Source organism: Tauraco erythrolophus, chromosome 5, assembly GCF_009769465.1.
Source record: "Tauraco erythrolophus isolate bTauEry1 chromosome 5, bTauEry1.pri, whole genome shotgun sequence".
Lineage (NCBI taxonomy): Eukaryota > Metazoa > Chordata > Aves > Musophagiformes > Musophagidae > Tauraco > Tauraco erythrolophus.
In genome coordinates, this window is record NC_141469.1 from 26,659,164 (window position 1) to 26,802,374 (window position 143,211).

Genomic DNA, 143,211 nt, shown 5'->3' on the forward strand with positions numbered 1-143,211 from the left:
CTCCCAGCTTGTGCTAAATTCAGGCCAAAACCAGTTTTTGATAGGTGCCTGCTGTGACCGCCTGTTAAAAGCCACCGTGGGTGCTGCAATAGGTGGTCAGTAAAGGCGAGAAGAAGCGTTTCCAAACGAGATGGGGAGGCTTCGTGGCTATGGCTGTAGAGGCATGCAAATTCAAAAAAGTCCCATTTTTCAGGGAAAGGTGGTGTCTTCCGGTTGAGTAACGGATACGTAAATCCACGTACAAGTTAACTGGTCGATCAAATGGAATACGCAACCCCTCTCCACAAAGCTGACCTCGTTTGTTACTAATTTGCGTGAAGCACTGTAGAAAGAGAGCAAACCCCATCTTAACCATGTCAAGGGGCCACTGAGTAAATGCTGAGAGAAACAAGGAGGACACGGATGGTGGTCCTGGGAAGAGCAACTCGGCTGTAATGCTCAGGCAGATAAGCGGCAGTCCTGAGTGCCCACTGCGTTGTTAGAGCTAAATGGCTTGAGATTAAATAGTTTAAAAAAATACAGGAGAACCGACAGTCCTCTTTCTCGTTCACTGTGGACAGTTTACTTACCTGGCTCACTCTGGGCCAGGAAAAGGAGCTTATTTGGATAAATCAAACAACACATTTCTGAAACAATAGTTAGTGTTTTCTTTCCTCCTTACAGAGGTTCTTAACAGCAGCATTTTCTTTCTGTAAACTTCAGGGGGCATTTGTTCTGGAAGAGAAAATCATTAATGAGCCTCAAGAAAGCCTCATCTCCTGTTTTTTTTTGACGAGAGTTTAGACAAACATTGACAAGAAGAGCATGTGTCAGGCACAGCGATTATGGGACAGGCATCTCCAGAGCAAACAGAGATATGATTGTACCTGGGACTTGTAGGAAAGTTAGAAAAATCAGGCAAAGCTGTGAAGTCATCTCATTTATTAAAAAATGTGCAACGCTTGCAGCCACGAGTAAATTGACCTTAGCTCGCTGTCAGAAGAAACAACTGACTCTACCACGAGGCTTCCCAGAAGGGGTTTTAAGATGCTTAACTATACACATGAGCTTCAGACACAGGTCACCTCGTCACGTATGCCATCAGCTGCCTTCAGAAACAACGTGTGCTTGTCTCTGTGTATCTGTGCTCAGAGGCATGTGGGAGGGGGGTAAGAAGAGCCAAAGTATTCTTTTAGGATGAAAGTAAACATGCAAAGTCATACTCTGACTTCATCCTGATTATTTCATTCACTTCATGTCCATAAAACTGAGGCCAGAACGAGGATGTAATAAATAAATGAAGCATCCAAATGTTCAGCTTCTTATGAGGTAGATGTGATCCCCTTAGGAGGACATATACACTGATTTTATAAGGAACCCACTCACTACTACAGGATTTATACCTGGATCCATTTCCAAATCAATTTTTCTTTGACTTGAGACTTTCACTAAGGCTCTTGTGGGTTTATAAAATTTCAGTTAGAGGCTACTGTATTATCATTCTTTATGCAGGAAGATTTTGCTTTTAGCAGTTTCTCTGTAAAACTCTGTTTTCCAGAGGGGGAGAGAGAGAAGCTGATCTAGAAAAAACACACAAAATAAATTAGTGAAACTGGATAGCAGAAAAACCAAAGGGAACAGTAAGAATCCCAACTGTTCCTAAGTGATTCCCCTCACCTTGGTTCTCAGTGGCAGTGACAGGCAGGTCTGTCCCCCTGCCAAGGGTCAGAGAAAAGTCTCAGTCCTGACAACAGGGAGATCTGGAGCTTTTGACCCCAGTTAAATTATACAGTGCGTTGCTCTGACTCTCCTTTTTGTGGTGTTGAGCTACGTAGTGTCAGAAGACCATCTGTTGAGTACCAAATGCACTTAAAGTAACTCAGGCATGAAGTCAAACAGTATGACACAATAAGGACAACTGCAGTTTTTTAGTGTTTTTAGTATGATTGTGTAAGATGAGTGTTTGAGTTGTTGGTTGTTTTTTTTTTTTTAATCAAATCTCAGTAGCAGAGACATCTCTTTAATCATTTGCATTCAAAACCTGAATGTATGTAGAGCCTTTTGATTCTTAGTATTTAGTCTGGAGAAAAGGAGGCTCAGGGAAAACCTTATTGCTCTCTACAACTTCCTGAAAGGAGGTTGTGGAAAGCTGGGTGTCAGTCTCTTCTTCCAAGTAACAAGTGATAGGACAAGAGGAAGCAGCCTCCAGTTGTGCCAGGGGAGATTTAGACTGGATATTAGGAAAAAAAGTCTTCACTGAAAGGGTTGTCAAGCATTGGAACAGGTTGCCTAGGGAAATGATCTGCCCAGTCACCATCCCTGGAAGTATTTAAAGATGTGTAGATGTGGCGCTTAGGGACATGGTTTAGTGTTGGATTTGGCAGTGCAGGTTAACAGTTGGACTCATGATCTCAAGAGTCTTTTCCAACCTAAATAATTCTATGATTCCATGATGCAAGTCATTATCTCCCTAACAGTAAAAGTTTCAGGGTACGGAAACCAGCTGTACAATATGTCATTGGCCAGACATACATGGAACTGAGAAAAAATAAACCTATTTTCATTTGTTTTAATGCAGTGGTTTGGTTGCTGTCAGAGAATACTTTGTCCCACCAACTTTAATTTAGCTGATTTAATCAACTGCCTAGAAAGAAACCATTCAGCCTAGGGAGAAACAATACAGCAATCAGGTAGCAATGACAAGGGCTGCCTTACAAAGTTCAGGACAGAGCCCATTCTAGTGGGGCAATCAAAGGATTAAGAAAGGTGTTGGGATTTAATCTAAGAACAATATTTTTCCACCACTGCAGAAAGCTCAAAGGTCGTATAACTACACAGCATAACTTACACAGCATCCTCTTTTCCATAAGCACATTTCCATGTATGAATCCATGTATCTCCACTTTTGGGTTTCATACTGACCTTGGTCTCGCTGCAGATAACATAGGAGACAGCTCGATTTACTTGCTTACACACTGGCATCTAGTGCAGCTTTAGCCACCCCACAGCACCCTGTCCTGCTTCCTTCTGCCTCTCCAGGAAAGCTTGGGTTACCTGTAAGTCCTGTATCCCATTAGCCAGCCCTCCAGAGGTCTCAGACACCCTAGGGCACCCCACATGCACTAGACACCTGTATTTAAACACCTAATATGGGTCTTTGCTGTCTGAGCAGTATGCAGCTAAAGCTGAAATTCAGGTCCAGATTGAACCACCTGAAGGTGCCTGCATGGCAGGTGTGTACTGTGTGTCCTCCCAGCTCTCATTGCACTGGTGGAAACCTAGTCCATACAGTCAGCATAGACAAGAGAGCAGTTCCTGAGCTGTCTATAGGTGTCTGCTGCAAGGAGAGGGTTGAATTGCTCTCTTGGAGCCCTCGCAGTGCTGGACAATCTCCGCTGGTTGCAACAAGAGCTTAGACACCCACCCACCTGGAGGCAGCACGCAGCGGGTATGACTGCAGGAAGTGTTTGAAGCTGGACCTGACTCCTACCCAAAAGTATTCTGAACCCGGTGAAATGTGTTGCTCAGTAAGAGAGGCAGGGACAGGCAAGCTAATGCGGTGGCTGGGGAAAGGCTCAGTTCAAAGCTTCTGAAGTAACGGGACCTGCATATGGCATCCTATTATTATTACCCAGCTGGCCTGAATTGAATCTAATGAACTAATTAACTAAGGTTGAGACCCTGCCTACAAAAGGCAGGCCATTTCCTCCTGGCTGGGGAGGATGCAATGGCATCCTTGGAGCTGCAGCTCAGGCTGGTGAGTAACAACTGGTGACCCTGATGTGATACATCTGAGACCCAAGAGCCAGAGCCAAAAGAGCCGGAGCGAGAGTCCTTTGGTGGAGAAGGTAAAGCTGCAAGCTCTGATGTGATATTTGTGGGAGGGAAGTGTGCTGGAGTTGGAATGAATGGACTGGGTCTCTGCTCACTGTAAAGCCTTCTTGAAAACACCTTTGAAAACAAAAAACTATAAAACAAAAAGAGGGCATTATGGCATCTTATTATTATTACCTAGCTGGCTTGATTGAAACTGAATCCAATTAGCTAATTAACTAGGGTACAGACCCTGCCTACAAAAGGTGGGCCATTTCCTCCTGGCAGTGGAAAATGTCAATGGTATCCTTGGAGCTGCAGCCCAGGCTGGTGAGCAACACCTGCAGACTATGTGGAGTGGCCTGTTGCAGCATGAAACTGAAAGTATGGTTCCTTTGCTTGAAAAAAAGCCTTTAACACTTTTTTCTGCTCTGCAGTTGTAAGAAGTGACTTGGAGCCCTATTACTGCTTTGCCAGAGAATGACAATGTAAAATGATCACTGGGAGAACCCTGCTGCCAGCGTGTATCACAGGGTATTTGCTGTTCATGTTTATGTTTGCACAGCAGGAGGTTAAATGCTGCCACCAGTTTCTTAGGGATTTGAGCCTTGCATTTGACTGACAGCTGCAGTAGAGGTGGTTTCCATAGCTGGCCCATCAATACATTCCTGTCTCTGTTGAATGTTATCGTAAGAGAGAAGTAGAAAGCAGGATGCCGCCTTCTTTACTCTTTACCCATCTTTCTGTAACATTGATTTGGGTGGATGCCTGTAGGAGTCCATCAACCTCTTTTCACTTCCCAGAAAGGCAGCTGAAATCCTAAACAAGCTTCTCGCACCCCAGGTTCTTCAGCATTCACAGCAGCACAACTTCCCAGGAATATCAAGTACCTGGACTGTCAGCACTTATCTCTGAGTTGAATAAAATGCTGACTGGGAATATCATGCTCCTGCAGACCTCTCCGTAACAGGACATGCATGCTGATCATGGCATAAATACAGCAAACCTCAAATTTTGCCAAGTAGCAATTGCATATTAAGTGAGAAATAAGAAGTGACACTTCCCTTCTGTGTAGCCAGGAAGAAGGTCTGCTTGGGGCTCTTTCCAAGACTCTGCTGATGTTTTGGTGCCAGCAAGAGGCCTGCTCTGTCATTTCCCTCCTGGCTGCTCCCTGCCTGAGACTGCAGCCCTTATGCCACAAACTTTGTAGTGAACTTCATGCCAGGCAGAAATCCTCTAGGATGATGGCAGGAGTCACACGCTTGATCCATATGGTGAACTCAGGCATATTAAAAACATAGGGTTGTATTCAGCCTAGCAGCTGCACAAAGAGCGCAGTTGGTAAGCCACAAATGTACTTTGTGGGCAGATATTTGATGGCATAAAATATACCCCAGACTTTCTCCTCAGAATCAGAAACAGGTTTGTCTCCTGGTGCTGGCCAGAGCTAAAAGACATCTCTTTGACAAATGCAGGTTCCAGCGGGGAGTGTTTAGCAGGAAGGCCACTCTTTGAGGGAAAGCCTGTTTTCAGGGAATTACTAAACCAGGGACAAGCTCTTTGGCTGGTTTAGCCCTTACTCACACCAGTGATGACTTTGGACCTACGCTCCTTGTACCAGGTGATGTTTGGTCACTGTCTCCCATTCTTACCCTCAATGAAACAACTCCGCAGCTTGAAATCCTTATACGTCTCATTAACTTTAGCAGCAGCATCACCTCCTACCACCCGAGGTTAAGAATGTGTAAACAAATTGGTCTTCCCCCATCTCACTTGGATGGAGGCAGGGACCCAAGTGTGAAGCTGAACCCTGGCCTCACCTGTATCCAGCCTCCAGCAGCTAAGGGTGCTGACCCTTCTTAAAACAGACTCGGTTTGTGGTTTTCTGTGCTTTAATTTGCATGTTTCAAGGAAAAATAGTCCCAGCATCTCAGTCCCGCTCTCATTTTCTTTGTACAGTGCACAGAGAAAATCCGAGGTGAGGATTCCCCCTGGAGGGATTAGCCACACTTGTGCTTTAACGTGCTTTATTTTTTCCCTGCAGCCTGTGATTTTGCAGTAACAGAGCTATGGCTGAGAGCATCTGCTAAGGAATTAGTTAGAAATGGACTTACTGGGACTTCTGGTGTAACTCCAGATAGCAGAGATGAGGACCAGTAAACCTGAGAGTTTACAGCGGGGAGGGAAAGGTGGGTGTTGGCAGTGTCATCTTGCTTGCTCCTTTGTGCAATCTCTATATCGCTTTCAGCAAACAAATTTTATATTCTGTTCTCTGCTTCTGAAACATTGTCCAAACTTTTGTGGTATTATTACTACAGTTATTTTATTTTTTTTTTCAGAATTAGAGGTGCCAAATGAAAATAAATAAGCAGACAAACATTACCCCCTTCTTCCTGAAGCAGCGCTGTGGCTTGGTATTTCTAAAGAGCCTGATGTTTCGATGGTGCTTCACAAATAGGGGAAAAATTCAGCTTGGCACCAATCAGGGTCACAACATCGACATCAGAAGTACTTTAGAGGGTAGTCCCCAAGGATGGACGCCAACCCAGTACCCGCAGCCTGCCAACCCCAGACTGACCCTTTCAGGTCCATCACAGCTTGGATTTCTCCAGGAAGGAAGATGCTACTGAAGACCTGTGATCATCTTCATCCGAGTACGTTTTGTTCCCCGTTGCTGTGTGATCCGAAGCAAGTCTGGCTCTGTCACGTATCAGAGGCTTATCGGAGCTTACTCATTTTATTCAGTAAATTTTGCCATAAATGCTTCAGCAGCTCCAGGTCTTAAAGAAAAGCTTGACATTTGATGGGCTTTTGTAGCAGTTCACTGGGCTGCAGCTGGAGCAGCCATACACGTCCCGCTGCCTTTCTCCCTCCTGGAGACCAGGCAGCCGAGCACAACGATCCAGTTTATTAAAAACACAAGTGTCAGACCTGGGGCTGCCCCACGGTGCTGGAAAATGTTCATGTCTTGGAGACCTGCTCTTCCAGATGATCAGGTTGCCCTGCTGATCACAAGGAATGGAGCAGATCTGAAGATGGGAGGCATTCCCTAAAGAAAAACAGCAATTCAGGGTAAATTCTGCTCTCCACTACCCTGCATAGGGTTCTCCTGGTGTTGGAGGAGAATAACTCTCCTTCCCTGGAGGCCAAGCTGATTTTTAAGGTTTCAGGATCATGGGGTGCCGCTTGGCATGAGCTAAGCTGAAAGCTGATTCAACCCTGATGTCTAAGGGTCAGAGCTGCAGCAGTTGAAATCAGCACTTCCCCTTTGACCTCAGCAACCCTGAAACACTCTGGTTCCTCTGTCTCTCTGTAATTAGGCATAGAGCAATTTTATTTATTTTATCCCTGTGAGGTTTAAGAAAGCCATACTTCTGAAAATCAGCATCAGAAAACAAGAGAGTGGTAAGGAGGGGGAACAAACTCCCTCTGCACACCCAAAAGCCACATCAAAGAAGGTCTCTACATAGTTAAATCTAGCACAGCCTGAACAGATCAGATGTGGTCCTGTGTCCCCAGAGGTTGCAAGACACGTGGAACAACCTCCATCACTGTGCAAATCAGCAGACCCAGCTACTTCCATCTTTTCTTGTTTCCCCATCATTTTTGTCATCTGCTATTTCTTCAAGATATCACTAGTTCAGCTTCAGGATGACCAGTTGGCTGGGCTGGGCTGTGCAGTCCTGGAGCAGGAACTGGTGACTTTATTAGCCCAAGCTGAGAAACCTCTCCCTCTAGCAGTCTCATGGGGATATTCCTTTAGTTTCAGTGGTGTTCACCTACCTCCACTGGGGACAGACTTTCAGTATGAAAGCACAAAGCGAAGCTCAGTTGCAACTCTGATTTAATTCCGAATATATGTTGAAGCCTTAAGAAATGCTGAGCTGACAAATTACTCCTTTTTACTATCTTTTATTGGATGCCACCAGATCATTTGCAGTAGTCAGAGAGGTCACCTGCCCAGTCTGGAAATCCCAGTGTTGGCTATAGCAGCTTCACAAACGCATCCGTTGAACTTTTTTGTGCTAAAAACTGCTTTTGTTTTCAGGAATTGTGGAATTGATGAAGAGTAGAAGTTCTGTCCACCGTTTTTGTGGAGGCTTAACAACTCCAGAATAAAATAAAAGATTTATCCCATAGCATGATTTGTCTTGCACCTAAAGGAAGAAGTATTATGCTCAAATTGGAGGTTTTTTGTGCTAAAGTCGCCTTTGTCCCTGCAAAAGTAACTGCCAACATAAAAAGAAGTACCCAGCTACTTTGTAAAGTGAAGAGTTTTCTCTGAGGTTTTTCCTTTTGCTGAAATCTTGCTGAATCAGCAATTTCACTGTGCAGAGCTCTGCAGGACCAAGTTAATGTTCTACTGAAATTCTTGGCTTCGGGATTAGTTCTTAAAATTGAACATTTACAAAGTGTAGACAAATGTCTAAACTAAATACACAAGGGCTAATCCTTGTTTTACATCCTTGCAGTTAAATTTGGAGCACCAGCGATGAAGTCACTCCATTTGCAGCACATGAGACCTTGTGGTCTCTGGGAATTCCCTCTGGCTATATATCGTTGAAACCTTTAGACACCTCTTCATCTATTATATCACACAAAATGAAAGCAGCTTTCACTAAATAGACCTAACATTGTTTAATATATATTTTTCTATTCATCCTTCAAGTTGCCTTGGTGCTGGTGAAAACCTGCAGAATTAATGACATTCAAATCGCTCTTTTAAAGTAGTTTCTTCTATTCTTATATTCTGGGAAACCTTTCCAACTCAGTTGCAGTGGAGAAATGCGAGGGATGGCTGACCATCCCTGCTCCTCCATGGGATGTGCTTCTCCTCCACATGACTAAAATGATGACCGTTTTTTTTCCTGCAGCCCCATCGTAGAGGAAAAGTGCAGGTTGGTCATGAAGGCTTCTCCTTTTGGTCATAGGGTGGTCAATCATATATATGGTCGTATTTTAGTGTGTTTTAGTCTGTTCTGAAATAGCCACAATTACCACTAGGTGTCACAACTGCTTCACTGTTCGACTGTTCTCCCAGGGCTTTGTTAACTGAACAGCCTTGGCTGGAGAAGGACCTTCTCAGGTTTAGCTGAAGAGCAAAAGCAAGGACCACGCAACTAAGCAAAACCAGGGTTTTGCCCTCAGGAAGTGCAAGGTGCTTTAGGACAGACCTTTCTTGAGCAAAGAATTCATGTGCTTCTGAAATCCTCTGGTTTCAGGTACAAAAAGACTCTGCAGCTTGTTCCATCTGAAGGAAACTATCAAACCTGCGGGACTTCCCTGAGCGTTTCAAGCTGCAAAAGAAAATCAGGGAGGAGAAGAGGGTGGAAAAGGGACACAAAAAAATTTACTGAAAGCAGGAAATTAAAGTGAATACAAGGATATTATTTTCTCTTTGATAAATTTGGTGTTCGCAGTAACTTTCCTGTACTTTCTCTAGAGTTAACTCATGGCATTTGCATTGTTGCTGTGGTTATTGATGCTTGTTGGTCCTGGAACTCATGAAGACTGACTGAAATAGTTAAGAAATAACAATAACATCAACTGAACATAATTAGGCCAAACTTAGGGTGTTTTTTGTCAAAAGGAGCTAATTATGATGCCAAACTGCTACAGAGGTTGGCTGTATCTCTGCCCTGTTTTAGCAGCTTGTGGCAGAGGGGCAAGTGATTGCAACACAAAGGAGTGAACATGGTTGATTTAGCCCATGTGGAGGTCAGGGGAAGAATATTCTGCCCCCCCTTCCCAGGGTAGTCTGATTTCTGTCTCCTCTGGTGCCATCTGTAGGAATCTGTTCAGCCTCAGGACTTAGCACTGAGGTTACCACGAAAGACAAATACAACCTTTTTCACAGGGAAGTTCAAACTAATTATCTCCCACAGACCTTCAGAGAATTTTTCGTTCTCTTCTAAACACACTGTAGTCAGTGCATCAGCCTCCGTCATTATTATGCACAGGAAAATAATAACAGAGCTGAAGATAATTAATTCATTTATTCACTCTGTCATGACCAGCAATTGCTCCTGTGGATTCCTCTTTCACTTCGATGACAACATTTCTTACAAACAAAACCAAAACTGAATTCCTGTGAAATAGCTATTAAAGCATTCCCGGGGGGGGGGGGGGGAGTGGGGGGTGGGAAGACTGAAAACAATAAAAAGTAAAAAGAGAAAAAGAGATTGTCAGAACAACTGCATGTCACAAAAAGCGGTGGATGTGTTCAGTGGGGATGTTCTGAATCTGTACAGTATATACCAGCCTGGCACAGCTTCAACTTTCCATTGTTTCCACAGCATCACATCTGCTTTCTCAACAAACCTGATCCTCACATCCCTGCCCAGCACCGCTGCATATGTGGCTTCACAGCAGCGACTGGCTGCTTTTTATTGGGTTCAATTTAGAGAGACCGGGGCTGAGGAGTGTCAGTTCCCATTGCTGTTCCACATAGAGCAGGGAAAGTCCGATATATTCAGCAGGATTACTTGCAGGCATCTCTCTTCCAGCCTGGTGGTGATGAAGACAGGCTGAGAAAGTTGGGGTTGTTCAGCCTGGAGAAGAGAAGGCTCCAGGAAGACCTTATAGAAGCCTTCCAGTACCTAAAGAGGCTACAAGAAAGCTGGAGAAGGGCTTTTTACAAGGGTATGTAGTGATAGGATAAGGGGCAATGGCTTTAAACTGAAAGAGGTTAGGTTTTGATTAGATCTAAGGAAGAAATGCTTCACTCTGAGGGTGGTAAAACACTTGAACAGGTTGCCCAAAGAAGCTGTGGATGCCTCATCCCTGGAAGTGTTCAAGGCCGGGTTGGATGAGGGTTTGAGCAACCTGATCTAGTGGAACGTGTCCCTGCCCATGGCAGGGGGGGTTGGAACTAGATGATCTTTGAGGTCCCTTCCAATCCAAACCATTCTATGATTCTATGAATTTTTATGCATACCAGATGTGCACAGCTCGCACTTGCACAGTGCCACACTGCCACCCACATAGATCTGCTGTAAGCTTTCCGCGTCGCTTCTCACGCATCATCTATCAGCATCCAGCCTAGTGTGTACACCAGGATGGTCTTTCAGGCTTCACTTGTCTGACTGCTCCTACTCTGCATCTGAGGAAAGGATTAAACCAAGGAAAAACCTGCTTTGGTTTCATCCCTAAAATGGAGATGAAGTGGAAAATACCAGGAACTTTATGTCTCACCAATTAAATTCTTCAGCTAAATTCATCCATATCCTGAATGTCCTTTTCTGAAAGCTGAGTGCATTTCACAGGAAAAGGATTAAAAATCTCACAAAAATAAATGGCACTTTCATCTCAAATGAGCTTTGGATCAGATCTCCAGGGGGTAACAGAGGAACCTCCCTGCACCGCCTGCAACCATACTGAGATGCACACAGCACCGGGGAGAAAATATTTTTATATTCAACAGCCAGATAACATGAAGGAGTGGAGGCAGTGCATAAACTTGTATTTTATATTATACTTCTCCATTTAAGTAACAGCTGCTTCCCAAACAGGGATAAGCTGGAAGCAGGGTGAGCTTTCTTCAGAATGCTAGAGGGAATATCACGTTTTCTCCCTTCCCTGCGAGCATTTCTCTGCCTTGCAGGCTCTCCATTTGCCTGCTCACTTCTTCACTCATGTCCAACCCAGCACGACTCTTCTCCTTCTCTGGGAGATGTCCCACCACGCAGAATCAGAAGCACACAGGCGCCGAGTCCTTTTCCTGAGCAAGGGGCATTTTTTGGCTCAGTGGGATTTCCACTTGGTTACAGCACTTCAGTGGGTACCGCAGAGGATTACGAGCCGTCTGCTCTCACACTTCACTGAAACACCCAGAGACGTTCATCATCAAACAGGAATATTTGCAGTACTGAATTCCACTGAAAATCACTGGGATTGTTCATGGGTTTAGAATTACAAGAGCTCAAGTCCCAGAGAAGGCGGAGTGAAATGCTGCTCATCACACATCTTCAGATGATAAAATATGGGTTTGTCTGGATGTACTTTGTGCAGTAATAAGAAAATCACACCTTCTGCGGTGATGCACACAAAGACATTCAGAAGATAAATTTTTAAATGGCCAGCTTCTCAGTTATTTACATCATCCTTATGACCAAAAAAAATAAGGAAATACTGTGTAAAGGAGAGCTAAGGTTGTAATCAGATAGTCGTCATCTTAAAAATCGTAGCTAGTCAAAGCTGACAAGTAAATTATAATATGTGAAAAGTCACACATATAGCCACAGAGGAGACCTTGAATGTACCATCTGAGAGTGCAGGAGGGCAAAGTCACCAAGGGTCCTAGCTCCAGGGACCGAGTCATCTGCTCACTTGATATCCATGCATCACCTTTATCCCCACAAGTTGGAGCGATGCCCTTATATTCCCCTTGTCTCTAGTTCCCCATGTCCATCCCCTGTGCATTTGCCTGTTGACTTTGAGGTCAGCCCAGGTTCCCCTGCTCATCCATGCTGGCCTTTTGCCATGCAGGCTCTGCTTCCTCCATGTTGGGGTGGACTGCAGAGGAGGAGCTGGTCCACAGAGGAGGAGGTCGACACGGGATAGGAGATGGATGGTGCGGGAGGAGGTGGGCCATGGCTCTCCACTGATGGACTGTAACGTGAACCCAGAGTGGTACGAAGGTGTCTGAACTGCCTCACCCATCTCGAAGCTTCCTAGGTGGCTTCCACTCTGTTTGTCTACATTCACCTAGTTTGCACAACTTGCCTCTCACAAGGTTATTTATTACAGTGGCTTGAGTCAAATTCCTCTTCTGCATTTTAAAGCAATGCTTTTTTTGTCTGCCTGACTTCAGATGCAGATTAAAACCAACTGAGGCCAATAGGTCTACTCATGCTTACACACTCTGAGTGTAAGCACTTTTGTTAGGCTCAGTGACGCTTTCGAGATAATACTGAGTCGCAGCTTACCCAAAGCGGGTGCCAACTGCCCTTCATGTCTGGAGGGAAAAGAAACTCAGCCCATAATTACCCCAGGTAGGATATAAGAAAGGAATAGAAAATAATAGAAAAAAGAATAAAAAGGAATAGAAAAGAATAGAAAAGAATAGACAAGAATAGAGAAGAATAGAAAAGAATAAAAAAGAATAGAAAAGAATATAGAAGTGAACAGAAGGGGAGGGGAGGGGGAAGGGGAAGAGTGGAAAAGGGAAGGGAAGGGAAGGGAAGGGAAGAAAAAAGAAAAAAGAAAAGAAAAGAAAAAAGAAAAAAGAAAAAAGAAAAAAGAAAAGAAAAGAAAAGAAAAGAAAAGAAAAGAAAAGAAAAGAAAAGAAAAGAAAAGAAAAGAAAAGAAAAGAAAAGAAAAAGAAAAGAAAAGAAAAGAAAAGAAAAGAAAAGAAAAGAAAAGAAAAGAAAAAAAAGAAAAGAAAAGAGAAAAAAAGAAGAAAAGGAGAAAAGAAAAGAGAAAGAGAAAAAGGTTTTTCCCCTCAATATGTAGCCCATCTTTCCTAAGTCATCTAGCAACTCCTATATGAAAACATTAACAATCATAGCTATAGGTATAGCCCATCTCCTGGCCCATGCAGCCTGGAGAAGCACCGTGTGAGACCCAGGGAGGCCTCCTCCCTCTGTGCACTGCCCAAGCTGTGTCACTTGGACCAGCCCGTCTTCAGGCTGTGGAGGGATGGAGCTGTATCAGAGATGCCCTAGGTGATCATCTTCAAGTCACCAAAGGTTCATTGTGTATTTTGCCTTCCCAAGCACTGGAAGTGTTCAAGGCCAGGTTGGATGAGGCTTTGAGCAACCTGGTGTAGTGGAGGGTGTCCCTGCCCATGGCAGGGGAGTTGGAACTAGGTGATCTTTGAGGTCCTTTCCAACCCAAACCATTCTATGATTCTATATATTTGTCTGGAGAATCCTTGCCCCGTTTCAGAAAAACAGGATGGTTTCACACCATCTGTTTATCAACAGGGGTGACAACTAGTATTGCCAGGTGAAAACTGAGAGCCTTTTGTCTTCTTGGAACTGTATTGCAAAAAACACAACCTCATGGCTGGTCAGGCTTGGTCATGACCCAGCAATGCTCTTCAGCAACCTGGCGATGGCAGGACTGATATGGTGGCAAGTGCTGGATGTAGGGAGTGACCGGGTGCCTGGCAAGCAGCGCCGTCCCCAACGCAGCCACCTTCCACCGTCCATCTGATGGGGAGGTAAACAACGTAAATTTGAGTGTGTTGCTCTCCATCTTACTCCACAAAAATCAGCTGTCGTGCTTCTGCCGCACCCTGGCTGGTTCCCAGAAAGCATCTCCCACTGTCACCCAGGTTTCATGGGACCTTTCATCTCATGAATCTCCATATCCTCCCCTTAAGCACACTTCGATGTAGAACAAGCCCAGTAAATGTGTCACGTCGGGGTTTTTCCTATGAATCACATACATTTTTAAAATAACATCTCACTCAAATTTTCAAAACATCTTCCTTCTTCATCTTTGGATCCATCTGCAGTTAACAGTGATTTCTTGTTCATTAGCTTCACTCATCTCACAGGAGTTGTTCCTGCTTTGCGTGGAGGTGAGGAGCTGTGGGTCATTGCCCTCTGTTTGGTGTAAGCCTTTTACTAGATCGCACTTTCCTAGCAAGTAAGCAAAAGCAACAGCTTGGATTAACATGGAGTACTCTGTGTATTTTCTGGAGTAGACCTGAAAAAAATCTCTCTGCATCCTCCATTGAATGTTCTGAATTTGGGAAAATTTTGTGTCCATCCTCTTCACTTTGCCCCATCTCTACTAAAATTGCATTTTCTGCTTTAAGCAATGCCATATTTTACTAAAGTGTTATCATGGTTCTCTGATGTTGAGAGACTAGGAGGCAGGAGGGGACGTGGGTTGTGTTGATCTGACAGTGAAGGGACAGGGTTAGGTGCTGCCAGGTGATGGGTCCTGCCCAAAATAGATGGGGTGAATCCATTTGGCTCTTTCCATAGGGCTCCATGTCAGCTTGAGATAATTGCTCACGTAGCTTTTGAGTGGCAATTTATGTGAGATAAATCCTCTTACTGATGCCGTAAAACTAGGAATAAGTTGTTCCTGGTCCTGCTGTAGCTGTCTGTTTGATCAGCAAAACGGGTGCCGAGAGAGATCGATACATGGATAAAAGTATTATAGCAGACAATATTTGTCCGTGCTTGGCCAGCCGTCTGGCTAAATAGCAATATTGATCCTGTAAATAATGACATCCCTAAAACATCTAACTTACTTCTCAAGCAGTAAGTACAGGCCTTAAGGCATGAATTTCTCCACTAAACTTTTCTTGGGAAAGGCAGCCATCCACCGCAGAGTAACTGCATAACGTGGACTCTCTCACATTGGTTGTATCTTATATATTTCTCTTAAATTAGTCAAATGAAGACTAGAAAGGTATCAGGTTTCTCTTCCCTCTTATCTACTGAATATGCAGATTGGAACTTTGAGTATTAATCGATCCAGAAATGTTCAAGTTTTCTAAGTGGTCATTGACCAAACGAGGCTTATTTGTTCCTTTATAACCAAAATATTCCCCATCTGGATAATTGAAGTAAGCTACAAAAACTCACATTAAGCACTTAGTGAGTGCACCACTCCTATGAAGCCAAGTGTAAGAGCTTTATTAAAACACAAAACACCTATGGAAATGGCATATGATCCCTCATGTGAAATGCTGCCTGCCTGGGAGCTTAAAAACACATCCATCTGACTTCCAGAAAAGAAATATCTTATCTTTTCTATCTTTTTACAGAACCCAGCACTAATTTAATTAAATAACAGTAAAGGGAAGAAAATTTCCAGGCAGGATAGATAAAAAAATACCAAACCTGTGAATAGAGTTTTGATGTGATTTTGACTAACACGTGTGGCAAAACACTGCTGGCACCTCCAGCTGTACAGTCCTGCCGTCAGAGATGATTTTTCTAGTGATTTTTTGCTACAAATAATGGTGTTCAATCTGCTAAAAGTCTTGTGCTGACCTGCTTTAAAAGCTATAAAAAGCCCATAGTGCTGGGAAAGGACAGTCCTTGGCCAACCAAGCTGCTGCTAAGGCAACGGTGTCGGCTGGGCAGAGCATCCAAGGAATTGGAAATGAAGCCAGATGGGCACCTGCAGGCATCAAAGGTACCAACATGTCAACACAACTTGTCCCATGAGCTGGTGTCCCTGTGGAGAGGGTGAAGGATGGAGGCAGCAGCCGGGCAGGGGAGCATGGTGCTCCCAGCTCTCCTTGGGATAACCAGGATGGGGGTGATCTGGGCTGGAAAACGCACTCCCCGGTACAACAAACCTATGGATTAAAACTCATTTTTCAAATGGTTTTCAGCAATTTTTCCATCCTGGAGGAAAGAGGTGCTGCGAGGGGGTGGAGGAGTGAGGAGGCCCGTTGTGGGGTCCTGGTTCTGTAGTCACCAGGGATGCATGCAGAAAATATTGCTGCAAGGGCTTCATCGCGGGTAGAGCCTCGTGAGTATAAATTACAGCAACGGCTGTCACAGAGAGACACAAAAAAAAAAGGGGGCCCTAGTTCCTCTGAAACACTGATTTCTGTTCAAGTTGAAGAACAACCTTTGTTAGTCAAATCCCATCTCTCCAGCCCCACATAAAACTGTCTGGTACCCTTCCACTTCTGACACCCAAGAGATGTGGCACCTAAAGAAGGGATTAATCAGTTCTGTAACACAACATTCAAAACAAAAATAATTTGTGAAGCATCGTTTGCACTGACTGCACTGCTTTGCTTTCCCAGCTAATGCCCAAATGCCACCTTGAGTTTCAACATTCCAGTAACGTAGAACTCAAGTGGACTCTCTGCAGAGAGTGGACTCACTGACGTTACTCTTTCCTCATTAAAAGTATTTCCAGATCAGTTAAGTAATAACTACAGAGACAATTCTCTATATTCCCAATTACTATTCCCCAATTTGTTTTCCAGTATAAGCTTTTCTTTATTTAAAACTCAGATGGAAAGGTCACTGCTGATGAGATGTTAATAACTCTAAAGGATTTGTAGATGCTATTCATCACTTCCTTTAATCCACTTGTTGCCTTCCCATAGGAATGGGCTTCATCCCTGGCAGAATGACCGATGCCTTGTTCCAAACTCAGCACACAGAGCATCTCCTGCCCCACAGCAACCCCTTGACAAGCTTCCAAAGATCAGGTGAGGGCCATGGACTGCTGGGGAGCCTCCTGGCCAGGAGAGGCCAAGGAGAGGGCTTGAGCGATGACATACTTGAAAAGGCTGTAGATAGATAGCCAGGGCCAGGCACATCAGCGAATGGACAGGAAAAATGTAGACCCTCAGCAAAGACATGCAGTGAAGGACTCAAAAGCCTGGCCAGAGTCAACACATTATCACTTGAGTTCTCAAAGAAGGATGGAAGAAACTTCTTCATAAATGATAAAACATGACCACGGGAGCCTTCTGCACACACCTGACCTGCAGGGAAACCTGCAAGTAACCTGTCAAAAAAAGTAAGTGGCAGTCCACAGCAAGGCAGATGAGTTTTCCCAAGGCACAAATGGACATGCTCATATAGTGGATCATATCCTGAAGCCACTTGGCCATCTCAGAAGAGCAAAACGATAAACAGCTGTTTGCTCTTCAGTTCTACAACATGTTGGTACGTTAGTTACGAGCTGTTGGATTTGGGTTCCTCACTGATCTGGTCCAGCGTTCACTAAGCTGTATGTAAAAGTAAAGAAGAGAATGATAATCTCCCCCTTGAAAAACAACTCGAGTATGGATTAGAGGAAGGAAAAACTGCCTTTTTTTCAGCAAGGAATTAAGGTAGTAAGGAAAGCATCACAGTGTACCACCTAGATTTACAGCAGGGTTTTTCAATTTAATTTGTCAGTGCCAAATACATTACGCTGGGATTAAACTGTACAGGTTATTAAATACTGATTACAAGAAGACAGTGCACTGTGGCAGCAAATAATTTACAAGTTACTGAAATTAAGGCTTTGAAAATGTTTTAAGGGAATTAATGTTTAATTAATGATTTTGATCTTTAAGGCATTCTAGTAATAGCTTCAGTAAGAGGTTATACAAACCTGTCAGACATTCGTAAGTAGAAAGGATACTTGATGTTGGTATTTTTTTTTTTAATTAATGCTGCATTGGAAGACCACCACGAGGGAACTGGGAGTTTGGTGTACAATAAAAGGACCGTTCCAGTTAGCAGGCTCTTCACCTTCTGTGGTTTTTTTTTGCATCATCAAATTTATATGCACATATTTTTAACAATACAACATGAGATGAACTTTGAATTTAGCGTGATTAAGAATATTTCTGATTTAACACCCCAAGTTAACTTAGATATTAAACCACAGGGAGGTTTACAGATATGAGATGGTTGGGTTAATAGTCACTTTTTTTTCTTACATTGAATTTCATCTTTCTGCTGACTTTCAGAAACAACATAAACCAGCAGCAGCATTTTACTTTCTAATATATTTGATCATTTACTGTAGAAAACTTATCTTTCACTAAGACATTCTTGTACAAAGTCTTTTCGTTTTTCATTAAAAAATGTTTATATAATAATTTCTTATAGTCAAAGCCAAGTCACTGATCCTTCTCCATTTTCCTCACTACATTTACTTCGACGATCTGACATTATTTTCACAAGGCTATAAGTGTAATTAAGGGGGTTTAAAAGATGTGTGTGTCAGTAGCTGTAAAAATACAAACAGGAAAGTCTACTGAACTGAAAACAATAAATATCTGGTATCAATTTTGCTACAGAGATGATGCTATAAAGATTCTTCTACAGAAAAATTTTCCTTAGGGAATTTCACAGTAATTTGTAGTGCCCTGTCAGGAGATAAATCCCACATGAGATTCAAGACATCTGAACAGCTGATCTGTCAAGTTCTGTAATTATATAGGGGCTTTTTAACAGTTCAGATCCTGATGAGACATAGGGAGGACACAACTCTCATTAAGGTTGAAATGAATAAACTTTAGAAGTTCTAATACAAAAAACGGCAGTTTATAGGTCTAAGTTCATCTTCAAGCTGAAATGTAGAATCTTTTTGCTAACGGACTGAGCAAAATAAAACTGCAAAGAAGTTTTGGAGGATTCACAAGGCATGATAAATTTGAAAAATCACTTCAAAAATGAAGACTTCTTTCCTTTTCCTCCTCCTTTCTCAGTGCAGCGGGACCAAAGCTGATGTCACTGCAAGATTTTTGGTTAAAATTACCTGAATTAAAAGGTCCTCCAGACTTAACTAACTTTATCAGGGTAAGTGATGAGAAGGTTTTCCCTGGTTACAAGATTGATTTGGCTTTATATTTAAAATATATTAATACTTGTTACAGCTTGCTAATATTCATTACAGCTAATTTTTCTCACTGGCTATGTGCTCATTTTCTCCCTATCACTGGCTATAACCAATCTGGTTTAATACACAGAGCGTACACCCTCTGTGCTGCCTGCTTAATTATTTTCATCTCATCTTATGTCACATTTCTCAGAATAATAATTATGCCAGATCATAAATCCCATCCTACAGTAACAATAATAAAAACCTGACAGACAGTAATACTTGCTTTATAACAGGGAACAAGGTGATTCAGTTTAACTAAACAATTTTTTTCTACTTAGTTTAATTAATTCAGCTTAATTATTTAACCTGTTAACCAAAGGTTAATTAAATTGATTCTGAAGCACCCTCTTATCATATTTATATTGCTTATTTTTTCGGAATGGGACTAGTGTTTCATTACATCTCTTGCTCATTCACTGTAGTGCTGCTGTTGCTCTGTCTTGAAACGTTTGCTCTCTCCAGGGCCAAGTTAATCCATCATTCAGCACTGATGGTAAATCAGTCGTGCGTTGCCTGCCACGCACGGTCCAAAAGGCAATCCCAAGGTTTGTGCACAGGAGATGGACTGTATCGGCTCACTGCGCTTAGCATGGGGTAACAGGGAGCACACCCCGAACAGCCACAACCGTCCCGCCTTAGACTTTAAAATAACACCTCCTTCCACCTGCTCTTATTTTTTTTTTCCCAATTCCACCTTCCTTAAAGGAAATGTATTAATCTCTGCTCTTCTTCCCAAGCTGCTAGGGAGCAGGGTGGGACAGAGGTAGCAGCCCCATTTCTAAAGGCTTCTGAAGGTTTTTTTTGAAGAGCACCATGAAAAATGAAAGTCCAAAGCAAATGCTACAGAGCAAACCAGCCAAGGTGTTCAATTTAATTCAAACAATTCCAAGAAGCTCTTGGGAGCAGCCCACCAGTGTGGCCACAGCTGAAATGCCCCTACCTAGGGAAGTCATGGGTACCCACAGTGCCTGCCCTTATCTGAAGGTCTACCATGGCATGCTCACCTATAAACCATTATCTCTCCAAAAAACATACCTAATGATAATGGTGATAGTCTAGAAAAGCAAGGACCAGAGACTAGAAATACCTCTGCTGCCCATGCACTTCATTTTCTTCAAACACACTCATGGCTAGGCAGCTGAGCTAGCTGTGTCGGTGATGGGGCAGAGTCACAACACACCAAAACCACCCCAGGAGGGGATGGACTCCCTGTACCACATCTAAATGTGCCCCACACATGCTGGCAGATGAAGATGTGGATGGTCATGACAGGTTGGAGAGCCTGGCAGCCTCCGAAGGAAAGGACCAGATCTTTCTTAAGAGCCCCTTAACTCAAAAAATCCATCTGCTGACACTGCAAATCTGAGCTGAGGGAGTTTGCACGAGGGAGACCTGCACAAAACCTCTGGAACTGGTTCAGACACCAAATTTTCTCCAGCACTTCAGAGATTTTAATTCCACCTCTGGAGTACAGTGAACTCTGTCCCCACAACCCACAGCCCAAGACCCACTCAGAGTCCCACCCCAGCAGGTGCATCTGTGGCATCCCAAGCACCCAGAGAAGCTCAAGGATCAGACCTGCCACCTCCAGCCTTAGATATAACAAGCCCCTGCTAAGCACAAAGCTGAATGAGATCACATCTGGTCCAGGGCCAGAAAGTAATGGTGTGGTAATGGTTTTATTGGCTTTTTGAGAAGGAGCTGTTTGATTTCAGAGAAAGAGAGAGAGAGTCAACAGCAACATTTGCTCCTGCTAATCTCATTTCTGGAAGCACGCTGAGTGAGAAGGTGCTTGAGCACAAAGCTTTGCTCGATCGCTGTTTATCTAGGATTACATTAGGAACTCAAGACGCAGCTGAAAACAGCCCATGGCAAGAACTAGGGTTTTGCCAATGGCTTCTGCAGCACCAGGTTTGCGGGAAGAGATATTCCAGTGTTTCCAGCAAGTTGTTGGCTGGATGGCAGTACAAGTGCTTCAGAATTAACAGAGTAGACGTGCAGGAAGGGGAAGATTTAGAGATGTAAGAATAGCTCCTTATTGTAAAAAAAGATTTAGATGTGCAAGTTTTAGGCATGCAAATTTTAAGACAGTGACGAAGCAAGTGCTGCAGCTAACGAGTGTTGATTAGATAATCTGGTTAATTTAAAATGATGTGTTTACCTTAAGCAAAAAGAAATTAAATGCAGAAGGGTGAACCTGGCCTGGGTGAAGGGCTCTTGTAAGGGGAAACCTACTGCAGAAGTTAGTCTGACGACAATCTGCCCTGTTGTCCATGAAATAGTTACTTCAAGAACCAAATTACCACTGCATCTGGTGTAATAGCTCTTTATTTCAGTGTCTACAACACAAAGAGAGGGCTTGCATTTGACACCAGAACCATGCAAAGCACCTATACAGCGAGAACAAGGTCTTGAACGAGTGTCTCTCTCCTGCTACATGTGGAAAATTTAGGCAGGAAGACTCGGTTTTCCAGTGCATTCTGCTCTATCCTTCCACAAACCAACCAGCTGCGAGGGGTGATAACTAACCTTCATTCCAAATCAAGTAATTTGCCACTGAACAGTATTCCACGCTGCCCTAAGCTACTCAAACACAGTTCTGTAAACTTCATCAAGGACCCAGTTCTGCTCTCAGTTTACAAGGACGAAGTCCCAAACATCTCCAGCTACAGGAACAGACTTTAATTAGAGGTACTGAATTAATGGAGAGCAGAATTTGGCTCAAAGGATGAGCATCTCTTCCAGACAGAGGCCCAGAAAAGGCCCTTATTAATGTCCCAGACAGAGGGATGTAGAGACGACCCTAGGCTCAGAGAATTGTCATGTGCACAGAGGACAACGAGACATCCTGAACTATTAAAAAACAGTGGTATAGAAAAATAAAAGGCATAAAATACCGAACCAAAAAGGTTCCAAATAAGGCATCAGCAGGTCCCGACTGGATGCGTTCCCGTTACGTGCATCACCCTCCCAGCCAGGGCGGTTAGGAACGTTGCATTGGGATTGTGATTCTGACCTCAATCACTAAGCACTATAAGCAACCAGAAGGGTTCAAGTTCTGTTCGAAAAAAAAGAAAAAAAAAAAACAAACAAAACAACCCAAAACACAAAACAGGTATTCTTTTTTGGTAAGTATTTCTTAGAAAATAAAATAAAAACATTAAAGCAATTCGTTTAAATGATTCTTTAAAAAAAGACAACATTCCTGTAAAGTAAAAATATATATATATAGAAATAGAATATAATTTTTTGTTTTGTTTTTAAAAAAAGACATTCAGTATCACGTCAGCGGATTCCGATCAACTTCCCATCCGTCTCCTGCGATAACCGCTGCTTGTTAAGGCAAAACATCAGGTTGGCACCATTGCAACAGCTGAATCGAGCTGGCCGAAGGCGAAGCAGAGCAGACAGCGCGCCGGCGTCAGCGCGGCTGCTTCTCCCGCACGCTGACCGAGCCGTCCTCCATGCCGAAGTACACCACCTCTGCCATGTCGATGAAGAGTCCTGTCTCCACCACACCTGCCGAACAAGAGTTCACATGCCGGTTAGCGCCAGAGCCACCCCATTGCTCAAATCCTCTGCTCTGACCGTGGTTTTGGTCATTAAAAGGTGCTAATGCCTTCACCAGAGGTTTGGAGAGAGGTGTCCAACCTGGGTGACGTTGCATCACCCACACAGGGAGCCTCTGGGAAGTCTTCTCCATACAGCCACTCCCAGAGGAAACTCTCTCCAGAGAGTGAGGAACAACTCCCAAAGCTCCCCCCTGATGTTCACACCACCCCAGCCACCACTGTTACACTAATACAACCACGAGCGTGACATTTTCAGCCACCTGAAGACCACAGGAGCAAGAGGAAGCTACACGCAGCCGCAGGCTTACTCACTTTGCCTTCAAACACATCTGAAAAACGATCCTGTTAGAGAACACCTGGATAACACTCGTTCAAGTGTTAAGACTCAGCAGATCTGATGCTACCTCTGCAATTTGCAGCCTGTTTGCAAATGTACTTTTAGCTGTATTTAATTATGGGGTGCTCCTAGCTTCACAGTGACCACTAAGCCACAGTCAGAGAGGTGGAAAGAAGTGAAGAACAAGGGCTACCACAAGCGCAAAGTGGCCAGAGCCCTGCTGTCACCACTATATTTAGGCTTTAACAGTTCTGCTCATCCACTTCTGGGCAGAGAAGATGCTCTTCTACCCTTAGCAAATCCCTTTCTGAGCACCAAGTGGTGCTGAGACCATCTCCATACCAACATGATGGAATGGGTTCCATCATTTACCATTCATCTCTCAACCAAAAGAGATGCAAGGAAGAAGTCCTTGCAGAGAGGCTGCTTTGTTTGCAAACAGTGTGACTGGCCACTGTTTCTCTCTCGCACAGAACCAGCTCTGATGATACAGACATTTGTACAGCCATGAGCAGCAACCGCATTAGGATACAGAGCACTGCACCAGGGACAGCCCAGACCAGCAGCAGTCCCCAGTCCATTTAGGTCTATCACTCGTTCATTTAGCTCCTGCTGAAGATCTGAATCTGCCATCTGCTGGCTGCGAGCAAGTGCCAGGTAATTACTCTGACAGCAAAGACACCGGGGACAAGCCAAGGCAGAGCATCCTAGCAGTTTGCTTCTAGAGCAGGAAGGAATAAAATAGGTAAACCAGCCTTATAAGCAGCATTTAGGGAAGCAAAGCCACTGAACAGAAGCAACTAGAAGTTACTGGCGACTCTTCACCCAGCCTACATCCATGGCCTCTGTCTGCTCTTGTGTTTTAATCGTGGTGCCAGGACAATATATGGCTGCTTTGTGCAAACATTGAGGTTTATGCAACAGGATCCCAACCAGTTCCTACACATTTTGACAGCGCACAAACAGCCAGTGAAAGCAGTTCTGGTATGGACTTCAGGGGCAGGCAGGTATCCGGGATAAACTCAAAAGATACAACAATATGTATCCAAAGGTTCCAGAGCAGACTTGGCCAAGATAACCAGAGGAGATACCCAGATGTGGCTGAGCCAGTTTATCTGCTGCTTCACTGAAGTCCAGAGAGTTCCAGTGTCCCTGGGCAGACCTGGATCATCCAGAAGCAGCTCTGGTCTGGTCACCAGGGACTACATAATGGCACTGGGATGTAGAGCTGTAAGCAGCTTCTGGAAAATACTGTAACCCAGTGCAAACCCTCCCTCCAGAGTCCACCAGCGGTTCCATTAAAAGTCTCTCTCTAGGTGGGCATAAGAAGAGAAACAAAGAGCACACACAGGACTGGTGTGCCTCACGGGAAACAGCGTCACAAGTCACCCGGCATCGCCCCAGGTTTTCACCATCATATGGAAACGCCACGTGGGTACAGTTGTACTAATTCAGCTGACAGATCTCTCAAGTAGAAAAAAACATAGGGACCCATAAAGGGCAGAGAACACACACACACAGACATTCCCACCTATCCATGAGAGAGCTCCCACAGTCAGGGCTGTCTAGCACAGACCAAGCCTTAGCCAGCTTTTCCTTTTTTTAAAATCACAGACATTACCTGGTATCATTTTTATAGCGGTGTTCACTTCACTCCATTCATGAACCTTGTCAAACTTCCAGTCCAGGATGAAGTTCCCGTTGTCCGTCACCACTGGGCCCTGGGAATCAAACCACATTTGTCAGCACTGGAAGATCTGTGTCTACTGAGCCCAGCCAGGGACTGTCACAGCCTCTCACCGGGACCAGCTGTCCCCGCTGCAACGGCTCAGAGAGAGTCACCATTCAAGGTGAATCAGGGCAGCCCACAATAAGCCTCTAAGTAAAACCATCGCCCGAGGCAACTGCTTGGTCCTCACTCTCCTGCGTACAGATAACCATTCAGAAGCTGGAAACCACAACGTAATGTCATCACTGCAACAGGGGATCCTTTTCACAAGAGTAAAGCTACATTCGTGTCCTAAAAAGGCTATTACAAACTATTACGGGACACTGAAGGCAAAAGAAGACTCCTCCACCCCAGTGGTAAGAGCGTGCTGCTGGATGCCATGGGGAGGTTTTGGAACTGAAGAATTCTGGCCTTCAGCATCCCAGAGGCGCGCAGCACTCTCTCAAGTCCAACAGAAGGAGCAATTGGGTCCTTTCAACAGAGCGGAGACAGCTGGGGCCGAGGACAAAGTGCTTCAGCAGTGCTGAGCAGGGTGTGCAACCACGTGTGCCAGGAGGGACCCGCATCCTCTGAGGACACGGCGCATGTTGGAGCAGCACCGACGTGCATTCTCCAAGCGAGGCTGGTCTCCACATAGAATGACTGGTTTGCTCTTCTCAGGCAAAAGCCCCACTGCTCAGGTCAGGACAGGCCAGCAGCAGCAGAGACAAAGCAGTTTCAGTTTTAATTTAGCCTGGCTCTGCATGGTACGGAGGAGCCTGGGTCAGAGCGTGAGCTGCCCTCCCAGCTCGAGACCCTCTCTGGCAGCACAGACTGCCCTCCAGCCCCCCAACATCCCTGCGGAGCGGTGGGTCAGAGCCGGACTGGCAATTCCTCCTCTCCCTGCTCAGGGATGCTTGCTTTAGGAGACGTAAGCCAGAAAGGCTTTCCATGAGCGACCTGAACACCTAGACACACAGTTCATTACCCAAAGTATAATTAGGAGGAATTACACAAGATGCCACTCGCGGGAGTGAAAGCCCAGATTTAATCAGAAGTAAGGCCAGACCTCTGGTTCTCTGCCCACATTCAAGTGGCTCCTCTGGGGACACAGGGCTGAGCAGGGACACTTACCGCTTTGCTAACAGCCATCCGCAGCTCCACAGCACCTCCAAATTTTTTGGTCAGGGCTCTGGAGACAGGGACATAAGCCATGGGGATGACTTCAATAGGAATTCCCTTCTTCCATCGCTCCCCGAGGCTCTCTGATTTTTTCCTGTGGACCGGGTTTGAGGTGGGATTAGCATCAGAGGTTGCATTGCTAACACCGTTAACATAACACACTTATCAATTTACCTCTTGCAAACCCCTCAGGCATAAGGTCCCGGAGGGCACAGTGGTCAGTTCACATATGCACACGTATAGGAAGAACCCATTTAATGCACGATGCTCTATTCACTCCTGAGCCCTGTTTTGACACGTTTTGGACAGCAGGACACAAGTTGTTTTTTTCCATAGCCCTGCAGCTGTATGTACAGAAGGGGAAATTTATTCCATGCTGCCAATCGCTGAGCTCAAAGAGCAGGGAGGTCATTTCCCCACAAGCTCTGCTGATTCCTAAGCAGGTCTGCTGAGTTGAAAATTAAGAAAAAAGCTAAAGTGAATTTCTGAAGCACTGGGAGTCAGGCTCATTTCTACCTATTGCTGCTCCTCTGACCCACTGAAAGACAATAATAGCCTAAGACAGGACCACCCGAATCATCCCACAGGATGCAGAGGCATGACTAGTAATGTTTTTACCTGTAATCAGCAATAACGATGAAGCATTTTGCATATCCTGCAACTATCTTCTCCTGCGTCAAGCAACCACTGCAAGGGGGAAAAAAATTAATATAAAAAAAATTCCGAAAACAGGGTGCCTGAGGGTCCTAAAGTCCAGTCCCCTCCATCACGTTCTTGCTGGTTTTGGTGCTGCTGTTGTCTCACGTCAGGGCTCTTTCTCCTTACCCCATCAGTTTATCCTCCTTGCCCCTTGCACACACTCTCGCTCAGGAGGGATCTCCCACTGCAGGTGCATGCATCGCCCTTCACAGAATGCCATCAGCCTCTCCAGCCCATCCCAGAGCCACCCACCCTGCACAGGACCCCACCAGCCTCTTCAGCCCACCCCAGAGACACTCGCCCCACACAGGATCCCATCAGCCTCTCCAGCCCACCCCAGAGATCCCTGCAGCCAGAAAAGGATGCTCAGAGGCCCCCACCATCAGCGCCGCACACAGACAAATGGACAGCAAGGCTCACCCGCCACCTTTGATAAGGTTGAGGTCAGAGTCCACTTCATCTGCTCCGTCGATGGCGACATCGAGCTGTGGGAAGAGGAGAAACGTGTTGTGGGAACTTCTCCTATGCAGCATCCAGGCACTGCTCTCGGCGCAGCTCAGGGGGGTGCGAGGTCCCAGGAAGCAGCCAGAAATGGTATCAGAGCTGGGACCACCTTGATGCCAGCCTGACCAGAGATGAGCGTCTGATCAGCCACCCAAGGCTACCAGCCCCAGCTAGATCACAGGCATGTGAGAAAAAAAACAACAAAAACAACTGCTGGCCTGCAAGGCACGTTACTTCAGCCTCTAGCGTTGCCAGCTATGGGGCAATGGGCTCCTGGGGAAAATCCTGGTCATGACACTTCAGCAATGCCATATTCCCATCTCAGACCAGCGAGCCTCAGCCTGGAAGAGGTGTCAGACTCCTGGAGGAAACATAACTCGGCAGCCTACTTGCCATCTGAAGGGACAAGCACTAAGACAAAACTAAGGCTTGGGGAAAAAAATAAACTAAGCTAGTTCTCACTCACGTTCAGCAATGTGGCTGCCTAAACTCTTGTCCTCAGGGAAGGACAAAGGAGCCTGATGCTTTATGAAGGACCAGGTTAGAGGAAGGTCAGGTGAGGTCTCACCTCTGCTGTCCACTTACCTCTGGATGCCGGTCCAAGTCACTTAACGTTAAGCCGTTCTGCAGGATCAGCTGACGAGCCTGTGCAGCGAGAAGACAGCAAACACCAGTTACCGGCGGCAGGAAAGGAAAACAGAGCCGTGTGTCATTCCCTTGGCTGCGGCAAGGATGGAGCCTCCCTGGGAGTGCTCCGCCCTGAGCTGCTGGAGAGGCAACGGCCAGCAGCGGGAATGCATGGCAAGGAGAAAATGACGCTTCCAGACCAGATTATTTTTAATCAAATAAAACCCTGCTGCTGACTGGAACTAAAACGCTCAGATGGTGCAACAGGACTCCTGGGTTCAGGTATCTCTATATTAAAAGGGGGAGGCTCCATCAGCTTGGTGGGAATCACTTGTATCTAAGCATTAGAGCGGTTCTGGAATTTTTTTTTTTCTTTTTTGAGTCCTGTGTTATTTCAGTTTGGACATCACTCTCCCTCACACCCATTCAGCCTCTCTGATTTCATTCAGCTGAAAAATGAGAGAAAAAAAACCAAAATATTTACACAATAGCAATATGGGACTAACAATGAAACTATTTTTCGTATCGGAAAGAAACAAATTAAAAGCAAAAAAGAAAAGCACACCTCATGGAAAAAGTGTGGGAAGCCCCCTGAAACAGCTGTTTGGTGGCTCTGATCTACTTTTACTGAAGTAGCTGTGTATTTCCCTCTAGTGGCAACACAACACAGAGCACCCGGAGTTACCCTCCACCTGGTCCAGAGTTACCCTCCACTCGGTCAGTCAGTTGAAATGGAAGTTCAAGCTCAGAGAACCTTGAATTGGTTGAATTTTCTGTGTTACTAGTTCTCACCCGAGTGAGTCTCCCTCCTTGCACGGACTCTGCTTGAGTCTGCACTTCCTACCACGCTGCAGATAGTCCGAGAAACCCCAGTGCAATAGCCTGGATCAACCAATTCCCCTAAATTTTACCCACTAACACTAACAAAGTGCATCAGTCACACATATTGGCACCCCAGAAACATTAAGAAGAACTAGCACTCCTGGCAATGAGAGACGATTCAAATCGTTTATCGTGACATCTCATAGCATGCAGTTCTAACACCCATGGGCTGTGGGCTCTTGATCTGTGCACTGGGATTGCCCCAAGGACTCCCAGAATTAAAAGAATGAAAATCAGTGGGTTTACAATCATTACACGGTGTCCATGTAAGGAGGTATCAGGGATCTGGAAATTAAAAGCATCGAAAAACACCGTGCTGCACATGCAGGCCAGATCCTGAACAGGTTCAGAGTCAGCGGTGTGGAAAGTGGGTGGCTGTCTTCAGGCTCTCTCTGCTTGCAAGGCAATGGGAGCAGACCAGCAGAAATCAGAAGCGGAGCTCCCACAACCGGGGGAAAAGTGTTGGTAACTGCGCAGCACTTGCCAAGAAGGGTGTCGCCCTGTGCTCTCGGCGCACAGTCCGGTGACATGGAGAAACAACGCAAAAGCCAAGGGACGGATACTTACCCCGGCTCTAGCTTTACTGATGGTGATGGAACAACCCAACCTGACAACAGGGAAGGGAGGAGAATAAAAGCCCACTGAAACCAATTCTTCCTTGCCAGTGACCTCAGGCAGCCATTGACACCTGTACGTGGTGGAAACCAGATGCTGTTTTGCTGACCTGATCGGAATTGGTTGAGGTCTAAGGGACTGCAGAAGACACGAGGCAGCACCGTGTCTGGGGGATTTTGGCTCATGCAGGTGTTTGATCTCTCTCTTCCCTTTAACAGCAACCTTTTTGTTTTACTGGTAAGGAACTCTGTAGCATTATGCAAACTATCCCAACATTTTGAGGCAGGACAGGCTTCAGTCAACGTCCACCATGACAGCTTTATCACTATTTTCTGTAAGACTGAATGACTGAACTTTCCTAGGCTCAAATGGGACGTGGGATCTCAGGGTGGGGATCATTTTAGACAGATCAGAAACACACTCTCACCACAGTCTATATACACAACAGAAGTACTGATATAGGTTAAAAAAGAAAAAAAAAAATCTGATTTTTCCTTTTCGCCCTTTGCAGTAGTTTGTATTATACCCCAGTTGGCCACTGTTTTTTTGCGACAGCTGGAAAAACAGAGAGTCCCATCACTCCACACTGACATTTAAAGAACATCTGCAGGGTAAGAGGATGTTAAGTTCTTGTAAGATTTTAGGATAATTCAGGTTGGTCTTTGTCCAACCTCCAGCTCAAAGCAGGGTCAGCTACCAGGTTGCTCAGGGCCTTTCCCATTCAGGTCTGGAAAACCTTGGAGGACGGACTCTGCACAGCCTGCTTCATGGCTTGATGGTCCTCAGGGTGAAAAAGTTGTGACAAAAGTACAATCCCAAGGTCCATGCCAGGAAGTGAGAAGGACATGTCCAATTCCTAGACCGAGGCATTGCCACTCAGCCTCAAAACCCCTATGGGTGGTCCTTGTCATGTCACCTCTCCCTGCCTGAAGGGGACACGGTGACAGCTGCTCCTCTGCAGTACGTTCCCACCTTAGGAAACAGAGGCAGAGAGACCAAAGCCAGTTGCCTGAAGGCATGGAAGCTGCTCAGAAGCTTCCCCAGAAGCTCACCACGTTCTCCCTCTCCCTGCAAACCCCTCAACAGTTAGCTGGGTATGAACCAGTCCCTGCAAAAGCTGCGCAGCAAAGAAGGAGACAAAGTGAATACATACAGAATCAAAGGAGACAAAGCGTCTCCAGTGAGTTTTGCATTATAAGTCCAGTTCACTACTAAATGCTATACTTCTGCAAGCAGGATCCAGATCAAGGCACGCACCAACATTGACATAACCAGCATCACCGCACTGGTTTATAACATGCCTCCCAGCACTACAGCAGCTCAGGTCAGGGGAACACAGCACCATCTCCGCCGGCTTCACGAGGTCCAGCTGCAGGCTGCGTCACGCAGCTTTCACCCGTGCCTTCAGTTAACTCACACCGCAGTGGGCCAGTCTGGAGAGTGGCGTGGTTGCCCCCCGCAGCCAAAGGGAAGATCCCCTGCGTGAATGTTCAGACTAGCACAAATCGAAGGAGGAAAGTGCTTACCTGAAAAGACGTAGGGATGCAGACAATCGACAGGCTCTCCTGTTTAACCCGCTCGGCTGTAGGAAAAAAAGCAGAACCCTCGGTTTCTTCGTTGCAGGAGGAAAAAAAGAACCACACCAACGTCCACTTTAAGAAATCTCAGTTCAGAGCAGAGCAGCCCCTTTGAATCACGGCAATTACTTGCTCGGCTTGCAAATAACTCAGTCACGCTCAAAACGCAAACAGGTGCCACCCTGCATGGGCTAAGGCTCAGTTTCTACAGTCAGAAATGTCTGGACACCCACCCTGGCTCAGCCCAAGGCACCACGAGCCATTAACCTTTGTGTCTCCAGCAGCAGAGGAGCCTCGTCAGCAAATCGTCACCTGGGAAATTTGCCCCGCTTCCCTCTCTCACTCCATTAGACAGGTTTTGCTGCGCTTCTTGTAAACAGAAAGCTTCAGCAGCTGTCTGAAAGGTTTTCTGGCTTGTTGCCTTGGGGACATCACTTTCATTTATTATAGAACATTTAAATAAATGGCAGGGAAAGGACTAATAAAATACAGTATTCCATTAAATGGAAGGAAATATTTCCTCCCCCAGGTTAACCTCAAATGACTAAAACCTATTACTAAGATATCATTACAGACAAAATGTTGTTTTAGTAATTACAATACTTAGGCACAAGCCAACAGCCCAAGAGCCAGCAACAGCTCTCGCACCAGAACAAGCATGCGGGCTACATGCTTCAAGGTAACGCTGCTGCTGGGAGGACTGAAGATGCAATATGTGAGGCTGCAACTTGTTACAACCCACATCCCAGTGCTAATGCCTTCAGCAGACATGAAAAGTCAGACTTTGCAACCCAGAACAGGCACTCCATTTTAAATGCTATACCATGCACCCAAAGAAGCGCGGCCAGCAGATCAAGGGAGGTGATTCTGCCCCTCTACTCTGTTCTCGTGAGACCCCACCTGCAGTGCTGCATTCAGCTCATGTCCCCAACATTAAACGGACATGGAGCTGCTGGAGCAAGTCCAGAGGAGGGCCACAAAGATGATCCGAGGGCTGAAGCACCTCTGCTATGAAGACAGGCTGAGAGAGTTGGGGTTATTCAGCCTGGAGAAGAGAAGGCTCCAGGGAGACCTTCTAGTAGCCTTCCAGTACCTAAAGTGGCTACAAGAAAGCTGGAGAGGGAATTTTTACAAGGGTATGTAGTGATAGGACAAGGGGCAATGGCTTCAAACTGAAAAACGGGAGATTTCGATTAGGTCTAAAGAAGAAATTTTTTACAATGAGGGTGTTGAAACACTGGAGCAGGTTGCCTTGAGGATTTGTGGATGCCTCATCCCTGGAGGTGTTCAAGGCCAGGCTGGATGAGGCCTTGAGCAATCTGATCTAGTGGCAGGGGGTTTGGAACTACCCAGTCTTAAGGTCCCTTCCAACCCAAACCATTCTATGATTCAGTGATTCATGGGGGACTTGCTTGGACACAGAGGAGGACTCCTGTTCGAAAGCAGAGTTCAGTATGTCCTACCTGGATGGCTCTGCATGGCTGGGAAATCCCCTTGTGACCCCCAGCTCCCTTGGGCAGAGCCGTCCCCAGCCCACCATGGGTGAGCAGGGCTGAGGTCTGAGCGCAGCACTTCACAAAGAAACAGCAGAGATGGTGCTGTGCCTGCCCCTTGGCACCCACCTCACCCCACGCCGTGTGTGCAGTACATGTATTTGTCCAGGAGCTGTTTTGGGAACTGGGGTTCAGCTTTCTGGCTCAGTATTGCAGCCACTCCTGTCTCTGACACAGAATCAGTCTCTAAACAAATGGGCAGAATCATAGAATATTCTTATGTTGGGGACCCCAGAGCTGAAGGCAGTACTGCAGGTGGGGTCTCACGAGAGCAGAGTAGAGGGGCAGAATCACCTCCCTCGACCTGCTGGCCACGCTGCTTTGGATGCAGCCCAGGATACGGTTGGCTTTCTGGGCTACCAGTGCACATTGCTGGCTCATGTTGAGCTTCTCATCCACCAGCACTCCCAAGTCCTTTTCCTCAGGGCTGCTCTCAATCCATTCTCCGCCCAGCCTGTACTTGTGCTTGAGATTGCCCCGACCCATGTGCAGGACCTTGCACTTGGCCTTGTTGAACTTCATAAGGTTCGCACAGGCCCACCTCTCCAGCCTGTTCAGGTCCCTCTGGATGGCATCCCTTCCCTCCAGTGTGTCGACCACGCCACACAGCTTGGTGTCATCAGCAAACTCACTGAGGGTGCACTCAATCCCACTGTCCATGTCACTGACAAAGATGTTAAACAGCACTGGCTGAACAATACTGCTGATGCACCAGACCCGTCCCGCACCACTGCTCTGTTTTGCACCCCAGGACAGTGAAGCAGAGGAGGAGGTACAGCACCTCCCCACGAAGATCTGCCCTAAGGCTGAGAATGCCCTGCAAAGGAAACTTTAAACCTCTGCACCCTCTGTAATGAGGCGTGAGGATAATTACTCTCACGTTCAATTTGCAAAAATGCATTTGCCTCACTTGAATGTTTTGCTGACATTTTCTCAATCACACCTCGTGCAAACCTGCACCTGGGGCAAGCAGATAAACCTAGCTGTAGGGTGTGAAAATATCCAACCAATCACTCAGCAGGATTTCATTCCTCGTTTTCATTACACCTCAGCAGGATCCTCAATGTGAATAACGTGGATGTGGGAAAGCAACATCAGCCGTCAGCCGCGTACAAATGGGTTAACGGAAGCAGAGCAGCTGCATGGCCCAAAGCCACAAAGCAAGTTAGGACCAGGCAGAGCTGGAAGGAAACAAGGAAACGCAGGGATTGCAGGGATTTCGCTCCAGTTTGTGGTGGGTGCCAGTAAAGCGCTTTGCCTGGCTGTTGGGGGAGAACAAGTGGTAAATTATTACCTCCTCAGGACTCTCTATGCAATAAATTTGGAGCACGAGACCCAGTTTTAACCTTCAGCTTCAAGGAGGACACAGCAGTCGGTGAAGAGACCCAACGCATCGGCTCTAAGTCAGCTTCCAGACGATTGAGCCCGTTTTTCAAGCAGTTAGGACAGCTGGACAAGGGGACTCTCTGCAGAGGGAGGGACACGGAGGGGAGCACCCTACCTAATCGATGCACTGCGTGGACTATCGTAGAACCACTTCCGATCCCAAGAACTTGATTGTTCTGCAAACCAAAGAGAGAGAGAGAGAGAGGAGAGCTGTTACTGGGGGCTCAGCACAACGCTGCCTTTTTCCCAGTAGACTCGGTATTATAAACTCATGCAAGAGGAACCTCGCCCAGAGATGCACATGAACACACCACGTCTTAGCACGCTGCAGGCAATGGTGGGAACGCACTGCACCAGTGAGGGCACGACCACTGTCTGCGGCTTTGGGATTTTAAGCAACTCGCCCTCTCATTAAAGGACACGCGCTTGCTAAATGCTGTCACGGTCTGAATCTCAGTGCGTTCAACGCGCACTCGCTGCTGGCTGCTGGCACTCCATGCTCCTTCTCCCACCGGAAAGCTGGGAGTTTCAGACAATACCACAGAGGAAGAAGCTGAAACAACCTCAAGATAACATCTCCCAAGGAAGCCGCGCAGTAAAAGGAGGGGTTTGCTGCCAACGGCATTGTTAGTAAACAGTATGGATGCACCAGTGGCCAAAGCAAAGAGCACAGCAGCAGTTACTAGAGCCTAAAAACTGCTCTCCAAAATAGAATATGCAACTGCCCATATGACAGTCCAGCAACACACCGAAAGGTGGGTGAGCCTGGCAGTGTATGCTGAAGAGGAGGATCATGTTTTAACCACAGCTCAGCCTTGGACTTTCTCCACTTATGGTCTGGTTTAAGAAGGATGGCTATGGTCTCATGCGTAACACAGACAGGCTTCTAAAAGGTGCTGCAGGCTGAGGGTGGATGGGTGCTACTGTGTTACCTCCTCGAGAGGATGCTCTGCGATGATCTCTGTTTATTGTCAGCTCAGTCTCCCACCCACTGAGCTACCTGCAGCCTCCTGCACGCTTCCAATTTTCAGTGTACTTCCCCTTCTTTGGATGGGATTCAAAGCTTAAATTGACTTAAGGAGGCCCGATATCACTAAAGAGACTTCAGATGAGAAAGACCTCAAGCCAACCAGAGACACAGGCACAGAGCTGTTGCGTGTTATCTCTTGGACATTAGACAGGTCTGGAGCTCCTTCTCCACGTTCAGTAGCTGTGGAAAAAGCCACACCTGTAGCCTTTCAACCAGCTAAAATCTTACTGGCACGCAAGCTTGTCGGGAAAGGTGGAGCTCACAGCAGGTCACACTCCTCCAGGATTAATGATTTCCCTTGCTTCTGCAGGTTAAAAGCTTAAAAACCCAAAAGTTCTCCAAAACCCAACACACAACCAGAGACTCGGCTTATATCCCAGCCCTCACTAGTCACCGTGACTCTGCAAAAGACGGAAAAAGCAACAGATCGCAGCTGCACGCCTGTAATGTCACCAGCAGAAACCCAATATCTCCCAAGGTCTCTCGGTTCCACCTGCCTGGCAGGCAGAGCCAAGTGCCGCCAGCTGAGGAAGGGGCAAGCAAAGCTGTGTGGAGGCTGGCAGGACACGGGCAGTACTGGTGTTCCCAAGAGACTTGTTTTGATCTGGGGAGAGGCAGTTTCTTCTCTTTGCCTTCATTTCTATAGGGTGGGACAGCTTCTTGAGGCAGCTGGATGCCCTAAAGGGATGGGGAAAGCCTCAGCATCAGCCACTCCACTATAAAGAAGTCTGAAGAGCTCACAAAGGTTCCATCCAGACCATCGACAGCGATGGACCTGAAGGCATTTATCAGTGATGAGGGGTGAAGCACCCTCCCTTAGGCAGTGGCAAGACCTTGGGCTAAGTGGGTTTCCCAGAAAAATAAGCCAGTCTAAATGGGTGCTGTGTCAACCCCTGCCTTACCGTGGCCTCCAGCTCTCCCTCCTCATCTCCAACCCCAGCCAGACCAGGGGCAAAACCAGCCAAGAAACATCTACTTTTAAAAACAGAAGCAGGGCAAACATTGGTGAGAAGCAGAACACAAGGTCAGCGTGCAAAGGACAGGTCCAGCTCACAGCACCAAGGAGCAACATTCCATGCGGAAAAACAAAAAAGACATTTGAGGTTGTTTACTAAAAGCCCAGCAAACAAAAGCAAAGCGCTGAGCCACAGCACAGCTGAGGACACACATATGGGCTCCATGAGTGGAGTCGGCAGCAGCCACAGCGTTTCCTCAGCTAACTCAAGGCCCAAAGACACTGCCCAATGTTACGGATGCTGACACGGTGACGCACGTCAGTGCCTGTCAGAAGCACCGCAGGGGCTGGCCAGTCCAATGGAAGCTTCCAAGATTAGGATGCATGTGGGCAAAGAGCAGGAGATAAATACACTGCAAAGCCCAAAGTTTCCTCTTATTAATCCTCAGCCCTCTGGGGCAGCAGGACCTACGGCTCTCACCCATCTTTTCATTCCTAACGGAGACGCTAACAGGGCCTGCCTTCGGACGTGGTGCACAAACGCAAAGCCAGCTTTCCTCAAGCAGCTTATGGCTCTAAAGCCTCAAGACCCGTGCCAGCCCCACTCCTCCAAGACGTCACGGCACCAACAGCCCACAACTGCTGAGGTTGGTCATCTTGGTGTCAGCTCCAGTGCCAGGGGTCTCTGCTCCTACAGCTGCCTGGGGACAAGTGCTGTGGGCAAACACACCAATTTGGCTTTAATTAAAAATAATAGAAAAAAGTTATCCTTTCCTAATCCTCGCACTGTCCCCCCTGGGTTTATATCTGCTGCAGGCTGCACGAGGAGCTGCTGTGCTGGCACAGATAGGGATGGGTGAGAAGGAAGACACCAAGTGAGGAGCCTGATCCCGTACCAAGCCCTCGGTGCCACCGATTTACGGCACAGTTAAGCAAGAGAGATTTGTCCAGCACAACCGCACCCTGAAGTCAGCAGCGTCTCCCACACGTCCCTGCTGTGCAAGGAAGGGAGTTTGCAGCTTTGCTTTCGGAGATGACGCTGCTCCCTCTGTTAACAGCGACAGGTCCAACGGCCAAACACAAACCCATCCGTTACAAATGGCAGCTACGCCCTCCCACTGCAAAATGAAGGGGAGATGGGTTTTCTCTGACAGCTGAGACCATCTCACTCCTTGGTGGTGATTAACCTGCTTCTCCACTGTTGCTTCAAGCCAACTCCCAAACAAGCATCGCAGTATCACCCCAGACACTGTCTATTTTACTTAGCCAGGCCCTGAACTTTAATCAGCACGGACACGGCCCGAAACATCATCCTAAGCTTGCCTGACCATACACCAGCACAATGGCCAGCTATTTCACTAGGGAAAGTCCAAATTTAAGAGTGACGGTTTAGCCCAAACCAAAGGAGCACCCAGCTGGTGACAACCCGCAGCAGCGGTTGGTCATGCCTCCGCTCCACACCTCGCAACACAAAGTCCTTCCTCCTGCAACCCATCAATGCGCAACTTTAAGAAAGGAGGGTTTTATGCAACTGCCTGTCCACCCCCGCGTCATCCATCGTGTCCCCCCCCCCGGCTCCTCCACCCCCCAGACTACTTTTGAGCATGTTGGCACTGTGGCTGTGCTCTCTGCAGGCAGGTACAGACTGCTCAAAGGAAGGAGAGGCTGACAAAACAAGTGAAATGTTTATGGGACACCGGGGAAGCCATCAGCAACTTAAGACACCAACACAGCAGGAGGAACGGGAAGGAAAAGGGAGTCTTTTTCCCCCCTGACAGCTAACATCTGCCTCCCTGGCAGTGACTCTGGGCCCGTTTCATCAGTGCTGTTGCAAAAGAGCTTGCACAGCAAACACTGCAATAAACCACTGTGTGACTTTAACTGTTGATCTTCCAAGCGTTGACGATGAGGCTGTGCCAAACCTCAAGCAGCTCCAGCTCTATTTGACTTTCTAGGGGTTGACTAAAGCCCCTTGCTGCACCTCCCTCCCTGCAGAGGACAGGACATGACACCCCCCCCCCCCCCCCCAGTTAGGGGCTGTTTGTCCTTGCTTGGGTGGGCGCTCCGAAATAGGGTGCAGCAGTGGAGCACCTCAGACTTGGAGAAAGGTGCAGGACACAGCGTTAGCCTCAACTCCCACCACAGCCCAGCTCGCAGGAGGGTGCACAGCGAAAGTCTGGAGGTGCAAGATGTCACCCCACACTCGGTGTGCACCGAGCTGAGCCGGCCAAGGCACGGAGCTGCTGCCCAGGAGGCGTGCGCTGGGCAAGCACGGAGGTGGGAAGGAAAAGTACTTTTCTCCCTTCTCTCCAGGCTGAAGAAGCGCAGTGCAAAGCAAAGGAGAAAGAGGCTCGGGGTGGCCCGTCCGTGCACCCCAGGGTCCCTCCTTGCACCCCGGGACTGTCCCCTGCACGTCGGGGCCGCTCCGAGCACTGGCGGGGTCTGTGCAACCCGAAGCCCGTCCGTGCATCCCGTGTCCACTCCGTGCACTGAGGGGGGTGGGGGGTGTCCCTGCACCCCAAAGCCTGTTCCTGCACCCCTGTACACCCTGCGTACTGGGGGAGCCGTGCAGCCCGCAGCCTGTCCGTGCACCCGGAGGCTCCGTACACCTCACGGCCGCTCCATGCACTGGGGGGTGCCGACACCCCAGTGCATGGACAGACACCCCAGATCCTGTCCCCGCACCCCGGGGTCCGTCAGCGCACTGGGAGGCTCCGCGCACGCCGTGGCCACTCCGTGTGTCAAGGGGCTCCGCGCACGCCGTGGCCACCTCATGCACCGGCCGTTCCCGGCCCCCTGCGGCCGCTGCGCGCTCCAGGGCGGGGGTCCGTGCCCCGAGCAGGGCGGGGGTCCGGGCCGCCTCACCTGGACGTGCTTGTCCACCGCCGCGCAGGCGGCCCGCCTCTTGGCCTCCTCTGCCATGGTGCCGCCGTGCCGCCCGCGGCTGTGGGCGCGTCTCCTGGCCGCCGGCCCCGCTCTGAGCCTCCCCGGCGGCCGGGCGGCCAGGGGCGTGCTGCGGAGCGGGCCGAGCCGGCCGAGGAGCCGCATGCCGCCGCGGCCCGCCCCCGGGGGGCTCTCCCGCACGGGCTGGAGGCCTGGGCCGAGCCGGCTCTCTTCCTCCTCCTCCTTCTCCTTCTCCTCCGGGAGGCTGGGACTTGTAGTGCTGCGAGCGGCGAACTACAGCTCCCACAATGCACGACCGGGCACGGCGCGGCGCGGCGCGGTGCGGTGCCCGCTCCGCCCGCCTTGCCCAGTCAGCCCGCAACCCCGAAGCAACTTGTTTTGTCGATGTATATAGATGTGTATATATACCGATGTATGGGGTTTGCCAGGGACAGAAAGGTTGACGCTTTCCCGTAAATTGCAGAGGAATAGGAGTTGCTCCACGTGGAAGTGCTGGGGGAGGACAGGGGGTGGCAGAGGGAGCCCCGGCACGGCGCCGGGAATGCCATGAGCCCGGGGGGTTACTTGAACTCTGACTGAGCTTCCAGAGGTGTTGAGGAAGAGCCTTTTCTTGGACTTCTACTCAAACTTCGTAGCATGTTTTTGCTTACTCAAACTTTGTAGCATGGTTTTGCTCAAAAGTTCGCTATGGTGGGCCGTTAAGGACTGGCGAGCCAGGGCCTGTGCCAGCCAGGAGCAATGCGCGCGCGTTGCAGGACTCCCAAGTAGGAACAAGGACATGACAAGACGCCGGTTCTCTGAACACGCTGTTATCAACCAGCACTCACGAGTCTTATCCCACCCTGCAGGAGGGACTGGATAAAACCCAATGGAGGTTTTCAGTTAGGAAGCACAGAGTCTTCTCTTTTTTTGCCATTTTTTTCCCCCTTTATCCTGGGTTCGCATCTGCTGAAACCGCTCCTGAGAACTATTAGAGAAGCAGATCAACCTTCAAGTACCTCCACACCAGCATTTTCAGTGCTGAGAGCCGTGTTAAGACCACGCACAGGCATCTCAGCTTCTCTCCAGGCTGCAATCCCACCGAGATGGACGAGAATTGCAGGTTTTCACCCCTTACTCCTCACTCCAAAGTCAGACCACAACGCATAGAGAATATTTTTTTTTATTTGCACAACAGAAAAGCTGCTGTTGGCTTTTTTTTTTTTTTTTTTGAATTCTGTGCATGACTGACTTGTTTTGTTGCCAACCTCTGTGATTCTGCTGTGATTTTTAAGGGCTGGAAACATTTCCTTTTGTTTTCCCTGGGTCGGCACACCAGTCTTTGAACAATGGGGTGGTATTTTAACAAAGACTCTATTGTCGTCACCCAGGCTTATCTCGGCGTGGTAAGGCCTTACCTTTCTGTACAGAGCAGGTGATTTGCTCTGAAGAGCTGCACGTGATTGCTATACAGTCGTTCGGGATTTTCTGCTAGCTGGCAACGATCTTTCCTGCCAGTTAGACGTTTTAAAGTGTAACTATGCACATCTAGCGGGATATGTATTTTGGAAAGAATCAGACCTAAATACTGTGTTCTTCCATGATGCATTAATGGTAAAAATGAAGGAGCAGCTGTCTGGATTGGGAGTTATTCCGTTCAGAATCCTAAATGTTGGACTGTTTGAATGAAAAACAGTCATGGGGGCTTTACACTGATTCAAGAAGTCCGTCCGTACATGTGGGCATCTCTCAAGTCCCACCAGAGCAGGGAGTGTTAGCCCAGGAGTTAAGTACGGGTGATAAACCTGTTTGTATCCTCACAGCAACGGCTGATGGCTTTGGCTTGAAACACATCTTGGCAGTGCATCTGCCTGGAAGAATGCAGACGTTTCCACTTACAGATAATGGGGCTTTCTGTTAGCAAGTTATCTGAATAGTAATGGCTTTAAACTGAAAAAGGGTAGATTTAGATTAGATCTAAGAAAGAAATTCTTCACTCTGAGGGTGGTGAGGCACTGGAACAGGTTGCCCAGAGAAGTTATGGATGCCCCATCCCTGGAAGTGTTCAAGGCCAGGCTGGATGAGGCTTTGAGCAACCTGGTGTAGTGGAGGGTGTCCCTGCCCATGGTAGGGAGGCTGGAACTAGATGATCTTTGAGGTCCCTTCCAACCCAAACCATTCTATGATTCTATGAATCTGCTGGTTAGTTACAGTTTCAATGAACACAGGAAGTTTCATTTATGGCATGCTGAGCCTTGCCTATGCACAAAAAGAAGGCGCTGGACATTTTAGACATGGATTTTCTCTAAGTTTCATTGACAACCAGCTCTGCAAACAGCTCAAAGTCCTTTTGTACAATCTGTGTTTGCCTCATGTCAAAGCCTCTCCTGAATCTCTGCTCCTCTCTGCTTCAGTACAGAGGGAAGTGTCTGAACCTGCTTTGTCTGAACAGGCATTTTGCTTGTCAAAGAGGGTGGTAACAGTGAGGTGTTAATCCCAGCAGAACGCCACACTGATGAACGGAGTAGCTTGGACCATCAGGTTGCTAAGGATGGCTGTGTGATTCTGGGTGCGAAATCCTGCATCTGAGGCTGAAATTATATGTTAGGAAATTACACGGTAGCTGAGATAACAGCTTGCTGTTGACAAAAAGGGAAGATCCTGCTCTTTACTCCCTTCACCCACCATCCATTCTCAAGCTGAGTTACAGAGTTTACGCTGGCTCTGGCATTCCTCTGACCTTGTGCAGATTCACCTTGCCACGGCATAGGCAAAAAAAAGCACTTTCTTTTTGCCCAGTGAGTGAGGTTGACCTGGCTCAGCCAAACTTAACATGTAACGGGAGTTTTGTGACTGGCTTAAGCTGCTCTGGTCTAAGACAGCTCTGTCCCCAAAAAGGAGCATTCCCACTCTACAGTCCATCACTTACCAAGTTTTCCTGCTACTTCCGTGTGTTGGTAGAGAGCTGTTTTTTTCTGAAAGGTAAAGCAACCAACACAATCAAGGTCAGTTTTCCGTGACCTTTCCTGAGGAAGGCAGCAATATCCATCAGTGGGGAGCAGGAAGGCTATAGGACCGTCTTCTGTGGGAGACTCAGCCCAGTTTAAATCTGTTGCAAAAATGCATGCTAACCTGAGTTAAATTCTAGTGAAGGCACAGTGGACTCCGGGTTTCAGATGCGTTTATCCAATTAACCGTGTGTCTCTCTCATTTGGAAAGGCATGAAACAGCTAAAAAACACAACCTATGAAGGTAAAACTTCACCCCTGGAGAAAACAAGTGGAAGACTGAGCATTTCTAACTCATCTTTCCAGATAAACTCTCTTCCTGGTTGGCAATGGCTCTCCAGGCCTGTCATGTCCCAACAATTGCATTCTTGCTACCTAATTTTTTAACCTGTAAACTCCAGTTCGGTGACATTTCTTCTGGATAACACCTACTTCACTGCTCATCTCTGGTTTGACCTGTTGGATGAAGAATTGCTTGGGTTTATTCTGCTTGTGAAACTAGGTGCTGGTATACTAATTACAATATATGCAGCTTTTTGATAGTCTGAATTCTCCTGGGAGAAAAAGCAGGTTATGAATGATCATTTTGTAGGGGACTACGACTGGCCCTTGGCACAGGGCAGCCACGAGGTGGCATGCCGGGCTTTCCCTGCTTATGCCTTGCTGCTCTGAGAGCAAGTTATTCAAGAAAAGCAGGCAGATCTTTCTTTACTGGAGTTATGTAAAACACCATTCCTGTCGACATCCATCCATCCTGCAAGAACAGGCTTTGATTTCCACATAAATGGCTGGTCAGATTGAAAGTTATTGTCATATGATTGAAATAGATCTCTTATGTCAGTCAGTCAAAACAGAAAGGAGAATGTGAGTCATGCTTTGCAAAAAGCAGGAAGTTTGGTTTTGTTGGCACAAATTTTTAATACAAAGAGAAAATTATACGGCTGTAACGCTGTGTTTGTCTTAGGAATTTGTGAATAGCATTGTCCGTGCCTTAGAGAAATGTTTCCAAAAGAGAAAAGAGCTTTTAGATTACAATTTTTATTCCTCATGCCTCAGTGGTAAGGAATCTAGGAGGAGTCTAGAAGAAATCATGGACTCTCCTGAAAACTGTTAGAGCCCCCCTGAAATAAAAGGCTGCAATGGGAAGACTGCTGATCTGGGACAGGGAGGTGAGAGGAAATACAAGAAAATGAGGTAATGCTCATGGGTGCGATAGGGACACTTGCACAAGGCCATTATTGTTTTGCCTTAAGCGTAATAAACCTTCATGAACCAGCACAAAGGTACAAGTGCAAGTCTACTTGTGAAGTATCCCAATATTCTGAAACTTGCTGGGGTCTCTGGTTACTGTGTATCTGTCTCTGAGTCCCTTGAATCATAGAATCATAGAATGGTTTGGGTTGGAAGGGACCTCAAAGATCATCTAGTTCCAACCCTCCTGCCATAGGCAGGGACACCTTCCACTACACCAGGTTGCTCATAGCCTCATCCAACCTGGCCTTGAACACTTCCAGGGATGGGGCAGCCACAACTTCTCTGGGCAGCCTGTTCCTGTGCCTCACCACCCTCATAACTAGTGGAACAAGAGGTAAGTTACTGTAAAAACCATGGCACAGAACTAGTTTTTCTGCAAGGTCTATAAATGTAACGGGGTTTGAAATTTAAATATATTAAGAGTTACCCTTCAACATGACTGTTCAAAACATCGCTATGCAAGAAACGTTAATTTAAATGGGAACAGGTGCAGGGGAGGGCTAGTGAGATGAACGGGCGAGCAGAGAGCCAAAAGTGTAAGGGAAGAATAAAAGCCTTTGGCTTGGTTTGCCTAGCAAAACAGAAGGAATTTGATTACTCTTTATAAACATATGAACGGGTAGACACTCAAGAGAGAGGAGTTATCTAAATAAAGAAAATATTAGCACAAGACCGTATGGGTATAATAATAAAACGTCATTTAAGTTACTAAAAATGACATTTGGCACGCGACACAAGGTAAATTCTTTTGGACTTTGTTATAATGAAGAAAATTAAAAAAAAAGTCTCTGGATTGCAATTCAGTGGTTGTCTGGGAGCAGTGTTCATGACCTGACTTTGCATAAATCTGATGCTTTAAAGAGCTGTATTTCCAACTCATCAGAAAATAAGAATGCAAGCAGGAAGAAAAATTTAGGTAGAAGTCCAAAAATGACAATTATGAGCTCTTCAAAAAGAGTTCACTGAGCGATCAAAGAGACACAATTTCAAAAGAGAGAAAATACGTTGACAATTTCTGTTTTATTAGTGGACTGGAGAGAGTGGTTAAAAATGAAAAATAAATAGCCAAAATGGGGAAAGCGGGAAAGAAAAGAAAGCGTTGGTATAAATAAGAAGTTATGAGAAGCAGAGTAGTTATTGGAAGTGAAGAACGTCAAAGGAAATCCATAGCTGGCAAGGCTAAATCCCAGAAAACCCTAGTAATGGTACAGACCCATTACTAGATGAACATGTTTAAAATGTCAATAATGATGCAGAAGTGTTCATTGAACATTTATGATCTATGTTGGTAAAGAAGCAAGAAGATATGTGGGTGAGTTACTTGAAAGTGATGGGATCTATTCCAGTCCATTAGTAACCAATGAAGCTCTGGTCTTCTAGCGATAACTGTGGCCCAGCAGCTCTGAAACTGCTGGCTGCAGAGACCCCTTGTCTGTTGACATTCATCTCTGGTAAACCTCGATATACTAAGGAAATTCTGGAAAGCTAAAAAAGTGCCAAGTTGGTATTTGTCTTCAGAAAGGATAATTGCATGATATGTAGTAAATGTAGATGTTAGAACAGTTCCTGGCTAAATACCAAAAAAAGTTGGTATGTGACTCAGGTGAAAGCATTAGTAATGCCAGTCAGAGGTCTAATAGAAATTTTGTTTCATGCTTCAGGAAGACAATAAATAATTCAATTTCCTCTGGAAGGTGTAATACACGTTTTAAAAGGATTTTTAATTTGAACTGCACAATACTTTAATGAAAAATAAAGGGTAATAAAGCATCAGTTAGGCATATATTAAACACTGCCACATAGATTATTTTTTTTTCAGAACTGGCTATAAATCATTAGTGACTAAGGCTACTTCTAATGGGATCCCTCCAGGATCATGTATGCTATACTACGCATGTACATAATCAATATTTTCATTAGTCCTTTGGAAGTAAATACGAAATCACTCCTCGTACAATTTGCAGATGACATCCGCATCAGCAGGGCAGTACAGTCAGGATGACAAGGGCCGTTGTGCAAAACGTGGTAAACTGGATCCCTATGAAGGGATTACCTGGGAAGACAGTCAAACGCAACGCCACGCATCTCAGGCACGCACATGTACGCAGCCACAGGGAGCAGGGACCGTGCTGCGGAGGAGCAGGGCTGGCTGGGACGTGGGGGCTAAAGGAAGAAAAGCACCGTGCCCTGTGCTTGCATGTGGCCTGCTGTCAGCCTTTGCCCCCGTGCGAAGGGGAGGCACACCTAGGGATATCCTAGAGCCTTTTCTACCCCTGGATACAGATGAACACAGCACCCTCATCTCCATGTTCTGAAACGCAATGTTCAAAAAAAACAGAAAAGGGGATGGACAGAAAACTAATTTAAGGGCTGGAGGAAATGCCTTACAATGAGAATTAAAGAGTTTGAAACTAATTTGGTTTGTTACAAAGAAGGTAAAGGTGTTGCTTGATAAACTACATAACTACCTCTACAGGGATGAACACTGAGATGAGACAACTCATGGTAGTGGCACAAGTCATGGCATGATCCATCGTAAGCCACAGGCATTCAGCAGTGTGGGCATCAGCCAGCCCCACTGTCGGGAACTGAAGGAGCAGCCCCCCCTGCTCCTTGCAGCAAAGGAGAGAACAGGAACTGCAGGAACGAGGAAAAGTAGCTCCCTGATGCATACAGAGGTGTTACCTGCTTGATAATCAAATTCCGTGAGCACATGGCGGAAACAGGAGTCGAACATGACCACAGACGGCTCCGGAGGCCGCTGCAACGCGTGGCCAGCACGCCGGGGCCGCTGTCGGTGGGCCCGCCGGCCACCGGGGCGTGCTGCGTGCGGACCAGCCCGCCGAGCTCACCCACCGGGGCCAGGCCTGCCGGGGCAGCCGTCAGCTAGGGAACGGGCTCCTAAGGGGAGCAGCGGATCCTGCCACCCCCGTTCCTGACGGCGACAAGGCCTTGGGCTGGAGAAGGTGCCTGAGGCCGTATAAACCGCCGATCTCGGGAGGAGGACGGCCGCTACGGGCACAGCGGGGGCTACATGTGTCGGTGTGGATACAGGTATCCGGCCGTTCCCTCCGGCCGTTCCCTCCGGCCGCCCGAGGGAGACGCCGCAGCCCCCGGCGCTGGGGAATGGCGCCCTCCGCCGTTCCCGCCCGACGCGTCCATTCCGCTCCGGAGGGCCCATCCCGCGTCCCGTCCCCCCCCCGCGTCCGGCGCGCCAGTGGTGCGCACCGCTGGCCCCGCCCTGCCGACACGGCGGAACAGCCACGTCTCCAGGCCGGCGGAGGGTCGGCCGGAAAGGGGCGGGGCTACGCCGCCTGGCCCTCCAGTCAGCAGCACGCGTGGAGCACCGAATCCGCCAATCCCAAAGCAGGCCGGTGAATCATGCGCTTTCGATTGGTCGAGGCGGCGGTAGAGGGAGAGGAGAGAGCGGCATGACTCCGATTGGCCCGGCTGCTCTGTTGACAAACACCGCTCCTTCCCGCCCTGGCCGCTGGCCGCGCCAATCAAGGGGAAGCGGCGGGCGGAGCGGCGTGGCGCCGGTCCAATGAGCTCCCTCCCCGCCGCGATGGGGCGGGCGGCGGTGTCGGGGCGGTTGCGCGCTGAGTGCCGGTACGTGGCGGGCGAGCGGGCGGGGCGGGGCGCGGCGGGGCGGGGCGCCGCGGGGAGGGCTGCGGCGTGCGGCGGGCGCCCATTCTGTGGCGGCGGCGTTGGCAGCGGCGGCAGCGTTCATGTCCTAACGGCTGGTGGCGGCGGGCGAGGCGGGGCCCCTCCATGCGGGGGCCGCGGTGCCGCAGCGCTCTGGCCGCCTTCACTTTGCTGGTGCTGTTAGGGGTGGCGGCTGGCGGCCCGGAGCCGCCGCCGGGCGATGCCGCGGCTGTGGAGGCCGCTTTCGGGTTGGGGGCGGCCGCCGCTCCCGCCGCCTTGCCGACTGGTTCCGCTGACGTGACGGTGGAGGACGACGAGGCCGGTGTGGCCCCCGCGGCGCCCGGCGAGCAGGAGCCTGAGGAGAGCGGAGAAGCCCGGACCGGCGGCAGGTGGGTGGGGGGTGTCGGTGACTGGGATGAGGGGCAGTGCTGGGTCCTGCTGAGGGGGGTCGGCTACCCGGGTGGGGGGTCAGTGCGTGGAGGTGCTGAGGAGCGGGTTGGCGCCCGGTCTGGGGCGCTTTGCGGCGGCCGGTACCCGGGGCGGGGGTCAGCGCCTCCGAGGAGAAGGGGGCAGCGTCTGGGGTGGGTGTCTGAGGGTGCTGGGGAGGGGAGGGCTGTGGCCAGGCTGGGAGTCAGCAGGTGGGGGTGCTGGGGAGGGAGGCGGTGCGTGGGAAAGGAGCTGCACGGTCCCGGGGTTCGTGTGTGGCGCTGGGGAGGGTCAGTAGTTTGGGAAAAGCAGAGAAGGAAGGCGGGAGAGGTGGAGTGTTTATAGAGGAAGGGGGTGTGTGGAGAAGCGAGGGTGCCCCAAGCTGATGTGTGCGGCTGAGCTGTGGGGACGTGCAGGGAAGTGTCTGAAGGTGAGAGGAGAGGCGTAGGGTGGAAGGGATGAGTCCCGTGATGGGACTCCTGGATGGAAGTAGGGCCGCAGTGACGGACAGACTGAGCCGAGGCGAGAGGGAGAGGCTCTGGCAGTAAGGGCAGGGCACTTCGGGACCTCACCATCACTTAAGGGTATTTCAGGACCTCGCATCGCTGAAGTGTTTGTTCTTTTCTGTGGTTGTTAGTAAGGAGAAAGGGTGCCTTCGTTCTTAGACAAATAAGCTGCCGGATGTCACGCTCTGTGACATCTGGCCAGTCTGCTTACCCTGGTGACAGCAAGTCTCGATCCCTTCCTTGGCATGTTACCGGCTGGCAGTGCTGTGCCCATGGAAAGGAGACCCAAAAGCACTGTGTCCGTAGTCTAAGCTCTTTCCCATATCTACAACTCACAGTCGTTCAGAGCATCGGATCTCTTTCTGTCATCATTTCTTTTTCTTTTAAAAAAAATGCAGTTCTCCTCTTTACTTAGTTGTTTGTTAAACACAGGCACTGGGGTGTGCTTGTGAAGGGAAGCAAAGCGCGCAAGACAAATTGCTGAACAAGTTCCAGAATGTAACAAGGGGAAATAAAATACTCAATAACTGCATATGGTAAGAAGCTCTGGCAAAAGGAAGATTTTAATGAATGACTCAAGTGCAGAAATGTTACTGAGCAGATTCCAGTCTGTTTCTGAATTGGCTGAGAAAGATGAGGTGATAAGCCACAGCCAGAGTTTAGAGGAAGAAGAGTATGACTAAACGCCTACTCTATTTGAGAACCTGTTCTAAAAATGAAAAGCTCAAAGCTTTTTGTTACTGAATCCGAGCATTCACTTAGAGGAGCAAACTGGCTGGTAACTTAGCATCTTGGTTTTTTTGAGGAAAATCTGTTACCTATTAGCAACAGATTCATTCTTTTGTGTTTCAGGTAATCAAAACCCTACCTAGTTTATTACAATTCTACTGTATTCAATTTTTACAAAGACCTTCATTCATTTAGCCCTGAAGATATTTAAAAATGAATTTTCTGTTTGATTATTAGAGCTAAGTAAAATACACTAAAGATGTTCAATTTAGTAATTTAAGCCTGAGATTAAATGTAACTGTTCTCTAATTGATTAGTGCCTTGGAATAGATTTGCTGTCATCAAATAAAAATAGAATGGCTGCCTGGCCATAGTATTTGCCTGCATTTCTTTATTTATTTTTTTATCTGTGAGATCTCTGCTAACCTCAGCTAATAGTTCTTCAGCAATAAAATATCCATGTAATATAATAGGTCAGTATAATCTGAAAAAAAAACAACAACAGAACCAAAACCCCAGCAACAAACCCCAGCTGTGTTTGCTGTAGGCAAATGAACGTAATTATCTTGGTTTTGAGGATTTTTTAATTTCCTAGAAGAAAATGTGAAGGTTAGTGAATTACCATGCTCTTTACGTACAGACAGGCAGGTTTTCAAATGAGCATAACTGTTTAGAGTTCAAGTTTGACAAACAGCTATATTTGCAACATCCCAAATGGCTGTTGAGGGTATTAGGGTGGTTTGGGTTTTTTAAACTGAAACAGGAATAGTGGTTAATATTGTACCAAAGTGATGATAAATTCTGCTTTGTTTTTCTAACAATAACAACTTGTTTGAAAAGATACAGGTTTTTTTTTCCACAGTGAAACGGTGTAGATGTGCTAAGTAAGTGTTCCTCTTCTATCCTGTTTACATCTTCCCTTGCAGCTTTAGCCCTTTTCTTCTGTTCGTAGGTAAATCAGATACCTTCCCTTCTGTAAAGTGGAACAGAGCTCTCTGTAAAGTAGAACAGAGCTGTGTTCAGGCCACCTGATCTCAAAATATGTGCTGTATTCATGATGGGTTATAAACAGCGGTTTTAAGGCCCAGGACTGGCCTGTTGTCAATGGATGTGGAAGTTTGTGGTAGATATTTTGCATAGCTTCAAGGGGGAACATTACAACTGCACTTCAATAACAAGCTTATGTCTGTGAGTGAGGAAATCATCAGAAAACACTTTCATTTAACTGTAGATACTGTCTGTGGATGGTTGGGGTGAGGGAAGCATGTCCAGATGTGTTTTCATATTGTCAAAGTGCAAATAAAATCTGACTATATGGTATTAGCTTAGTCTGTGCCAGCTGCTGTGATTACAGATATCTTCACGTGTGCTGTGTTGTACTAGCGCCTTGCTTTAGTCCTTCTGCTGGCCATCTGTAAGGGCCCAGAAGAGATTCTCTTCTCCTCCATCACTTGGTTCATAATATGTTCTAGAGCAGCAGCTAGAGGCAAGGTGAAGTACATTAAGTGTCGTCACTGCTTTACTGATGTTCGTTTTTCAGGTGCCGGGTTGATGGATCCTGGGATTTAAGTAACTGCTTAGTTTGGAGTGATTCCTTTCTGTGTGGTTTTTTTTTTTTTGTTCTGGTCCAGGTTTGTGGAGACTATTGCAGTTCTGGTTTTGTGTTGGTGAGGGGTTTTTTTTTGCCTTCTCTAGTATGTTATGTGGTGTGATTTACTCCCTAGCATAGTCTGTGATTTACTTTCAACAAATGTCTTGCCATTTCAGGAATTTGCAGTCTTGATGTTGCCTCTATCCTCCTCTCTTCCTTGGTGTTATAGTTGTGACTTCTGACCTTCTTACTTTTGACCTTAAGTAGGGTAACATTTTGTGTTTTGTGTGGGATGGTATGTGGAATCAAGGTCTAGTTTGGTAGTGTTCTTAGAAAACTTGTGTGTTGTTGGAAGCTGACTTCTTTGGTCAAGGTAGTCCTTAAACTTTACCCCAGTCAGGAGGTGGTGTTTGATATAGCCAATGATAAGGTATTGTTTTGCAGAGAATAAGTTGATCAGGCTTAACTGAAATAGAAGTTCACACGGGAATTCCTTTTCCTTGCAACTTGTTGATTAGATGTCCCAAAGATGCATCCAGAATATCACTATTTCAGTTTAATGTAATGGAATTGTGGGTACAGTCCTAACCTCTTCAGCCAGCAAAGGCTTGCAAAGAGATGGCTAAAAGGACAGCTCTGTATTCTTGAATCGTGGCCATGTTTTACTGGCATTTGTAAGAATTCGTTGTGAGAATTGGGGATAATACGCTACAGGAAACTTAAAATAGCACCGTGGGGTGACAAAAAGCAAGTTACCTGCCTGTTTTTAAGCTTTGAAATAGTTGAATAGCCTAAACTGCTTTTATCAGAATGTACTAATCCAGTGCTCGATTAGACTACCTGAAAGATGGGAAAATCTCTTGTCACCCCTTCATACTCTATGCAAAGCTGCAAGCAGTGGAATCTCATAGAGAAAGAGGGTAAACCTGAAAAAAGGAAAATCTGATGGTGAGAAGGTACAACACTAGCATGGGTCTAGGGCACATGTAGACAAATTGCAGATCATATGCCAATTATAGTTTAAGCGGCAGGAGTTTTAACTCACTGGAGTCGGTCAGAGATGGGGAGAACAGGCATTAAGATTTTAATTTATAGAAAAATAAGTAATGAAGGATTTTATTACAAGACTAAGGATTTTTAGATTTTTTTATTCTGACACACGATTATTTTTGAAGAGCAAGATGAAGATGGAACCAGAAACATGATTATTCAGTTCAAAATGAGGCACTCATTTAAAAAGCACAGAAAAATTAATTACTTTTCTTGCACCTAGTTCTGGATCTAAAGGTAGCCACATGCAAGATCTAGGTGTAGCTGAGCTGGTCCTGTTCCTCTGTCTCATCAAAGTGTTTGCTCAGTAGGTGGGGTTTGTGAAACAAAGTCCATTATAGAGCTGGTGGCCAAGGGGACTAATAGAGAGTACCATTGCATCCAAGAGAAGTCAGAGTTTTTAGGGTACACAGAAAAGCCATTGGTTAAACCAGTTTCTCAAAGTGCGTGCTGTTGGTACAAAGGTTTCTTGTGAAAGCATGATTTTATTCTTACTCCCCCCGCCCCCCCCTTCCTAATCAGCTAAACTTAAAACATACATGTGGTTACACCACAGTTTGGGTGACCGAAGGTCATGATGCAGGTACAGATTCTGAAACTGCCACCTTGAGTGGCGGTGGTGAGGCTTAAATGATAACTCTTGGGGAAGGCTGAGGTTTGCATCTGGTGGGGGAAGATAATATGGAAAGGTAAGATACAAAGGCATTAAACATTTGTAACTTGAGGAAGAAGTCAAGCAGGAAGAAATATATGAAGGAAAACACTGGGAGTAGATGGGAAGGAAACATTTCACAGTGTGATTTTTAGGACTTTTCTTCTCTACAGTGTTACTGCCCAAATTCCCTCCATTCTAGCTACATTTCTACCGTTTTTATAACCTAGTTGTCAGCTGGATCCACATAAAATTTAAATAGACCCACTTGGAATAATATTTTTATGTAATCCTAGAGGGCTTCAGATACTTTTTTTTACCATAGAGCAAACAGATTCTGTTAAATGTGTGTCCAGGGCCTTTAGTATGCAAGTACTTGTTTACAGTGCTTGAAAACGGACAGTCTCCTGCAATCTGGTTTATAATTAACCTGGTCTTGGTTTCTGTACAGTTGGAATAATTGTATGTACTCAGCTTATAAAAACTCATGTATTCTACTGTTTGAATATTTGCACAATTGGTACTTTTCTAACACTTTCTTAAACTAAGCTTTTAGAGGAATGTGATGATTTGCCACCTTCACCAGTTAGGAGCTGCTATGTCGATGTATTTAATGATGTATTTAATGATGTATTTAACTTTCTAATTATTAACAATGCATTGCTATAGTATAGTATAAGCTCTATAAAATGTGTAGACACATTGACATGTAAAACTGTAGTGTTTTACATAACCTTTGTTGTAGGTGATGTAACAAGCTGCTATCCTTGAACGTGTTTTTAAGATGATCATTTTAGTTTTTCCCTCTTTAAACGGTAGCCCCCATCATTTCCTCTCTAAACTTCAGCTTACTACACTGGTAACTTTGGACAAATGGATATATTTGGCTTCAATTCTACACAATAATTTAGTGTCCTTTATTGTTTAAAGTAATGATTCATATACATGTTTGTGTGTGCATTCCTCCTCCTTGCCCTTTCACCCCCACCTGAAAATAGTTAATCTGCCCATCCGGTTTATTTACACAGTTCCTTATTCTCATTGAAACTGATGTCTATAAAGGTCCTTCTGGGTCACTAGATCCAGCCCCCCTCAGTGCAAGCAGTCTGTAAAGCCATCAAGTCCTACTCTCACAGCCTTTGAAGACGGGTGAGCCTGCTGCAAACCAAAACTGCCAACACATCCCAGCTTTTTCAGGTCAGAGTAAAACAGTCTTCAAGGCAAAAAAGGCCCTTCAAAAATGCCTTGTCAATGTTTTGCCTCTGATGTGGTGTTTAGTTTTTCGGTTTGGTGGTTTTTTTTTTTTCTGGCTCGTTTTTTTTTTATTGTAATGCTTGAATTCCAGCCCAATCAGAAATGCTTATTTTAATTGTACGGCTGTGTAAGAAACAGGATTTACTAAAATTGATGAGCTTCAGGCGCTGTAGAAATCAACAGCTAGCCTGCTGTTACCATGGGTCCCAGACAGATAGGCTACTTGAAGCCTAAACTGCAGAAGGCTGTTTGCTTGCCGTGTCGTCTGCAGACGTTGGAGGCTGTTTCTAGTGTCCTGTGTATGCCTTAGGCGAGACTTGTTTTATTCTAAGACTTGTCAAGTCTCCAGGATTACGATGTTTCATCCAGAGATACGGAGAACTTAGTTGCGACTTAGTGTTTCTTACGTACTCATTTGCTGGGTTAATTGCTTCAGGTTTAGGTTGTTTTGAAAGGACATATTAAAGATCAATGTGGACGGAACTGGAGAAAATAGGATCTATACTGTTCACATAAATATCTCAAAAGATGATCTCATTCAGTGTGGTAGTGGTGACACCTGCATGTGGGAGCAAAGAGTCAACTATCTTCCCCTGAAACCGAACTCTGAAAGTGTCTTACAACATGTAAATTAGTTTATGACATCCAGCCAAGAGACTTCAACTTTTCTGCTCTCTCTTGTTGGTCTTGGTAGGGCTACCCAGTGAAACTGCTGTTTCGCACAATATATAGACTCAACTTTAAAGTTGGAGTTACACTGTGTTAAATATAGAAAAGAGCTAATAGATAAACTCTACACTGCTGTAGTTTTGACTGTGAATGCTTCCAACTTGCAGATCTCTAGTAATTATCAGCACTTTGGATGGACGGATTGCTGCACTGGATCCAGAAAACAGTGGGAGAAAACAGTGGGATCTGGATGTGGGATCAGGTTCTCTTGTGTCGTCCAGTCTCAGTAAACCAGAGGTAAGGCTCAATCTCTTTCCTGACTAAATCCTTAAAAACAGAATTTTCTGTAATAAAACAAATGCAGCTCCTTCCATACTTGATAGATGTTAAATAACACAGCAAACTGGTTGTGGATAAAGTTTGATAGCTATTCTCAAACTTTTTTTTTGGAGTGCTTACATCATGTTGCCATTTCGAATTAGAGTGTGTCAGCGTTTTAGTCTTGCGATTGACGTATGTGATAACTATCAAACCAGATGATGTAACTGAGTTTGGGGATTGTATGCAATCGCTGATTGAAAACAAGTTACTTGTAATTTGAAGCAAATGAAAGGATCATCTGCTTTGTTTACTAGAGTATGTTTTGGCAAGTACTGGCGCTTTTTTTTTTTCCTCTTAAGAAAAGCAAAAGTCCTTGTGACTTAAATGAACAAAGGATTGGGTTTTTTTTTATACTAGATAAGCGGGCTGCCTGTGAAATAGGACATGTTAGCGATGAAATAGAGTGCTGAAGGTCACCCTGAAATACTGAGTGGTAAAGGGTTGCATCACTTCTTGCTAATGAACTGTAAGAAAGAAATCTAAACACTTAAATTTCTTCTTTGGTGCTGTTTTCACCATCAGTTTGAATAAACTTAGTCTCGAAATTAGAGGGAAGTTTTTTGGTATTTTTTTTTTTTCCCCCTGCACTGGAGAAGTGAGACCCATGAGTCATTCTCTCCTCAAATTAGGAGGAATAAATATACCATCTAAGAGTAGTTTATGGTGATGACAAAGTGCAGGATCCTTCACTGTCATGAATGGTTGGATTTGATGACCAGTCCACTATTGTGGTTTCGCAAGATGAGCATCAGGGAATGAAAGTTGAATTCAGGGGTATTCAGACTGCATGGGCTTCTTGCTCGTGGTTCTTTGTTGCTGTCTACTTTACATGACTTCTGTTTCGATATAAAGCAGTTTAAGGAAAGATTTGGTCTGTTGCTGTGGTAGTGTGAGAGCTAGGGAAATGTATCTCAGATTGCAAAAGTAATGTGAATGTTAACTCATGTTCCTTTGTTTCCGAGAGAGAATGTTATTTACCAATGCAACTTTGAGTCTTGTTCAGATGTATTTTTGTGTTTAAGAAAAAACACTGTGGGAAAGAAACCATTTTCTTAAAAATTATGTTCTAGAGCAGAATTATGAAGAATACAAAAACTGTAAAGAGCTCTGTAAAGAGGAAGGTGCCAGTTGTAAACTGTGGTCCTTCACAAATGTTTTCAATATTAGATACTTAAAATATTGTTCTCTCATCTGTTGCTGCAAATAGTTTCTAATGACTACTGTGAAAATAGAACAACCAGTTATAAAACATACATTTGAAATATATGCAAATATAAACTTTATTTTTCAGAACAAATTAAGACATGAGCCCAGGTTTTTAAAGATTTCAGGAATGGAAGCATTTAATACTATAGAAGTGTTTTTGTGATCTAGATTTTGTCGCTCAACTGATCCGTCCGGAGTTTTGATCTTTTTCCAATGTGGTATGACTGTAGAAACTAAAGGTTGGTGCGTAGACAACAAAAATTGTATTTATTCATGCAATATTTAATTCTCTTTTGTGCTTGCAAGTAGTAGGTTGTGGGAATCGTAAAAACACGCTTTTAAAGAGCATTTGTTATGCATATAGGAAGTTTTCAAATGGGCTTTCAAGTTGTTGCATTTCTACAATTGTGGCCAAAGACACTGATGGATTTTGGCAGTTAAGATGCAGAGCCTACGGAGAACTAATTTTGGAAGGAAAACTTCATTCTGGCCTTTTAGAAGCTGTTAAGCATTTTGAATATAGGCCTTTTTAGACTTACTGTCATGTAAACAAATGCTGTTAAGATAAGACAGAATTTAACAAGAAACAAAAGTGATGAATACTCCAAATAAGCTACACTTAAACATTTAAATATTTATTTTAAAGATTTCAATATTTAAATGTTTAATCTGCTGTCAGTATCAGCTGAAAGACTTCATTCGGTGAATGTAGACACTACTTGAGTGAGTAATTGGCCTCACTAAAGTTATTGGGACGATTCTGGTTTGGGTCAAAATATTAAATCAAAGTCTCAGAGTCTGTCAGCTCGCCACTCCACAGTATTTCCTCTGTGATTCGGGTGAGTGGAATGTTAAGTTTTACTCTCGCAAAGTAACTATTGAGACGACTTTTCTTCTTCTTCCAACATTTTTGTGGTAAAAAAAGGTCTCTATGCTTGCAACAACAATATTGTCTTCATCATAAACCAGTATCATTATGTAAGCTGTTAACGTACATCTTTTTGCAAGAACCGGCAGATGATAAACTCGTTTTGCGTTACACTTGCGGTGCTAAAGATTTGTGTGCTTTCAGAGTGAGGAATGTGTGCTGCCGTGTCTTAATTGTTTTGGTGAGTTTTTTTAAACTGTCTTGGATGAGAGTGCAATGAACTGTAGTTCCAGGTCCTGGTGCAAAAAGCATCAATTTAGTTCCCAAGTGCCTTTTAAGAAAAGACATTAGATCTTCAAACTTTCAGTGTTTAACAGAACTAGTTACTTCCTTTGCCTAACTGTTAAATGTCAACTTGGCTGTCTGGAGCTCATGTGTTAATTAGGAAAGTGAGGTAGTAAAATTTCAAATGTTCCAGCAGCTCTGTCAAACACTTCAGATCTTGAAACTACTGCTTAAGACGCTGACAAGTGAGATGTTCATCATTTGTCATGTGAACAGATCAATTAGAAAGGAAAGGCTGCTGAACTACTAATTGTGTGTCTGGGTGACTAAAACGGTAAAAATCATTCCTTGGCTCTAAGCTGCAACACAAACAATCGTGGTCAGGGTGGCAATGCTGAAAAGGTATGACAATGCATTTCGGTCTCGTGCATAGGAATTTAAAAACTTTGTTTCCCTGTTCATTGTGTTAAAATGAGAAGCCCTTCTCTATAAAAGCTGTATGTTTACAACTCCAAGATTTCTTGTTACTCGCACATAAAGATTGCTTGTCAAAGTTCAGTGTAAAGTTATTGATTCTCAACTGTTCTAAAAGGAAGCTTACTTTTAATGAAAACACTTTAATTTATTCTTCAAAAAAAATTAGCTTTGTAATGAATACATTGTCTGTACTTAAGACAGAAGAGAATACTTTTGGGAGCATCAGCCTGTTAAAATAATGATGCTTAATCATAGTGAAAATAGAGAACTGCCTCTCAAGCAGTGGAAATGGTTCATAGCACATCATTGTGAGACTGTTGTCATTTACTAATGAGAGTGATACATTCTTTTACCCGTTTAGCTTTATACCAAATTACTTAATTGGCTTCTGTCTCTTTCTTTTATACAGATCTATTATATGAGAGAAATGAAAGCGTGAACTTGCCTGTATATTAAAAAGACTGGCCAGTAGTGGCTGGCGTGACTGATGGGACAGTGGGAGGCTGGAGAAGGGATGGAGACAGAAAAAAGCCTACGATGGGGTGGATTAATGGTGGAGATACTCATGAGAAAAAGCTGGTGGCTGATGTTTGATGAGAAAGGGGGAAATAAGTGGGATACTTGATGGTGATGATGTGATAGAAACAGCTTAAAAATACGTTCACGACTGTGAGGCAATGTTTCTTTGCACTGTCAGGAGTGCTGCAGGAGTTGAGCCTGAACAGCCAGCTCCAGCCCTAGTAGTGTCCGTGCTCTGGGCAGAGGCTGCACTGGGATGTACTGGATAAAAGTAACTGCCTTGGCTCGTGATTTGGCTCTTACAGACTAATCCCTAAGTAAGCATCTTATTTCCTTGTTTGAGAGATTGGCCATCATGGGACAAAGTGAGTTGCAGTCCACAAGGCTGACATTTATAGTAGTCATAGTAAACATACCGCTGTATCCTGGAAAAATGGAATAATTGGGGTATATCCTGTTACAAAATCTGTCAACATCCTTATCCCTCAAGGCTCTCAGAATCTTTGAATTGTATTGTGTATTTAAATTAAACTCTTGCCTTTTTTTTTTCTTGTGATAGCCACATAAAATAAACTTTTCTATCAACTCAGACATCTATGTGGTCTGTTTTGGACATAAGTAGCATGTTTTTGTGGAATAGCCCAGTACTATATTTTTTCCTCCAGAGAAAAGTGGAAATGCAAGGAAGTTTTATACTGAACTCGGCCGAAAACTAACTGCATTGTAGGCAAAGTAGACCCATAGATATCTGTAGCAGATTGTTCCTCTTTTGCCTTTTGGAGAGGACAGACTGATGCTTAGAGCAGTGAGTTGAGAATGGATTTTGAACTCTCCAAAGTTCCACTAGTGACAAGATTTAATGTATGGTATGAATGTACTGTTTTTTTCTTTTTCTTCCTTTCATCAGCATCATAAACATTTTCAAATTTTTCAGTGCTTTGATTCCCCAAAAGAAATACTAAATTCTGCTGTCAAGTGTCCAGACACCTGGGAATCACTTTAAGGTACTGACTGCCTGCACTTTCCTGCACATTAGGTAAGGTAACTTCTGTACCCAGTCAAGCCAGAACAGAGCCGAAAGCTTTCCTGGTTGCTTTGGGAATGTGGGAAGAAACTCAGCAACTCTCGTCCTTGGGCCTCTTACACTTCGGTGCAGAAGAAATTGCAAAACCCACACTGGTGTGGGTCAGTGCAAGACAGGAGGTCAAAACGCCCTCTGAGGGGCTTGAGTTGTGATTTCTGGATTCTTTTTACGTGTGCTCCCAGAGGTTAGGGGAGGGTAGACAATTTAACCATCTCTTTGAAAGAGAAATCTTGTGACATCAGTCTTAGGAAAGTCACGCCCAGTGCTTAGGGCACCCCTACAGCAGCATTTTATTAGCCTGAATAAAAACGAGGTTTTTGTTTGGTCTATGGCTTTCTACTTCAGTTATTTTTCAGTTAGATCACTACCTCTAAATATCATCCAATGAAAAGCTGAGATACATTTGTTCTGGCCATGGGTGGGGAATACTTAAGACTGTCAGACTCACTTGACTACTCTCACTTAAAAGGTTGTTATAGCAGCTGTTGAATACAGTGCTGAATATTAGGAATTTCTATTAAATGTGTATAAATCTGTTCTGACTCTGCTAACAGTTACTGGACAAAACAAATGGAGATTCATTTCAAACTACACAAACGTTCTGAGAAAATGGCTTTCTGCTTAAAAACGAGTGGGTGTCCCTAGCTCACAAGTGTTAACCTTAACTTTTAATATATTTGTGCATCTTAAAACATCTGGCACGGGCCGCATCAGCAACAGAAGCAACCTTTCTTGCTTAGCACTTGGAAGAGCCCTTGTGCGCCGAACAGGCCGCTTGCAGAGGCAAATGCTGTGCAGTGAGGTCAGAATTCCGTATACAGACACTGACAAGTTCGTTCTCTCAAGCATTTCAGTGTGCGCAAAACTTTCTAAAGTGAAGTTTTACTCAAGGAAGTGAAGAGTAAAATTTGAAAAATTTCTGTTAACACTGGAAAATGGCTTTCCAGCCGTAGTATGTTGTGACCAGATGCAAAGCTCCAGACTGCTGCTCTGTTCAAGCAGGCAGAGTGTAAATCAGTGGACTTGCTATTGAAGTGACTAATTAGGGAAAATCTGTTGCAGGTAAGGAAAAGTGGTATAATTTTAGGTGCCTGGAAGAGTATTCTATTAGCATTCCTTTTGTCCTGTAGCTGATCCTTATTTTTGTGTGCTACTGAGGCAGATGTAGGACCACCAGATGTTTTGATAGCTGGAGGTGTCATTCCTGTAGAGGAAGACTGGGGCCTTATCCAGTTCTCCATCGTACAGGTTGTCTATAAGAGAAATGGAATTAAACTGTACTAAATGAAATACAAGATGTGGGGATTGATAACAATTTTGTTGAAGGTTGGAGGTGACCAGTTTAAAACTGAGAATACTGTGTACTGAGAGATCCCATGACAGGTTATCAGTTGCCATCTCGATTCCTCTGCAGAGGAAGGAAATGTGATCCTGTGCTGCCTGCAGGGAGAGAGAGATTAGTGTCTTAAATGGTCCTGGAAATGCTCATAATGAATAAGAAGTGAGTGTCCAGAATTGTGCTTCAAAGGAAGATAAATTCTAATTGCAGTTGAGACAGAGAAGGCTTATTAGGGCTATATCAAGGGGAGTGGAGCCTGTGTTTTGCAAGAAGAGAATATATGTGACTGCTTTTTAGCTACATAGATGTATTATGATTTCTGATCCACAAGTGGTTCTTTTCATTTCTGTTGCTGGAAACGTGCATGGTGTGCATGGCTGTAAAGAGGTGGCAGGCTTGGGAAACTTGCTGGAGAGATGTGTGGATTTCTGAGCACAGATCTTTGCTGCTTTCTTGGGGAAACAAAAGAACTATAATCTATAATTCTCCTGGAAATAAGCTTCTAATGATGTTTAGTGGATGAAAAAACTCATTGGCGAAAGAATAATTGTTTTTAAATATTTGGATAGCTAGAAGTTGTGCTTTTTTAGGAAGTGCAACCAAACTCTTTAATGTGAAATGGTAAACCTGAGGAGAGGGGGAATTGCTGTCGGACGCCTGAGATGAGTTAGTAGTTAGTATGATGCAGTGTTATGATTTCTGTCGGGGTGACAAATAGGGCTATTGCTTAGACAAGTGGTCTTATGTATTCAACAAAACTGCATGCCTTCAAAGTCAGTCATCCTAGTTCAATGTCTTGTTCAATTAAAAAAAACAAAAGACTTCCTATAACTGCAGCTTGGTGGCTTTCTTGCTGACACTTGATGCAATTAGCACTGATAAAACTCTGATAAAAGTGCTGACATGTGTTCTCTAACTCATCATCCCCCTAAACATCCTCACAGTAAAACTTCCGTTAGCAGACACGTGGGAAGCTGCAAAACGAGGTCTTGTGGCTTGTGTGATACCAGAGCGCTCAACCCCAGTCCTCACAAGTGATGCTCTGCCTTGAACAAAGCCCAGAAAGTTTCTCCAAGTCACTCTGGGCTAATATTTATGACCAACTTTCATCTGTCAACGTTCACAGACATAGTCAAAATGCATTGCTGCAAATTTTGGAAAGGACATTTATTATCAGCTTTCTGTCTCTGTTTAGTTATCTTTATAGTAGCTTGCAATTTAGTTACATATGGTACACTGCATGCTTTGTATTGGCTGTGAAGCAATTCTAGTGTTTATAGATACTAAAATGGATCAACTCTAATAATTCCTAGACAAATACCAGTTTCAGCACAGGGAATGGATAACTTCACTGTTTGGAGCTCAACTGCCCAAAACACAACAATGTGGTTTTTTTCGTGTACTCAGAGACCAGGTTAGAAAAGCTAAGGCCCTGACAGAGTCAAATCTGGCCAGCGACATTACAAATAACAGAAAAGGATTTTATAGGTATGTGAGAGAAAAAAGGAAAACGAGAGAGAATGTGGGGCCTCTCCGGAAGGATACGGGTGACCTGGTCACTGAGGACGTGGAGAAGGATAAAATATTCAACAACTTTTTTGCCTCAGTCTTCACTGGCAACTGTTCGAACCACACCACCCAAATAACAGAGGATGTTGGCTGGGTCTGGGAGAGTGAAGAACCACCCAGGGTAGGAGTAGATCAGGTCCGGGAACACCTAGAGAACCTGAAGGTGCACAAGTCCATGGGACCTGATGAGATACATCCACGGGTCCTGAAGGAACTGGCGGCTGAAGTTGCTAGGCCACTAGCCATCATATTTGAGAGGTCCTGGCAGTCTGGTGAGGTTCCTACAGATTGGAAAAGGGCCAACATAATCCCCATCTTTAAAAAAGGGACCAGGGACAAGCCGGGAAACTACAGACCAGTGAGCCTTACCTCTGTGCCAGGTAAAATCATGGAACAGATTCTCCTGGTAGCTGTACTAAGGCACATAAAAAATAACCAAGTGGTTGGTGACAGCCAACATGGCTTCACTAGGAGCAAGTCGTGCCTGACTAATTTAGTGGCCTTCTACGACAAAGCTACAGCACTGGTTGACGTGGGTAAAGCAACGGATGTCGTTTTCCTGGACTTGTGCAAGGCGTTTGACACTGTCCTACATGACATCCTTGTCTCTAAAATGGAGAGACACAGATTTGACAGATGGACCACTCAGTGGAAAAAGAAATGGCTGGATGGTCGCATTCAAAGAGTTGTGGTCAATGGTGCGATGTGTACGTGGAGACCAGTGTCAAGCGGTGTCCCTCAGGGGTCTGTTCTGGGTCCAGTGCTGTTCAACATCTTTGTCAGCAACATGTATGATGGCATGGAGTGCACCCTCAGTAAGTTTGCCGATGACACCAAGTTGTGTGGTGCCGTGGACTCACTTGAGGGAAGAGATGCCATCCAGAGGGACCTTGATAGGCTTGAGAATTGGGCCAGTGCAAACTGCATGAGCTTCAACAAGTCAAAATGCAAGGTCCTTCACCTGGGTCAGGCCAATCCTAGGCACAAATACAAACTGGGCACAGAGTGGGTTGAGAGTAGCCCTGAAGAGAAGGATTTGGGGATGTTTGTAGATAAGAAGCTCAACATGAGCTGGCAGTGCGCTCATGCGGCCCAGAAGGCCAACCGCATCCTGGGATGTATCAAGAGAAGCGTGGTCAGCAGGTCAAGAGAGGTGATTGTCCCCCTCTGCTCTGCTCTTGTGAGACTCCACGTTGAATACTGCATCCAGTTCTGGTGTCCCCACCATAAGAGAGACGTAGATTTGTTGGAGCATGTTCAGAGGAGGGCCACAAAGATGATCCAGGGGCTGGAGCACCTCTGCTACGAGGACAGGTTGTGGGAGCTGGGATTGTTCAGCCTTGAAAAGAGAAGACTTTGGGGGGACCTAATAGCTGCCTTCCAATACCTGAAGGGAACCTACGGGAAGGCTGGGGAGGGACTTTTTACAAGAGTGTCCACTGACAGGACAAGGGGAAACAGGTTTAAGTTGAAGGAGAACAGATTTAGATTAGATCTTAGGAAGAAATTCTTCAGTACAAGGGTGGTAAGACTTTGGAATAGTTTGCCCAAAGAAGTTATGGATGCCCCCTCCCTGGAGGTGTTCAAGGCTAAGTTGGGCAGAGCCTTGAGTAGCCTGGTCTAGTTGAGAGGCGTCCCTGCCCATGACAGGGAGGTTGGATTAGATGATCTCTGAGGTCCCTTCCAGCCTATGCCATTCTATGATGATGATTCTGTGATTTTTCTCTGCCCTGAAGCTTTTTTGAACTTTCAGCCTATATCTTTATCTGTTAAATAAAGTGCCTGTTTCCAGCACTAAGCATTTTCGACAGTTTAGCAAATCATTCCTCTAGCAGCACAGCCGCTGACGTCTCCTTGCCGAATCTCTTCTGGACTTTGTCCTCCATACACAGGTAACTATTAATCTTTCTGTCAGAGTCACTGCGTGTTTTGCACTCTCTACTTTCTTTGCATCTTTGAAAGAGGAGACTGTATTTGTTGCCATGTTCTGTTCTCCTCTACTCTGCTTTCCCATCGGAGTTGTGTGGTGCTTTTTTTTTTTTTTTTTGCAAGACTCACGGACTCTCTGTTCTTCTCTAAAAAAGCACCCTGTCCAGGCAGGACCAGAGGAAGAAACACACAAGGTCTGGCAGAGTTGAGCTTAAATCCTGGTCCCCTGAAGTGATATGGGCTTCTGCTATTGCCCATTCGCCCCATCTCTGAAGGGAAGCATCTTGCTTAGCTCCCCGGTGATGCTATGGGAGCCCAGGTAGTCTGCAAGGGAGCTTTGGGGAGGGAGGGTGATGGTGGAGTTAAAGCACGATCTTAAAACATTCCAATACTGGAATAGTACCAATTTTGACATGGTGGCTAATGAGCTTTTATATAGGGCCTGCTTGTGTAGAGGCAAGGTTCTGGGTAATATTCATTTTCTTCACTAATTTTCTCTGTTAGTTTTAAGGAGCTCAGTGATGGGCTCAATAACAGCCGCTCTGGTTTGTCTCAGAAAGGACTACTCTTAAGTTCCAGAAGACTGTTGCAGTCTTTTCTTATTAATAAAACTTGCCACGTTAAAGAGGGGGATGGAATAACGTCAAAATAAAGTCTTTCTTAAAGCACCGTGAGTTTTTTTTTTATTATTAAGGAGAACAGTTTTTAAAAGTCTGTTACCATGGCAGCAGAGCAGGCTGGCATCTCTCTAGTCAAAACCCCAAGTCTTGTTTGACTATGATTAAAGTAACGGTGGTATTTTAGTTTGCTAATCCTTGGAAGAAGAGTCTGTCTGATTGCACAGCAAACAGTACTGGGGACCTGATCTCTTTTGAAGCTGGGGCGGTCTAGTTAACTCACTGTGGTTCCTCTGTGTCCCTGCGTGGCTGCTCAAGGGAGGGCAGAGCAGGACTAATTCTTTTGAAGGTAAACTCAAGCCGAACAAGATACTATGCCCCTGACGCTGGAAAGGAGAGCATAATTCTCAAGCGACTGTGCTGCTGTCATCTGTTGCTTTTTACACTGTTTGTGTAAAAGACAGTTTTGTTGGGACCCCAGTAGTTTACACCTGATCGGATTTTAAGATCTGAAGTGTAGAATCACGACAGAGATACCAACAATAGTCATTTATTAAAGTTGTTAGAAGGACATTGCAGGTGTTGCTTTCAGGAGAGAGGAGAGAAAAAAAAAAAAAAGGAGCTTTCAGACTCTAGGGCTCATCGAGGCACAGGACTACAGCATCACTTCATGTGCTCATCATACACAAAATACAGGGCCATGAAAGTTACGTTTGTGATTTGGCCCAGTCTTCTCTAACCAATGAGAAATGAAATAGAAACTACCCGCTCATGAAGTATGGGTGATGGTGGAAGGAGAAGAAAGGCTGCAATAGACCTAAACTTCTGACATAAGGATCTTGACGTAGGCAGGAGCAGGGGGCCAGGTTTGGTCACTTGACAGGTCCTGTGGACTGTTACTGGGGGAGCTTTACAGCCTGATGGTCAAAATCATCCTGAGGTTTGAGGAACGTCTACACTCACTGTTGCTGTGCAGAGCTGGTGTGCCCTTTCCGTGTGTCACACCCCAGCTGAAATGAAAGCCGTTTCCATGGCTTCTCTGATGTGATGCTCTGGACAGGCTGGCTCATACCTCTTCAGAGGAGGAACGCCACATTATCCTGCCTCCATAAACTGCTCCATGAAATACTGATTCATCAGATGTCCAAGTGCAGCCTTTCGCATGGTCCTGGATTAGAGACAGTCTGGGCACCTACGCTGGTGAACAGAAGCAGGAGGTAGTCAGAAACAGGTATGCACAAGTGTAGTGCTGAGACAGAAGTAATGGTGTTCACGAGGAGGAAAGTTGTTTGGTGTGTTGTGGTGTTTTTCTATTTTTTTCTGGACAAAACCACCTGTCTGTTGGTATTTCCTGCTTCAGCTTCCTCCTTTGCCCTTGATCATGTCTCAGAAGGTCATTTTACTGATGCAAATCATGGACTCCCCTTTGCAGTCAATTTTCTTCTTCCTTGGCTGGTTAAACAGCACTGTACGCTCTGAAGAATACTTTGCTCTTGTACCAGTGCTTTAGGCAGCAGAATAGCTTAACTCAACAACCTTTGTTTTCCTAAAGATTTTACTAGTGCCTAGGTCTGTGTTCTCCTCTTAAGGCAGCTGTGATGTTGTGGGCGTACAGAAAGTTTGAAGGAAAGTATCTCCTTAGACTTTAGTTAGCCTCTTTGTCCCAGTGTATGCCTGTTTGATCAGGGTTTGCTTGTTAGTAACAGGATGCTGTCATCTTTGCAGTACCCTGGGCTTCAGACTTTCTGCAGGTAGCTGAAGGGAAAACAGATGAATCAACATCCTGAAAGCCAAGCTGAAGAGGAGAAATAACCTCTTATATTGGAAAGAGGTCATAAACCAGTGCATCTGTGCAGATACCTCCATGCATACAAAAAAAGAGACAATAAAGCAGTTCCGGACCAAGCTGAACTAGGGAGATCTCATGACCTTGCCCTATGTGTGTATATATATCTTACCTGAAAAATCTGTACACATGTAGAGTAGGGATACTTGTATTACTGTATGCCTATGATTTTTTTTTTTTTAATGTAGAACATGCAATGATTGCCTTCTCTTTCCCAGATTTGTTTGTGCAGGCTCTTGTTTCTGCCCTTTAAGAGTGAAGCTGCCATATGTGGCTTTTAATATGTTGCCTAGATTAATCTTAAAGGGGCTTAAAAGACACAGTTCTCACTGAGAAGTAGCTTTCTTAAGAACATGCCTGGTGTTGGCTTTGATCCTGTTTGTTACTGTGATCCTATTGTAGAGATAATCACAGAGGAAAAAAATTGGTAGCCTTATTTAAGATCATATAAGTTAGTTTTAGTTAATTAGTAACTGGAACGAAGCTCTCGCAGTTTATCGTCAGAGTAAGGTTTGAAAACCACAAGCTGAAGTGTTAGAAAAACATAAAGACATAACACTTCCTATTCTAAGGAAAAGATTCTCCCTCTACTTAGTTATTTCCTTGGAGTTACTGGAAAGTGCAGCCCACTTGAAAATGATAATATTGACTCTTTTGGCACCGGGCTTGTCTCAGATGTCTCTGCACATGAGCAGGCTTGATTTTTGTTTCATATGATAACGAGCGTTAGGCATGGGAAACGAATGTCACACTTGCTGTTAAACAGCTCAGGGAAGCTTTAGTACTTCAGCTCGTTTTGATCTCTGTTTACATGATTTTTTTCTCTCTCTCTTTTTTTCTTCCCCCCTCCGCTGCTATAAATCAGCAGCTTTCTTCCAGCACCGCTCAACCTGCCGTGGAACCTCGCGTGCGGTGCCCTCCTTTCCAGTAAAGAGTCTAGACAGCAAATTCCCTGGTAGCGTATGCCATTTCGGATCGTTATGCCTTTTTGCCTTTTTTTTCTTTCTTTCTTCTTTTTTTTTTTTTTTTGTGAAGGCTTTTTAGAATCTGCATTACCTCACCCGTCGGCCTGGAGATTGAGCAGCCCGCGCTGCTGATAGGGCTGCGGCACCCTGCGCAGAGCCAATGGAGAACTTCAGCTCCAACTCTTAATGAGCAAAAAGAGCAACGTCTCATTTAGGGCTCGATACTTAATGGGGGGGGGGGGGGGGGGGAGTGGTTGTGTTATTTTTTTTTAAGTGTTACTTCTGAAAGACAAGCCACTTAACAATTATGTGCCATATTGCTGACCAGTGAAGCTGAACAAATAGCTATTTACATTGACAGATCAGAGGAATGTGTAAGTGCATCGTGGTAACCTACATTTTCTGTGCCAAGAGATTTGCAGCTGACTGCCTGGGTGACTCACTCCTTGGATTAGGAGATGAGGTAATGCTTTTGAGATACAGGGTGATGTCATTCCTTTACCTGAGCTGCATGCCGATGCTAGTACTTTCAAGGAAAGTCCCTTTGCTGCTTCTGCTGTACTAGAGAATGAGCTGCATAACGCGGATAGGAGTTGTTATTATTAATGTCCTTCTAAAGCCTCTGGCTAAACTGCTTATTTAAAAGATGTCAACACAAGTGCCCACAAATGCCTTTTGTTATATGTGTGTGTGTGTGTGCGTGCACCTGCGAGGATGCACGTTTGCATACCTGCCTCGTTCTTCAAATAAAGCTATTTTAGTGAAAGTGGACCTTTGTGGTAATCAGGTGCAGCCCCTTGTCAACACCGTGTCATGTAATCCCATTTATAGGTAGATTCATCTTGAAAGAAGGTTATTCCCCCTGACTCCCCGTTCTGTTTCTGTTGTGAAATACTACGTTTCTGATGGTTAGTAACCGAAATGTCTAGTTTGCACTTACTCACGGTCAGTTTAACCCCATCTGCTCGTGCTCTGCGTTGTCCTTTGGTGCAATAGCTCTTTCTGCTGCCTGTGCTCCCTTTCCTGATGTGTTCACCGACAGCAGTTGTGTCTTTTCTCAGCCTTTCTTCCCCAATGTCACGCAGAACGTGCCGCTCCTGTAGGCACCCTCAAGGTTGGGAGCACGGGCAGGTGATCAGCAGAGCTGACCGAAACGGTCTCGTCTGTCCTCTGCAGCTTATGGGGAGGGAGGTTTTAACAGACGAGCAGGCAGTGCCCTACTGTTGGGAATTTTTGAAGCAATACAAGCCACGACCTGATTTGACCTGCATCTTGAGAGTATACATGTGCGTGTTGCTGAGTGAGCTTCGTGCGTGTTGGGAATTTGGGCGTGTGATTCCCAGAAACGGCTGTTTTGCCTGTTGTTTGCTAGCGGAAAATTTCCCACTCAGGCTCTGGAGCAAGAGCTCCAGGACAAGGGAAACGCTTAAGGTACCGCGTGTCACACTGTCCCCAGAGCTCACAGTTACCACCGAGAGCCTCCCTCGCTCAGCAGTGGTTCCTGGGCAGCTTGCACCACTGCCTCCGCTCTTCACGAACCCATGCGATGGTCTGCAGCCCTTGGAACACACCGCGTTACAGATCCATCATGGTTGTAGCTTCCAGCAAGTGCATCTGAAAGTCTGAAGGTGCAAGTGGCTGTCTCGCTGCCACTGGCACGCGTCTGGTTTGACCGTGCGATATGAATTTCGCTGACTGATGGCCAGTAGAATTCCTTCAGGATCTGACTTGAAGTCAGTTGATGGCTGGGTTTGGTGGCCTTGGGCTCTGCGTGCTGAAACGGTGGTACAGGATCTGGTTTGGCTGTTGTGTGTTTGGAAAGCTGCTTATAAAAAGAACCTTTGTTGTTTATGCTTATATATGGAATATCTCATATTGCTGGAGGTGAGCATGGACCTCCCCACACTACTTCCAGGTATCTGGACCACGTGAAAGAAGAAACCTTACAGAATTAATGCAAAGTAACAGCTGCACACACTAAGAGTTGTCATCAAAATTATGATGCGTTTACTGAAAGAATGTATTACAAAAACATTTTATGACATTACTCTTCTGTGTTGAATGTTTTAACAAGATGCTTCAACATGGTTACAGCTGCAACTTTGGCACTGGCATCTTTTGTTTTTAAAAAGGTATTTTCCAAAATCTGCATGCCTTTGTTTCTCAAGATCACAAGGCTGCTCTTGAATGTGAATGTTTATGTACACCTTATTTGTTTGCTTTATTTTTCCACTGATCAGGTGATTTCTACAAATGACCCCTCCCCTCACAAATTTTTGGGTGTTTTGTTGGTTTACTTCTGCAAGTGTATGTATAGAGCCGAGTGTGTATTTTTTTCCCTAACAGTAGGCCATAATGCAACATTTCTTGTCATCACAGCTCTCATGTTATGTCTCTTCAAGGATGTTTAATCTTTTTTGCCATAAGGTAAACATCTGGGAGGGAAAGAACATACCTCATTTTGCTTTGTAAAGAACTTCGCAGCTACTCTCAGGAGTTTATTTTTATCATCTCTTCGATTACACATTGTGCTCCTGAGAGGAATTTTTATTTTAATTGTCAGTCGTCACGAGGCTTTTGAAAGCCAGAAAGTATTGGTGTTGGATCCTTTAGGGATCTTAACTACAGTCACCAGCATTGTCAGGTAACTCACCTAAATTTTCATTTTGAATGAGGTGTGCCAAACAGTGTAAGAAGAGGTATTAGTCGTGCTATGCGCAAATCTACGAGATCTATCTTTCCCTCCCCGTTCAGGTGAATCCCAACTTTGCTTAATGCTGTTTGCTTGTCTATGACCTAGTTAGAACAATTAAAAAGTCTGATGTTTGAGAGAATTTTAATCATGGAAAAGATGCAGTTTCAGATCCTCGCAATAGGTCCAGAAATAATAACCAGAAACCTTCTGGATCTTTTGTATGGCTTCATAATACACATCTGTGCCTTGGAGTCTGAGCAGGAATATTTTGCTTGAAGTGACTAATATACATGTACCACAAGTAGTCTTTAAATCCTAATGTGTAAAGTGTCTGAATTTAATGTAATTATGTTGTAGGATACTGCCCAAATGGACAGAGGTTGTGAAAAAGCATTAAAATCTTCCATGTTAATCCAAATCCTCAAAAGCTAAGATTGTGGATTACAGTTTCTCACTGTTCTTGATGGGAACAGCCACTGCGGCTCCACAGTATTAGTTATGGTCTATCATGCTGATAATGAGTTTCTTAATAAGTCCCTTAGTACTCATTGACAATGACTCATACTTCCGAACTAGCATCTCTGTGAAAATCTCGGTGTAATGGTTGAAATGCCATATCCTGGTGAAGGATTTTGGTTTGGTTTGTTTGGTTTTTTTGACCTGTTGTGTGTTTAAGAAAAAGCCAGGCAAATTTTAAAGGAATGGTATACTTAAACGTAAGAACTTCTGGGGAGGAGAAGTTAGATTTAACTGTCTGGAAAAGGAAGAGTGAAATGTGAGCTCTGATCTCAATGGTAAGTGTTTTCTTTGCTTTACAGGAGGATGGATATTCTGGAGTAGTCATTAATTGCAAAAGAATTCACATACAGCCTCAGTTTTGCTTTTAAAACCGAATTCAGTCTTCTGATCTAGAGAGAATGATTGACTGATGCTGTGTTTAGCAGTAAACTAGCTCTGGAAAAAAACCCAAAACAATGAAGTTGAACTTTACCTACAATGCCACTATCTTGAAACTGTCACAAATAATCTGCAAAACTTGCGCTTTAACCAGCAACTGTCTCCTCAAGAATGCTTCTCCCTGTATCATAGTTTCTACAGTTTGGATGGATGCTAATCTATCAACTAACTGAGCTTTAAAATCTTTTCCTTAGAGTGAAAGAAGTGTCACTGAACTGATTTTTAACGAAGAATAGTGAAATACAGATTCGATTCGAATGCCTGCAAGTTTTCTGTCTTCAGTATAACTTTGAAAAACACGATTGAGATACAAAACAGTAAAATGTGGAATATAACACTGGAATATAAAGCAATGTACTTGCTTACACAACGTTGCTGTTTCCATTTGTGATCTGTGTGTTTTGATAAAATCGTGGTTAAATGATAGCTTACCTTCAGTTTCACTATTTTAGGTATTTGGAAATAAGATGATAATCCCTTCCTTGGATGGGGACCTTTTCCAGTGGGATCGGGATCGAGAGAGCATGGAAGCAGTTCCTTTCACAGTTGAATCTCTTCTCGAGTCATCCTACAAATTTGGCGAGGACGTTGTCTTAGTTGGGGGAAAGTCTTTAACGACCTATGGGCTGAGCTCATACTCAGGGAAGGTAAGAGCCTGAAAAGTTGCTGTGCATATCTACGTTTCAAGCACTGTCTTGCAAAGAGGTTACTCCTGAGATTTAAACTGCAGTGTGGATCAGGTGTACAACTACATGGCACAAAAGAGAAGAATGTGAGCTTCCTGGGCAACAAATGCAGTGGGCTGGAGTAAGGCTAAGAGCTGATGCAGTTAGATAGTAAGGCTGAGCCCCTCGCTGGAATCTCCTCCTGCCTGTGAGCTCCTCCTGTATCCGCTGTGCTGGCTTTAACACATCTCACCCTTTGCTAAGCTGATTCAACTTGCTAACCCAACAGAAAACTGTTCACTTTTTATTGGATTAGGTTTGTGCTGGGCTAGCTGTAGACAGCTCAGCAAGGAGTCCGGGAGGGCCAGAGACAGCACAAGGGAAGGGACAAGGGGTTTCGTGACCAGAGGTGAGTGAGGGGGGGTGGGGGGAAGAGATGACCCCTTTCTACCGAGCTTTATCATATAGCTCTGCTTGAAGTAGACTTTGCTGTTCAGCTTACTGCATAGCAAAGGCGGCTTGAGGTGAGACACTTTATTCATAAGAGTTTCAGATTTTTCACGACTGATGAGGGATATCTAGTTGAAAACAAGAAAAACATTCAACGTATGCAAAAGTTTAAGACTTGTAGTTGTTGTCAGTGAGTTTACAATCTCTTAGAAGAACTTCTCCTTACATTTTAAAGTCATATGCAAAAGTTAAGTTGAAAATTACTTGCTATCTGACTAGTTCAGAAGGTATTTTTCTTCTGAAATCCAGTGGTTAAAAGTTGTATATTTTTGAAAAACACAGAAGAAAAAAAAAGGCTAGAAAAAGCACAGGAATTCATTGCATTGAGTCCTAGAATTTACGTCCCTCTCCCCCTCCTTAATGTCAGATGTCAATAAAATGCTTTTAGATATTTTGTGTAGTGAAAAACAGACATTTGCTAAATTGGAAATGTTGATGCATTTTAAAACAAGTTAAAAAAAAGATTCAGTTTTAAAACTTTAAACTTCCAATATTTATTTTTTCACAAAATCATTTTTTTCATTTTGACCATATATTTTAACGTAGAACACTTCTATGGCATGGTGTAGATTGATCACTAGCGATAAGGAGCGTAGACCCAAAACAAGACTTCATGAAATCATTTTGATTTCCTCGTTGATAGCAGAGGGCACTGTGCACCAACAGACTGCTCCTCCCCCAGCGTTCAGGAAGTGGAAATTTCGGTTTGTGCTTTGATTCCTGGCTTGTGCTCACAGTAGCAAAGGTGCCTCATACAGAAAATAGTGCCTGACTCTTCCTCTTTAAGAGTTCGGGCAGTCTGTTGTCTTTGGCAGTATCGTGTCGCTTCAGATTTCCTGAAAGTGTGTTCAACTCGCTTTTCAAAATACAATTGCCCATATACTCCAAATTCTGTTTGAGACTGGGACTCTGGCAAAGTCTGTGTGACTGTGAGAGTTAAATAAGGTCGTCTTTCTCCTTTAATAGCTGACAAGGCAAAGGGGGAAGAAGGCTTTGTGCTATTTTATATAAATCAATAGTACTTCATTTGAAGCTAATAGAATTATGCTGAGACAAGTATAGCAAGAAAGCAGAATTGTGCTATGGGTATTGTAGGAATGTTCTTTCCATGTCCATAGAAACAGTGGAGAAGGAGAGCGCTAAGATAGAACATAGAAATATGCGCAAAATATAGTCAAAAGGTAGTAAAAATAGCCCAAACTACTAGAGTCTTTTGAAAATTCTGGTTCTGAAAGGCTCTTATCTCTTAAACCAGGCTTTTCAGTATCCCTCAAGTTCAGCATCTAAAATCGCAGAGCTCCAAACCACCTGTGAGCCAAAAATGTGTTGTAAGGATTGTTAGCTTGGAATATTGCTGTTGACTACATTGGTTTGTCTTGAAGTTCTCCAGAACTTCGAAGCATGTGCGAGTCTCTTGCCTTGTCCTAGGTGAAGTACATCTGCTCAGCTATGGGCTGTCGCCGGTGGGATGACGACGAAACAGAACAAGAAGAGACGCTCCTGTTACACCGAACCCAGAAAACAGTCCGTGCTGTTGGACCACGCAGTGGCAATGAAAAGTGAGTGTAAGAATTGTTTAGAAACAATCTAATAGAGATAAGTTCTTAATATGTAATGTTTTAAGGATTTGTCCTTCTTTTTACTCTCATTAGACTAGGGATTGCACAAGGGAGTTTAGATTGCTAACCAAAGGAATGCACCAGACTGTGGGCTAGGATCTAACCCCTTTGCTCTTCAATGGTTTTGAAAAATGTCTTGCACTTCAGTTTCATAGATGATTAGACAGAAAAGACTTACTGCACATACTTATTCCCTCTAAATCAAACGAAAATTGCTTTGCCTGTCCTTGCGTACTTCAAAAAAGTTTGTCACTGCTCTGCTGCACAAGGCAAATGTCACTGATGTTTGTTCCAACTGTTGATTTTTCTACAAAAGGAGACAGTTTAAAACTCTTCTTATGACCTGCTGATTCACTTTTAAGTTCTTACCTACTTATGGTAACTGTCACTGTTTTTTTTTTCTACTTGCTGTTTTTAGCTTTCGTTTTAAGTTGATATTTTAAAATGTCTTCAGTCTCATTTTTTTTGTAAGTCCCATTCTTAAATCTACTTTGTTCATTTCATAACTGTGGTCTGTTCTTTAGAAGCTGTAGAAACTGGTTCAGCCTGTGACTTTCCTAATGCTGTCATGTTGAATTTTTAATACATCAAGATTTCTGTAAAAATATAAACATTTATTCTACTGAAAAAACCTCCCAAACAAAGTACAGGTTTAACAGGCTGGTTGCCATACATAGATACAGTAACTGCCCAACAATTTAGTGGAGAACTAGTTATTCCCTGTTCCCCTGCTCCCTCTTCTGTTGGCAGTAGGATTTGACAGGTTGTGCATCTGTAGGTATCAGAGGTAATTAGAACTCCAATAGATTAGCAGATCAGATGCCTGAAAAGAGAAACCTTGGGTTCCGTGGTTCTTGGAGACTGATATTGGCAGGGAGAGGTATGTTGTAAAAACATGCTTTTTCCTTTGTACATATCTTTCAAATATATTGTATGACCTCTTGTGCACCAGAGTCCTCCTGTCTTTGTAGTCAGAAACAGAGGTGCTTTCCTGGTGACATGGTATGGCTGCTATGGAGTTCACAGGATAGATCTGGATTTTTAATCCAGAGAAAGAAAAACTTCTAATAAATCAACTGAATATATAAAATGTGCCAAACTTATACCATAAAAGTGGAAATCCTTCAAGGAGACAATTTGGGCTCCTGGTGGTTGCCAGACTGGTCCTAAGAAAGTTTGGGTACCCACACATTCTGTTGAAGAAATATTTTCCCCCTTCGTGCTGTTCAAGAGACAAACTTGCTGCCCTTTCCCATCTATGTCTTCTGCTCAGCATTGGGCTATATGATGGAAAAAATAAAATAATTATTCTTTCTCTATCTGAAAATAATTTTCAGTTTCTGCCCTAATTTGTTGGGTTTACAAAAATTAAAAGAGCTTTTGGCTATGCAAGACAGGTCTGTGTTCCTTATACAATCATCTTTTTTCAGTGTTAACCTATGGGCCATGAGCAGTCCTGGTTTCATGAAGTATCTACAAAGAGATCCTGTGTTATGTTGTGTGGCGGATTAAAATAAAAAAAAAAATAGCATTGTCCCTCATCAGCTTAAAAAAAACTTACTTTTCAAATTAAATGCACTTTATTAATGAAGAGAAATACATCTTGTGTAGAATGCTGCTTCCTCAATGCGTTATACTTGTTGCTTTCATCAGCTATGTAACATTTTCCTACCTAAAGAGACCCAGCTCTACTACTTGATGATTTTAATTGCCATCTTCATATATTAAACATTTCATGCCATTGGCCCTACTTCACCAGCTGTTTTCTCAACTCACCTATCATGTTGGACAAGATTTCTCAGCTTGTTTCATTTATATTCTGGATTAGCACTCCCCCTCCTGGTACAGTTGTGTTCATTTGACAATCTAAGAGTTTACTGTGAAAATACAGGCCAAATACAGGTAATTCAGTGTAAGAATCTTCTGGACAGAGGATTTGGGGCTTCCTTGGAATCTATAAGTTGTTTCTACAAAGTTTTTCTCTTTTCTATAAGGTGGAATTTCAGCGTTGGTCACTTTGAGCTGCGCTATGTCCCAGACATTGAAACTAGAGCGGGATATATTGAGAGCAATTTTAAATCAAATATGAACAAAGAAGAAACAAAAATTATTTCAGAGGTGGATGAGCAGGAAGCTATGATGAAAGATACAGTGATAAAGGTCTCAGTAGCTGACTGGAAGGTGATGGCTTTTAACAAACGAGGAGGACATCTGGAATGGGAATACCAGGTAGGGGAAAAGGTAGAATGTTAAGTGTTACAAAAGTAGGAGTTTTGCAGCATCATAGATGATGTCTTTCATCTGGGGTTTCAGGTGCTGTCTTTGTAAAGAAGCACACATCTGCTTGTAATTTTTTTAACAGAAGTTCTGATGTTGAGCTGCTACATCTGTTACAAAAAACAAAACAAGGAATTTAACCACATTATTTAGTGTTATTCTTATGTAATATCTAGTTAATAGAACATCGATTTTCCAGTTACCTTTCTCTTCTTCAGTTTTGCACTCCAATTGCTTCTGCATGGCTGGTGAAGGACGGCAAAGTAATTCCAATCAGTCTGTTCGATGACACGAGTTACACTGCGAACAATGAAGTATTGGAAGATGAAGAAGATCTTGTGGAAGCTGCCAGAGGGGCCACAGAATCCAGCGTCTATTTGGGTGAGACACCGACTGCAGCATTTTCTGTAGTAAATGTTATTCTTTTCTCTGTTGAGGTTGTAGGAAAGCAGATCTTTCTGTATTAGTAGATTACAGTTAAAGGAGCTGTAACATGTCCAGTCTGATGTTCTGCAGAATGATGAAGGCTGTTAAATTCAACCCACATTACTTTATAAAGACCCAAAATTGAGGCTTCACTAACACATGTCCCAGAAAAAGCACATTGACTTGATTTAGAGACTTCAAAAAGGTAGAGATGTGTTCTCATCTCTTCCTAGCCTGCTCTGGTCATCTTTGCTGTTGTCATTCAAGGTCAGAGTTCTGGGTACCCATCTTAGAAATTCCAACAGTTACAGAAGGTACAGTATGCCTTTGGCTGTGGTAGAATTAATATCTATGACTGTTTAGCCTAAACAGTGATAGTTAAAAGATTGATATTTTTTTCCTATTTCAAAACCAAAACATTTCAAAACCATAGATCTTTTCCATTTGATTCTGAAATGTTCACTGCTTTGTAGTTTCAGTAGATTAGACATGATTGAAACTCTTGAAACTTTTAAGATAGGTTTGTAGCTAACAAGGCAGTCTTACTGCTCAGTAAGCAATAAGCAGTATGTCCCTCCATCCTGCCAATTTGTCACATTCATCTAGTCCTATGCACTGATTACAGTAACTTACCATGAAGAAATTTCAGTTAAGATTTTATGTGACTAAGTTTTCATCCAGCTGTCAGAATTAATGTGATGTGGTTTGTGACAATTTGAAATAGAGTGCCCCCAGGTCCTTCTCCCTCTCAGCTGTCTGTCTGTCTCTGGGAGGTAAACGTGCTTTGCTTTTCTAAGACTTTTGTTTGCCTTAGCCTTTTTCTTTAAGTCTTTACACCTTGTAGCTTTCCTGTTAGTGGTTACACAGATAAAGAATAACTCTAGGAAGAAGCCAAATTGTTCCAGCCTTCCTGGTAATGACTGTTGAGGAGTAATATGTACCAGCATTAACAGGGGTAGGAAGTTTGAAAGAAGTCTTACCTATGCAAAGCCCAAGCTGCTTTATAGCTCTTAAATTGTTTTGTAGTTACCTGTGAGTAAGTCTGCGCCCTCTTTGTCTTTTTATACACAGATAATGGTTATTACTTACCCTACTACGAGAGAGAGAAATTCCTTTTCTAGAACAGAGGGAACATATTATTTTAATTAATCCAGCCTAGCAATCAGAGTCAATACCTCAGAATATAATGAAATGTTTTTAATCACATATTTTAACTGGGCAATTTTATTCTGGGGGAGAAGAGAACTAAGTCTGAAGACTAATATGCTCTCTGGTTTATTACTTAGGCATGTACAGGGGCCAGTTGTATCTTCAGTCATCAGTCAGAATTTCTGAGAAATTCCCAACCAACCCAAAGGCTTTGGAATCCAGGAACGATAATGCAATTATTCCTCTTCCTAAAATCAAATGGAAACCTTTAATCCGTAAGTAACAATTCAGAGTTTCATTTACTGTCCTAACTCTGAAAGGATGGGACGTCTTTCTGATTTCCAGTGTGTTTCAAACTAGGCTAATATTTCTAGCTGTAAACCAGCAGGAACTAATTTTTTTCTGATTAAGTGTCTAATGTCTGCTGTCTTTTACTATGGATTTGACAGGTTCTTTTTTAATAATGAAATGTTGGGTCTTCTGAATCAAATTTTTCTACAAAAAGAGGAAGAAGTGTTTTGAGTGATGTGAATATGAGTGAATTGACTTGTCCAAAACTAGCACTTTGGCAAGGGGGAGAGGTGTTACGTAACTGTTACCTTAATATACCCTTCTTAATGTTTCCTTGCATTAATTTTCATTCTCATGGTCTGGTCCTAAGAGATATTTTCTGAAATTATGCAATTTGAGTTCTCATTAAATTAATACAAGATCAGAATTTTTATAACAGTTCAAAATTGTGTCTTTTCTATGCTTAGATTCTCCTTCCAGGACTCCAGTGTTGGTAGGGTCTGACGAGTTCGATAAGTGTCTCAGCAATGACAAGTATTCTCATGAAGAATACAGTAATGGAGCACTTTCGGTTCTGCAGTATCCATATGGTAGGTGGAAGCTGCAAATGTTGAAGTGTTTCAAATAGCTAGGTTTACCCATTTATTATCCGTGAAATTCAATAAACAGCCATTTGTTTCATCTTAAATATGTGTATTTTTTAACATTTAATGAACTAGGAAATTATTGCCCAAATTAAGATTTCCAAATTGGGTGTATATACAGTTAACGCCACACAGAGCACTTCAGAGTGCCAGAAATTGCTGCTGCAGAGGTATTGTTTGTACTGCCATTGCCACTGAGAGTTGGTCTGAGTGGAAAAACCTTGTGAATGTTTTTTTCAGAATTTGCCAATGGTGCTAGAGACTCAGCCTGGCGCTATAAAGTTTTCTATATGGAAGATATTCTGGTTTAAAGCTATCAGTGGTCAGGCCTTCTGAAGCAGTAAACTTTCAGAGACCTAGTTGCTGTGGAGTCCACACCTTGATTAACTGAATTTGTTTATGTGCCCTTTAAAATCATGGGGCATGCAAATAAAAATACCTTGTCTGTTGAGGAAACCTATTCATGAGAAGACAGAATTGTTTTGTAGTTACCTATGAGTAAGTCTGCGCCCTCTTTGTCTTTTTATACACAGATAATGGTTATTACTTACCCTACTACAAGAGAGAGAGAAATAAACGTAGCACTCAGATCACTGTTAGATTTTTTGATGATACTAATTACAAGAACATTCGCAAAAAGGATCCTGTTCTTCTGCTTCACTGGTGGAAAGAAATTGTTGGCACCATAGTATTCTGCATTGTGGCCACAACTTTTATAGTGCGCAAACTTTTCCATCCCCATCCTTACAGCAGAGTAAGTATTATTTTTCTGAATCCTGAATGGAGAAGGTATTATTCAAGACTTTTCTTTCTGTTTTGAGCCTGCAATGAGCAGTATCAATAAGTTAATAACTAACGAGGTAACAAAATCGAAAGCCTAAATTTATTGTTTAATCTATCCGTGAAGGCTGTCAGCTGTCATGTACAAGTTGCTTAACTGCTTCAGCAAGCGGATTAGACTGCTTCAACCATATCTGACATCTGTGGAGATATTTACACTGGAATTATTTAATGCTATATCTAGGGGTACAAACTGGTCTCAGGTACTTAAGGAGTTGAATTTTTTTCGTTTTTTGTTCTTGTTTTGGTAACCCCTGTTAGCTGCGGAAGGAATCTGAAACCCAGTGTCAGACTGATAGTAAATACGAGCCCACTTGTGGAGATGTTAAAGACAGCAGCTGGAGTGACGTCAAGAACTGTGGATATGTGTCAAGGTGAGCTAAGTTCAACACAACACGTGCACAGTTTTTAGTCAATGTGACAACTAACACTATCTGGAGGAAGGAGTAGGTGTCCACCTGTTCTTACCCACCGTAGTCCTCTGGCTTCGCAGGATGATTGGCAACTGACACAAAGAACCCTGTCACCCCACTACCGATGGGAGATTGCCGTTAGGATTAGTCTAAGCAATCCCAGAGAGTCTACAGGATACCTGTGATCAGGAATGTTGCTCTTGTGTTTCCTGCTGATACTTGAAATAGAAGATTGATTCCCAGAGGAGGGCCACGAAGATGATAAGAGGGCTGGAGCACCTTTCCTATGAGGACAGGCTGAAAGAGTTGGGGCTGTTCAGCCTGGAGAAGAGGAGGCTCCGGGGTGACCTTATAGCGGTCTTCCAGTACCTCAAGGGGGCCTACAAGAAAGATGGGGAGAGGCTGTTCAGGAGGGCCTGTTGTGATAGGACAAGGGGTAATGGTTTTAAAATAGAGGGAGGTAGATTCAGGTTGGATATAAGGAAAAAATTTTTTACCATGGGAGTTGTAGAACGCTGGAACAGGTTGCCCAGAGAGGTGGTGGATGCTCCATCCCTGGAGATGTTCAAGGCCAGGTTGGACAAGGCCCTGAGCAACCTGATCTAGTTGGAGATATCCCTGTTCCTTGCAGGGGGGTTGGACTAGATGACCTTTGAAGGTCCCTTCCAGCCCTAACGATTCTATGATTCTATGATTCTATGATTCTATGATTCTATGATTCTTGAAGGTCTTAATCAGTGTTTACTCCCTGTGTGTCTGTGTTTATGGATTAAAGTGGAGAAAGGCAATTGCAGATGAAAACAGATTACGTTTTATATACTCTGCAGAATAAGGAGACTATATTCAGAACAAACTTTTGTTTCTTTTATGAAGGCGTTGGTTAAGACAGAGGGTGTATAGGGGCATGTCATGATACTCTGGAGAAAACGTGACCATTTCCTGTACATTTGTAACTCTCTGAAGGTGAGAAATGGAGTGTTTAAAATGAGGAACAATAAGAAAAGTAGTGAGATTTAAGAACAGTGATCTTTCAGAAGGGATGTTTAGAAGCACTAGTTGCAGAAATAGTTGGGGTGGGGTTAAAGGCAAATAATGAGTTAGAAAATACTTGGCTGTCACCACCTAGTTTAGGTATAGAAACTTTGGCTACATATACCTGGTCCATGACCCCAGTAAGCATGCAACCTAATATTTTGGAAAGCTGCTTCAGTTTTTCATGTGCAAGCATAATGGATCTTGCTGGGTTGTGATAGACACTGAATGAATGGATAATTGGCAACTGTCCATTTCATAATTAGCTGTCTGATTGCCCCTTAGTGGGTGAGCAAGGAGAAAAGATCAGAAATGTGGCAAGTCATTCAGCTTGTTTTGCCTGTACAGAAGTATTTCAGTCTTAGTCATAAATGACTTTATTTTTCTATATAAACTAAAGTATTTTTCTCCACTGTCCTCCCTCTGTTCTTCTGTCCCTTCTTCACACCCTTCTTCTCCCAGATATCTGACAGATTTTGAACCAATTCAGTGTCTGGGTCGTGGAGGTTTTGGAGTAGTTTTTGAAGCCAGAAATAAAGTGGATGACTGCAACTATGCTATCAAAAGGATCCGTTTACCTAACAGGTAATGAATGAGTTTGTTGAGATATAGAAGTAGTAGTGAATGAATAGTGGGATCCCGTCCTACACTGAACCATCTGTTCCTGAACTGATTTCCCAGATATTACATTAGGATGAATGACATAATTTTTAATGGGGGGCTGACTCAGTTTTGGCATCGGGAGTTTGGCATATGTAATCCCAACAGAAGGGTGACCTGCTTGACTAAAATACTTGCATAGCAGGACCCTTGTGAGGATGCTGCAGCTACATGGGAACTCCTTTGACTTCCTTGATGAATAGAGCCTTTGATAACAGGACCAGTGATGTGTAGCACTGTTAATTTGCTTCTCTCCTTCCTCTCCTTACCTTTCCTACTCCACCTTCTCTTTTCTTTTCTCTCTCCCTCACCAGCTTTTCTGACTCCATTTGTCCATTTGTTTCATTTTCTGGTCCCACAACCCCTACCTTTTCTTTCAGTCATAGGTGGTCAAGCCATACTGCTGAATTATCCTACACAGAGCTTGCAGCACTTCCTTTTAGTGGGAGATGGGAGACACTGCTTCTGGAAATCTCAAGTTAGAACAGCAACAGGCAGGCCAGTAGAGGGAGGGGGTAAAGCTAATGAAATCTAGAATTACTATTTTTGAATGTGTTAAATAAGCGTGATTATTTAATATTAAAGGTTTTGTTCAGAAATTTAAGGTAGCCTGAATTCTTTTCCAAGCGTATTCAAACCCATTAAATAAAACCATCTAACTTCATTTGATCCCATTACAGTCTTATGAAGAGAGATTATTTACTTCAGTAAGGTAGCAGGCTACCTTCTTTCTTCTCCATAGAACAGAGATAGTCTTTATCCAGTCTTCTTGTGTTACGCCAATTCAAAAAGAAATACTAAAGTATTGCTGTCTGTCGTCTTTTGTGTCAGTGTCTTCTACATCCCTGTAGAATATTGCTGTTTAGTGGTCTTTTTTCTATCATTGCGCACAGTTGAGAGAAAGATGAACCTTTTCTTCTCAGTTTTGCTGCCTGTAACTATTCGAAAAGGGATGACTAAATACTTAGCTATTATGAGCACATTCTGCTCCTCCACACTTCTAACCTAAAGGAGTTACTCTGGGGAATTTAAGAAATACCTGTCTTTTGGTATGAAGAGCAATACTACTGGCCTGGTTTATACTGGGCTAGCTTTGATTAAATTCCTTTGCAGAAATCTCTGTACTATGCTGTTGCTTTATGTGACCATGTCTCTGTTGTTGTCCTCACCCCAAATCCTAGGGAGCTGGCTCGTGAAAAGGTGATGCGGGAAGTGAAGGCGTTAGCTAAACTTGAGCATCCAGGTATTGTTCGGTATTTCAACGCATGGCTGGAAGCTCCACCTGAGAGATGGCAGGAAAAGATGGATGAACAGTGGTTAAAAGATGAAAGGTAACTGATGTGGGTTTTTTTTAACAATTGAATTTGAGGTTGTACATCAACAGAACTGGAGAACTGGTAGCATCCAGGAAGATGGAGAGACTATGTAGGAAAGAGATGGTTATTAACTTGACCTGTCAACTTTTCAATTGAACAAGGTGCAAATATATCACACTTACACATAGCATCTCTCGATTTTTGGGTCCTCTATGGTGTTAAAGTCTTTCTTTCAGCTTAGGAAGCATCTTGCAGCTCTTAAATTAACTTCTTTGGGTGGTCGGAAGGTTGGAGCATTGCTACTGCTACTCAGTTTTAAGCTTTGGCATCTTAGTCCTCTTTGTTTCTTTCCACTGTTTTCCTCCTCTTTGTCTTGATTTAGATGGATCTGATTCAGTACTCCAATGCCTCAATGAATTTACTTCAACAGAAATATGTGAGGGATAATCAGAGTGATGATTTATAAAGCTTGGTAGAAGTAGGTTAAAAATGGAAAATTAAATAAAGGAGTTAGAGGATGTTAAGAGAAAGGAAAAAGTGAGTGCATGTTAGCATGTGAGGAATGAGGCCTAATGCTAAGACTATTCAGTGGTCTCATAATAACATCTTAACGTGCCTAACAATTTTTGGAATGTAGCGACCTTTATATTTCAGGCATCAAATTAACATTTCACAGCTGTAATTCTTCCAAGGCACTTTAAATAGCCATTGCAATGCATGTTCTAAAGGACTAAATTTTTTCAAGCTGAAGATGAGCCTGATTGCACATTGGGAATCCAGGCAGTAGAGCTTGCTAAATCCTCCTTTATCAACACTCTTGTCTCAATGAGAAAACATTATCCTCGCTAGGAAAAACGGATGCTAAATCCTCGATATTAGCGATTCCCACACTTGGATAGTCATTTCCCGTTACGGTATGACATGATTCTCAGAGGTAGCAGTTGTTACAACCTGGGCTTCTGAACATGCATTTCTAGTGGAATGAAATTCTGTGGTATTGATCTCTCGATTTTGTTCTTCTAGCACTGATTGGCCACTCAGTTCTCCCAGTCCGATGGACGTCCCATCATTTAAGATCAGAACAGAGCCATTTTCTACAAAGGAGCACATTGAAGTAACTGCCACTTCGTCGGAGAGGGTGAGGTCTGTGGGAATACCCTGTGGTCAGTCCGATTCATCCGGAAGCCAGTTTTCTCCTCTGGAATTTTCTGCCACAGACAACAGAGACTTACACCAGTCAGAAGATCCACTATTAAACCTTCAGGACAGTGTCCTTACAGGCTGCGATGTAGAAGACAGTACTATCAACAGTAACGAGCTGGGTCACTCCTTGGAACTTTGTTCTTCAGCTGTTCCTGTTGTACACCTGAGGGAAGGGACCTCCTCTTCTATTGTATTTGAGGATTCTGGTTGTGGAAATGCTTCTAGTAAGGAAGAGAAAGTCAATGTTTCACATGATGAGAGTCTTTCTGAAGATAAGGCAGAAAGTACAAAGGAATCTGATAACAAGAAATCTGCTTCAGGAAGTCCTCTCTCTGTTTCTCCACCAAGGCCAACAAGTTTAAGCCTGGACCTTTCTAAAAATATTACAGAAAAAGTCAAGCCCACCTCTCCAAAGGTGTATCTTTACATCCAGATGCAGCTCTGCCGGAAAGAGAACCTTAAAGACTGGATGAGCAGAAGATGCATGATAGAGGAGAGGGAAAGGACAGAGTGTCTGCAGATATTTCTGCAGATCGCTGAAGCGGTTGACTTTCTGCATAGCAAAGGATTAATGCACAGGGATCTCAAGGTTTGTATTCATACGTTACAGTAGGAAATGTGTTGGAGTTTGTTTATTTATTTATTTATTGGCATGATGATCACTGAATGCCTTGACTTTCCAAATTCTGGTTGTAACTGGTTATCTCACTGGCTGTGTCCTACAGGCAAACACTTTATGGTTTAGTACTGTGAGATTATCTTTGGGGCTATCATAACTTGAGTTATCTGTGCCCAAAGTATCATAAGAAGTCTCTGGTGCTGTAAAATTCCTGAAACACGCGGACTGACTCAAATGGCATCGCAGGGTAACTGTCCTCCCTCCACTGCATTACTTGAGCATCAGCACTTCCAAATTTGACTGCTCCTAAAAGTGCCAGGCTGTTTAGCTCAGTGTCAATTTCTGCTTTAAACTGACAGATCATGAGTGTGTACATACAGGTAAAGTTTTTTTGTATGTGGGAGTAATATGGCACTGGAGGCAAATCCTGCTAAAAACCAGTTGACTCTTATCAGTGACCTCAGCATGGGTGTTACAAAAGCTGTGTTAACGTCTGTACAATAATCTGGAGGTGCAGTGCTCCAGGAAATAAACATTAATCATTCATTATTGCAATTCAAGGCTTTCTTACAGCGAGACTTCTTGTACCTGGCACAGATCAGTTGTGTTTGTTTTATGGCATTTTTAATTCAGGTTCTTTACACAGGGTTACTCATTACTGAGCTGTGAGGCAAAGCAACCTATTCTGGATCCTGTTCTACCGTTTCAAGTAAAGCAGATAACTGGCAGTGTTAAGTTTACAGTGGACTCAATGATCTTAAAGGTCTTTTCCTAAATGATTCTGTGATTATATAGAATCATAGAATGGTTTGGGTTGGAAGGGACCTCAAAGATCATCTAGTTCCAACCCCCCTGCCATGGGATTCTAATTCTAGTATTTTCCTCCTTCTTTCTATAGTGATACTGCCTAAAAGCAGCGGTGTTACTCTTGGTTAGAGAAAGTAAAAATTAAGTATTACTGCTCCAGGATTGACATGTAAACTGTCCTGGAGTTGAATTCTGAGTCAATGCTGACTATCACAATGCAGCTTTCTGAAGGATTCATAACCTTTTTAATATCTGATAACATCCAGACAGTTAAGACTGGGAAAGGTGGTTTTTACCTCTGATGTTTAACGTAACTGAAGTCAGGAGTAACTTTTTGTACTTTTTTTTCTTTCATTTTGCTTTTGATCCTATGTTAGTGCTTAATCTTGCTGGAACTTTTAGTACTGGCAGTGTCAGTATGTGTTACCAAATACCAGAAATTAATTAAAGAGCCCAGCTGAAGTTAGTCTTATAATAATAAGCTCTGAGAAATAGATTGCTTTTTCCAGATGGTGGAGAGGCAGTTCCTGTTTATCCTTGCTTATTTGAGGAGGCATTAATAACCTACCTGAATGGAGTAAATACTGAAGTGATTGTAACCGTTTTTGTAGCTTCTTAGATGGTAATCATTTGGAATCAGTAGAAACGAAAGATAAAAATGCCATCTCAGACATGACAGTAAAAGAGGACTCAAATTCAGTAACACTGAAAGGATATGTCAAAGTTAGAAAAACTTACGAGCCCATCCGAGTATTTTCTTTCCCCATTAGCATTAAACGATTACCTCGAACCAGTTATCTGAAAAATCCTAAGTGCTTGAGAAACTGACCAGAAAAGTAATTAAATCCCTATATTAATATGTTGCTAGACATGTTAATTAATGACCTTTCTTAACAATACTCTCTGCAGTCTTTACTGAGATCACTGTTCAGTAAAGCTTATATACTTCTTCACTTAAAGCTGTATTAGTCTTAATCAACGGTTGTGTAGCGTTTTGTTGGAACATCTTAAGTTCAACAGTGGCAGCAGTTTGAACAAGAGATTTTATTTGTTTACTTGGTATAAACGACTTGGAAAGGCTCTGCCTGAAGGAACAACTTTCTGCTTCAGAAAACTTCCCATGCGTGTGTAGATGTTATTCTTCGATCCTGGAAGTTTATTTGTCCGTTACGTGTTAATTTGGTCAAAACAACAGCCAGTATGTTTGGTTTTTTTTTTTTCTATAGCTTTCAGAAGCTCCTGTCTCACCTGATTTTGTAGTTCATCCAGAAGATTGGTCATGCAACTCTAAGCTCGTGCCAGCACTAACAAGCAAATAACCTGCAAAGGTGTTTTGTCTTTGCTAGAGGCAGAGCTCGCTGATAGCAGAGGCCAGTTCTTGTTCCCATTGGCACCAACAAAAACTCATTGACCGATGAGAAAATAAATTTGTATGCATGCATATTAAAAGATTCAGGAAGATCTTTTAAATGTTTAAATTAATAGTGCATGTTGAAACGCATTAATTAGGCTCCTACTAATCAGAGATACTGTAATGACGAGATGGCAGGAATTTAGGTAGGCAAGTGAGTAGGTCACAGTTCAAATTCTTTTGAAGAAAATGAAGTACAGTAACAGAAGTCTGTCTGTCAAGTGAATTTACTGTTATTCCCAGGATAAGCCGTCGGTCATGCTTGACAGCTCAAAAGAAATTTTGAGTTTCATAGAACTGTGAGAACAGTCTTAGATATATTTTGCAGCATTAATTGAATTAAACAGTGGTCTTCCAGATGTGAAAGTAGCTTATTCATATATGTGGGGAAAAAAAAGGGAATTCTTATTCTGATTGAAGAATCTGGAGAGAAATTTCTTTGTGCAAGCGGCCAGATAACTAAACTAGAGAGTGGCTGCATTCTTCTGATTTAAATCAAAACTGTGTGCATCTGCCTTAGACTTCTTTCTGAACTTGGTCTTGATGGCTTGTTTTTGCTGGCAGTTTGCGGTAGCAGAGTCTGTTCTGCATAATTTGTAGAAACTATACGCCAGCCCATTCAGGGTCACTCCGTTTTCAGCCAGAGAAATACAAGAAGTAAAACTGTCTGTTAAGAGTTTTGCTCCTGAAGCAAGACAGATCTTGTTGACTTCTTGTGTGTTTGCTGGAGGAGGACGGGAATGGAGATCAAGGCAATGGGATGCAAATCCCTAATGGAGACATTTGTGCCTGGAGCATTAAAATCCTGATACAAAGATTTTTGACAATGTGAGTGTAGTCGGGGTGGGCAGGTGCTGTATAAATGTTTTAGAGAGAGCCTGGAGGCACTATGGGTTTATGGGTTAGTAGCTTTTGTGCACTAACTGAGCTGTGGCTCCGAAGGGCATGACATTCATTACAGGAAAATATAGTGGGAGATAAGACCTGGCTCAGAAGGCGGTTTGAGGCAGGATGTGGGCACTGAAGAACTAACAAGTTATATCTAAGTATTTCTGTAGCGCTTATCTCAGAGCTATCCGTTGCTTAAAAAAAACCCACAACAACAACAAGCCTTTTTTTCTGTCTTGCATAGAGTGGGTTTGTCTTTAACTGAGGCAGTTGGATGGACTTTGAAATAGGTCAGCTTTGTAGTCCTTTCATCTTGTGGAAGAATATTGCCCTCTATCAGTCTGCCTCCTCCTGTTCCAGGGTTTATGTCAACAAAGCATGGACCATGTTCTACCAGCCTTGACGGTCCGGAGCCCTGAGAGGAGCTTGCCCAGCACCATATGCCTCTTTTCCACACCTCAGCCCTTACCCTGTACATAATCCTACTGCTTCTTCCCTCTTGCAGGATGGATCTCGTTTTCCCCCAAAACTGCGTGTCTGTCTTTATTGGTAACTGAGGTGGAGCGGTCATGTTTCAAAGAAATAATCATTCATTTGGTGTGTGCTGTTCTATCAGCCAGAACGCAAATCTCTTGAAAAACCACCTGAGATACGTACCATTAGCAAGGGGGCATCTCGGTTCCAGTCCTTTTTATCAGTAGGTTAAGCCAAGGATGGTAGTACGTGGCAAACAAGCTAAAGGAGAGTTAAGCCAGATCATCACTGTTGCTGCCCTAGTGAATTGCAAAGTTCTTGAGCTTCTGTCAAAAATAAACTTTTAATTCTGTTACGCAAACAACTGCTCCCACAGTTAAACTGCACAGTACCGACTGAAAAGCAGACCTTGTTCCCAGATTTCCAATGTATCTGTAATTTAACATTACGATGACGTGCTACATGCTGGTTGATAATATGGTGAACGAGTTTAGCACTCAGAGATGAGAATAAAAAAAGACCAGGAGTCAGAACTCCAGCATCTGGTGTGAATTTGCCATGTGATAAGGAGTTGGGTAACTTATCTGTGCTGTTCCCAACAGCTGTTGACTTTTGTATATGTTACTCAGCTGACCTATGTAGTAGCGCTAGTAAACCTCTACTGAATGACAAGAAATGAGCAGTCTGAGTTTCAGGAAGAGAGACTGTTTAATGCAGGAATAACTCCTTTTTCCCAAATAGCTAAGGTTCTTAGCTGGTTCTGCTAACGTGGTGTTTAATGAGCATCTTTAGCCTTGACAGCATGGCTTATCTGAATTAGAACAAAATGTTGTATCTACTGAAACACAGACTTGTTTATTACTTACATATTTTTTTTCTTTTCACCCGTTTGTTTTCTTAGCCTTCCAATATATTTTTCACAATGGATGACATAGTAAAGGTTGGGGATTTTGGACTGGTAACTGCTATGGACCAAGATGAGGAGGAGGAATCAGTACTCACCCCAATGCCAGCTTATGCCAGGCACACAGGACAAGTAGGGACCAAACTCTACATGAGCCCAGAACAGGTTTGTGCTCTCTGCTCTAAAGCTATTTCTGGCAGTGCGTGGAAGACACATGAATTCCTGTGACCTCAAAGATCAGACGATCTTTCTAGTAAATTGCTGCAATCAAGTTACTTAAATTCTTTCTCATCAACGGAGAGTTTTAAGCTAAACTGAATTCCAAAATTAATATTTTAATATATACATTATAGCAAAAAGTGGCTAACGATTTATAGTTAGATGCATTCGTTTATCTTGCTTTTAACGTAGTAGAAATACAACTATAATATTCAAGTTAACTAAGCAAGGACACACTATTGTGCATGAGATTTAAGTACGTTGAAACGTTTTGCTTTGCAGTTGCATCTGCAGAGGAGCTGATGATCAGGACCTTGCTCACCCATGCTCATTGGAGGAAGTTTGCCAATGTGCCTGTCTTGTAGCTTTCAGCTCTGCAAAGGGCTCATCACTTGCATACATTGACTCGAAAGGGTGTTGTTTACATTGTACATAATTACATCCAGTGAGTAGCTTGGCTGACCTAACCCTAATTTTGAATTTTCAGATCTATGGGAACACCTATTCGCACAAAGTGGATATCTTTTCTTTGGGACTGATTCTCTTTGAGCTGCTTTACCCTTTCAGCACACAGATGGAGAGGGTCAGGGTATGTATGGTATTGGATTGTCCTCAGTTTGATCATTTGTTTAAAATAGCTATTCGCTTGGTGAGACGCTTGCAAGAGGCTCCTCTCAGTTTTGAAAAAGCGTTGCAATTAGGAGCACAACTTCTTTATCAACCTTGTACAGGCCCCCTGAGTCATTGAAAATAAATTGCAGTCTTCCTAATGTGTGCAGTTGAATTGAGGCCTTAATTTCTTTACAAAGCTCCTCTGTTGTCAAGCCAAGTAAGAGAAACTATTGAACTAGGATATCCAAGAACTCAAGCAACAAATATAGCTTGTGACTTGAAGCCTACCAGCTTGTTTTTCATTCAAGAATTGGGACCGTGCTGTGTATTTTTATCATTTCTTCCTTCGTTTGCATCTGCAGTGCTTTTTTATCCAAAGCTCTAGTGAAAAATTGCTGTTCCTTTTCCTATAGTAAGTCTTAGCTGTGAGTCTCACTCAGCTTCAAGCACCATCTTCCCAGTAATTAATGAACTTCATTGCATCCGATGTGAATTTGGGAGGTTTGATGGTGCATTACAACCCTTCCTTACTGTTAAAATGCATGTGAGATCCATCTTGCTCAGGAAGAAGTTCATAGAGAACAGGAGCTGCAGCCAGAAAGGTTTTTCCTCTTGTATATGGTGACCAGTGACCTATGCAGGAAAGGAGCCATCACTATAACTTGTATTTATCATTTACGTTTGCTTGAGGGGTTTAAATTCTCATGTGAGGATGGATTGCTGTTAACAGAGATGAGAAGCAGCTTGAACCATGCCATGCATGCAGCCTGACCGAATGCCCCACCTATGGTGGTGTTGCGTTCTTTTGCTTAAAATGTTCTGGCTTTTTGTGATACAAAAGAGTGTAGTCTAGAGGAGGAATGGTTTTCCACATGAGCCGGCAATGTGCGCTGGCAGCCCAGAAAGCCAACCGTATCCTGGGCTGTATCAAAAGGAACGTGGGCAGCAGGTCGAGGGAGGTGATTCTGCCCCTCTACTCAGCTCTCGTGAGACCCCATCTGGAATACTGTGTTCAGCTCTGGAGTTCCCAACATAAGAAGGACATAGAGCTACTGGAACGAGTGCAGAGGAGGGCCACGAAGATGATCAGAGGGCTGGAGCACCTCTGCTATGAAGACAGGCTGAGAGAGGTGGGGCCATTCAGCCTGGAGAAGAGAAGGCTCCGGGGTGATCTTATAGCAGCTTTCCAGTACCTAAAGGGGGCTTACAGGAAAGCTGGAGAGGGACTTTTTACAAGGGTGTGTAGTGATAGGACAAGGGGCAATGGATTTAAACTGAAAGAGGGGAGATTTAGATTAGATATAAGAAAGAAATTTTTCACTCTGAGAGTGGTGAGGCAGTGGAACAGGTTGCCCAGAGAAGTTGTGGATGCCCCATCCCTGGAAGTGTTCAAGGACAGGTTGGATGAGGCTTTGGGCAACCTGGTGTAGTGGAGGGTTTCCCTGCCCACGGCAGGGGGGTTGGAACTAGATGATCTTTGAGGTCCCTTCCAACCCTAACCATTCTATGATTCTATAATGACAGTGCTTAATTTGAACCCCTTGAACTGAAGCCAGTTTCAGTTTCCCTGAATAAAATCACTGAGACACATACCCGATAAAGAGCTATCCTGGATTCTCAAGATCTGCAGCAGTGACCACAAGCTTTGCCCTTTCAGTTCTCTCCTGAGTATAAACGCAGAGCAAGTAATCGGAGTGAATCCTAAATCGCATCTAATGCCGATATTTTGCTTCATAAGAGGGTAGAAAGAGTGCCTTTACTTCCCATGATTTTCACTGTCATTCCACTCTTTTTGATAAAAAAAACCAAACTCACCCCTTTATCGTCAAGTTGTGGAGTTTAGCTACTTTAGGACTTGTTTCCGAGTTGTCACACTGAGGTTTTCATTGGCATCAGCTAAGCATTAGCAGTACTTGCTGAAGCAAAACATGCTCTGCCTGACCAGGTAGCCCAGAAAATTCTAGGAGTCTGACAAAGGGCTGGAGAAATCCCCAGAGATGGAGCGTGAGACCTGCCTCTGTCTCGAGGTGTTAGCAGTTAAGTCTGTGGCACTGCAATATATTTCCAAATTAGATGTTTGAAGACAGATCACTAAATGCAGACTGAATTGTTAGAGGAGAACAGTTTTTTGAAGCATTTTCTCGTCGTAAAACTCAGTTCTCTTGAACAGGAGTTTGACTATTGCTCGTCACTATTAACTGGCCAGTTTGTTTTCAATGGAGTAATAGAGAATTGAATTTTATCTTTAGAATTCTTGTATTTTGCGCTCGAACTTCTGTAAAAGGAGATCCTCCCTAAAAGAAATTAAGTGCTAAATATTGCCGTTCTGTGCTAAAAACATGTTGAAGGGGGTCATGGGTTGCTGGCAATTACAGCACTTAAATTGACAAGGTAGCCTGCTGCAAATAACTGTGTGCCTGAACATGGGAAAATTAGTCACTAGATGGAGCCGATGTGCTTGTTCTGGAAGGAACACCGAAGGAGACCAGCTCCCTTGTAAGGACACGAAATATGCAACATGAACTGCTTTCGAAACTGCTGATAAATCTGCTTGTTAGCCCGTAAACATTAAATAAAGACTAGTGCTTAATGTTGTTAAGACAGAGCCAAGCATTCCACGTGTCTTAATACTGGTGGAGGTGATCCTGGGGATTATGGGTGGTGCACAGATTGGTTGACTTTGTGGAGCCAAAGTGAGAAAGTTGGTGTATCTGGCTGATTTAAAACTGCAGAGATCTGAATTCTTGTTCCAGGATTCCTAGAGCAGGCTGTATACCTAGGGAAGTAGCAACTTGCCCATTTAAGTACGTCGTGATTTTTAACCACTAAACCAAGGATTTTTTCCCATCAGGCTGATTCGTTTGTGTAGTTTGCATATTTTTGAAGAAAAATAAAGTAATCCTGTTGAAGAATGGTATCTTGAAAAGTTAGGTTTTTTCCTTAATATTTTTGCAGACCTTAAGTGATGTTAGAAATTTGAAGTTTCCACCGTTGTTCACTCAGAAATATGCACAAGAGGTAAGTATATCTGATGCTATTAATTGTAGCTTTTTCTTTAATAATCGTAGCTTTTTTTTCTTTGTTTTCTAATTGCTTTGCAAGTAAAAATGACAAAAAGAAATAGCTTTAGTGTTAAGATACGCTTCTCAATCCATGTACTTTTTACTACGTTTCAAAGATATAACATTACAGTAAAATGGACGCTGATGTTTTTGTCACATGCTTTGCCTCCAGTAACTACAAAATATTACCTGGCTTCCCTTTGTCACTTGATATCGTTCATTTCACATGCATCCTGACATGTTTTCTTGCAAAAAATCCATGTTGACAAGGAGAAAGTGCAGAGTTCCAGACAGGTAAAGGGGAGACTGTAGGTAGCACCATGGCTATATGGGATCTCACTCCAGGAACAAGTGGGAAGCCATATGAGCATATGATGAGGTGTTCTTATTAGTCAGATCTTTCAAGTGTTACAGTTGCAGATAAAGAGGAGGTGATGTACAAAACCTCTCCAATTAAAAAGCTGAGATGCTTTCAGGTTTTCACGGTAGCTTCAGCAGCTAAATGAGACTAGACTTTCTTGCTTAACAGCTGCAGGCTCCCTGGGAGAATGTGATGTGTTGTGCTTAGCTGGAGCAGGACACTAATTCTGATTAAATTTGAGGCAAATATTCAAACTAGCTGTATATTTAAAGGAAAACCTCTAATGTGCTGTGAAAAATTATTGCGTGGCTTAAAACATGGTGGCTTAAACATGAAGCTAAAAATTACTCATTATATTCAATATGGTTTTTAAATTCTTTTGATTGCAAATTAATGTGAAGGTTGGGTCAGATTTGATTTGCCAAATTGGCTGTAGTCCTTGACAGTACAGACAGTTTAATGGATGCAGAGTGATACATTTTCCAATGTTTAATGCACTTCTAACTACTGTGCCAAAGCACTAATACCCAAATTACTCAGAAAGCAACTGGGGACGTTTTCCACTTGTTGATACAGCCACAATTGAAGTCAGAACATTAAATAAGAAAGAATTTATGAATTGGTTCATGTAACATGTCATGTTTTCTTTTAGTACACCATGGTGAAGGACATGCTTTCTCCAAGTCCCACTGAAAGACCAGAGGCTGCAGCAATCATAGAAAATCCTGTATTTGAAGACTTGGAACTCCCACCAAAACCAGTGCTTAGGCAGAGGTCACGGACAATGAGTTTATCAGGAAATAAGCATTCAAGACAACCAAGCAAATAATTATCCTCAGGATCACTTCTTCCACTCGGCAGGTTTTACAGGGATTGTTCAGCAGAAGGATCCTATGATGCAGAATGTCTCTCTTGGAAATAGTTTACTTAAACTTTTTTTGTCATGTTTAATATATAAGATGCGTTGGACAGATTTTCGTTTACTTTGACAGCCAACGAAAGCCAGTAACCACACTTTTCACATTCCATTTTTCTTACCTTAACTCTCCTAGGTGGATGGGTCCAGCTACTGTGCTTACCAATGTTGTGCTCCATTATCGTTTTTTTGGGGGTTGTTGGGTTTTTTGAAGCTTGTAAATGTCGGCTTGCTGGGTAAGTGAGAGATCTGTAACATGTAAATAGAATTAAAATATTGTATTTTTATAGAGCAAATTACAGTCTCTAAGCCTAGTGAGTTATCTATCCGGATCACTTGCTCTTTGGTGAAATGATGATGATTTTGGAAATGAACTATGACTCCATTTTTGACCCTGGTGGGTAAACTGGGAATCTGCACTATTTTTAAAGCAAAAAAAGTACCACAGTTGTACATACTGTCACTCTCCATAGCCAGTCATTAGAGGAAATCATTTCATACTTCTGCACTATAGTAGATCTTAGGGAATGCATTTTATACGGATAAAGCTGTAGAGAAGGAAAAAGGAGCTTTTTGCCATTAAAAAAGGGGGTTTTACAGGCAGTGGTTGGAAGAGCCATAGTAAAAATTATGTACGAAAATGTTGTGATTCTGAAAATTTAAAACTAATGAAGTCATACGTGTCGTATGTAATCTTGTAGATTTGTACTTTTTAAAAAAAATCAACTGATAGGCATTTGTGTAATCCGCTAATTTAATTGCCTAATGCCATGCTTTTATTTCTCATTGTAAATACGTTATTTTTTATTTATGAAATACAGAATCAATCCATTTGGGTTGGTGGTGTACAGAATGCACTCACTGTAATTGTTGAGTGCATTAATTATTGTGACTTCTTTCAAGTCTAAATGATTTAATAAACTTTTTTATTTATAAAAAAGAAAAATCGTTGTCGTTTCTGTTCAAAACGTTTCTGCTGCAGATGGCAGCCTCGTGCAGTTGGAACGGGAGGACGGGCACCACGTTTCTCTGGCTTGCTGCACTTCCCTCTCGCAGCTTTGCCACAGTGCACGTGATGACCCAGAGATGAATGTGCTGCTTGGAAGTGAGATGCTACCTGAAGAAAGAAGGGAATTGAGCTCTCCTAAACTGAGTGGATTACGGAGGCAATCTCTCCAAACAGAGAGGGAAGAGGAAGGGATAATTCTTACAGTACTAGAACTGGTTTTGCATAAATGCATATTCCTGTTTTACAGGCTTAAACTTTTGAAGTTGAAGGCTCCGAAATCAGTTTCTCAAAAAGATGCTGGATTCAGATTTTTCTGGGGAGCGCTGTACTGTGGTGGGACACTATGACTAGTGTTGGGCCCTCAAAACAAGAAGGACATGGAGCTGTTGGAACAAGTCCAGAGGAGGGCCACAAAAATGACCCGAGGGCTGGAGCACCTCTCCTGTGAAGACAGGCTGAGAGAGTTGGGGCTGTTCCTGGAGAAGAGCAGGCTTGGGGATGATCTTATTGCAGCCTTCTGGTACCTAAAAGGGCCTACAAGAAAGCTGGAGAGGGACTTTTTACAAGGGCGTGTAGTGACAGGACAAGGAGCAATGGATTTAAACTGAAAGAGGGGAGATTTAGATTGGATATAAGGAAGAAATTTTTTACACTGAGGGCGGTGAGGCATTGGAACAGGCTGCCCAGAGAAGCTGTGGCTGCCCCATCCCTGGAAGTGTTCAAGGCCAGGTTGGATGAGGCTTTGAGCAACCTGCTGTAGTGGAGGGTGTCCCTGCCCATGGCAGGGGAGTTGGAACTAGGTGATCTTTGAGGTCCCTTCCAGTCCTAACCATTCTGTGATTCTGTGACTAGCAATTAAACAGCTGACACTGCAGCTTTATGGTAAGGCAAAAGTGGATTGCAAAGATGGTCTTCCTTCTGCTCTTGGATAACTCTCCTAGATACTGGCTTGTCCAGTTGAAGCCAGAATGCTGCAGTGAATATTTAGTCAAAAGCAGAACTCGATAAAGTTTAGCTGGGTTAATACAGAAGACAGTTAAGTGTATCCTTTTCCCTTGGATTTTCCTGTTAGCATCAAGTATAACTGCACGGTGAAATGGTGACGTTTGAAGCCTCTCTAGCTTCCCTGCCACTTCAGTGATTACTGATGGAGCACAGGAAATGAATAATAAGGTATTTTTGACTTGCTGTATATCTGTGCTGGATGGAAGGAGCTGCCTATTCCAAGGGCCCTGCAGCATTTCAGTACCAAAAACGGCATACGTGTTCACATGAGGTGTGCCTGCGTATTCTGGGATGTTACACTTATCCTCAAAGGCATGTACAAATCCTACCCTGTGGTGCATGCCCACAGGCTACAAAAGGACCTGGCCACACTCAGCTCTTAACCACCTGTGTCAGCGAGTCTTTGCTTCTCATAGCACTGAATGCTGGAGGGTGTCATCCCTGTCTTTGCTCCTTTTTGCTCCAGGGTTTGACTAAGGAAGTGTTTTCCCTATTCAGAGAGGTTTTCCTCTGAACTCAGGTCTTGCCTGCAAGCACTCATTGCCCTGCCTCTCGCAGCTCCACTTGCTCTGCCCCACCAGTGGGGGAAGAGGACACTTCTTTGTGCTATGAGCCACCCATCTGGGCTTCAACAATACCATCAGTTCCAGGACTATTTTACCAGCTCTTCAGAACCAGGCTACCCAGAGGGATGCACCTGCCGTGTTGTCTTCCTTCTTTAAGTCAGGTTTTAATTATACTACACTTCCCTGTTCCACCCCTGTCCTTCTGCCAGATGATGTTCTTCAGTCAACTATGACTGAAAGACCAAAGGCCTTTGGTCTGATGTGCATTTGTTCTATGCTGACATCTAGAAGGGAAAGCAGCGAAGGTGAGCTTTTCTCAGCTCTTTACGGATGACAGCAGCAGCTTTCTACCTTGTCTGTGAGATCCCCATCTTTACATGATAGCCCTGGTGGCAGGAACATCTGAGGGCTCATAGGCAAGTTCATTTGTCTTCTTTCCGTTTATGAATGTTTAGAAACCAACTATCAGACTGTTTCAGATCTTTCTGAGGCCATAGAAATCAGTGTGTACCTTCCTGCCAGCATTTTTTTGCAAGGGGACACCTGAACACAGAGTCTACCACAGCTGCTGGCTTACAGCCCTGCAAACGGGAGCTCTGGTCTCGGGCTCTGCTGTGCAGCACTGTGCTCCTTAGCCTGTTCTCACAGAGGATGTTGCCTATCCCCCAGCTCCCTCCTCCCCATAGCTCTTGGGGCTGAAGCACAGTTCCTTGTCCTGTTTTACCAAAATGAACTGGGTAGCAGAAGCAAGAATCCACCTTTGTGCCCACCAGACCTAGATGCTTTTCCCAGAAAAAGGGCAGGATTGTGTAGTTATTCTCCTTACCGCTTCCGTGTTGTCATTGGAGTCGCAGGAACTGGGAGACCTAATCCACATCATGAAGAGTCATTTGACAGGAGTACAAGTGGTGCAACCCCAGGTCACAGCTGTTTGTTCCACCAGGCTCTTGAGAGAGAACTTCTGGCCCTTATACCAGTGTCTTCAGTAGCTGAGCTGGTCCAGTCAGGGCCACAAAGATGATCCGAGGGCTGGAGCACCTCTGCTATGAAGACAGGCTGAGGGAGTTGGGGCTCTTCAGCCTGGAGAAGAGAAGGCTCCAGGGTGATCTTATAGCAGCTTTCCAGTACCTAAAGGGGGCCTACAGGAAAGCTGGAGAGGGACTTTTTACAAGGGCATGTAGTGATAGGACAAGGGGCAATGGATTTAAACTGAAAGGGGAGATTTAGATCTAAGGAAGAAATTTTTTACATTGAGGGTGGTGAGGCACTGGAACAGGTTGCCCAGAGAAGTTGTGGCTGCCCCATCCCTGGAAGTGTTCAAGGCCAGGTTGGATGAGGCTTTGGGCAACCTGGTGTAGTGGAGGATGTCACTGCCCATGGCAGGGGGGTTGGAACTAGATGATCTTTGAGGTCCCTTCCAACCCAAACCATTCTGTGATTCTATACTTGCTGTTTGCTACACCTCTGAAGACAGTCCTCTGCTACCTTTGAGCTGGAAGAGCAGAACAACTCAGGACTTTCACTAACCTACCTTTTTTTCAGTTTATTAACAAAGTGACATTCTTCACCCCTCTGAGTGCCTCACTCCAGTAGTTCTAGCATCATACCTGAGCTTGGAGATCTTTCTGCTGTGTTTGCTCTGTGTCCCAAGCTGCAGGTGACTGAGCACTCACAAAAAGCTATTTTAGAAGCCATTCTTGAAGTGTTTTGTGTCCACAGAAGATGGGTCTAAGAGCAAGCTCTGAGTGCAGTGACTCTCCCATGTAAACCAGCGTGAGACCCTAGCAGAACCATGCCAGGGGAAGTGATGGCTGTTGTCTGAGCAGTCACCAGCCCTCATGTGACTGCTACAGAAAAGCTCTGTGGTCCTGGGGTTTTGGCTGCTGCTTTTACCTACTGACATGATGCTGCAGAGATGTTCAGGTGCAGTCCTGCCTTTCCAGTGTAATCCTTCAGAGAGATGCTCTGTGGTCTGCCTGTGGGGAGCTGGTGCTGCTTGATGCTGTTTGAAGTCCAGTCAAGCACTTGGGAGAGGTAAAAATAATCGTTTCCATTTATCATCTTGTTTTTTTATGGCTGTGTGGTCTAGCAATACTCTATGGCTACACTCATAGCATCAAGCCAAAGACAATCCAGTGTAAAAACCACAAGTAAGTAATAATTCCTCTTCATGTTCCCTCTTTGGCTGGTCTTTGTCAGCTGTAGCCCCTTTTAACACCCTGGGCACTCAGTGCTCTTGCTGTTACACAGAAATGTTTCAGCAAGTCTTTCTGGAGGTCATCTCCTGGGGTCTGCCACATAGAATATTCCTTTCCAGGATTGCTAAGGAAACTCAGATAATTCACAGAAAGTCATTGAAGCAATGGTCTTAAATTTTACAGGCAGTAGTCACATTGTCTATGCATGTAGAGTATTTCTCCTACCTGTTCCTGCCTGCTGCTGAACCCACCCTTTAGTGTTAAAGACCAAGTCTGAAACTGGAAAGCTCTGAACCTCTCGGTATTTCAGAAGCGAGTGATTTAATGAAGAGCAACAGCCCAGACTGTGGAGAGCACAAGCTGCTGGACCATGTGCTGCCTTTGTGAAGAAGTGACCTCTGCTCTTTGACCGTGTCCATCTTGCCAGCTGTCATACACGGGCTGACATACGTTGAGTTACTAAAACTGGTCAAATTTGTACCATAAGCTGCAAGATGAGAGCTACAGTGGCTTGATAAGAAACACAGTCTCACCTTAAGTTGGAGGTCACCAGGATATATACAAAGACAAGTTCACATTATCATAATGGTTTTTTCCCCAGCATGAAGACTGAATTTGTCTAGGGAATGCTCTTTAAAAAATAGTTACCCAGGAAGGAATTAGCTCCATAGCTATGTCATGAATGAATTTCCCCTAAAATACCAAAGTTTCTCATTATTAAAACTGTGGAAGATGAAGAAATGCATTTTTGTCATATGCCCCCAGCTGTCATGTTCCAGCCCTTCCTTCCCCTATTTCCCTACCCGTTATTTTTCCATTAGGATGTGCTCCAGCAATTTCTGTACCATGACCTCCAGCAACTGATTCTGCATCGCTATTACTTGGGTTTGCCCTTCAGGGCACCGTTGGGCACTGGCACCGTAATGCTGTATTCTAGATCTGGAGCAGTCTTGGAAAACGTGGCTATGGAAACCATATCTTCTCCAATGTCCACCTGAGACCTGTGCCTGCAAATGAGGAGCTTCTTCAGGGCTCGTTGGAAGTCCCGGTTCAGGAAAGCGTAGAGCATTGGGTTGATGGTGGAGTTGCAATACCCTAGCCAAGTGATGATCTTGAAGGTATCAAGCAAGACCGTGCTGGTGGAGTCGGTGCCTCTGGCAGCGAGCCAGACATTCAGGACAAAGTATGGCAGCCAGCAGAGCACAAAGACTGAAATAATAATGCTAATGGTCCTCGTGGCCTTGTTCTCCAGCTGCAGATGGTTCTGCCGCTTGCTGTTGGGGTGATAGTGAATCTCCAGGGTCTGAGACATGATACGAGAGGCTTTGAGCCGTGAAGCTCGGTAGATGAAGAAATACATGCTGCACATGACCATGAAGGGGACAAAAAATGCCAGAGCAGAAGCCACTATGGCAAAAATCCAGTTGGTGACAAAGATGCATTCTCTGCTGGCATCAAAGTCCACCCCGGGGATCTCGTTCCAGCCTTGCATGACGGGAAGGAAGGAAATGAGGGAGGAGTACACCCAGACCATGCAGGTCATCATGATGCATCTGTGAAAGGAGAGAGATGGGGAGGGTAGAGAGGGTCGGAGTTATTTTGAGTTGAGAACATCCAGTACAATTCAATCCCCATGGTAACCCGCGTGGGATATCACTGCTCAGCAGTCCCACAGGGCTCGGAGAAGTGGCCGAGCAGGGGAAAAGCCGGGGTACAACAAGTCCATCCGTGAATATCTCTAACAACTGGATAATTGGGTCTGTGGTTTACAGAATTGGGGTCAGTGCAGGGGATGCTCCGAGCTGGCTGAAAAAAGAGGAGGGAAGGTTTCACAGAGGATTTCTGTGAGTATTTAAAACAACAGTGTGTAGATTTTTCTGTTTAGTTTCAGCTTTAATATCTGGCTGTTACCAAATCCTCTGAGGAGCAGTTGGGGTGGAGCTGATGGACACTGGGTCCTCAGTGCCACCGCAGCGCTGGCTCAGTGACACGGCGGCTGTGCAGCCCCCTCCTTGTTTTGGCAACTGCCCGCACTCCACAAATCGTACACAATGGTTGTAATGGGAAAAATGTCCCTGAAAGAGCCTGAATCCACCTCGGGAAGCACCCTGCAGCATCCTCTCCGCCCACCCTGAGATGTCTTTCCCTACCCTGCAGTCCTCATTTTGATGTTTCACATGAAACCTCAACAGGAGCTTAGAAACTCATCCTGTTTTCTCTGCGTTTCCCCCATGAATCATAGAATCACAGAATGGTTTGGATTGCAAGGGACCTCAAAGATCATCTAGTTCCAAGCCCCCCTGCCATGGGCAGGGACACCCTTCACTACACCAGGTTGCCCAAAGCCTCATCCAACCTGGCCTTAAACACTTTCAGGGATGAGGCACCCACAACTTCTCTGGGCAGCCTGTTCCAGCACCTCACCACCCTCAGTGTAAAAAATTTCTTCCTTATATCACTTCAGAAAACATTGCAAGTTTAAGAGGGGGAAGGTGACCGCTACACATGTTCCGGGTGTCATTTCCCCTAGCCCTTGGGGAAATTCCTATGAAATGCCTGCAAAGGGCAGAAGTTGTAAGGTACAAGTCAGCCCACATCGCTAGTTTCTACCCCGTTTTGCAACCCATCCTGAACTCAAGAAGGGCTTTCCCAGGAGCACCGTCAAACCGGCTTAGCTTTGTTCTCCTTTTCTCCTGCACCACATTTCTGTGAAGTTTTAAATGGTGCAAAGATCCTTTCATCCCACTGCTCTGCTTTTGGGCAGCAGCTGTCAATACCTCGTTGTTTCCTAGTCAACATTAGCCATGGCCAAGTGAAAATTTGGAGGGACCTAAAGTGAGGAGCGACTCCACTCACCTGCCACGGGACATCCTTCTTGAATAGTGGTACGGGGTCACCACAGAGCAGTATCTGTCCAGGCTAATGAAGCACAACGTGACAATGGATGCAGTGCAGAACATGACGTCAAAGGAGATCCAGACTTTGCAGAACAGCTTCCCGAACAACCACATCCCCGTCACCTCGTAAATGATACTGCAAGAGAAAACGGGTAGAAATCAAACTGAGAAGAACTGATTTCATGGGTTTCTTCAAGACTCCACTGAGGTAATGCCATATATTAACACAGAAGTGCTAAAGATGGGTGTGCAGCTCACTCAGACAGCAGAGATTCATTCTCAAAGTGCAACCCAACCACAGGTGGGGCATGGTTGAAGATGACCCAACCCATGCTTCTTGTCTGCCCTCTGTTATAAGTGAGTGCCTTGAGAGATGCTTTGTCCTTCAAAGCTCCCCAAATTTACATCTACACAGCTTTGTTTATCACAGCTTTTTCCAGTGCCCTATGCAGCACAGACTTTGATGATTTCTCCCCAGCTCCTGAGCCATGGTAGATGCTCCCTCCTCCCAGAAACTCACTTTTCATCCAGTCTCATGCTTCAAAACTAGATTTCAACTCTTGGTTGGAAAAAAAAAATCCTAGGAGAAAGCCTGCGTGGCTTGTACATTATGTAGCTCACAAATGCCTCAGCGAGGTAAACACACCAGCAAAAAGCAGACATTATGCCAAAATTATTTCTAACAAAGCCAAGAAGGGCCTGCAAGAAGTGAGCAGCAAAGGAAGGAACATATGGCAGCTGTAGGAAGGCTGATGCATATTTCTATAGCATTCAATTAGATGCCATTCGCTTCCTTTTTCTTTCACCAGCTTTCTGCAGCTCCTGGGGTGCTGCTGAAATAACCATTGTGTGTGGATTTGACGTGAAAGGCTGAGTAACTCCCTGGTCCTGCAAAGCTTTAATTACCCGGTGACGGCACAGCTGGCTGGTCAAACCCAGTGAGAGTGGGGCTGCCGCGCTGCAGCACGCTCGGGTGGGCTCTGCCCTCCAGCAAGGGCAGAAAGAGTCAACCTGATGTCCAAGGAGTTAGAAACCAACCCCTGCTCTGCTTCTATTTAGCAACAACTCATTCAAATGACTTTATGAAGGTTCTTTTAGAGCACAACTAACGTAAGCAGGTACGGTGCCAGCTGAAGGGCCCCAGCCCTCAGCAGCTTTCTCTTATGCGGGATGCTACGCAAAAATTCAAGTGAGCATTAATCTATGGCAAAACCTGTCCCTGCACTATGGTGGCCTCCACATGGGCAGCGTGGAGGATCCCATGGCGTGCACGTGGAAAGGTTTCCTGGCTCTTTTTTAGATGGAGAAATGAGACATATAGAAGTTGAAGAATTGATCCAGCAATGGACTTGGGTGTCTTGGTGCCACTCCTCAGAAGTCCTCCATATCTCCATGGTGTGAGCACCATGGCCTTCCAGAAGTAGACCCTGCTGCTGTCACGAACATCCCTGTGCACAGATCCTAGCTGAGCAGGTACACATCTGGTGGGATCCACCTGAGATGTTCTCACAGCACCAGGCAGCAGATATCTGTTCCTTCTTCTCTGATGTAAAAACTCTGCAGCCTGAGAATGAAGCTGCTTAAAAAGGAACAACAAAAGCAAAAAGAAATGCACAGTATGAGCAGAAGTGAAGTCACCTCTGTGTTTCACTTAACACTTTCAAAAGAAAAGAGTAGCTGGAAATATTCTGCCTGGAAGCAGCTGTGCTGGCTGGAGTACCCAGATGACAAGCTAAGCACAGCTGAACCACTCCTCCAATGGAGCCAAGCCAGCAGCAAAACAGAAGTCTTACTCTTAGGAAATTAAGGCACCAGGTGACCACCTTATTTCTCTTTTCTATCACAAACCCTCTTTTTTTCTGAGCCAAACTGACTCATGAAGTCATTTCTTTTCCTTCTCTTTGGCATGTGCTAACATGCCCACCAAGGAGCAAACTGCAATCCAATGGAGCAATACAGATACAAAGCTGAGACAGTGGGAAAGATGTGGACTGAGAGCCACCCCATCAGCAGGGCCGAACAACGCCCGCAGGAGCTGGCAGGGTCCCTTCCTCACCGAGAGCCAGCAAGACTTCACACCAGATGATACCAAGGCATTCGGGAGGAGCACAAAGCATCCACCGTGCTCTACTCTTTGCTCCCCTTTGTAATTCTTTTTGTTTGTTAAATCAGACATCACTCTCCCAGGTGGGCTGTTTTCTCCCTGGCTGCACAGCAAAGCTATTGGTTTCAATGGAAATCCTTCCCCCTTTGTAATGCCCTCTACCATGCTTTGATTTGATAGGACAAGGGGTGATGGTTTTCAGCTAAAAGAGGGTGGATTCAGACAAAATACAAGGAAAGAATTTTTTACAATGAGGGTGGTGAAACACTGGAACAGGTTTCCCAGAGAGGTGGTAGATGCCCCATCCCTGGAAACGTTCAAGGTCAGCTTGGACAGGGCTCTGAGCAACCTGATCTAGTTGAAGATGTCCCTGCTCATTGCAGGAGAGGTTGAACTAGATGACCTTTAAAAGTCCCTTCCAACCCAAACCATTCTATTATCTTTCCCCTTCCCTCATATTCTTCACAGCCGTGGTCCCCTCCTCATCCCCATTCTGCCCTTCTCCTTTCTTGATGGGTGTGAGAAGCCACAGACAGATCTCCCAATTAAACATACTTTCAGCCGCTTATCATTCCTTCTATGCTTTCTTGGGAGCCTAGAAGTAAGAATTGTCCAATTTCATTCCCGACTGAGTGAAACCTAGTGCACTCCTCTTTCTCCTTGCCAAGGATGAGGCCTTACTCCAGTCTTACAGGGGGAAATTACAGCTGCCGAGACACCTACCTGCTGTTGCTCTGTGCTTCTGCTCCCTCTCATCACCCAGACTCCAAATACTACGTCAGTAGGTGAGAGGCAGAAGTAACAAGGAGGCTGGGTAACTGAAAATGCCCAAACTCTGTTTAGAAGAAGAAAAAATTGAAGACAGATATTCCCAAGCATGAGCTGAACATGGAGACACCAGAGGAGTCATCAGGTGGACAAGTGCAAGGTCCTGCACGTGGGTCGGGGCAATCCCAAGCACAAGTACAGGCTGGGCGGAGAATGGATTGAGAGCAGCCCTAAGGAAAAGGACTTGGGAGTGCTGGTGGATGAGAAGCTCAACACAAGCCGGCAATGTGCACTGGCAGCCCAGAAAGCCAACTGTGTCCTGGGCTGCATCCAAAGGAGCGTGGCCAGCAGGTCGAGGGAGGTGATTCTGCCCATCTACTCTGCTCTTGTGAGACCCCACCTGCAGTACTGCCTTCAGCTCTGGGGCCCCCAACACAAGAAGGACATGGAGCTGCTGGAGCGAGTCCAGAGGAGGGCCATGAAGATGATCCGAGGGCTGGAACACCTCTGCTATGAAGAAGACAGGCTGAAAGAGTTGGGGTTGTTCAGCCTGGAGAAGAGAAGGCTCCAGGGTGATCTTATGGCAGCTTTCCAGTACCTAAAGGGGGCCTACAGGAAAGCTGGAGAGGGACTTTTTACAAGGGTGTGTAGTGATAGGACAAGGGGCAATGACTTTAAATTGAAAGAGGGCAGATTTAGATTGGATATAAGGAAGAAATTTTTCACTCAGAGGGCAGTGAGGTACTCAAACAGGTTGCCCAGAGAAATTGTAGATGCCCCATCCCTGGCAGTGTTCAAGGCCAGGCTGGATGAGGCTTTGGGCAACCTGGTGTAGTGGAGGGTTTCCCTGCCCATGGCAGGGGGGTTGGAACTAGATGATCTTTCAAGTCCCTTCCAATCCAAACCATTCTATGATTCTATGACAACATGCAAATTTGGAGAGGAAGCAGTGATAGCAACTATCAGCTGGAACTCACTCCAAAGCAGGAGTTGTTCTGCGTTTGTCTTCTTTTGAGCAAAGAGGTGAGATGGGATAACGGAGAAGGTGATCTCCTGGAGCGATGGCTGGAGTGGGTGGAAGGGCAGAGAGGAGCCCTTGAGATACCTGGGCTGGGGCGAAAACCCCTCATTTATGGGCTTAACAAGAACATGGAAAGGAGAAGAAAAATAGCCCAATGAAACACCAGGTAGCAGGAAGACTGTTGCTTGAGCTAATCTCGGTGTCTGACACACTGAAATGGTCCGATGCATTTTATTGCAGTGACCTTGACCATGCAGTGGGAAACATCAGGGCTTCTCTTAGGAAAAAAATAGCATGTGCTACGGTTGACAGAAGCACATGGATTGTCTCTGCATCCCCTCTGGGCAGGACAGCAGGAACCACGTTGTTTTGCAAGCAAGCCCAGCTCAGGCCCTGCAGATTCCACCTTCACCAGCTGCAGCCCAGCTCCAGCCCAGTTCAGCCTGGTAGCTGGAAATGGGTAAGCAAGCAGATGACAGCCAGACTGCTGCAGCCACGTCGGCCAGGTCCTCACTGACACACCTGCTCGGAGCTGTTGGTGATCCTCAGGGAACAAGATCAGCCAACCTGGAGATCGTTCCCACCGCTGCCTGGCAAAGAGCCACTTCCACAATCTCATCTTTCTCCAACATGGAGCAAAACTCCCACTATTAGCAATACAAATATCCTGGTTAAGTCACTATCCTCATTCCCACCAACTTTAATAGGGTGGGAGAGGTTAGAGGATGGTCAACTAACCTGCAATCCAAGCCCCTTGGGCAGGTGTTTGTAGCACCAGGTGGAGGGGAGATAGGTGAATACAAATGGATGCTTTTCAGAACCTGAATTTAAAATTTCACCAAGCTTACAATTGAAATTGGCAGTCCTATTTTTTTAAAGGGCATCATTAACTGCGCTTTTTTTTTTTCCACCTGACGTTACAAACTTATAACTCGGTTTGTAACTGCTCATTGGGAAAATATCTTCCGGTGTCAAATTCAGAAGCATGGGCAGCCCTGGGAGCACAAAGGCACAAACGTGAAAAGAGTTCAGCTTCTTCATTTTGCTCCAAGAGCATTAAATAGGGTGCAACCCCCCCAGCTTTACACAAACCTACAGCCAGAGCCTACAAATAAACTGGTTTCTGGATTTGTCTGGCTATGGTTTAGCCAGACAGTGAAGGTCCTGTAAACAGGAACCTCGAGCGGGGAAAACTGCCCTCTTAAGTGCCTCTTCCTCCATTAAATATAGAGGGAGACTAAATTACCTTACTTATACTAAAATAAAATCCTTAATGTTTACACAGAGAGGGGAAATGGCTTTAGTCCCTGTGTCAACGCTGCCAGGTATCGATATGCAATGCGGTCAGGTCAGAGGGGCAAAAGGATCCCCCCAAGTGCAGCGAATCCCCTTTGTTACCCCCCTGCAGGCTGCAAATCTCCGAGCCTGTTTAGGCAGGCGAAAGATTTATTTCACAAAGGCGCCAGCCTTCCCCACGAGCCCCACTGGTGCGTTGTCTGAACCAGAAGGAACAGCCAAAGTTCTGTGTTTCACCAAGAATATGAAGAACAACATCTCCGCAATGGCCTTTCAAGTTCAGTAATATGAAGTCACCCATTTTCTTACACTAGCAAGGGTCTTTTTTACTTCTCCCTCCCACTACCAGAAAACAAAAGATAAGGTTAAAGAAGCATAAAAACAAAAGCAACAAATTAAATTCCACTGAATTCAATAGCCGTTCTTGACTAAGAAAAAAGGGGGAAAAATATACCCTGTGATTTGCTCTACCTTTGAAAAGTTGGCAGGAGCAACACAGCCGTTACACCTTACACTGGCACAGCACCGGCAGCCCTCATCTCGCACTCCCCGAACACTCGGAGAGGGCAAAATGATCTAGCAACCATCTTGGCCCTGCATGCAAGGCAGAGCTAGTCCTGGAAAAGGGGACTCATCGCACTGGAGCCACCTGAAAAGCTGGATATCTAGTTCAGATCAGCAGCCAATAGGAAAAATACCCTTGGGAATTCTCCTCCATTCAAGATAAGGGGACCTACTATAAAGGGTAGGGAAACTGAGGCACAGAAGCACATATAATCACCAGTCAACAGTTAAGCTCTTTGGAGAGCCCACCCTCAGGCACAGCACATGAAGTTCTGGCCAGCCCTGCTCAAACAGCGGCAGCTGAGTGAAGAGAGACAACATCCCACACACACCCCACCACCTGATCCTACCTCACAAGAAATTCTTACCTGAAGGGCATGACCAGACATGCTACAAGGAAATCTGCCATGGCTAAGGACATAATAAACATATAGGTGACGGTGCGCAGCCTCTTTTCCACCACCGGGCAGATGAAGACTACCATATTTCCCAGGAGCGTGATCAAGTCAATGAGGGTCAGTATCAGCCCAATGACCACCTCCTGGAGGCTGATCTCTGCCCAGTTGCCACCTCCTTGCACAAAGGAGGAGAAGTTAGAGAACCAAGATTCATTTTTGTCCATCGGCATCTTCCCACTGTTAAAGTCTGAAAGAGAGGAAAGGGAGAAAAAAAAAATAATAAGGGCTTTAATGTAGATGACTTGAAGGTCTACAAAAGGAAGTATAGAAACAATGTTTATGCTTCATTTACTTCAAGGAAAATCCACACACCTTGCTGTGTCTGTGCCATCATGGTCCCATGGTTATCAGTCCATCAGAAGTGCCTGAAATCCTGAGGGTGAAGACGGATGCACAGCATTGGCTGAAGTCCTTCGTGGCAATTCAAAGCCCTCCTGTGAAGGAAAACACATCATCTGGTGAAGTGTGGTACAAAAAAAAAAAAAAAAAGAAGAGCACTGAGAGCAGAGAGAGGACAAGCAAGCAAGCAAGCGAAATCGAAAATTAAAGCAGCTCTGCTAAATCCCACTGAGCAGCACGCCATGGCCACAAAACATGGGGGCTGAAACTATACCATCTTTAAGGTCCCTTCCAACCCAAATCATTCTATGATTCTATATTCTCATTGTCATCTTTGCCACCCACAGAAGGGGTGAGACTCCCCACCCAGGCTGCTGCTTCCGTAACCCCGCTATCCAGTACATGCTCTGCCCTGGGTCATCCTGGTACTTCTTTAGGCTCTGAAGTTAAGAGCATTTTACAGTCGTGGTGGGCAGCTCCATCCTACAGTCTGAATGGCCACACAGAGCTGCCGGCAGCCACGCAGGGAGCTTAATGCAAGTAAGCAAGTAACGGAGGTGTCGTGGGACAGTGGTGACCTCAGACTCATGTCCCTGTCTGTGCCCAGCTGGGAGAGGATGCTCCCAACTCCATAATGGGGGACTTTTATGTTGAGGAAATTCACATGCTTGTGTCCACAGCTCAGTTATAGAATCATAGAATGGTTTGGGTTGGAAGGGACCTGAAAGATCATCTAGTTCCAACTCCCCTGCCATGGGCAGGGACACCCTCCACTACACCAGGCTGCTCAAAGCCTCATCCAACCTGGCCTTGAACACTTCCAGGGACGGGTCATCCACAACTTCTATGGGCAACCTGTTCCAGCACCTCACCACCCTCAGAGGGAAGAATTTTTTCCTTATATCTAATCAAAATCTCCCCTTGTTCAGTTTAAAGCCCCTTGTCCTATCACTACACGCCCTTGTAAAAAGTCCCTCTCCAGCTTTCTTGTAGGCCCCTTTAGGTACTGGAAGGCTGCTATAACATCACCCTGGAGCTTTCTCTTCTCCAGCCTGAACAACCCCAACTCTCCCCACCTGTCTTCAAAGCAGAGGTGTTTCAGCCCTCAGGTCATTTTTGTGGCCCTCCTCTGGACTTGCTCCAACAGCTCCATGTCCTTGTCATGTTGGGGGCCTCAGAGCTGAACACTAGGAACACAGTTCCCAGACTTTGACTGAGTGATGTCACAAGTGCCTGGGGAGGCGGGACCGATGTGCTGCAAAAATTTCAGCAGTTCAAAATTCACTGGTGTGACTAACTGGAACACAAAGAAAACTTGCAGGGAAAAGAAAATTATACAAACATTTCCAGACACCAAATTGTTATATTGAAACACGACCACTTCTCCTGGGATGGGGTTCTGCTTCCATAGTACCCTCAGGTCAATCCCACATCCCCAAGGCATCACTACTAAGCACAGCATGAGAATGGGTCAGGATAAGTGTCCATGTACTCTAACATGCATTATCTCACAGTGACCAAGGATGATTATAAGAACAAAGCAACATGTAGCAAAATTTCCCTCCTGTCTGTTTTTCCATGCAGCCTATGATCCAGAATTACCTCTAAAGATGGCATCAAGGACTTCTAAGCCATGAAGTTGTCCTATTTCCCCTTTGGGTCATGCAACCCTTTAGTATTCATGACCTCCTATAGCAACAGCTTCCACAGCTCAGCCAAGCGCCATGGAAAGAAACACTTTTTTGCTTGTTTTGAGCCTGTCACCTGCTAGTTTCATCTGGTGCCCTCAGGTCCTTGTCTTGGAAGAGGCATCACACAAGCAATTCCCATCTGCTCTCTCAGCGCCACTGGTGAGCTCTTTAATCTCTGTCACATCCCCCAGCCCCTGGTCATTTCTTCGCCAACTTGCTCATTCCTCGTACGGAAGCGATTACCGTCCCTTGGCCATCCCTCCTGCTCTTCTGAACCTCTGAGATGGACCAAAATAAGAATTTCCAAGAGGTAAATGCACTGTGGCTTCGTATAACGGCATAACGACGTTCTCTGATTTGTCCTGCTTCCCTTTCATGGCAATCCCTAACGTGGTTTGCTGCTTTTGATTGGCACTTAGCACCGAGCTGACCTTTCCACTGCCTATCACCATCCAAAGCTCTTTTTCCTGAGCAGTAACAGTCAGCTCAGAGCCCACTGCTTTAGGATGGAAAACAGGATGAAACGAGGAAATTAGGTTGTCTCCATCTTCCCCAAACTCCATCACTTCATAGTTGAACTTCTCCTTCCATTTTAATGCTCGCTGAGCCTCATAAAAGCTTTCCTGCAATTCTTTAAGCCAGGCTGCACCCTTTATGCCCTGATTAAACTTTGTTTCACTTGCAAATATCACCACTTCACGACTCACAATTTTTCCAGTGAGAGATTTATTGAACCCCGCAAGTCCCTGTAAAGAGCTTTGCTGACCTCTCTTCCCCATGGTAACTCACCATCCACTTCCCTCCTGCATTTCACCTTTTAGACAAGTATTTATCCACACAAGGAACTTCCTTCCAAAGTCAGGACTCTTAATTTCCTTAAGAGCCCCTGCCATGAGAGATCATATTGAAAACCTTTCAGAAATCCAAACAGGCTACACCAAGAAGGTGCTTCTCATCCACATTCTTGCTGTCTTCATCCAAGTGCTCCCATATGATTGTGAAGCTGGGCTGCCTTTTGTAAAAGCAATAATGACATTTTCCTTGGATGTAATCATGCATTACATGAATAATAGAATCATAGAATGGTTAGAGTTGGGAGGGACCTCAAAAGTCATCTAGTTCCAACCCCCCTGCCATGGGCAGGGAAACCCTCCACTACACCAGGTTGCCCAAAGCCTCATCCAGCCTAGGATGGGGCAGCCACAGCTTCTCTGGGCAGCCTGGTCCAGTGCCTCACCACCCTCAATGTAAAAAATTTCTTCCTTATATCCAGTCTAAATCTCCCCTCTTTCAGTTTGAATCCATTGCCCCTTGTCCTATCACTACACACCCTTGTAAAAAGCCCCTCTCCAGCTTTCCTGTAGGCCCCCTTTAGGTACTGGAAAGCTGCTATAAGATCACTCCAGAGCCTTCTCTTCTCCAGGCTGAAGAGCTCCAACTCTCTCAGCCTGTCTTCATAGCAGAGGTGCTCCAGCCCTCAGGTCATTTTTGTGGCCCTCTTCTGGACTCACTCCAGCAGCTCCATGTCTTTCTTGTGTTGGGGACTCTAGAGCTGAACACAGTATTCCAGGTGGGGTCTCACGAGAGCAGAGTAGTGGGGCAAAATCCCCTCCCTCGACCTGCTGGCCACACTTCTTTTGATGCAGCCCAGTCATGCACCCAGTCATCCTTCAAGTTTCTCATCTCCCTCCCCTGACTTCTATTTACTTGCTGGATTCAGTGGTTTCCTTTCTTTCAAGTTAAAAAATACAAATAAAAAAATCAAAATCAAGAAACAAGTAAAGCTCTCCAGAAAAAACGAAGAAGGAAAGCTCCTCCTCTGCCTCTCCACTAAAGCTGGGACTTGGTGACTGAGACCTGAAGCTCCCCTGCCCCAGCACTGGCAACAAGCAGCCCTGTTGGACATCAAGATCTGCATCAGGCCCCTGAGCAGGTGCTGCTGAAAGCCTATAGGGTGTCTTAAGCATGCTGGTCTTAATGCAAATGTTCCTTGGACAACATTTCACATCCTGATAACACCCCATAAAAATCACATGAAAAATCTTGTCTCCTGCTCTCACATTATTGACAGGGAAGAGGACAATCTACACCATTCTTTCTAACAACCCCACTGAGGATGTCATCAAACTGGATGAGCTCCCCCAGAACAGTTGGATTTAACACAACCACACTTTCTGGCAGAAAAGTTGTTCAGCCCATTCTTCTCCTGTTGCTCACCAACATAAGCTGCAGCTCCACAGCAGGCTGTTGCATCTTCCACAGCTAGGGGGAAATGGCCCACCTTTTGTAGGAAGGGCCTAAACCTTAATTAATTACATAATTACAAATTCATACCAGCTGGATGCATATCCATAATTCCCCCTTTTTGTTTGCCAGGGGTTTTTTTTAAGGCTTTAAGGTAAGCAGAGACCCAGTTAAACAGCTTCAAAGATTTTATTCATTCTGAACATTCTGACTCCATAAATTCTCACTTCCCTCTTTCTGTCAGGGTAGCAGCTTTACCTTCTTTGTCAAAGGAATTCTCACTCTGGCTCCAGCTCTTCTGGCTCAGGCCCTGGCAAGGGAGTCAAGGTCTCTTTATTCTACAGTCTCATCAGGGTCTCTTTATTCTTCAATCATGTCAGGGTCACCAGATGTTGCTCATCAACATAGGCTACAACTCCCACAGCCAGGAGGAAATGGCCCACCTTTTGTAGGAAGGGCCTAAACCTTAATTAATTATGTAATTACAAATTCATACCAGCTGGATGCATATCGATATCCTCCCTGCGTGGTCTGCACAGGTAGCACGGTGACTGCTGGCTGGCAAAACCACCTGGTGGCAACACATGGCCACACAGCCAGCCAAGTGACAGCACCTGCCACCACAAGGTCCATTACATGGTCCACGTCCACCTTCCAGCTCATCTGGTCATCTGCCATCCCCACACCTGCTGGGAGACGCTGGTGTCCTCACATCTTTGGGGCCTCTGCAAGGTCTGGAAACAGTCTCTGATGTGTCCACCTCCCGTTGAGCCCTAGCCAGTTTAAGGACATGAATACCACCCAGTCAGCCCTACGCTCTCCCAGAAGAGCACGCAGCATTAACATAGGCTCCCAAGACATCAACAGCAAAAATCAGGTTTACTTAATGTCAATTTTTCTCTTTTTTCCCTCTGGCTTCATAGATGAAAAGGCTGGATTCATTGTCTGGGATTTTTAGATGTAACACTGAAACAAGAAGGTTTAGAAGTCACATCTTCCGTCTCTTGCAAACAATGGCTGTGCTCACACAGTTGTTAAGTACTTATCAGCGCTAGTACAACGCTAATTAAAGCAGATCACTACTTACACAACCTTGCTCCGGTACTGATCTGTGAGGACACACTGCACTCAAACTTCAAGGAGAAGTAGGACACAGCTATTAGAGTTCATCTTCGCAAGCTCTCTACACTACTCAAGCGCCGTGTTAGCCACCAGCCTGCGTTAAAAGGCCTTTTCAAGTGAAAAACAGCAGGTTGCTTAATGCAGGACACATCCAGGAGCGTGACACCACGACACACGAATACAGGAGACAAACGTGTCTCCACTCACAAAACATTACAGGTCTTCTCTTGCATCATACTATTTTTTTGGTCAACGCAAGGACAGACTGCGGGGCTGGAAGTGAGACTCTCCTCATTCGACCTCCATGATTTCTACCAACCACAGACATACAGCAACAAGAAGGGATGATGGATGCTCAAAACTTCAGGTTTGGATTCAGGGTGCAGACAACAGGGTCCTGCTACTCCTGGCTCCTTTTCAAGGATCCCCAGGCAGAAAGTCCCTGGAAGCTCATCCACAGTCAGTGTCAGATCCAAGCACCTGAGCTCGATGTCTCTCATCTGTTTTGCCTCTGAGCAGGCAGCCAGCAACTTCTCTCTTGCTAAGAAGTGCTACTCCTGGACCATCTGGAGAATTGCTAATACAGGAAAGCGGAGGATGATACAATCATAACATCTCTGTGGAAATCTTTGGGACAAAGCAGGATGTGCCAACCATCCCTAAGGATGTACTTCCACAACTTAAATATCGGAGCTTATAAATTCTACTGTGAGCTGCAGCAGCTCACGTGGTTGCCCTGCGGATGCAGCACAGTGTCTTTCAGCCTTTCCTGTAAGGAGCCCTCTTAAATCAACGGGATAAACGCCCAGTTGTACCATGATGTGGGATCATCCCAGGTTTCCTGGGGATCTCAGACGCCTTCGGGTTTGTGTTGGTTTTATTTGGACATTACAGTTTTGCTTCCCTTCAAAAACTGATGGGCCAGATTCTGCTCTCAGTCTGCCTGAGCAAAGCGACTCCGTCATCTCAGCAGTTTTCCTTTAACATACAGAAAGTTTGACCTAATTTATTCAGGAGATGAATCCCAAGTAAACAGTTAATTTCATCACTAAAATGTATCTTTTGATGGCAGGGGAGGAAAAAAAAAGCTCTGCAATCTCAAGGCTGACTGCACTTTAAAATCTTAAAGGAATGATGAAAATTGGAAATATATTTGCTGCCAGATTCTGCTCCTCCACTGAACCAAGTATGAATCAGCGTATGACAGCACACAACCGTACCTGCCCCAGGACCTCAAAATCCATTTCCCTCCTCCCCTCTGCCTCTAGCTGAGTCTGCAGCAGCTCAGTAATTTGTCCGACAATGCATAGCTCTGCAAGTCTGGTGCGCGGTGATAAAGGAGGAGGAACATCCCCAGGGATGCTTCCACCTGTAAAACATGCGTTCGGGGAGGCCACGAAGCAAGAGAGCCTCTTCGCTGCCTTTCCTTCTCTCTCTCTCTTCCTCCATCCAACTTTCCCATCTGAAGGTCACCATTTCCCAGGGCACAAGTGACTTCTTTCCACCCCCAAATCAGTGCAGAACAACTCCTGCAACCTCTCGGACAGCTAACCAGCCCCAGGTCTGGAAACCTGGCAGAGGCAAACGTGCGATCCTTACCTTCCAAACCGGCCGTCGAATGCAGGTAGCCAGCTCGAAGCAGCTCAGCAGCACCGCGGAGCCGGCTGCGCGGTGCTTTTCCCAGGCAGGAGCAGAGTACGAGGGACTGACACCAGCTCCCAGGGCTGCCACGGAGCTGCTCACGGCCAGACTGTGCACGACTGATGGTTTCTGCCCCCACGTAGGATGTTGAACCCGCACCTGTGGGTCAGCACAGCGGTTTGCCCTTTGAGATCTGCCCCCAGCAGAAGCGCTCACTCCTCCATAGTGAAAGCGACTTCACCGCGACCGCTTCTCCGAGGAGCGAGGGGAGACTCGACGCGCGATCGCAGCAGTGAAACTCAGGCAAAGTTAAACCCGCGCGGCAAACGCGGGGGTGCCTGTGGGTGTTAGGGGAGCGACTGAGCCGGAATGCCAAACCCCAGACCCTGGGGGACAAAATCCCCAACCTCTGGGATGCAAAAACACCAACCGCTGGGGTGCAAAACAACCAATCTCTGGGGTGCAAAACCACCAATCTCTGGGGTGCAAAAACTCCAGCCCTGGGGTGCCAAATCCCAACCCCTGGGTGCAAAAGCACTCACTCCCGGGAGTAAAAACCCCCCAGCACCCCGGGTGCGCAATAATCCCAGCGATGCTGGAGGACATATCTCCCCCTGCTCCAGCCAGGGGTAGGGGGACTCTGCTCGGGAAGGGGCTGGGGAATCCTGCCCGGGAAGGAGCTCTGCCTCGGAGGGGAGGGGACGGGGGGGGGGGCTCTGCCCGGGGGTGAGGCAGTGTTTTGGGGGGGTTCCTTCGGGGAGGGTGTACAGGACCCGCCTGGGAGGAGCCTGCTGAAAGGGGGGCTCCACCCGGCGGGGCGAGGAGGGCCAGTGCTGCCCGCGGGGAGCCCTGCTTGGGGAGGGGATCGCAGGACGCTACCCGAGGATGGGGAGGGGGATGCCGGCGGCAGCACTTACCGGCAGCGGGGCGCCGGGCAGCCCGCGCCTCCCGCGGGAACCGGCAGCCGGCGGGACCCGCCTGGCCCCGCCCCTCCGCCCCGCTCCCGGCCGGGAGGCGTTCCATCCCTCCGGGCTCCGTGGCTCCCCGTGGAAACGGAGCTTTTTTTTTTGTCTGCGTTCAAACCAGTCGTTCCTCGCACACAGCAGCTGCACAACTGGATAAAAATAACAAAACAAACAAACAAAACCCGAAACAACAACAAAAAAACCACGCACACAGACAAAAAAAACCCAACAAAACAACACCCCAAACCCCCCCCCCAAAACCCAAAAAAACCCCAACCAAACAAAAAAGAGGTGTGCAATCGGACTGGCTTCCCTGTAGCTAAAAGCAAAGGGGTGCTTTGTTCATAAACTAAACCAAAACGCTGAAAAAATCCCGGACTTTGAGAGGAACCTATTGGCGTTGGTGAGATGTCACCTGCCCAGCCCTTCTTTGCCTTGCTGGGAAGGCTGAGCCAGGCTGGATGCGATGGGGTGGTGGCCATTGGGTTTTGGAGCAGAGTTTTTCGTGCTCCAAATAGCACCAAAAGCTCCACCCCTGTACCCATTTTCCTGGTTGGAAACTGGGTATGAGGTTGTTTAGGCATGTCTCTGGGGGAAACCTGGCTAAAGGAGAGGTCCGCTTCCCAGCTGCAGGTCTGGGCTTGAAGGAGTGACTGGCACCTCTCGGACTCCTCGGGGAGATGATCCAGCTCAACGATCTGGCGGAAAATGAACTCAGTAAGAAAAGATGAAAAAGTCTGATTCTTTGAGAGCCTGAGTGAGCGTCACACATGAAGTGGGGGGTGTGTAAACCTTGTCCGTGGCTCCTGTGCTAAAATAACCCCTCAAATCACACCCAAATGCATCAACTCATTTTGTATCAGAAATAGTGTGGCCAGCAGGACTAGGGAAGTGATCATTCCCCTGTACTCGGGATTGGTGAGGCCCCACCTTGAATCCTGTGTTCAGTTTTGGGTCCCTCACGACAAGAAAGACATTGAGGTGCTGAAGTGTGTCCAAAGAAGAGTAACAAAGCTAGCGAAGGGTCTGGAGCACAAGTCTTATGAGGAATGGCTCAGGGAGCTGGGATTGTTTAGCCTGGAGAAAAGGAGGTTCAGTGGAGACCTTATTGCTCTCTACAACTACCTGAAAGGAGGTCATAGTGAGGTGGGTTTTGGTCTCTTCTCCCAAGTGACAAACAGCAGGACAAGACGAAACGGCCTCAAGTTGCACCAGGGGAGGTTTAGATGGGATATTAGGAAAAATGTCTTCACCAAAAGGGTTGTCAAGCATCGGAACAGGCTGCCCAGGGAAGTGGTTGAGTCACCATCCCTGGAGGTATTTAAAAGACATGTAGATGTGGTGCTTAGGGACATGGTTTAGTGGTGGACTTGGCAGTGTTAGGTTAACGGTTGATCTTAAAGGTCTTTTCCAACCTAAATGATTCTATGATTCTAACTCTTCAAACTTACTTGCTCTCACTAAAAAGTCCTTCTCCTTTCCCACGGATTTTCCAAAGATGATAACCAAGATTTTGGACTGTGGTATCACTCATCATCAGAAATGTCCTTGGAGAATTTTCTCAATGAATCCGGAGAGGAAACCTCTTGAGCAGAGCTGGTGGGAAAAAAAAAAAAGAAACTCAGATTTATTATTCTCTGCCTGGAACAGCTCAGCTCTTGGCTCGCCATTGGCCTTTGGATTTCAAACTTGTGTTTGACATTAGCAATCAAACGGTGATGGACGAGCATATTTGGAACATTTTGTGTCGCATTTATTGCTTCAGAATTATCCTTTAAAATTAATAAAATTTACTTTAAATTATGTTTTCTACCCAAGGAAGGAAGAAAGGAAAGAAGGAAGGAAGAGGAAATAATTTGCATCACACCTAAACACAATCTTGTTTCTATATTTTCCTTTAATAAAGACAAAATATTTTCTATAAAGACGGAGAAATAACTCATGCATGGGTTAGAGTATTTAGTCAATCTAGATTGATTCCATTGCTTTAGTCAACATAAACTTCTGTGGGTTTCTAAAACAAAATAGTTTTGACAACTTCTGTGTAAAATACTTTAACGTTATTATGCTTAAAGTTATCTTCTAATTTACATTTCATTTTTTAAAAAATCCTTTTATAAAACTGGAAATCTGATCAAAATATTTTATTTCTGATCATAAAGAATAATTTTTAAACCTGAAAAAAAGTTTTGCTCTACTGTTCTCCAGCTCTCTATGCAAGCTGAGCTCTTGAAGCCACTTTCTGACCTCATTCCTCTCACTGTTAGTGTCACTGAGCCAAACAGAAGCATCTGACTGGGGAAAATAAGTGAAAGGGAAGAACTCACAATAAGAATAATTTATGGATTGAGGGTTTTATTAAAAAGCTTGTACCAAACTGTTATTTCTCCAGTGCTGACAACCAAACATCAACAAATTGAATGAAATTATATATATATTACATTTATTAAGTTATATTATATTTCTGTATTATTTTTATGTTTTACAGATAATATATCAAAAAATTACAGAAACAAGAAAAACATTGTCATTTTAAATAATGGCTTGTTTATCTTTTTTTAACAGAACCTTTCTAAGGCATGCTTTTTTATAGTATCATAGAATCATAGAATCATAGAATGGTTTGGGTTGGAACAGGCCTCAAATATCATCTAGTTCCAACCCCCCTGCCATGAGCAGGGACACCTTCCACTGCACCAGGTTGCTCAAAGTCCCATTCAACATGGGACCACCTAATCACCTCCGCCTAATCTTCCAAAAACACAACATCTCTGGGCAACCTGGTCTAGTGCCTCACCACCCTCAGTGTAAATAATCATAGAATAGTTTGGGTGAGAAGGGACCTTTAAAGGCCATCTAGTTTCAACCCCCCTGCAGTAAGCAGGGACATCTTTAAGTAGATCAGGTTGCTCAGAGACCTGTCCAGCCTGATCTTGAATGTTTCCAGGGATGGGGCATCTACCACCTCTCTGGGAAACCTGTTCCAGTGTTTCACCACTCTCACTGTAAAAAATTTCTTCCTTATATTTTGTCTGAATCTCCCCTCTTTCAGTTGAAAACCATCACCCCTTGTCCTATCACTACAGGCCTTACTAAAAAGTCTGTCCCCATCTTTCTTAAATGACCCCTTTAAGTACTGAAAGGCCACAATAAGGTCTCCCCAGAGCCTTCTCTTCTCCAGGATGAACAACCCCAACTCTCTTGACCTTTCCTCATAAGGGAGGTTTTCCATCCCTCCCATCATTTTTGTGGCCCTCCTCTGGACCCACTCCAACAGCTCCATGTCTTTCCTATGCTGAGGGCCCCAGAGCTGAAGGCAGCACTGCAGGTGGGGTCTCACGAGAGCAGAGTAGAGGGGCAGAATCACCTCCCTCGACCTGCTGGCCACGCTTCTTTGGATGCAGCCGAGGATACTGTTGGTTTTCTGGGCTGTAAGCACAAGTTGCCAGCTCATGTCCAGCTTTTCATCCACCGGTATCCCTAAGTCTTTCTCTGTAGGGCTGCTCTGAATCCCTTTATCCCCCAGCCTGTATGGATACCAGGGCTTGCCCCGATCCATGTGCAGGACCTTGCGCTTGGCCTTGTTGAACCCTCGTTTTTCTCCTTCTCTATTTCCCTTGAATTTACAGTGCAAAAATACTTCAGAAAAAAACCCCGAAAGAACTTGCTTCTGTCCCTAAATAAGGGTTAATTGGTCATTACCGTGGGTGGGGGGCGGCCGTGCGGGAGCCACTGCCGCTGTCCATGGCATCGGAGGGTCTCGGGCCCCTCCCAGCCCTCAGGGCACGGTTCTGCCTCGCTCAACCATCACGATTTTCCTCTCGCTGTGGCTTCCTTTATCTTCATCTACTCTAGGAAGGCTGTCAGATCCAAATAATAGAGTTTTTACAGAGTGGAGGATAATAATAAAGGCTTGCAGTTCTTCGAGTGGAATAGCATCAATCCCTAAAATCTGACAAAGAAGATAGATAACAGCTAGAAGAAGAAGAAGAAAGCAGTTTGGACAAAGTGCTGCCAATGCTGTGTCAACCACTCATATTAATGCCATTTGTGATCAATACCACCTGTCAGCATGCCATGAGCCAGCAAAAAACACAGCATGATTTAATATTTATTGGAATTTACAGAATGGCCATCAGGTCGAGGAAGGTGATTCTGTCCCTCTGCTCTGCTCTCATGAGACTTCATCTGCAGTACTGCATCCAGCTCTGGGGTCTCCAGCAGAAGAAGAACATGAATCTGCTGGAGCAGGTCCAGAGGAGGGCCATGAAGATGATCCGAGGGCTGGAGCACCTCTCCTATGAAGACAGGCTGAGAGAGTTGGGGCTGTTCAGCCTGGAGAAGAGAAGGCTCCAGGGAGACCTTCTAGCAGTCTTCCAGTACTTAAAGGAGGCCTACAGGAAAGCTGGAGAGGGACTTTTTACAAGGGCGTGTAGTGATAGGACAAGGGTCAATGGATTTAAACTGAAAGAGGGCAGATTTAGATTAGCTCTTCCCTCTGAGGGTGGTAAGGCACTGGACCAGGCTGCGCAGAGAAGTTGTGGCTGCCCCATCCCTGGAAGTGTTCAAGGCCAGGTTGGATGGGGCTTTGAGCAACCTGGTGTAGTGGCAGGTGTCCCTGCCTCCTGGCAGGGAGATTGGAACTAGATGATCTTTAACGTCCCTTCCAACTCAAACCAATAATTCTATGATATTGTCAAGCAGGAATTTCTAGGAAATTGTCTCATAAGTTGCTCTAGTTTTGTTTTTACGTTATATGCCATGCTATCTGGAAAGGGAAGAGTGAAGAAAAATAGAATTTAAATGACTTTCTGACCTTGGCAACAAGAGTCGTAGGAAATGTACATTCCAGAGTCTTGCATATCAGAAGCAGCTTGATCTCAGAAAATCTGAACAGTAGCAGAGCTGTGTTCATGCAGACACTGAGGTACAGCCAAAGGTAGAATGCAACAAATCTCCTTAAATTACCAAATAAGAGGGTACAGGAATACCCAGGAATGCTTTGAGGCTTCACTTACCTTTGGTACCCACTTGGAAAGCACTGTTAAAACCCTTGAGAAGTGGGAAAAGATCTCAGATTAATATGTTGTCTTGACAAGATGAGTGATACAAGGAAACACTTTCCTTTATGGCTTTTATACACCAAGGCTTCTGCAATGGGGATACTGCCACGGCATATGATAACCCCATCACAGAAGGAGATCTTCCAAAGACAGAGAGTAGCAAACAAAAAAGGCCTGTAAATAACATGACATTGGGTAAATAGACCTGTAGGAGTGGCAGGTTTGGTTTTATGTCTTCTGTTCCTTTGATTTTTCAGGGGGATCTTGTCCCAATGGTCCCCTCCCCTTGTTCAGCACCTTTCTTAGGGCACCTGTACGAAAGGTAGAAGGAAGAAATGGGCATTTGCTTTCCTGTCCGTCTTGATTTAGCCAGGTGTGAAACTGTACAAACAGTTGTCTCTCCTGTTAAATAACTCTTTAATAACTCTGCTGATTGACAGGGTTTCTGAGCAGAAGCCACTGAAGATGCTTGCTTACCACTGCTTTTCTAGCAGCACTACAGATCAGAGGCAGGTGCCTCTGAGATGCGCCTTCTGTCAGGTTGCATCGGCACGCTATGCTTGATTTCTGTATCAATGGTTTTAGTCACCAGCTCAAGCGATGAAGTTCCTTTGACGCGCGATACCTGCTGTGCTCCCTGATTGTGCTTTTTTAATATCTTATGTGCTGTAGTGCCTGAGACATTTCTTGTACTTGATGAATTCTATCTGACAATTTCCCTTTCCTTCATCAGACCCCACATATTTATATTTTCGTTTTCGGGTGGGATTTCTGATCCTTCTAACTTGATGAATTCACCTCTATAATGAACACCCAGAGATTACTTCTATTGCTTGCTGAAGACGTTCAGCTCCTGTGTGCTGCTTCCACTTGCCCTTCTGACTCCCCAAGTGGTCTCACTTTTCTCCAGTGGCTGTGTAGGGGATATAAGCTCTTAATTTTTCCTATCTCAGTTGTATCTAATTTATATTATGTAATTAAATAATACTGGCCTTCCACATTTGGCTTCCAGTACTGTTTCTTCTAACCCCTCAAATACCTCCATGTCTTTGTGCGTGCCCTAGCTGAACTGCAGCCTGTGTCATTCTGTAGAAAAACCAGGATCTTCCTCATTTTCAAGGAAACTAGAAATCCCGAAAGCATTCCTAGTGAAATCCGTGAGAACTACTGGAGCCTGGAATAGAGTTTATCAGGCATTTATTTTCACAGCACCCATTAATTCAAGGCAGGAAGACGGATATATAGTTATGGAATTATAGAAAGAATAAAAGGAAAACAATACTCAAAATTAAAAATGGCTGAGCACAGCAAGTGTTTGTAAGCGTCAGGAGGTTTTTATGGAAGTGCTCAATGTTTTTGGTCTTATGGGGCAATTTTGCGTCACTGGATCAATCCAACTTGGAGAGGAAGAAGAGCAATTGTCACTTAAAATTTCAGAACCCAAACTCTAAAACACAGTAGGAGTCTCCATTCCAAGTGCTGATCCAACCCAGTCTTTCTTGGTGTTGAGAATGGAAATGTAATCTCTGGTAACAATCAGGATCAGACGTTGCAATAGAGATCAGGGCAAAGAAGAGGGTAGTTTTGCAGGGGAACTCCTGAAGTATAGTCTGTGTGACTCATATTGAGAGGACAATGTATCCTTGGTAGCTGTTTGTTCATGAAAAGGAGTTTTGAAATCTTTATTCTGTTATTCTACATGTGTTTCTCATTAGTACAAACAAGCAAAGTGTAGTTGCCAGAAGGACCTGTGGTCACTCTCCCCATACCTCTGCTCACAACCCCTCAACTGCAGGGCTGAAGGTACTGAGCCAAGTTAATTAATGTATAGAGTTATGTGTCCAAATTCTGCTCTATTATGGGTTCTCCCTAGAGCTACAGAAGAGTTTGAGGCTTGTAAGCTGCAAAAGCATGTTTAGAACAAAAATGGCATAGAACTGCCCATGACTTGCAATGGTGACAGCTTCTGAGCTCGCTCCTACTTCAGTGTTTGAATTGTTTGCTGTGGCTTCACTTCAGCTCAGCCACACACAGACTTCACTCCGCAAGGAGTAAGCAGCTCCAGCTCAATCTTCATCATACCTTATAGGTTGCCCAGAGAAGTTGTGGATGGTCCATCCCTGGAGGTGTTCAAGGCCAGGTTGGATGAGGCTTTGAGCAATCTGGTGTAGAGGAGGGTGTCCCTGCCCATGGCAGGGAGGTTGGAACTACATGATCTTTGAGGTCCCTTCCAACCCAAGCCATTCTATGATTCTATTTTATCCCATGATGAATAATAGGTCTGATGCTGCCAGATCACAGTCCTTTCACATTGACTGAAAATTCAACAGCCATAGTTATGCCTGAGATATCCTGTAATTCAAACAGAGGTATCTAAGGCTGGCAAAAGAATATCCCTGAGTTTACACGAAAGCAACCACGATTTTTACAGTAGGACCAGCTGTTACATATCAGGAGACTCTGGGAACTTTGGTTAGCTTGCACTGAAGTGTGCATGCATCTGCTACATATTCTAATGAAACTGCGTGCTCACATCTCTGAAGTGGCTTGTTTATCTCTTTGTAGCTACTGGGCAGATGCCTTGTATTTGTGTGGGAGACGTCTCCAGAAATTTGATGGTACTTCTAAGCAAAATGATTTTGCCTGTAAAAGGGCACGTCCTGGTTATCAGATGGTCAGGTTTTCAACCTGGGCACGCTCCTTTCCCTTGTTTACACCACTGCACTTTCACCTGAAGATCACTGTGTTTTGCAAACAAAAGCCCATTGTCAAGAAGGAGCCTCCGTATTTTTACTCTTACGTTAATGAGGAATAAACCAAAACCTGGTGAGTAAGACCGGCGTTCCCCAAAGTGCTCTCTACTTATGGGCACCTCTGTTCCTAAGTGTCCAGATTGGGATACCTTGGCTGGATTTGCAGCAGGGTTGTGTAACCTAGACCTGAGTTTGCTTTGAGTTCTTGAAGACCTTCAGGAAATTCATGCTCAAGAGGTATGAAGATGCTCAAACTGAGTAGTCAATGAGAAATGAGTGGACATGTTTGTAAGCCCCCGTTGCTTGTCAAAAACTGTGTAACGACTCAACGTCATGGTCTGAAACAAAATCCCTGAGTTCTGTGTGTTAACTATTAGACTGTGTCTGATGTGAGGAAGGGAGAAAAATATAGACCTAGTCAGAAATCCCACTGAGCAGACACTAGCGATCTGTTGTAGAGACCACCAAGGGGAATCGCAAAGGCTTTCGTTGACCTTGGAAGCAAAGACCACAAGTGGGACAGTGATGCACAGTGTCCTGAGGGGGAGGAGAGCACTGAAGACCCACAGACAAAATCGCTGGAGGAAAAAAAACAGTATATCCTACCTGTTGTATCAGGATGCAGTATCTATTTGAATAGCTGTGGTACTTTCATTTGTTTGCAGCCGTTCTGTTTCATGGCTCTACTATTTATTTCTAGCTACAGCACTGAAATTATTTTATAACTCATACGGAAAAAGAGCCATCGAAGAAACTTATCATTGAAACCACTTGTCAGGCTGAAAAAAAAACTGCCAAAGAAAATTTTCTTTTCCCTTTTTATTGTTTTCCTGACAAGCTGGACAGGGTCTGTTTTCTCTTGTGCTGCAGAATCTAATTATATACATACATAAAAAAATAGACGGCACTAACCATTCGTCTCGCATGACTCACCACTGTCTTTCCAAATGTCATAAATGCTGGCAAGCAAACTATAACCACGAAACACATTAGTGTCTCACAAGGCTGCTTGGCTTGATTACAGGCTGACAAGGATTAGGCTGAGTAACTGGGAGAAGATGGGAGGAAGATTTCACTGGACATCTGGGATTACCGTGTGCTGGAAACATTGCAGAAGATAAACCACTGAAAGACAATCTAGTGCCTTCAATGGCAATCCCCATAGCAAGACTTTATGGTTTGTACAGCCCAGAAGACATGAGGACACAGAGTATTGCATAAGCGGAAGAGGAGACACACACATTTGGCAACACCTAAGAACAATGATGTCTGGAACACAACATTCCCTGGGAATGGCTTTCTTCTCATGCACCCTGTTACCACAGCAGCCACAGAAACCAAAGCCCAGACCTGCACCTACCAAGCCACTGCTATCATAACTTGAACTTCTCATCCCGGATAGACCTCAGGAAGTGTGCTGGACGAGACCACAAGCTACGCTTGTATCACAAACACTAGAAGAGTGCTCATCCCTGGCTGCCCTGCCTTAATCAAGCTGTCTGGTTCTAACCCACAAAGTCAAATTTAGCCTTGCATCTGAAATAAAGGGCTGTGAAACCATCACTTGGGCCTCCTGTTTTAAAACAGAAAGTGAACCCCTCTCTGAATTACATCTTAATAGCCACCTCCCATGCAGGAGTGAGGCTGATGCCTGGAAGTCCTGCTCTGGACCAGGCGATGGAGAGGAGAGTTTCCGATATACCATGGTGAGACCCTGGACATCCTCACCAGGGTACATCTTCTCTCATGGCTGGAGACAGCACTGCACCGTAAATTCATTTTACTTTCTTGCAGACCTCACTGGAAGATGAGGGCCCTGCTGGGAAGCACAGCACAGCTTCTTCTTTGCCCTGGGACTGCACGTGTTGGGGAAGCCTAGAGCCAAAGAGAAGTGCATTTGGCTGAGTAACAAATGGGACCAAAAGAGTAAGTCTCAGTCTCAGAGCACCAGATGCAATGATTTGCTATAGTCAAGCTTTAAAAAAATATAAAGATTCAAAATCAAACTTACTTCTGAAAGCCCTGGAGAACTCTGAAGAAGTTCCCTGTACCCTGGGCTGCATCCAAAGAAGTGTGGCCAGTAGGTTGAGAGAGATGATTCTCCTTCTCTACTCTGGTCTCATGAGACCCCACCTGCAGTACTGTGTTCAGCTCTGGGGTCCCCAACAGAAGAACGACATGGAGCTGTTGGAGTAAGTCCAGAGGAGGACCACGAAGATGATCCGAGGGCTGGAGCACCTCTGCTATGAAGACAGGCTGAGAGATTTGGGATTGTTCAGCCTGGAGAAGAGTAGGCTCTGGGGAGATCTTCTAGCAGCCTTCCAGTACTTAAAGGGGGCTTACAAGAAAGCTGGAGAGGGACGTTTTACAAGGGCTTGTAGCAATAGGACAAGGAACAATGGCTTTAAACTGAAAGAGGGGAGATTTTGATTAGGTATAGGAAGAAATTCTTCACTCTGAGGGTGGTGAGGCACTGGAACGGGTTGCCCAGAGAAGCTGTGGATGCCCCATCCCTGGAAGTGTTCAAGGCCAGGTTGGATGAGGCTTTGGGCAGCCTGGTGTAGTGGAAGGTGTCCCTGCCCATGGCAGGGGGGTTGGAACAGATGATCTTTGAGGTCCCTTCCAACCCAAACCGTTCTGTGATTCTATGATTCATAGCGAGGTGGGCAATGTATTTCTGAAACACCAAATTTATTAAATGCCCTTCCTTAACTTTCATGGCACTGATTTACTGGCGCAGACCTGGTGCCAGGACCTGTCTGTTCAAAAAAACAAAAAAGCCATTGCTGTTTCTATTTTACAATCCTATTTGAAAATTCACCTCCTCGCTTTTTAATTTCCCATCCCTGGAGTGCAGCGCTCAGTCTCACTCACATGCGCAGCATTTCTCAGGGTAGCCCAAGCCAGGGCTGGCTGCTGCGTGTGCTCCCGCTCCACCAGCTCCTTCCAACATGCCTGGAGCAAAGACTTTATCCGGCTGGGTGACGTCAGGACGGCAGTGCCTGATCTTCGGAGACGATTCACGGTAGAATATTACATATTGGGAAGAAACGCTCAAGTAGACAGGGAAATTGTGGAAAGTAGAAGAACTAGGCATGATGTTTTTTTGGCACTAGACTGTTTAAATCTCAGACCATTCTGTGCTGCATTGAGATATTGTGGTCTCCTCTACAAACAGCTGCATTATGATTTTGTCATTCGACAAACATAGCTGTGGTTTATTTTTAGCTTTAACTGAATATCTCCTTTCAAATATTATCGTTGCCTACCCAGATCAAGTGGAATGGACAAAAATACAAACATAATGTAGATTGCCTTATGCTGAAAAGCACACCGACAGCAAGATAATAATCTTTTTTTCCGAGGAGTTTCATCTCGAATCCTGGAGAGACTTGTTTACTGATGTGATTCGTAGTTGAAGAATAAAATGCTGTCTGGCAAGGTTGATATTTCACATTTTAATATGGATTTTCACCTGAGGATCTCAAAATATTTACAAGCCTTAAAGCCTGATCTACACACAATTTTTTTTTGCAGTAAATATAATTTTTCTTAAATTAAGAATATAATTTTCTCGCCACAGTACCTCTCAATAAAATCACAATTACAGTTAGAAAGCCCTTTAGAGCTGTATAACTTAATTCCTTTTGCCAACATAGAAAAACATTTTACTAACTTCAGCAACTTGATGATGCTGAATCCATGGAGCATCCACATATAAAAAGCATCCCGTTGCTTGTCTTCTTAAGCTTAACTAATGCTGTAATGTGCCTTGCAGCTCCATGGATGGAAAGTTGAACAGAGCAGTCAAAGCATTGCTGTTCCTCTGGAAAGTGTGGGATAATTGACCACAGTTCTGCTGAGGATGCACTCCTGAACTGAATATCTGTAGAAGTGTTTGTAGAGGTGAGGATGTGTTTAAACTAGCAGGGCGAGAAACATGCTGCTTTGCTGTGATGGGAAATCAAACTCTGGAACGGTGTTTTGCTCTAAAGGTAAACAAGCCCTGGGGAGATTAACGGTGTGTGTGTTGGAAATTAGGTGTTATACTCCAAGGGTTCTTTTTTTATACGAAATGCGAATCTTATTTGGTCATCAACTCTGGATGGCAAGAGAAGGGCTGGGATATAAATACAAGGTCAGCGAAGGAAGATAAAAAATGAAATGGTTTGGGAACCAGCAAAAAGGACTTAGGAGTGCTGGTTGATGAGAAGCTCCACATGAGCCAGCAATGTGCGCTTGCAGCCCAGAAAGCCAACTGTATCCTGGACTGCATTCCAGTGTATAAAAGTGGCCTGCAAGAAAGCTGGAGAGGGACTTTTTACAAGGGTGTGTAGTGACAGGACAAGCGGCAATGGCTTTAAACTGAAAGAGGGGAGATTTCAATTAGATGTAAAGAAGAAATTTTTTACAATGAGAGGTGGTGAAACACTGGAACAGGTTGCCCAGAGATGTTGTGGCTGCCCCATCCCTGGAGGTGTTCAAGGCCAGGCTGGATGAGACTTAGAGCAAACTGATCTAGTGGAAGGTGTCCCTGCCCATGGCAGGGGGCTTGGAACTAGATGACCTTTAAGGTCCCTTCCAACCCAAACCATTCTATGATTCTATGATTCTGTGATTCTATGATTCTATGATTCTATGTCAGTAGGTTGTTAAGGGCATTCGTGCGGTGCAGCAGCAGCTCCTGGCACCCCAACAAGGGATGGCCAGCTGTGCCCAGCTGTGACCTCTGCCACTGTGCAATTGCATTTGCTGGGTATCAGGAGGAGTAGGAGAGAGGGAAACTTCATTTGATAGGTTATGATATAAAAAGAAGCTGAATAGAGGATAAGACATGTTGTCTGCTAAGGAGATGAAGGGCTATGAGCTGGAACACATGGGTCTTTAGGAGCAGGACAAAAATCCATCTCACTAGAAACTTATACTTTCCAAGAGCAAATATAAAGAAAATGGGGAAGGGAATGAAAAACCTGCATCATTGATGGGAACAACAGAAATGGTGGTGGGACATCATCCCGCCAAGAGACCAGCAGATCTCTGTATTGGCTCCTTGCTTTCTTGTATTTACTTTCTTTTTCCTTTCCCTCTGATTTTCCAGCTCTGCTTAGGCATTTGCATAAAGCAGTGCACCAGGTGCTGTCTCTGATGGATCTATAACACAAATTATTTTATCTAGCCAATAACTCCTGAACAAAGTCCAAAAATGTATTTCTGTTGATATTGCGTCAGACTGAGTCCTAACAACTCCCAAAGACATCCTTTCACAGTAATAATCTATCTGCTTTCTGCTGCCTGATCTGGAATACTAAAACATAGATTTATATACTTTTTAGTTATCTATTTTTCATGGCTGGCTCTGGCAATCTGATCTTCATAGACTTTGGAAATCTTTAATTCTGCTGAACACTTTTGCCATTTCAATATGAGAACATCCACTTTTCTCCCATTTCCATTTTGTGTGCTTTTGCTGTATGAGCTTCTACCACTGATGTATTGAAGACAGAGTTCACAAGATGTGATATGTATATATGTATGTGTGTCTGCTAAGAAAACTCCATTTGTACTTAATAACATAGACGGGTTATGTTATATTTTTCAATGAAAGGACTGCTTTCAGAGGAAATTGAGCCAAAGTTATGATTTTTATAATAAAAGGAGAAATAGTCCTCCTCTTCAGCTTTCTTCCACGAATTTTTTTCCCATCCTTTGGAGAGCAGAGCACTGCAGTAAAAGTCCATATGATTTAGTGTCTGTATGGTCTCTGTCTCTGTGGTTGTGCTACACTCAAATCCCATTGCCTGCACACAACAGAAAGCTTCCCACCTTCTTGGTTGCAAGGACACAGTGCTGGCTCTTGTTCAACTTGGTGTCCACCGGGACCTCCAGATGCCTTTCTGCCAAGCTGCTTTCCAGCTGGGAGGCCTCCAGTATATATTGGTGCATGGGGCTGTTCCTCCCCAGTTGAAGGACTTTGCACTTCTCCTTGTTGAACTATATTACTGCTATTATTACCCAAAAGTCAGCTGTTTCCTCCTCTCTGTGCATCCTAGCCATGCTGTGTGTGACTTCTAAAGGTTTTAAGTGCAGATTTGCCTTATTTATGAATTCCCAGGCACCATCAGTGTAGAGGTAAGTAGCGAAGGCTCCAGGGTGATCTTATAGCAGCTTTCCTGTACGTAAAGGGGCCTACAGGAAAGCTGGGGAGGGACTTTTTACAAGGGCATGTAGTGATAGGACAAGGGGCAATGAATTTAAACTGAAAGGGGAGATTTAGATTAGATATAAGGAAGAAATTCTTCACTCTGAGAGCAGTGAGGCACTGGAACAGGTTGCCTAGAGAAGTTGTGGATGCCCCATCCCTGGAAGTGTTCAAGGCCAGGTTGGATGAGGCTTTGAGCAACCTGGTGTAGTGGAAGGTGTCCCTGCCTATGGCAGGGGAGTTGGAACTAGATGATCTTTGAGGTCCCTTCCAACCCAAACCATTCTATGATTCTATGATTCTATGATTCTAAGCAAGTTTTCCTGGTAGAAATTCCCTGGGACAGGTGTCTGCGACATCTCATGTACTTGACCCTCTTTACACTATGGCTTCTTGTTTTAATACTTGATCTATTGTACTTAAAAGCTTAAAATTCTGCCAAAGCTGCACTTTGACTCTCTGTCAACAAATCTGCTCCAATGTCCAGTGAGGCTGCTAGATCAGGCTCTAAATAAAGCCTCTTTTATTGCTTAAAGGAGGTATTTGCCTGAAGGCTTTGCCTGTATTCACAGCAGAGACACTAAGGGAGCCATGCCCATGCTGGGTTGCACAGGATTGGTGCCCCACGTTCCTGACCCCACATCTTTTGCTGGTTTGCCAGAGGACTGCCTGTGTGCACAGACTAATGTCTATTTCAGTCAAAATCAGCTGCTGGATACAGACCTGTCAGCTACGTTTTAGATGACCTTGGTAATTTTGATGGAAATGCCCAGAAAGCTCTCACAAATAGCTCAACTGGAGCAGAGGAAGAGCAGGCACTGGCAGATGAGGGGTGATCATAGCTGGTGAGAGGTACCCCTCTTCTGTATCCGAAGGTGGTTACAGATACCCCCTTTTAATCCAGTTTGACAATGCAAAAGACAGGGACAATATTCCTTCATACAAGCCAGGCTATGTTGGTTTATTTGACACTCATAAATACGATTCGTGCGAGATTAATTCAGGTCGGATTCAGAGAATTAGTATCCAGACTATTTATGTTAGCAGTTGTACTAAATCAGTTGTAATCAAGATAGAGAAGTAAAGCTTGCATATAGAAAAGGAATCAGATATAGACAAGAACACAGTTTAAGAGATGTTCTGACACCTTTTATTTTTTTTGCAAAACTACGTTTTTCTGATTGTGGTGATGAAGCCGCCATTCACCCCTTAGATCTAAGGTGACACCATCCATAGCCACAGAGCTGGTGTTTCCCAAACCAGGCACATCTACAAAAGCAGATGAAGGACAGAGCAAGCTGGAGGCACTGAGTTTGAGCCTCACTGCTGACCCTACCCGAAGCAAAGCTCTACTCTCTGTACACGATCACTGAGGCTGTACAACTCACCCCTTTCAGAGCCAGGAGAGCCAACCCAAAGAGATCTCAGAGTGCACTGAGAGCCCTGCCCTGTGCTTGCTGGGCTGAACACCAGAGTGCTTTAACTCCAGCGAGACCGGTGTAAGCAGAGCTTAGTTTGGAAGAGGATCTAGGGGGTTACTTTATCTCAGCTTCCTAAGCTCATAAAAAAGTCTCCTTAGCTGAAAAAGCAGTTTGTGCAGTGATGTTTGCCTGAGTGCCTGGTCCTTCTGAAGCTGTGAGCTGCCCGGTTCAACCTCTACAGTGTAGGTTTTTTTCTTATACATCTGCGTCCTCTTGCGTCCTCTTGCCACCTCTGCCCTCGCCGTGGCAAACCCAGAAGCAGGATGCAGCCCGGGCAATTTCAGGAGGACTCTCTTAGCTTGCTTCTGTTTGAAAGTGAGTCAAGCAGGACTTTTCTCTCCTTTATCTAGACAACACACGGACCTGAGGTACTCTTCATTCGCCACCTCACATCAAGGACCTCTCTAAGCTCTGGAGAATACATATCCAGCTATCATTATGGGGAATTTGCTCGGTCTTGTCTCAAAATCAATAGAAAAACAATCCCTTTATGGGGAAATCCCTTTGGTGTTTTGGCAACACCAAAAATGCATACTGTCCTCTGAATTCCTGCCCACATGTTCTGCTCAGCTGGGACATACGTGTACGTACTCAGGGATGTGTGGTAGCACAGTGACATGGATTCAAATCAGAGGAGATCTGTGCTACCTCTGTCACTGGTGGGATGTGGGTTCAACCAGAGTGGGAGTTTATTTCTTCTTCTTTTTCCATGTTTTCTGCTAAATAACCTTTTGAGATCAGCGGCTAACTCAGGAGCTAAAGTACATGGCAAAATGTCTGAGGAGCAGAAGAAGCTTTCCTGGCCCTCTCTTCAGCCAGGGGGGCTGGCTGGCTGGGCAGGTGCAGGAGGGCTGAGGAGACCTTCCTGTCCCACCATCCAGCGGGAGATCAGTTCACCCGGCGCAGCTGGCAGAGCATCTCCAGGAGCCTTTGGGCAACCTGACATGAAGGAGCTGGAATTGGCTGCACTTCGCAGACACTCGTGGTCAATAATTAGTGCTCATCCATTAAAACTGTGTCTGAAGCAGAGCCCTTTGGCTCCAGAGGCTGACTCTCACATTACATAAAGAATAAAATGAGGAAAATAACCTGAGCTGAAGCCATCTCTGCAGACAGTGAAGACTTCACAAGCTGTATAACCAGTGGTAGGACACTACCAGCTTCAGCTCTGACACTCTACGTGATCAACGTGTCACCAAAGCATCACAGGGAGGATCTGAGCACTTCTCACGTAAGAGATTGAATTTAAAGCATTTTGAATTCTCCACTACATTAATGCTGAGTGATAAGTACCTCCCTGCAGCTTGGGGATGAGCGTACAGAGGAAGACCAGGTGACCGGTAACTTGTGTTTCTGATGTGCTAAAATCAGACCCCACATGAGGCAGAGCTCCAGCTTTTTGGCTCTAAGTGACTATGGGGCACCTACCCAAGGGTGGCCATCTCCTGGGTGGTCTCCAAATGTCTGAGGTTTGTGTGGGAAAACCCAGCAAAGATATAGTTACAAGTCAAGCCTCCAAACACGGAATCCTGCATTTCCCAAAGTTTCATCCTGGGAAACGGGTCCCTTCAGTGGGTCATCAGATCTCAGGCTGTCAGACATTTTTTCTAGATTATTTCAGAATATCAAGAGGGATATCAAGATGGCTTTTCTGATAATTGGGGTTTTTTTCTTTTTTTTTTTTTGTGTGGTACAGTTCATGTTGCACAGAGCGTTAAGAGACAGTATCGTGTACTGTTCCTTTTTTAATGAAAACACAAGATGTCCTCAAAGGCTGCTCTAATTAGAGCAATTCAAGTGCTTTCCAGTGAGGTGACTGGGAAATGCTACTCCATTAAAAAGGAGAAAATATATTACAGACATGTAGATCCTCCCATAAAATAGAATATAGAAAAAACTGATGAGTAACAGAAAACAAACCAGTCTTTCTGGCAAAAGAAAAAAATCTCTGAAACAGTCGAGGGTCCCTCCACACTGCCCAGACCTGGCTGTCCTGACTGCTGCCCTTTTGGCTCTTTGACAGGTCTTGGTGTTACATTGTGTCGTGCTAAAGCCTTTATTTTTGGTAAAACAAAATCCTATTTTTCTGGCGAGTGCTTGTTATAATGGCCTCAAGGGAGCTTTAAATGTTCATTTACTTTACCAGAGTTCAGAAATACTGAGCTCAAGCCAATTAAGTTTTTAATTATACATGCATTAGGAGGAGAATCTTGCACATGAAATTTCTCCATATTTCTTTTTATGAGACAGAGCAATCAGTAAAGTTCGGCAACCCTTGCATCACAGCAAGTTAAAGCCCAAGAACGTTTTTAACCTTCACTTGTGAATTGCACGACTCACAAAACTGAAGACCTCGAAGCAGAACCCTGCAACTCTATTTCTTTTTTCCTCATGTGTTGATTTATGTATTGATCGTATTCCCCAGGTTTCTCTGACAGAAAGGCTGTCATTTCAAAAATAAGCAGCATTTCATTTATGGGCACCGTGCTTCTGTGGACTGCAAACCCAATATATGCAATTCTGCAGCGAGGCTGTTAAAGCAAGAGCATGTCCAGTAATTGATCTGCGCCAGCATCCTCCGCCAGTTGAATGATAATACATGTTTTAAACAGATTGGTCTTTAAAACTAGAACGAGCTTGGCTAAAAAATGCCTGAAGAGATCCAAAAAAGGAAAATATGATAAAAGAAAGTGTTATAGAGTCTCTTGAGAAGATATTTAGACATTTGGTGTCCGGAAGAGGTGGCTGATGAGGTTGGTTTAAAAAAAAGACTTCAGTCTACTTATTGCTCTGTGCTTACCTAAAACACACAAAATCTCATATCAATGGGACAGCAGGTTACAGAAAACATTTCTGTTAGCAGGATGAGTCTGAAACCCAGGCTTTCATGCTTGATAGCGGGGAAAGGGAAACTTGTTTCTGAATCTTCATAAACTTGACTGCATGTAGGCTGCTGATGCATTTAGTTAGAAAATAAACAATCCCACCAAAAGGCAAAAATCTTTTCAGTTCAGTTGAAAAATAAATCATGTATAGTGAAAAACAACCACCTCTAAAGTGAAGACAGGAATATTTTATAAGGATAAGTTGATGTCGGGTGAAATTGCTTTTCTGTAAGACTGAATCTATATGAAAGCAATAAAGGGAAAATCCAGTGCTCATATCTTTTCAAAGAAGAAAAATATCCATCTTTGAAGATCTTCTAAACTCCTTAGGTGGAGGTACCAAGCAGCACCTCTTCACTGGCTTGTGGCGTTAACACAAAATAATGAAAATACATTGCTGCAGGGATGTGAAAATTCATTGCAGAGGCAGAAGTGGGTCATCAGAGGTAAGGAAATAGCAGCAGAGGCAATGCTCACCCAAAACATGCTGCTGAGGTACCCAGGAGAGCCTGTGAACTTCCATCAGTGCAAACCAGAAAATGTATTGATTGGCTTTGAGTATGAGATTAAGCAAGCAGCAATTCTCCGTGTATAATTTATAGGTTACTGGCGACAATGTCACACTTGGCTGTTCCTTCTGAAGTGGCATCCTTCTCTCATGATTCACTCTCATCCCTATCAAGGATAAACATGGTATAAAAAAACTGCAGCTGGAGCCAATCTATATTTTTCATTTCAAGCTTTGACACGTGAAAAATAGCCTGTTTTGACTTAGTGCTGATATTTTAAATTTACCCTTCCAGTTCCGTGTTTAAGAAAAAAAAAAATAATCTGTTTGCTTTTTAAAGATTTCATTTCCTGTTATTCATCATTCTTTATCCTTTTAAATGGGGCCCTTCTGTACCTTTTCCAAGTTGACAAAAACACTGGGAAAAAAGAAACCGAAAGAACTTATGTTTCTAAAGAGAGAAACTGATGTTTTTTGGTTTTATCCAACAGCAGGTAGAAACTAGTTTTGGTGAAGAAACGAACAGAGTAAACTTTTCAGACGCTGTTCCCTAGCTATCCAAGTGCCATCTCCTCCTGGCCGTGGTCCTCACCACCAGATCCCAGTGTAAGGAGGTGGCCCTGGCTGAGCTGCATAGAAAAGGCCACGATCTGCAGGAGAAGTTTCTTCTTCCCTATCCAAAGCTGGGGAAGTTACCCAATTTCCCAGAGAAAGGCTGAGCTCAGCATCTCCCTGTGGGCATATTCAGCAGCTTGCTCTTCCCACAGTTTCCAGATCACATTTCCCAGTTCTCCCCGTGCATTATAGTGGAGTTGAAGGCACCAAACTCAGGCAGAAAAGTGCCCAAAAGAGGATAATAATGCTGTGAGACGAATGCTCTCAGCATTTCTGGTTGCCCTTGCCAAAGAGCACCTTGCTGCAAAACTTAACAATTTCCCAGTGCTTTGCAGGTGCCTGGACTCACAAGTCTCCACCAGCCCTGGGGCATGGTGAGAACTCGGTGTGGAGAGGAACTGTGGCAAAAAAGAAGGGTTTGGACAGCATCCCCCATCTCAGCCCTGTTCTCAGCCTCTGTCTTCTCAGCAGGTGTTCAAGGTGAGGTCCTATTTAAAAGGTTGAACAACAGTCCCAAATGTGAACATCACCTAAATGTGAATTACAGATGGACTTAGACCATCCCTGAAGAGGTATCAGGATTCTCTTTCTTTGTCTGACGATCAACTCCCTAAAGACCCTACCTACCAAAACCACAGGGACACACGAACCTCCAGTACCGCCTAAGTGCAGCTTTCAAAGCCATAATATGGACTCGTGTACTTAAATCCCTTGACTCCAAGTCCCTGGGACACTTTGGGAAGTGACTCACATTTAGAAAACACATTTTCAATGTTGAAAAAAAAAAAAAAAAGAAGAAGCAGCATTTTATTTTCCTTTTTGCCTGAAGAAATCCTTTAGCAAAAGCATCAGACAGTGCCTGCCAAGCATGGTCAGCTGGGATGTCAGCTGGGGATGAATAAACACGGGGGAGGAATCTGTCGGAGTCTGCAGGGCTCCTGTAGGCACTCGGAGATCTGTTCACAAAAACAACATGTATTGTGGAGATACATGGACTGAGCTCCAGCTTTCTGGGCCCCCGAAGAGGAGTACCTGCTCCTCCACGGCATGTACGGTCTGCCTGTAGCATATAGTACAGTTATCTACACATCCTATCATCAGCCTTACAAGCAATGGCCAAGGTGCTCAGTGGAGCTTGAAAATACCTGTAGGGAAACAAGCCAAGAGCAGAACTTCATGCTCATTCAAGGATTTAAATCCACTCACAGCACTCTTGCCTGTCCTGAAGATGTTCTTGACATTCCTGCTATAAACCAAACGGCCCAGTGAGGTCTCTGGCCATAGTAGCTTTCAAACTGTGCACCGTTGGACTCCAACTGATGATCTGCTGTTGCTTTGCCAAATAGTATCACCGCTACAGTATGATCATTTGAATTCAAAACCCCACAGCGGTGAAACACACCTGTGCTGGTAGTCATCAGCAGTCCCCATTTGGGAGCAAGTTCTTCTGCAGTAAAAAAAAAAAAAGTCTGAGGCCAAAGGTCAGAAAAAGGCTGAGGATAAAATTGTATGAGCTGTGCTGCAGTTCCCAGCTCGCTGTTAGACCAAACCAACTCTCTAGTTATCCACTGCCACATGGCATCCTCATGAAACAAACCAAAACCCTGGGAGTTTAATATTTTATTCACAACATGAAAAGCTGAGGCTTCATCTTGCCCTTGGTATAATTGATAGATCGACTGAAGCAAGTGCTTACTCTACTTTACAATTGCAAAACGCCCACTGACCCATCATAGGCCTAAGCAGCATATGGGTCCTGTATTTCTGGTCACAGAATGGGAGGGATAATGCAGATTTCATTGGTTGCCAGTGGAGATTTATATTCAGCTGGCTAATATCGCTGAGCTTTCCTCACCAGAAAAGTGAGTTTAGTTGTCATGGTGCGCTGCGCTGCGTGGCCAAGCCTGGCAATGCAATTAGCACTACCCTGGAGGTGCAGGGCATCTGGGGCCACCGCCAAGCTTCTGGCATCAGCAGGCATCACCACTCACCATTTGCGGTCTGGCAGTTAAACACGCCTCCTTCCCATGCCATGTCAGACCTGTAACCATCCGTTTTCAGCTCTCTGCAATCTTTGCTGCCAAAAACCCTAAATGATGACAGTACCTGGCGCAGGCCAGGAGACACAAATGTTTGTCGTTGTTGCGTATCTCTCAGCAAGTGTAGAGTATCACAAGGCGAGCAAAGGTTGGCCCACGGTACTGTATGGAGGAAGGTGCGCAGCCAGAAAATGTCCAAATATGACACTAAAAGCTTGAACTGAACTCCCAGAGCTGATAATTACTGGAGCTTGCCTGGGTGCTTAACAAGCAGATAAAAGACTTATATTAATGAAAAAGTTTGTGATAGATAAAAGGCAGCTGGGTGCAGGAGGTACAGTATGATGCACAAGAGATGGATCGAGAGGAGCTGTAACTTGGACATTTTGGATGCCAGACATCTGGACTGTGAGGTGCACATGCTATTTTTCTTGCAAGTAGAGTATTGTGCCTATAATTAAGTTGAGACACACACATATATACATACATACATACACACAACTGTATATACACACAGTATTAAATAAAAAAAGGTCAAGACCAAACCCTGGCCATAAGGCTGAGGAGTCAGAACTGGCTTTCGTCCACACTAATTAAGGCTAATTCTCTATCCAGGTTTGTCTTGGAGAGCCGTGGTGTAAGCCGCCAATTCGGCTATGTAGACCACGATGGTCCAGTGCTGCAGCTGATTTTGCTGGCCCTCTCATTCAGCAGCGTAGATGTGCCCTCAGGATTCCTTTTGACCCCATTCTCCATGGTTTGTTTAAATATGGAAGTAACAAAAAACCCCAGTTTTCACTGCCATCTGTCAGATCAGACTATTAATTATTCATATTGGTCAAGGTTTGGTGTGAACCGAGGAGTAGATTCCTGCCATCTCCAAGGGACAAGAAAAACACAGTGCATGAATAGGAAAACTTCTATTACAGGCTGTGCAGTAACTGTGGAAAACGTGAATCCAGGAGCAGCTTTATGAGGGGATGACTCAGACATTGGTCATCCCCAGAAGACTGGTCGAAACAGTCGGGAATGCAGTGACGGGAAGGCACCTGCAATGCAGAGCTGAGGTGACTCAGCAGGAGATTTTCATCTCCAGCCTCTGGGATTTCTGTCCTGTCGTGCAAGCCCCGTCCCCAGGAGCATCCCCAATCCATCCAGTCCTTCCTTCCCCAGCAGCTGCAAACCTGGGAGTCCAGTGGTCACACTTGGGCACTTTCCCCCTCCTTCCCAGAGGTGAAATTTGGAGGAAGGGGGGGGTCCCCTTCAATGCAGCATTCATTCGGAATGAAAAACTGTTTTGGCCACAAAGCCATTTAAAAATTCAGATGAGGTTCACCAAACATGACATGCTAGCATGGTTAGGACGATGCTGACTGTAGGGATGGCTGACTCTGCCCTGGGAAAGGTGGGTGACCAGATCAGGTAAAACATGAATGGAAGAAGACAGTTATCCTTTTCTAAAAGACTGAGTACTGCCTTTTCTCAAGTTCCTCTGCTTTCCTGCCTTCTTCCTTAGAAGCTAGAAATACGTCAGTGAAAGGAGAAGGTCTGATTCCAATTCAAAGACTATTCCCAAACTTCTTTTAACCTACAGCAATTTGCTTCCCAAACCACAAAACGTCCCATCCTCGTACTCACCTGACACCCCATGCCTCCCTCCCAACCAGGATGGGCTGGTCCCCGCACCCACAGTCTCTCCCAGCTGCCTGGGGATCTCGAAGTTGTTCTCCATACCACAGATCTACACCACCACCCTTTTCTCCTAAGCCCTCCAGACCTTTCTTTGTCAACAGAGGGATTCCATAGGGTCTTCCTACAGTCTCCTCCTCCTCCATGTATTTCTCACCTCTTTCAGTGAGACCTCCTGAGAGGAATGGAGTAAGGTAACTTCCAAGGATTGCAGAAATGCTGCTTTGATGGTTTTCCTGCAAACACAATATTGGGTTGAGGAAAGAACTGTATGTAAAGACAAAGCAACAGAGGTGGCAGTTCTCAGGCTGGTTGCACAGCTCCATTTGGAATAAAACCCATTCACTTCGTATTAGACAAACAGGAAACTGATGTGAGCAACACAACTGCTGAACACCTATCATTCCTTGTGCGTCTACCAGCTGGGCTTCAAGGCAGCAATGTACAGGCATAAATATGCTGATGTAACTAAGAGTTTCATCACCAGCATCTGACTCAGGCACACATACCACCATACCGAGTCCTCCATCATCCTCCCTCACATCAAAAGGTCATTGAAACGTCAGGGTCCCTGGGCCAGGCAGCATGCTCACTGCTCCAGTGAACCCACAAGGACCTTCATCCTCTGTCACGAGCCCCTCATCCTCCTCCAAGCTCAAAGTCTTGCTCTTGTATAAGATGTCCAAGTCTCTATGCAGCCCTCAGCTCTTGACATCTGCCCCAGCCCTACACGTTGCATGGACTCAGAGGGCATCTTATCGTCCAGTTGCACCAGCTGCTGCTCAACTATTTTCCTTTTATTTCACTAATTTTTAATTTCTTTGCTAGGCTTGAGGCAGTTCCTCCCAGCTCTCAAGGCTCTACTTCTCCAACAGCCTCAGGAGGTTGTTTGGAGGTCTGGGGTCTCTGTTTTCAGCCAGTGCCTCTATTTTTAAGGGCTCTGCTATTATCCCAACTTTCATGCCCCATCATACCTGGTACCCAGCACCAGTCTGTGCAGCATGATCACGTAAACAAGCCTAACTCAGCACCGGCGCCTTGCAAAGCCAGAGTAAGGCACAACTAGCATAAAACCTGAAAGCTGGTATTAGGAGCAGCAATATTGGTTTTACTGGTTTTATCAGTTTTATTGCAGGGAGCTGTGACCATTGCAGGCACCGGGGCAGGGCAGGGTGATGGGGAAAGCGAGTGCTTTCAGCCATGGGGCTGCAAGCAGAGAGCTATGGTGAGGGGCTCCTTTCACTAATTTTTTTGCAAGTGCTATAAAATCTGAGGCTCTCAAAATAAGCGGAAATCTTCCCAGGGAATTCCATAGCCTTTGGATGCAGCTTTCAGGGTATGTATGTGAGCCCACCAGTCCCTGCGAGAATGCACACAGGTAATCATGCCGTCGTGAGAAATGCAATCTGATTTTGGGACCCTCTCTGTCATGTCTAGTGCAATACAGCTGATCCAGCCCTCCAGGTAAATTAGTTTTTTGCTAGAAGGTGTCACAGCCGAATTGAAGAGAATGTAGGTAATTATACACAGTAGCAAATCAGCCTGGTACCTGCTCTTCTACATGACACTCGAGACAGCTTGATTGAAATAAAATACTTCAGTGCTTGTTTTCACTTTTCATATTTATTTATGTCTTTTAAATGCACCTTCCTTGGGTAAATAGAGTGAGATCTCATACTGTGAGCTGAGATTGAAAGCACAAGCAGTTGGCATAGCCAGGCTGGAAGACTCTCACGTGCTGATTAGAGCAGGAGCTTTCTGATGTGACCAGTTACCTTGCTGACCTATTCAATTAACTGGCTCATTACGAGCAACCCAGCCAGGAGCCATGTCTCGTCTGTGGGAACATTTTCCCCAGATATGAAGCCTATAGAGAAATAAAATGCATTTCTTTTTCCTGTTGGTTTGGCATCTTATTTTACTGTTGAGTAACATATACAGCTGTATGTCTCCAGCTGGCCAGGGGAGGACAAGAACTGAATTTGCAAATATTATGGCATGTTTCAATTTGATAATATTAAAAAAAAAAAAAAAAGAAAGAAAAAAAAAGAAGGAAATGTTTCCTATAGGCTCAGCTCAATGTAAGATTGGCTCCTCCTTAGGAGGACAGGCCTGGCTGAATGGCACCACTGTTTGCTGGGAGTGCAGCAATGCTTAGGGCTTATGAAGGCCAGTTGATCGCAGAATACTTGAGATGTGTCCCCTACGTCAGGCATGACATGCAAGGTAAAGAGAAGGCTCAGGCTGCTCAAAAACCAATTTTCTCAAGGTTCAGTGGTGAATTGAGCAACTAAAGAAGAAAGTGAAACATTGGTGTCAGCGCAGCCCTCGGGTGAAACATTTTGTTTTGATCGCACCAAAGGAGAACTGAAAAATACAAGCAAAATCAAAATGTTACTATTACAGAAAATGTCCTTTCTGATTAAAAAAAAAAAAAAATCAGTCAAAAATTCTAACAGCTTTACTAGCATGGCTTATATCTGATGGAGGCAAACCCAGCAAGCAACGTTCAGACTGACCACGAAGCGCGCAGAGGTGCCAGTGCCAAGCCCAATGGCAGACATACAGATTTGCTGCCAAAAGAGAGAGAATTGAGGCAAAGCATTTGGTAACTGCCTCTAAGCTGAGCACAGGCCAAGCAGTTGCACATAGAGGACCTGCCATCATCATGTAGCCATTTATAATTGCAAACTCATTTTTATCTTGTGTTGTTGTCAGGGAGATATGCACACCATAAATGGAGTCATTATGTCTCAGTAATACATTCTCTTTCATTTTCTACTGGATGATTCATTTAGTTTTTAACCAAACCAAAGAACCTCTCTTTATTTAAGCAGGTTCAAATAAAGGCAGTGAAGACCACTCAAGGGCCTATGAATTTCTATGGAGGTAGCGTCCCATATTCAAGCCCAGCAGACGTGGTCCTGGACGCTAACAGAACCTGAGCTGCCACACAGAGAAACGATGTGGAAACAGGCATGAGACCAGTGGAGACTGGTGGAAAGCAGAGGACTTGATTTTAGGAAAATTGGGAGGAGTAGCTGATAGTTGCTTTTGCTCTCGATTGCCAAACCATCGGTTGCTTCGCAATAAGCCTTTCTCGCTTCCGCTCTCTCTTTCTTTCCATCTCTTGCAAACCCCACGATTGGCCCAAGAACTCTGCTACTCCAAAACCTTTTTCTAACCATCATCCCTTGACAAAAATTATAGTTTGGTGAAACACATTCATTAACAAGTTATTTCCCTTTGCTCACCATTTCTGCTCAGGTCAGTGGCTTAGGGCAGGACTTACTGGAGGAGACTCGACTGCAGCAGAAGGCATTGTTCCATCATTAGCTCTTGCTACTTCAGCCTTCTCTGAAGAAGGGCATTTCCCACCCTCTCCACAACGGCTACGTTATAAAACATTACATGGAGAACCTGTTCCAACAAAACTCTTAAACACACACTAGCCTTAAGCACACAATTAGTTGTCTTGGAATTAAGAGATTAGAAATGCTGCACTGGTGGAGACCTCTTCAGGGGAGCGTTTCTCCATGGTGACCTGTGGGAGCTCTGCTTTTCAGCCCACTGAAGCCATGTGACTACTGATGCGCTCAGAGGTGTTTTGCTCTGACTGTTAACTGCCAGAGTCGTTGGACTATTTACAAGGCTTAACGTTAAGAACATGCTGAATGATTTATTGCATAATTGCTGGGTTGGGTGGTGGCCACGGGAAGAATTTTCTTCGAAACAGCAGGAAAAGTTGATTGCTCAGTGATGGGGCTGAGGATCAGCCTTTGAATGTCCTTTTAGCCTTCCAGGAAACTTTCAGTGAGCAATGCTGTTTGCAGAGCAGTGTAGGTGTCAGAGCAGCGTTACTGCAGGCGCTTTTCTTTCATTAACTTCAAGTTATACCGATGAGAACCCAAACACCAATGTTTTAACTCTGCTGGACTAAATTCAGCTTCTAATTGCGTTTGTACAAACGACTCTGAAAATTCATGCCTGTTCTGTCACAAACTGCTAGTTCTTCCTAACCATGCTCTTCCAAGGAAGCTGTTGCAGCCAGGTTTCTGCCTGTTCCCATGCAAGCTGCAGACAGCAACGAACACATTTGAGGTCTCGGTCACTCCTCGGTGAAGCAGATGTTCTGTAGTTGGGGGCCAGCACAGGTGCAGACATGTTTTAGCCTGTCTTTCAGCACTGCATAATTCATTAAACTGTTTAACAAGAAGATTTTACACCTCTAACATCCAGTGAAATACTTTGAGGTGAGATCTAGAAAGCCTCAAAGTAGAGAAATAGTCGTTATTGGATTAACCTCTGATCATTTTGAATGAATTCTCCCATAAAGGATGCACAAAGTAAGTTCAGCGTTCAGTCTATTTTTCCATGCTGGGAAACAGAAAAGACAAGACTAAAGATGGAAAATGCTACCTGAAAATTCATAGTGATGATGAGGGACAAATCCAGAGCATCGTTTTCCCTGAACAGACATCTCCATTACGTATCCTAAGACATTCATTTAGCAATTTAGCAGGAGGAGGCAGAGTGTTGTATCCCCATGCCACACTGCCACAACCAGTTGCTAAATGACTGAACCTGCACAGCCAAGGGTGTTGGGATCACACATTGCACCTCCAAAAC

At 44.7% G+C, this 143,211-nt stretch overlaps 3 protein-coding genes across 3 annotated transcripts; 1 reads left to right on the forward strand and 2 right to left on the reverse strand.

Moving 5' to 3' along the window:
• Nucleotides 1–21,288: 21,288 nt before the first annotated feature.
• Nucleotides 21,289–38,818, reverse strand: RPIA (ribose 5-phosphate isomerase A). Its single transcript, XM_086611906.1, has 9 exons — nt 38,606–38,818; nt 33,871–33,931; nt 30,766–30,821; nt 27,701–27,760; nt 27,032–27,096; nt 26,531–26,599; nt 25,865–26,006; nt 24,644–24,743; nt 21,289–22,632 (listed from the first exon to the last, which is right to left on the reverse strand). Exons 1-9 carry the CDS (start codon nt 38,786–38,788, stop codon nt 22,535–22,537), a joined length of 834 nt encoding a protein of 277 aa, XP_086468032.1. The 5' UTR covers nt 38,789–38,818; the 3' UTR covers nt 21,289–22,534.
• Nucleotides 38,819–46,656: 7,838 nt separating this feature from the next.
• EIF2AK3 (eukaryotic translation initiation factor 2 alpha kinase 3) lies at nt 46,657–93,563 on the forward strand. The gene is made up of 17 exons (XM_086611533.1): nt 46,657–46,919; nt 53,575–53,704; nt 70,597–70,791; nt 72,748–72,878; nt 74,933–75,167; nt 75,434–75,596; nt 76,928–77,065; nt 77,549–77,671; nt 78,259–78,479; nt 78,827–78,939; nt 80,473–80,595; nt 81,852–82,001; nt 83,010–83,778; nt 88,290–88,457; nt 88,999–89,100; nt 92,079–92,141; nt 93,199–93,563. Exons 1-17 carry the CDS (start codon nt 46,657–46,659, stop codon nt 93,373–93,375), a joined length of 3,264 nt encoding a protein of 1,087 aa, XP_086467659.1. The 3' UTR covers nt 93,376–93,563.
• Nucleotides 93,564–99,117: 5,554 nt separating this feature from the next.
• Nucleotides 99,118–107,682, reverse strand: LOC104381010 (histamine H2 receptor). Its single transcript, XM_009988640.2, has 4 exons — nt 107,661–107,682; nt 107,259–107,535; nt 101,097–101,273; nt 99,118–99,793 (listed from the first exon to the last, which is right to left on the reverse strand). The coding sequence occupies exons 1-4, from the start codon at nt 107,680–107,682 to the stop codon at nt 99,118–99,120; spliced, it is 1,152 nt and encodes a 383-aa protein (XP_009986942.2).
• Between the last annotated feature and the right edge of the window lie 35,529 nt (nt 107,683–143,211).

What these genes read in the sequence shown, in the direction of transcription:
- RPIA (XM_086611906.1), bottom strand. Translation starts at nt 38,788, where the DNA reads ATGCGGCTCCTCGGCCGGCTCGGCCCGCTCCGCAGCACGCCCCTGGCC. An exon ending in CGGTGGACAAGCACGTCCAG is followed by an intron (nt 33,932 to 38,605) that starts GTGAGGCGGCCC and finishes TTTGGTTTGCAG; the next exon opens with AACAATCAAGTTCTTGGGAT. An exon ending in AACCTTATCAAAGGTGGCGG is followed by an intron (nt 26,600 to 27,031) that starts GTGAGCCTTGCT and finishes TCCCCCTTGCAG; the next exon opens with TGGTTGCTTGACGCAGGAGA.
- EIF2AK3 (XM_086611533.1), top strand. Translation starts at nt 46,657, where the DNA reads ATGCGGGGGCCGCGGTGCCGCAGCGCTCTGGCCGCCTTCACTTTGCTG. An exon ending in CCAGTCTCAGTAAACCAGAG is followed by an intron (nt 53,705 to 70,596) that starts GTAAGGCTCAAT and finishes TCACTATTTTAG; the next exon opens with GTATTTGGAAATAAGATGAT. An exon ending in ATCCCCATCCTTACAGCAGA is followed by an intron (nt 78,480 to 78,826) that starts GTAAGTATTATT and finishes AACCCCTGTTAG; the next exon opens with CTGCGGAAGGAATCTGAAAC.
- LOC104381010 (XM_009988640.2), bottom strand. Translation starts at nt 107,682, where the DNA reads ATGATGGCACAGACACAGCAAG. An exon ending in TGTCTGGTCATGCCCTTCAG is followed by an intron (nt 101,274 to 107,258) that starts GTAAGAATTTCT and finishes TTTCTCTTGCAG; the next exon opens with TATCATTTACGAGGTGACGG. An exon ending in AGAAGGATGTCCCGTGGCAG is followed by an intron (nt 99,794 to 101,096) that starts GTGAGTGGAGTC and finishes CTCCTTTCACAG; the next exon opens with ATGCATCATGATGACCTGCA.